This window comes from Triticum urartu, chromosome 3A, assembly GCF_056163025.1.
Source record: "Triticum urartu cultivar PI428250 chromosome 3A, HENAU_Tu73, whole genome shotgun sequence".
NCBI classification, from domain to species: Eukaryota; Viridiplantae; Streptophyta; class Magnoliopsida; order Poales; family Poaceae; genus Triticum; species Triticum urartu.
Window position 1 is genome coordinate 24,088,355 of NC_141875.1, and position 144,179 is coordinate 24,232,533.

The window sequence follows — 144,179 nt, forward strand, 5'->3', positions numbered from 1 at the left end:
CCCTATGCTTTTGTCATAGGCTCCATACGGTATGCCATGCTGAGTACCACAACTGATCTGTGCCTTGCCACATATTTGGCAAGAGGGTACAAAGGTGATCTAGGAGTAGATCACCACATAGCGGTCTAAATTATCCTGAGAGGAATAAGGATATGTTTCTCGGTTATGGAGTTGATAAAGAGTTCGACGTAAAGAGTTACGTCGATGCAAGCTTAACACCTATCCGGATAGCTCTAAGTAGAGATACCGGATACGTATAATGGAGCAACAATTTAGAATAGCCCCAAGTAGAATAGTTATTTGAAATGGCTCCAAATGTAGCGTAGTAGTTGCATCTACAAGATGACATAGAAATTTGCGAAGTACATACGGATCTGAATGCTGCAGACCCGTTGACTGAAACCTCTCTCACAAGCATAACATGATCAAACCCAGAACTCTTTGGGTGTTAGTCACATGGGGATGTGACCTTGAGTGTTAATCACATATCGATATGAACTGGATTATTGACTCTAGTGCAAGTGGGAGACTGTTGGAAATATGCCCTAGAGGCAATAATAAATTGGTTATTATTATATTTCCTTGTTCATGATAATCGTTTATTATCCATGCTAGAATTGTATTGATAGGAAACTCAGATACATGTGTGGATACATAGACAACACCATGTCCCTAGTAAGCCTCTAGTTGACTAGCTCGTTGATCAATAGATGGTTACGGTTTCCTGACCATGGACATTGGATGTCGTTGATAACGGGATCACATCATTAGCAGAATGATGTGATGGACAAGACCCAATCCTAAGCCTAGCACAAGATCATGTAGTTCGTATGCTAAAGCTTTTCTAATGTCAAGTATCATTTCCTTAGACCATGAGATTGTGCAACTCCCGGATACCGTAGGAGTGCTTTGTGAAGGAAATATGCCCTAGAGGCAATAATAAAGTTATTATTTATTTCCTTATATCATCATAAAAGTTTATTATTCATGCTAGAATTGTATTAACTGGAAACATAATACATGTGTGATTACATAGACAAACAGAGTGTCACTAGTATGCCTCTACTTGACTAGCTCGTTAACCAAAGATGGTTATGTTTCCTAACCATGGACAAAGAGTTCTCATTTGATTAACGGGATCACATCATTAGTTGAATGATCTGATTGACATGACCCATTCCATTAGCTTAGCACCTGATCGTTTAGTATGTTGCTATTGCTTTCTTCATGACTTATACATGTTCCTATGACTATGAGATTATGCAACTCCCGTTTGCCAGAGGAACACTTTGTGTGCTACCAAACGTCACAATGTAACTGGGTGATTATAAACGAGCTCTACAGGTGTCTCCAAAGGTACATGTTGGGTTGGCATATTTTGAGATTAGGATTTGTCACTCCGATTGTCGGAGAGGTATCTCTGGGCCCTCTCGGTAATGCACATCACTTAAGCCTTGCAAGCATTGCAACTAATGAGTTAGTTGCGGGATGATGTATTACAGAACGAGTAAAGAGACTTGTCGGTAACGAGATTGAACTAGGTATAGGATACCGACGATCGAATCTCGGGAAAGTAACATACCGATGACAAAGGGAACAACGTATGTTGTTATGCGGTCTGACCGATAAAAGATCTTCGTAGAATATGTAGGAACCAATATGTGCATCCAGGTCGCGCTATTGGTTATTGACCGGAGACGTGTCTCGGTCATGTCTACATTGTTCTCGAACCCGTAGGGTGCGCACGCTTAAGGTTTCGATGACAGTTATATTATGAGTTTATGCGTTTTGATGTACCGAAGGTTGTTCGGAGTCCCGGATGTGATCACGGACATGACGAGGAGTCTCGAAATGGTCGAGACATAAAGATTGATATATTGGAAGCCTATGTTTGGATATCGGAAGTGTTCCGGGTGAAATCGGGATTTTACCGGATTACCGGGAGGTTACCGGAACCCCCCCCCCCCCCCCCGGGAGGTATATGGGCCTTAGTGGGCCTTAGTGGAAGATAAGAGAGGTGGCCAGAGATGGGCCGCGCGCCCCTCCCCCCCTTGGTCCGAATAGGACAAGGAGAGGGGGCCGGGCCCCCTTCCTCCTCTCTCTCCTCTTCCCCCCCCCCCCCCCCTCCGCGAATCCTATTCCAACTAGGAAAGGGGGGAGTCCTACTCCCGGAGGGAGTAGGACTCCTCCTGGCGCGCCTCCTCTTGGCCGGCCGCCCCCCCCCCCTTTGAGCCTTTATATACGGAGGCAAGGGGCACCCCTAGAGACATAAGTTGATCCACGTGATCATATTCTTAGTCGTGTGCGGAGACCCCTTCCACCATAGTCCTCGATAATATTGTAGCGGTGCTTAGGCGAAGCCCTGCGACAGTAGTACATCAAGGTCATCACCACGCCGTCGTGCTGACGGAACTCTTCCCCGACACTTTGCTGGATCAGAGTCCGGGGATCGTCATCGAGCTGAACGTGTGCTAGAACTCGGAGGTGCCGTAGTTTCGGTGCTTGATCGGTCGGGCCGTGAAGACGTACGACTACATCAACCAAGTTAACGCTTCCGTTGTCGATCTACAAGGGTACGTAGATCACACTCTCCCCTCTCGTTGCTATGCATCACCATGATCTTGCGTGTGCGTAGGAAATTTTTTGAAATTACTACGTTCCCCAACAGTGGCATCCGAGCCTAGGTTTTATATGTCGATGTTATATGCACGAGTAGAACACAAGTGAGTTGTGGGCGATATAAGTCATACTGCTTACCAGCATGTCATACTTTGGTTCGGCGGTATTGTTGGACAAAGCGGCCCAGACCGACATTACGCGTATGCTTACGCGAGACCGGTTCTCCCGACGTGCTTTGCACATAGGTGGCTTGCGGGTGACAGTTTCTCCAACTTTAGTTGAACCGAGTGTGGCTACGCCCGGTCCTTGTGAAGGTTAAAACAGCACCAACTTGACAAACTATCATTGTGGTTTTGATGCGTAGGTAAGATTGGTTCTTGCTTAAGCCCGTAGCAGCCACGTAAAACATGCAACAACAAAGTAGAGGACGTCTAACTTGTTTTGCAGTGCATGTTGTGATGTGATATGGTCAAGACATGATGCTAAATTTTATTGTATGAGATGATCATGTTTTGTAACCGAGTTATCAGCAACTGGCAGGAGCCATATGGTTGTCGCTTTATTGTATGCATTGCAATCGCGCTGTAATGCTTTACTTTATCACTAAGCAGTAGCGATAGTCATGGAAGCATAAGATTGGCGAGACGACAACGATGCTACGATGGAGATCAAGGTGTCGCGCCGGTGACGATGGTGATCATGACGGTGCTTCGGAGATGGAGATCACAAGCACAAGATGATGATGGCCATATCATATCACTTATATTGATTGCATGTGATGTTTATCTTTTATGCATCTTATCTTGCTTTGATTGACGGTAGCATTATAAGATGATCTCTCACTAATTATCAAGAAGTGTTCTCCCTGAGTATGCACCGTTGCGAAAGTTCTTCGTGCTGAGACACCACGTGATGATCGGGTGTGATAGGCTCTACGTTCAAATACAACGGGTGCAAAACAGTTGCACACGCGGAATACTCAGGTTATACTTGACGAGCCAAGCATATACAGATATGGCCTCAGAACACGGAGACCGAAAGGTCGAGCGTGAATCATATAGTAGATATCATCAACATAGTGACGTTCACCAATGAAACTACTCCATCTCACGAGATGATCGGACATGGTTTAGTTGATTTGGATCACGTGATCACTTAGAGGATTAGAGGGATGTCTATCTAAGTGGGAGTTCTTAAGTAATATGATTAATTGAACTTAAATTTATCATGAACTTAGTCCTGGTAGTATTTTGCAAATTATGTTGTAGATCAATAGCTCGCGTTGTTGCTTCCCTGTCTTTATTTTGATATGTTCCTAGAGAAAATTGTGTTGAAAGATGTTAGTAGCAATGATGCGGATTGGATCCGTGATCTGAGGTTTATCCTCATTGCTGCACAGAAGAATTATGTCCTTGATGCACCGCTAGGTGACGGACCTATTGCAGGAGCAGATGCAGACGTTATGAACGTTTGGCTAGCTCAATATGATGACTACTTGATAGTTTAGTGCACCATGCTTAATGGCTTAGAATCGGGACTTCAAAGACGTTTTGAACGTCATGGAGCATATGAGATGTTCTAGGAGTTGAAGTTAATATTTCAAGCAAATACCCGAGTTGAGAGATATGAAGTCTCCAACAAGTTCTATAGCTAAAAGATGGAGGAGAATCGCTCAACTAGTGAGCATGTGCTCAGATTGTCTGAGTACTACAATCGCTTGAATCAAGTGGGAGTTAATCTTCCAGATAAGATAGTGATTGACAGAATTCTCTAGTCACCATCACCAAGTTAGTAGAACTTCGTGATGAACTATGATATTTAAGGGATAACGGAAACGATTCCCAAGCTGTTCGTAATGCGGAAATTGACAAAGGTAGAAATCGAGAAAAACATCAAGTGTTGATGGTAGACAAGACCACTAGTTTCAAGAAAAGGGCAGAGGGAAGAAGGGGAACTTCAAGAAGAACAGCAAGCAAGCTGTTGCTCAAGTGAAGAAGCCCAAGTCTGGTCCTAAGCCTGAGACTAAGTGTTTCTACTGCAAAGGGACTGGTCACTGGAAGCGGAACTACCCCAAGTGATTGGCAGATAAGAAGGATGGCAAAGTGAACATAAGTATATTTGATATACATGTTATTGATGTGTACTTTACTAGTGTTTATAGCAACCCCTTAGTATTTGATACTGGTTCAGTTGCTAAGAGTAGTAACTCGAAACAGGAGTTGCAGAATAAACAAAGACTAGTTAAGGGTGAAGTGACGATGTGTGTTGGAAGTAGTTCCAAGATTGATATGATCATCATCACACACTCCCCTATACTTTCAGGATTAGTGTTGAACCTAAATAAGTGTTATTTGGTTTTTTTGCGTTGAGCATGAATATGATTTGATCATGTTTATTGCAATACGGTTATTCATTAAAATCAGAGAATAATCGTTGTTCTGTTTACATGAATAAAACCTTCGATGGTCATACACCCAATGAAGCAAGTTCATTGGATCTCGATCATAGTGATACACATATTCATAATATTGGAACCAAAAGATGCAAAGTTAATAATGATAGCGCAACTTATTTGTGGCACTGCCGTTTAGGTCATATTGGAGTAAAGTGCATGAAGAAACTCCATGCTGATGGGCTTTTGGAATCACTTGATTATGAATCACTTGATGCTTGCGAACCATGCCTTATGGGCAAGATGACTAAAACGCCGTTCTCCGGAACAATGAAGCAAGCAACAGATTTGTTGGAAATCATACATACTGATGTATGTGGTCCGATGAATATTAAGGCTTGCACCAGGTATCATTATTTTCTGACCTTCACAGATGATTTGAGCAGATATGGGTATATCTACTTGATGAAACATAAGTCTGAAACATTTGAAAAGTTCAAAGAATTTCAGAGTGAAGTGGAAAATCATCGTGACAAGAAAATAAGGTTTCTACGATCTGATCGCGGAGACAAATATTTGAGTTACGAGTTTGGTCTTCAATTAAAACAATGTGAAATAGTTTCACAAATTCATGCCACCTGGAACACCACAGCATAATGGTGTGTCCGAACGTCATAACCGTACTTTATTGGGTATAGTACAATCTATGATGTTTCTTACCGATTTACCACTATCATTTTGGGGTCATGCATTAGAGACAGCTGCATTCACGTTAAATAGGGCACCATCAAAATCCGTTGAGACGATGCCTTATGAACTATGGTTTGGCAAGAAACCAAAGTTGTCGTTTCTGAAAGTTTGGGGCTGCGATGCTTATGTGAAAAAGCTTCAACCTGGTAAGCTCGAACCCAAATCAGAGAAATGTGTCTTCGTAGGATATCCAAAGGAGACTATTGGATACACCTTCTATCACAGATCCGAAGGCAAGACTTTTGTTGCTAAGTTCGGAAACTTTATGGAGAAGGAGTTTCTCTCGAAAGAAGTGAGTGGGAGGAAAGTAGAACTTGACGAGGTAACTGTACCTGCTCCCTTATTGGAAAGTAGTGCATCACAGAAAATTGTTTCTGTGACACCTACACCAATTAGTGAGGAAGCTAATGATAATGATCATGAAACTTCAGAACAAGATACTACTGAACCTCGTAGATCAACCAGAGTAAGATCCGCGCCAGAGTGGTACGGTAATCCAGTACTGGAAGTCATGCTACTAGATCATGATGAACCTACAAACTATGAAGAAGCGATGGTAAGCCCAGATTACGCAAAATGGCTTGAAGCCATGAAATCTGAGATGGGATCCATGTATGAGAACAAAGTGTGGACTTTGGTTGACTTGCCCAATGATCGGCAAGCAATTGAGAATAAATGGATCTTCAAGAACAAGACTGATGCCGACGGTAATATTACTGTCTACAAAGCTCGACTTGTCGCAAAAGGGTTTCGGCAAGTTCAAGGGATTGACTACGATGAGACCTTCTCACCCGTAGCGATGCTTAAGTCTGTCCGAATCATGTTAGCAATTGCCGCATTTTATGAAATCTGGCAAATGGATAAAGAAAACTGCATTCCTTAATGGATTTATTAAAGAAGAGTTGTATATGATGCAACCAGAAGGTTTTATCAATCCTAAAGGTGCTAACAAAATATGCAAGCTCCAGCGATCCATCTATGGACTGGTATAAGCATCTCGGAGTTGGAATATACGCTTTGATAAGTTGATCAAAGCATATAGTTTTATACAGACTTGCGGTAAAGCCTGTATTTGCTAGAAAGTGAGTGGGAGCACTACAACATTTCTGATAAGTATATGTGAATGACATATTGTTGATCGGAAATAATGTAGAATTACTCTGCAAAGCATAAAGGAGTGTTTGAAAGGAGTTTTTCAAAGAAAGACCTCGGTGAAGCTGCTTACATATTGAGTATCAAGATCTATAGAGATAGATCAAGACGCTTGATAAGTTTTTTCAATGAGTACATACCTTGACAAGATTTTGAAGTAGTTCAAAATGGAACAGTCAAAGAAAGAGTTCTTGCCTGTGTTACAAGGTGTGAAATTGAGTAAGACTCAAAACCTGATCACGGCAGAAGATAGAAAGAGAATGAAAGTCATTCCCTATGCCTTGGCCATAGGTTCTATAAAGTATGCCATGCTATGTACCAGATCTATTGTATACCCTAAACTGTGTTAAGCAAGGGAGTACGATAGTGATCTAAGAGTAGATCACTGGACAGCGGTCAAAATTATCCTTAGTGGAATAAGGAAATATTTCTCAATTATGGAGGTGACAAAAAGGTTCGTCGTAAAAAGTTACGTCGATGCAAGTTTTGACACAGATCTGGATGACTCAAAGTCTCGATCTAGATACATATTGAAAGTGGGAGCAATAAGCTAGAGTAGCTCCATGCAGAGCATTGTTGACATAGAAATTCGCAAAATACTTATGGATCTGAATGTGACAGACCCGTTGACTAAAATTATCTCACAAGCAAAACATAATCACACCTTGGTACTCTTTGGGTGTTAATCACATAGCGATGTGAACTGGATTACTGACTCTAGTAAACCCTTTGGGTGTTGATCACATATCGATGTGAACTATGGGTGTTAATCACATGGTGATGTGAACTATTGCTGTTAAATCACATGGCGACGTGAACTAGATTATTGACTCTAGTGCAAGTGGGAGACTGAAGGAAATATGCCCTAGAGGCAATAATAAAGTTATTATTTATTTCCTTATATCATGATAAAAGTTTATTATTCATGCTAGAATTGTATTAACTGGAAACATAATACATGTGTGATTACATAGACAAACAGAGTGTCACTAGTATGCCTCTACTTGACTAGCTCGTTAACCAAAGATGGTTATGTTTCCTAACCATGGACAAAGAGTTCTCATTTGATTAACGGGATCACATCATTAGTTGAATGATCTGATTGACATGACCCATTCCATTAGCTTAGCACCCGATCGTTTAGTATGTTGCTATTGCTTTCTTCATGACTTATACATGTTCCTATGACTATGAGATTATGCAACTCCCGTTTGCCAGAGGAACACTTTGTGTGCTACCAAACGTCACAACGTAACTGGGTGATTATAAAGGAGCTCTACAGGTGTCTCCAAAGGTACATGTTGGGTTGGCGTATTTCGAGATTAGGATTTGTCACTCCGATTGTCGGAGAGGTATCTCTGGGCCCTCTCGGTAATGCACATCACTTAAGCCTTGCAAGCATTGCAACTAATGAGTTAGTTGCGGGATGATGTATTACAGAACGAGTAAAGAGACTTGCCGGTAACGAGATTGAACTAGGTATAGGATACCGACGATCGAATCTCGGGCAAGTAACATACCGATCACAAAGGGAACAACGTAAGTTGTTATGCGGTCTGACCGATAAAAGATCTTCGTAGAATATGTAGGAACCAATATGGGCATCCAGGTCCCGCTATTGGTTATTGACCGAAGACGTGTCTCGGTCATGTCTACATTGTTCTCGAACCCGTAGGGTCCGCACGCTTAAGGTTTCGATGACAGTTATATTATGAGTTTATGCGTTTTGATGTACCGAAGGTTGTTCGGAGTCCCGGATGTGATCACGGACATGACGAGGAGTCTTGAAATGGTCGAGAGATAAAGATTGATATATTGGAAGCCTATGTTTGGATATCGGAAGTGTTCCGGGTGAAATCGGGATTTTACCGGATTACCGGGAGGTTACCGGAACCCCCCCCCCCCCCGGGAGGTATATGGGCCTTAGTGGGCCTTAGTGGAAGAGAGGAGAGGTGGCCAGAGATGGGCCGCGCGCTCCTCCCCCCCCTTGGTCCGAATAGGACAAGGAGAGGGGGCCGGCCCCCCTTCCTCCTCTCTCTCCTCTTTCCCCCCCCCCCCCCTCCGCGAATCCTATTCCAACTAGGAAAGGGGGGAGTCCTACTCCCGGAGGGAGTAGGACTCCTCCTGGCGCGCCTCCTCTTCGCCGGCCGCCCCCCTCCCCTTTGAGCCTTTATATACGGAGGCAAGGGGCACCCCTAGAGACATAAGTTGATCCACGTGATCATATTCTTAGCCGTGTGCGGTGCCCCCTTCCACCATAGTCCTCGATAATATTGTAGCGGTGCCTAGGCGAAGCCCTGCGACAGTAGTACATCAAGATCGTCACCACGCCGTCGTGCTGATGGAACTCTTCCCCGACACTTTGCTGGATCGGAGTCCGGGGATCGTCATCAGCTGAACGTGTGCTAGAACTCGGAGGTGCCGTAGTTTCGGTGCTTGATCGGTCGAGCCGTGAAGACGTACGACTACATCAACCAAATTAACGCTTCTGTTGTCGATCTACAATGGTACGTAGATCACACTCTCCCCTCTCGTTGCTATGCATCACCATGATCTTGCGTGTGCGTAGGAAATTTTTTGAAATTACTACGTTCCCCAACACTTTGGGTGTGCCAAACGTCACAACGTAACTGGGTGGCTATAAAGGTACACTACAGGTATCTCCGAAAGTGTCTGTTGGGTTGGCACGAATCGAGACTGGGATTTGTCACTCCGTGTAAACGGAGAGGTATCTCTGGGCCCACTCGGCAGGACATCATCATAATGTGCACAATGTGATCAAGGAGTTGATCACGGGATGATGTGTTACAGAACGAGTAAAGAGACTTGCCGGTAACGAGATTGAACAAGGTATCGGGATACCGACGATCGAATCTCGGGCAAGTATCGTACCTCTAGACAAAGGGAATTGTATACGGGATTGATTAAGTCCTTGACATCGTGGTTCATCCGATGAGATCATCGTGGAGCATGTGGGAGCCAACATGGGTATCCAGATCCCGCTGTTGGTTATTGACCGGAGAGGTGTCTCGGTCATGTCTGCATGTTTCCCGAACCCGTAGGGTCTACACACTTAAGGTTCGATGATGCTAGGGTTATAGGGAAAGTATGTACGCGGTTACCGAATGTTGTTCGGAGTCCCGGATGAGATCCCGGACGTCACGAGGAGTTCCGGAATGGTCCGGAGGTAAAGATTTATATATGGGAAGTCATGTTTTGGTCGCCGAAAAAGTTTCGGGTTTATCGGTAATGTACCGGGACCACCGGGAGGGTCCCGGTGGTCCACCAAGTGGGGCCACCAGCCCCGGAGGGCTGCATGGGCCAAGTGTGGGAGGGGACAAGCCCCAGGTGGGCTGGTGCGCCCCCCCCCCCACCAAGGCCCAAGGCGCAATGGAGAGTGGAAGGGGGCAAACCCTAGGCTCAGATGGGCCTAAGGCCCACCTAGTGGTGCGCCCCCCTCTCTCCCCCCTTGGCCGCCCCCCTAGATGGGATCTAGGGCTGGCCGCCACCCCTAGGGGTGGAAACCTAGATGGGGGCGCAGCCCCTCCCCTCCCCCTATATATACTTGAGGTTTTGGGCTGCCATAGACACGATTCAATCTCCTTCTTGGCGCAGCCCTACCCCTCTCCCTCCTCGTCTCTTGCGGTGCTTGGCGAAGCCCTGCTGGAGTACCACGCTCCTCCCCCACCACCACGCCGTCGTGCTGCTACTAGATGGAGTCTTCCCCAACCTGTCCTTCTCCCCTTGCTGGAATCAAGGTGTAGGAGACGTCACCGGGCTGTACGTGTGTTGAACACGGAGGTGCCGTCCGTTCGGCACTAGGATCATCGGTGATTTGGATCACGACGAGTACGACTCCATCAACCCCGTTCACTTGAACGCTTCCGCTTAGCGATCTACAAGGGTATGTAGATGCACTCTCCTTCCCGTCGTTGCTAGATTACTCCATAGATTGATCTTGGTGATGCGTAGAAAATTTTGAATTTCTGCTACGTTCCCCCAACAGGAGTTTCTTCATGTGCTTTACACCAATATGACCTAAACGGCAGTACCACATATAAATTGCACTATCATTATTAACTTTGCATCTTTTGGCTTCAATATTATGAATATGTGTATCACTACGATCGAGATTCAATAAACCAGTCACCTTGGGTGTATGACCTCAGAAGGTTTTATTCATGTAAACAGAATAACAATTATTCTTTGACTTAAATGAATAACTGTATTGCAGTAAACATGATCCAATCATATTATGCTCAACGCAAACACCAAATAACATTTATTTTAGGTTCAACACTAATCCCGAAGGTAAAGGGAGTGTGCGATGGTGATCTTATCAACCTTGGAATCACTTCCAACTCACATCATCACATCGCCCTTAACTAGTCTCTGTTTATTTTGCAACTCTCGTTTCGAGTTACTACTCTTAGCAACTGTACCAGTATCAAATACTGAGGGGTTGCTATAAACACTAGTAAAGTACACATCAATAACATGTATATCAAATATACTTTTGTTCACTTTGCCATCCTTCTTATCCGCCAAGTATCTAGGGCAGTTCCACTTCCAGTGACCATTTCCTTTGTAGTAGAAGCACTCAGTTCCAAGCTTGGGTCTAGCTTTGGGCTTCTTCATGGGAGCAGCAACTTGCTTGCTATTCTTCTTTGAAGTTCCTCTTTCTTTCCCTTTGCCCTTTTGTTGAAACTAGTGGTCTTGTTGACCATCAACACTTGATGCTATTTCTTGATTTCTACCTTCGCCGATTTTAGCATCGCGAAGAGCTTGGAAATTACTTTCGTCATCCCTTGCATATTATAGTTCATCACTAAGTTCTAGTAACTTTGGTGATAGTGACTGGAGAACTTTGTCAATTACTTTCTTATCTGGAAGATTAACTCCCACTTGATTCAAGAAATTGTAGTCCCCAGACAATATGAGCACATGCTCACTGGTTGAGCTATTCTCCTCCATCTTGCAGGCAAAGTAATGTTAGAGGTCTCCTACCTCTCGACACGGGCATGAGTATGAAATACCAATTTCCACTCTTAGAACATCTTATATGTTCTGTGGCGTTCAAAACGTTTTTGAAGTCCCGGTTCTAAGCAGTAAAGCATGTTGCACTAAACTATCAAGTAGTCATCATACCGAGCTTTGCCAAACGTTCATAACGTGTGCATCTGCTCCTGCAATAGGTCTGTCACCTAGCGGTGCATCAAGGACGTAATACTTCTGTGCAGAAATGAGGATAATCCTCAGATCACGGAGCTAGTCTGCATCATTGCTACTAACATCTTTCAACATAGTTTTCTCTAGGAACATATCATAAATAAAACGGGGAAGCTATACACGAGCAATTGATCTACAACATAGATATGCAAATACTATCAGGACTAAGTTCATGATAAATTTAAGTTCAAATAATCCTATTACTTAAGAACTCCCACTTAGATAGACATCTCTCTAATCATCTAAGTGATCACGTGATCCATATCAACTAAACCATGTCCGATCACCATGTGAGATTGAGTAGTTTTCAATGGTGAACATCACTATGTTGATCATATCTACTATATGATTCACGCTCGAACTTTCGGTCTCAGTGTTCCGAGGTGTCGGTGGGAAACGACACCTATGGGGTCACTGGGATCCCTTCTACGGTTGGCGGGTGCGGGGTTGTGCAAAGAGCGGGTCTGGCGGTCAGCACACAAATCGTTTACCCAGGTTCGGGCCGCGGAGACGCGTAAAACCCTAGTCCTGCTTTGATGTATATTTGGGTGTTCTTGTGTTCTTGAACTAGCTGCGGTGGCTCTCTAGTCCAAAAGATCTGAATCCCCTCCAGTACGCCTCGGGCCTCCTTTTATAGACAAAAAGGGGTCGCCACAGTGGCACACAGGAGGTGGAAAGGTGTACAGGGGCTGAGTCTATCTCCTGGCATCATCGGACGAACGCATTTAATGCGCTGCCGACGTACCCCTCTTGCTTTATTGGGGACGGCAAAGAAGCTCGTCCCAGCTGTCCTCGCCTCACCTGGCTCCGACGCGTGTCCAAGCTGACGAGGCGTTGTAGCGCCACGTTGGCTGGCTGCTGGGTGGCGCGGTGGTGGAGCCTTCACGAAGATCTGCATGCCACCACGCAGGTGCTTGCTGAGTTGGTGTAGAGGCCACGCGCTGCCACGCAGATGCCTGCCCAGCTGGTCGAGCTGGAAGCTGTATGGGAGCGGCGGTGGAGTCTTGGCAGACGCGGGCCTGGCTGCGGCCCCACATGCGTCCTCGGCAAGGGTCTTGCCGAGGGCCCGGCAAGGGTCTTGCTGCGGCACTGCAGTCGTCCCCGGCAAGGATCTTGTCGGGGTCTCGTGGATTTCCTTGGCAAGGATCTCGCCAAGGATCGTCGTCTTCTGGTTCCCATCTGATCTTGTGTATCTATGATCTCTACAAAGATCTGCATACCACCACGGAGGTGCCTCCCGAGCCTTGGTTCCAATATGGTTGATGGTGTTGGAACCCCTTGGGCTCAAGGGTGGCGCGCTCTGCTGGCGTCAAGCAAGTTGCCTTGGCAAGGATCTTGCCGAGGTTGCGGAAGCCACCCCGGCAAGGGTCTTGCTGGGGGAGTCCACCTCGCCCTCTTGCTCTCTTTGCGCCTCTGGTCTTGGCGTTGCTTTGGTCGTTTTGTGCTCCGGCTTCCCTCCTCTGCCCTGCTTAGTGTGGCCATGGGCGCGGCCCTGACTGCCCATGCACAAGTAAAGGGGTGCAAAAGGAGAGCCCCTACTTTTGTACACCGACACGAGGCCATATCTGCATATATGCTAGGCTCGTCAAGTTTAACCCGAGTATTTTGCATGTGCAAAACTGGCTTGCACCCATTGTATGTGAACGTAGAGCTTATCACATCCGATCATCACATGGTGTCTCAGCACGAAGAACTGTCGCAACGGTGCATACTTAGGGAGAACACGTGTACCTTGAAGTTTAGTGAGAGATCATCTTATAATGCTATCGCCGAACTAAGCAAAATAAGATGCATAAAGGATAAACATCACATGCAATCAAATATAAGTGATATGATATGGCCATCATCATCCTGTGCATTTGATCTCCATCTCCAAAGCACCGTCATGATCACCATCGTCACCGGCTTGACACATTGATCTCCATCGAAGCATCGTTGTCGTCTCGCCAACTATTGCTTCTACGACTATCGCTGCCGCTTAGTGATAAAGTAAAGCAGTTACATGGCGATTGCATTTCATACAATAAAGCGACAACCATATGGCTCCTGCCAGTTGCCGATAACTCTATTACAAAACATGATCATCTCATACAATAAAATTTAGCATCTTGTCTTGACCATATCACATCACAACATGCCCTGCAAAAACAAGTTAGACGTCCTCTACTTTGTTGTTGCAAGTTTTACGTGGCTGCTACGGGCTGAGCAAGAACCATTCGTACCTACGCATCAAAAACCACAATGCGGTATAGTGATTGCTTTTTGATCTTCAGAAAGAACCATGTTCATTGAATCTGATTCAACTAAAGTTGGAGAAACTGACACCCACCAGCCATCTGTGTGCGAAGCACGTCGGTAGAACCAGTCTCGTGTAAGCGTACGCGTAATGTCGGTCTGAGTCGCTTCATCCAACAATACCGTTGAATCAAGAATCAACTAGTGACGGCAAGCAATATGTATATACCCACGCCCACAACTCCTTTGTGTTCTACTCGTACATATAACATCTACGCATTGACCTGGATCGGATGCCACTGTTGGGGATCGGATCCAGCAAGACGGGCGGAGTAGTAGATGAGTTCCAGCAGCAGGATGGCGTGGTGACGGTGTTGGTGAACAACAATCTCCGCAGGGCTTCGCCTAAGCACTACAAAACTTATGACGGAGGATAAACTAGAGGGGACGGGGTTGCCGGCACACGGCTTGGTGTTTCTTGATGTGTCTTGGGTGCTAGCCCTACCCCTCTATTTATATGTTGAGCCTTGGGGTCGAAACTTGGAGTAAAAGCCTACACAAAGTCGGTTTCACCCGAAAGGCAAGAGTCCTTCTCGGACTCCAGGACCAGACGCCAGGGATCCCGGCGTCTGGACCCATACGCCAGGGACCCTGGCATCTGGCCCCTGGACTCCGCAAAACTTCCTTTTGCTCTTTCCAAAAACCTTGTGGGCTTTCCCCTTTGGTCCAAATAAAGTGTTCTCATACCCAAACATTTCGGGAAGCATCCGGAACCCCTTCCGGTGAATTCCGGAACCCTTCCGGAGACCAAACACTATTATTGCATATATCAATCTTTATCTCCAGACCATTCCGGAGTTCCTCGTCATGTTCGTGATCTCATCCGGGACTCCGAACAACATTCGGTCACCAACATACATAATTCATATAGTACTATATCATCAACGAACGTTAAGCGTGCTGACCCTACGGGTTCGAGAACTATGTAGACATGACCGAGACACCCCTCTGGCCAATAACCAATAGCGGAACCTAGATGCCCATATTGGCTCCTACATATTCTACGAAGATCTTTATCGGTCGAACCGCATAACAACATATGTTGTTCCCTTTGTCATCGGTATGTTATTTGCCCAAGATTCGATCGTCGGTATCTCAATATCTAGTTCAATCTCGTTACCGGCAAGTCTCTTTACTTGTTTCGTAATGCTACATCCCGCAACTAACTCATTAGTCACATTGCTTTCAAGGCTCATAGTGATGTGCATTACCGAGAGGGCCCAGAGATACCTCTCCGACAATCGGAGTGACAAATCCTAATCTTGATTCATGCCAACTCAACAAACACCATCGGAGACACCTGTAGAGCACCTTTATAATTAGTTAATCACCCAGTTACGTTGTGACGTTTGGTAGCACACAAAGTGTTCCTCCGGTATTCGGGAGTTGCATGATCTCATAGTCATAGGAACATGTATAGTTATGGAGAAAGCAACAGCAACAAACTAAACGACCATCGTGCTAAACTAGCGGATGTGTCAAGTCAATCACATCATTCTCTAATGATGTGATCCCATTAATCAAATGACAATTCATGTCTATGGTTAGGAAACATAACCATCATTGATTCAACGAGCTAGTCAAGTAGAGGCAAACTAGTGACACTCTGTTTGTCTATGTATTCACACATGTACTAAGTTTCCGGTTAATACAATTCTAGCATGAATAATAAACATTTATCATGATATAAGGAAACATAAATAACAACTTTATTATTGCCTCTAGGGCATATTTCCTTCACCATGTACGTTCATATTGCAAATATGCTGGCACGGCAACACAATATGGGCATTGGATAGACGAAAAATGCTCATGTTGCAAATATGCGGGCACTAGCTAACACATTATGAACATTGGATAGAAGAAAATTGATGAACGAATCAGACAACATATTGAAGCTAGGGGTTGTGGTTAGGCAAAGGATGATTTTTTTTTTGGAAATGGAGGAGGACCCCCGGCCTTAGGCAAAGGATGATGTGCAGTGCTCCTCTAGATCGAGTCAACTTAAGGAAAAAAGCTAAGTTCCGGTACATCACAATGGACGCACCAATAATTTGAACCAGTTTCCAATTACTGGACCATATAATGTTTTCAATGCCAAGATTTTTTGATATTTCGAAAATGTTGACACGGGCACCTTAAAATAAAACTCTAACAGACATTGAAAGTGCGATAGATAACATGTCTATATTTTGCAGGTACACATGGCCAGGCCAGGCATATCTTTAGAGGTACTTACCGGTGAAGGAAAATGCCATCACCATTGATCCGGCTGCATCTCTACCTTGGCATTTCTAGGCTTCTTGCAATGCCAACCTGGCCTTTAAAGTAAGGGTGCCCTCAAAGACAGCCCCACAAAGCTTAACAAAAACATAAACTGTGCAGGGCACACCCCGATTCCCAGTTTGGAAGAGATGATAGGATTCATTTGGAACCATGTTTCCCAAATGTTCAGATAATAAAACAACAAATGTTGGATGTACATTTATACGGAAACAACGAGGGGGTGAAGTTTTATCATGTTTTCTGAACCCAAGAGAAGATTTGAATACAATTTGAGTTCATTGTTCAGCTTTCTTGAACGGTTTCCTTGTCCATCAAGGCTGTGATCAACCACGGCAAGATTTTGCCTAGTGCAAGTTTGAAACCCATGGAGCAAGAGTATTCCTTGCTACTATCGGTGGGGCACTGCACGCACACACCCAAGACGAGTATTCCTTGCTACTATCAGCGTTGAATATGTAGAAAACGATGGGAAGCGTTCTACCCTCTCATGAGAGGGCCGCGTGGTATTTATTGATAGAGATGGGGCATATCTCATGATCGCATACATGTCTTGGAGTACAAGGGATTAGGAGATAGAGATGAAGTAGTTTAAGTAGATACTAATCTATCTCTAGTCTAACCAGAACTCCAGCTAACCATATATGTGTGCCTAGGGCAGGGCCACATGAGATATATTTCAACACACCCCCTTAATCACAACTTGACCAAGTTGAGATTACGCCTGAATTTCTCAAAGCTTTGTGTGGGCAATGCCTTGGTGAAGCCATCTGCAATCTGATCTCCAGAATGAATAAAACGGACATCCAACTGTTTGTTAGCAACTCGTTCTCTTACAAAGTGGAAGTCTATCTCAATATGCTTTGTTCTGGCATGAAAAACTGGATTGGCAGAGAGATAAGTAGCACCAAGATTATCACACCATAAACAAGGAGCTTGCACCTGTATTACCCCAAGTTCCTTCAGCATTGACTAAAGCCAGATAATTTCTGCAGTAGCATTTGCCAGAGCCTTATATTCAGCCTCTGTACTAGACCTAGAGACAATTGCTTGTTTCTTAGCACACCATGATATCAGGTTGGGACCAAAGAATATGGCAAAGCCACCTGTGGACCTCCTGTCATCTATACTTCCAGCCCAGTCACCGTCAGTGAATGCACTGACAAGAGTGGACTGAGACCTGCTGAATGTTAGTCCAACATTAACTGTATATTTTACATATCTCAGGATACATTTAGCAGCAGTCCAATGCAAGGTGGTAGGTGCATGTAGAAACTAACAGACTTTGTTCACAGCAAAGCATAAATCTGGTCTAGTAAGGGTGAGGTATTGGAGTGCACCAATCATGCTTCTGTACTGAGTGCTATCTTCCAAACTTAGAGGCTCACCTTCATACAGGGATAACTTTTCTGAGCTAGATAATGGAGTTGGTGAAGGCTTGCAGTTCTGCATCTCAACTCTTTTCAAAAGATCAGTTGCATACTTTTCTTGAGATAAGACTATACCATCTTTGTTTTTCATGACTTCAATGCCCAAGAAGAAATTCAGGTCTCCTAGGTCCTTCAAAGCAAATTCTGAGCCAAGGTCCTTTAGGAGTGTTGTCACTGCTTCATCAGATGAGCTAGTAACAATGATATCATCAACATATATGAGCATGTACATTGTTATATTGGATTTATTGAAAATAAACAATGAAGTGTCAGACTTGCAAGGAACAAAACCAATCCTTTGCAATTTCATGCTCAGACGAGAATACCAGGCTCTTGGGGCCTGCTTCAGGCCATACATAGCCTTATCTGCACACATGGAAAGGTGCATCCTTGTTTTCAAACCCAGGTGGTTGTTTCATGTAAACCTCCTCTTCCAGAATGCCGTGCAAAAACGCATTCTGTACGTCCAATTGCCTTAGGCTCCATCTCCTAGATACTCCAACAGACAAAACCAATCTAATAGTAGCAGCTTTAACAACTGGGCTAAAAGTATTCTCATAGTCAATACCATACCTCTGTTTAAAACCCTTTGCTACTAACCTAGCCTTATAGCGATCAATAGATCCATCTGCCTTCTTTTTATTTTATAAACCCATTTGCAATCTATCAAATTTTTACCTTGACCACGTGGAACGAGATGCCAAGTCTTGTTTTTCTTCAAAGCCATGTATTCCTCCTCCATGGCCTTGTGCCACTTAGCATCCCCCAATGCCTCTTCAACAGACTGTGGTTCTCCTGTAGAACAAGCTAATCTAAACTTCAAAATTCTTTTGTAATTCATAGGCTGCAATTTTCCTGTTTGTAACCGTGTGCCCACACGTGTGGAACGAGGTGGCACAGCTGATAGTGTAGGCGTCCCGTCCACAGAAGATCCCGCCACAGGATCTCCATGCAGCGACTGGGTAGACGCGCCTGCGCAGTTTGACGAGGCAGGCGAAGGCGAAGACGCGGCAGTATCTGTCGCGGGCCCCACGTCCCTTGCGGGAGACAGCCGGTGCGTGGCCGCCTGCGGGCCAGCACCAGGCGGCTGGTTGGGTGCCTGCTGGACCATCCCACGGCCCGAGCCGCAGGTGGCTGGCGTGGCTTGGGCCACACCCACCCTGCAGGGCGTGTCGGATCCCGAGGGCGAGCCCACCTCGGTCTGCCGCCGTTGCAGCGTATCTGCATGGGATCTGCCGCCTGTGGATCCCGAGGCTGCCGACGCAGGAGAATCGACCTCGTGTTCTGCGCGGCTGGCATCTTCTGCCACATGAAATAAGGGTCTGTTTTGGACAATTTCAACACCATTTTCTTCCGAATAAATTCCTGTGTCATCTGCACCATCATCATGAGACTAAAAAAGGTTATGAGGGTTAGTCACATGATTATCAGAATTGTTTTCATCACCCCCTTGATCTAAGCCAGAAAGATGACTAGGGAGAAGAAGGATTTCCTTTCGCAATAGAGCGCCGGCATTAGGGTGTAGATGTTTGAAGGGAAAAACGGTCTCATCGAACACAACATCACGAGAAATATATACCCGGCCTATGGACACATCAAGACACTTGACACCCTTGTGTTGGGGACTGTAACCAATGAACACGCATTGCTTGGAGCGAAAGGAAAGTTTGCGGGCATTGTATGGTCGAAGATTAGGCCAACATGCGCAGCCAAACACTCGTAAGGAGGCATAGTTAGGTTTGACGTGCAATAGTTTTTCCGTAGGAGTTTGGTAGTTGATGACACGGCTAGGTAGAAGATTAATGAGATAGGTGGCTGTGAGGAATGCTTCATCCCAAAACTTGAGTGGCATAGACGCATTTGCGAGAAGTGAGAGGCCAACCTCAACGATGTGCCGGTGTTTGCGTTCGGCGGAGCCATTTTGTTGGTGTGCGTGCGGGCAAGAGACGTGATGGGAAATTCCCAATTTTTGGAAGAATGAGTTGAGTTTCTCATACTCACCACCCCAGTCCGATTGGACTGAAATAATCTTTCGGTCAAACTTACGTTCAACGAGTGCTTGAAAATTTTGAAAAACTTGAAACACATCGGATTTATTTTTGATAAGACAGATCCAAGTAAACTTATTATAATCATCAATAAAGCTTACATAGTATTTGTGTCTACCAACAGAGATGGGTGCTTGCCCCCATACATCAGAGAAAATGATCTCTAATGGTTGAGATAAAACACTTGTTGACACGGGGTAAGGCAATTGATGACTTTTTGCTCTCTGACAAGAATCACACATTGTTTCTAAGCTATACTCACCAACAAAAGGGAGTTTATTTTTCCTAAGCACTCGTTGAACAATAGTAAAGGACGGATGACCTAATCGATCGTGCCACCTTGCCGAAGATAGCTTTGTGACACCAAGAACTTGTTTATTTGACGACCTAAAGCGAGGAATCAACGGATAGAGACCACCAATGCATCTACCTTTGTAGAGCACCCTCCTCGTTGCCTGATCCTTTATCAAAAAGAAAAAGGGGTGAAACTCAAGGAATACATGATTGTCTAAGGCAATACGATGTACGGAAAGAAGATTTTTGTTTGCATGAGGAGAGTAAAGGATCTTGCGTAGATGAATAGAACGACTAGGGGTTTTGAATTCTGAATAACCAATGTGATCTATCCTCATACCCGAACCATTCGCACCATGGATTTGTTCCTGTCCACGGAACTTCTCCCGCACCGTGAGCTTCTCCAGGTCGCCGGTGAGATGATCGGTTGCCCCACTATCGACGTACCAATTTGTATCGATGCCGTATTGAGCAGCAGCTGCAACCTTTTCTTCTAGTGCATCATCATCAAAACGGTACCAACAGTCCTTGGCACTGTGCCCGAACTTACCACAAATCTGGCATTGGATTGGGTCGTTGTTCCTGGCGTTGTTGCCAGGTGCAGGGCCGCCTGGACCTCCGGGACCTCCTGGGCCTCCTTGGCCGGGACGGGAACCCTTGTTGTTGGAGTAGAAAGGGCGCCCGTTGCCTTGCCGTTTCTTGTAGCCGCCACCGCCGTTGTTCCGCTTCTTGTACCCGCCGCCGTTTTGCTTCTGTGGCGGAGGAGGAGGGCCACCACGACGAGCAGCAAGGTTGGCAGAAGACTTGAAGCCACCGGTGCCTCCAACCCCACCTGTGAAGAGCTCGACGCGCTGGTCGAAGTTGCAGACCGCCGAGTAGAGGAAGTCGACGGTGACCGGCTCGGTGCGGGCGTCCAGAGCCGAGACTACAAAGTTGTAGTCAAGGTCTAGCCCCGCAATGATGAAGGAGAGGAGTTCGTCCTCTTCCAGTGGCCTCCCAGCAGCGGCGAGTTCGTCCGCCAGTGATCGCATCCGGCCAAAGTAGACCGAAGCATATTGCGTTCCCTTCTGAGCATTGGCTAAAGCTATGCGGATGTTATTGATGCGGGAACGAGATTGTGAGGCAAACATATTACCCAGGGAAGTCCACATCGCGTGCGCCGTCTTGATGGAGACGACAGAGACGAGCACATCTCTCGTCAGGTTGCTGAGGATGTGCCCGAGAACCTGCTGGTCCTGCCGAACCCATGCTTCATATGCCAGGTTGGGGATGTCCTGCTCCTTGCCATCCTTGTCGTTGGCAGTGATCAGCTTCTCCGGTGCAGGGATGGAGCCGTCGAGGTAGCCATATAGGCCAGCGCCAAGGAAGTGGGGAAGGATCTGAGCCCTCCAGAGGAGATAGTTCTCCCTGGTTAACTTCTCCGGAACCTGAGGACCGAGGCTGGAGAGGGTAGAGATGGAGGAGGAGGACGCCATGGATTTGTTTTGGTGTAGATCGGTTTGTCTCAGAACGAAGGGGAAGAGGTCGCTCTGAATACCATGTAGAAAACGATGGGAAGCATTCTACCCTCTCGTGAGAGGGCCGCGTGGTATTTATTGATAGAGATGGGGCATATCCCATGATCGCATACATGTCTTGGAGTACAAGGGATTAGGAGATAGAGATGAAGTAGTTTAAGTAGATACTAATTTATCTCTAGTCTAACCAGAACTCCAACTAACCATATATGTGCGCCTAGGACAGGGCCACATGAGATATATTTCAACATAATAGTGCCAAACAGTAATGTCACTGTTCAGGGCTGAATTTATCTTTTTTAAAGCTCACATCTCGTAATGTGTTTCAACTTAAAATTTTGCGTGGCAATAAAACATCACCCTCTTAACATCCCGTATTTTTTCAGATTTTTTCGATACTTTTAAATATGGTTTCCATGGTACTTTAAAATATGGCAATAAAACATCACCCTCTTAACTTAAAAAGACTTATATTTGTGAACGGATGGAGTATAGCAGAAAGAACTGCATGCAGGGTGGAGCACTACACTCATGACTACATACATGACAATCTCATGATCTAGGCATGTGGCTCGTATATATGTAGTCCATAAAAAAGTGGCTTCCTTCCACAATTAACAAATAGTACTAAGGCAACAAGTACATGGAAGCTTATGTAGTGTTGCACTTGGTGGATTTACTTAGCTACCTGCAATTTCTATAAGATGTTGGAGTGAAACAAAAAAGGCCATGTGTGTTCCTATGTGAGCAGTGCGATCGAGTACTCTGTAGCCAGGAATTGGTCAGGAAAATGATGAAGTGTAATTCCTATTGGACCAGCTGATAGAGAGCCCTCTGGATCGGAATCCTAGTGCACACGGCGCTAGGATCGTAAATCCTACATAGTGTCATACATGCAGGCGACGAATGTCCGGCCCCCTAGCGTGCTATAAAAGTGCAGCACCGGTATATCAATCTGGCAGCTCGTTGACAAACTCCTCCAGCTTCCCCACGTCCAGCTTCACCTTTGGCAAGGATGAAAGCCATCGCTACCACCACAAGCAACATTCCGCCAAGAACGGCAGGAATATGTAGCTGGGAAGGCTATTTATTGGCTTCTGTTCTCCCTTAGAACATGGAAAAAGCATGGAAATGATTTTTGGTTTTAATTTTTGAAACATGGAAAAAGCAGTAACTTAATCCTTTCGGGCTCTTTATTTGTACCTATTCAGTGCGAAATAATGGATGCATCTGTGGGTGAGACGTGACCTAGATTAGCTAACAGTAAATATCTTGAACCACAAATCGTGTTATCGGAATGGTTGAGGATTAGCTAGCTATTCGCGTCTAGCACAAAAAGCTTCCTTTCATTCTTCGTAACGGAGTTCCACTCTAATCAAAAGGTTATCTTGAAGCAACAATGTGCATATGCAAGTGATGCACTACAAGAAAATGTAGTATTAGCGACCACACCTATTGTTACCAAGCATTTTGGTGCCTATAGATATACTAATTGCAACCAGTTTAGTACAAACTCGGTTACTATAGTCAGCTGTCACGAATGGATACTATTCAATCATGTGAGTACTTATAGCAACCAGGGAGGAAATTGAAAAAAAGCCAATCGGCTCCGCTCCAGGGCATCCATCCATCCCCACGCTCGAAGAAAACAGAGGCGAGGCAGAGCTCTTTCCTGGCGGCGGCCGACGGCAAGGCGACTCGCCCCAAATCCCCAAATCAAATCGTCCCTGGCGGCGGCCGACGGCCACGGCGGGTCCTTGCGGAGGGGGCGGCAGAAGGCGGAGGGCCCGTTCCTTCCGGCGGAGGGGGCGGCGGAAGGCGGAGGGCGCGTTCCTTGCGGCAGCGGCGGCCGTGTCCCTTCCGGCGGTGGTGGCAGCGCGGCTGCGTGGGGGAGGGGACGCAGGAGCGGCCGTGATAGCAGACAGGCGCCCGCCGCGTGGTCAACGTACCTAGGCTGCTGCAACAGGCGCCTAGGGTTCCTTCTTCCCCAACCAGCTCTGAAGGAGACGCCCAAGCTCGCGAGATCTCGCTCTCACAGGCTTCAACCCGTAAGAATGATCTCCCCTTTGTCCTTGCCTCCTTCCCAGTGTCTCTCCATTAATTTGCTTGGAGTACTTGATGGCTAAATCATGCACTTCAAGTGTTTGTGGAAATGTGGAAGTAAAATATACATGTAGCATTTACTTTGTAATTTGAAAACTGGCTTGGCCTATGATGTAGAGTTCGGTTTTGTGATTTGAATATAATGTTTATAGCATTAGGACTTATAGTATAATGTTTTCCAAGGATATACTGTTCTATGAAGGCTGTCTTTGTATAATGTTGTAGTAGAATGTTTGAAGACTGTCCTTGTATACAATTCTAGTACAACATTATACAGTTCCTTGGACTGTTGCTGCTGTGATATTATATTCTAGTACAACATTATACAGTTCCTTGTATATTGTAGGTAATGTGGTTATGTTGTTATATTTTACATTTCTAGTACTATTTTGGTTCACTTGTAGAGTGCTTGTGCAGGAAAAGATAGAGTATGGATAAGAGTTGGATGAGGTTGCCTGATAGGTTTTCAAGCGATTACGTTTCAGGGGTGAATGCATTCATTGATTTTGCTTGTCAACATAACAACGGCAATGATAAGATGCGTTGCCCTTGTGAAACTTGTATGAATATAAGTCAACAGAGTGTTAGTCAAGTTCGAACCCATTTGTTATTGTATGGTATACAAACTTCGTACACAAAATGGGTATTCCATGGAGAACAAGTTAGCAATGATGAAGACCAAGTTGATGAGTCACTTGAAGATGAGGAAGATGTTGATGATTTTGATGGATTTGATATGGTCCAAGATCTGCTAGGAGATATCCATAGAGCCACGGTTGGGGTTGACGAGCAAGATAACCATAATCCTGCTGGAGGTAGCATTCCGGAGCCCAATGAGTCATCAACCAGATTTGACGGCTTGCTCAGAAGTGCACAACATGAGCTGTACCCGGGCTGCAAAGGTCACTCGGTGCTATCCTTTGTTTTAAAGTTGGTACACCTCAAAGATCTTAACCATTGGAGCAACAAATCTTTTGACATGTTACTCAAGCTTCAGAAGGAGGCTTTGCTAGCCGGTAACTCGCTTCCAGCCACGTACTACGAAGCAAAGAAGATGCTGAGAGATCTAGGGCTAGGTTATGAAAGTATTGATGCTTGCAAAAATGATTGTGTTCTATTCTGGAAGGAGCATGAGGACAAGGACGAGTGCCCAGTTTGCAAGGAATCGAGGTGGAAGACACAAAAGGGCAAGGGGAAGCGAGTACCTCAGAAAGTGTTGCGCTACTTTCCCTTAATCCCTAGATTACAACGGCTGTTCATGAACAAGGAAATAGCTTCAGATTTGCGTTATCATAGGGATAAGAGAGTTGTCGAACCAAATGTGTTGAGGGGTCCTCCGGATGGTGATGCTTGGAAACATATGGATAAGAAATATCCCTGGTTGGATGAAGACCCTCGCCATTTGCGGCTCGGGGTTGGCACCGATGGTTTCAATCCATTTGGAATTATGAGTAGCTCATATAGTGTGTGGCCTGTCATTGTAGTTGTGTATAACTTGCCTCCATGGAGAAGCATGAAAGAGCCCTTCCTGCTCATGACATTATTGATCCCTGGGAAGAAGTCACCAGGAAGGGACATTGATGTGTATTTGAGGCCACTGGTAGAAGAACTAAAGCAATTATTTAATCCAGGAGTTGTTACTTTCGACGCTGTTGAAGGAGGTACTTTCAATATGCGTGCAGTATTGCTATGGACTATTCACGACCTTCCAGCACTAGCTTCAGTATTTGGGTATTCTACAATGGGCTACAAGGCATGCCCTGTTTGCCTAGATGGAACCTATTCGCAACCACTTCGAAGCAAAATTGGTTTCTTAGGTCATAGGAGGTACTTGCCTATTCGCCATAGGTGGCGCAAAAGTAAGGCCTTCAATGGTAAGAATGAGAAAGCATTGCCACCAAAACAACTATCTGGGAAAGGCATTTTTGAATTGCTGCAGAAGTTAGATCATCTCCAGGGCTTCAAATACGGAAAACATCCTGGAAATAAGAAAAGGAAGGCATCTTCAAAGGACATGCCAGGGAAAAATTTCACAAAGATGAGCATCTTGTTTGAGCTACCATATTGGAAGGATCTGAAATTGCCACACAATCTTGATGTCATGCACATTGAAAAGAACATTTGTGAGAGCTTATTTGGGACTTTATTAAACATAGATGGCAAGTCCAAGGACACACTTAAGGCCCACAAGGACTTAAAAGACATGAATATCAGAGCAGATCTACACTTGAATGATACGGGAAGTAGCATAGAAAAGCATCATGCATGGTACACATTAACCAGAGATGAGAAACTTGAGTTTCTGCAATTCCTAGAATCTATTTGCTTCCCAGATGGATTTGCTGCAAATATATCAAAAGGTATAAGTAAAGATGGGAAAATAACTGGGCTGAAGACACACGACTACCATATTCTTCTTCAGAGAATACTCCCAATTGGAATGCGAGGATTTCTGCACAAAGATATCTGTGATGCACTTCTGCAGCTTGGTAGTTTTTTCCGCCAATTATGCTCCAAGACATTGAAGCTGGATATCTTGGATAAGTTGGAACAACAAATAGTAATTGTATTGTGCAAACTAGAAATGATTCTCCCACCTACATTCTTTGATATTAGCGTGCACTTAGCAGTGCATCTACCACAGCAAGCAAGGCTTGGAGGTCCTGTACAATACAGATGGATGTTCTTCATTGAAAGGTAGCGTGTTCTTCATCACATTAGTCCTTCCACCCTTCTACAGTTCTATTAGTGTGTAGAAATGTGTTGTAATAAGAAAATTTGGGCTGCAGGTTCCTTGGTACTTTGAAAGGCATGGTGAGCAATAGGGCACACCCAGAGGGTTCAATTGCTGAAGCTTATGTTATGAAGGAGTGCTCAACATTCTGCTCCATGTATCTACATGGAATTGAGACAAGGTTCAATAGACAAGAGCGGAATTTTGATGGGGAGAGACAACCACTTGATCGTTTCTCAGTATTCTCAACTAGTTTCCGTGCTTTTGGCCATAGGGATGACCTTATGTTAACACAAGATCAGTATGATTCTCTGTCTTGGTATGTGCTAAATAATTGTGAGGAACTACAAGAATACCTATAGTAAGTATACATGTTATAAACTTTAAGTTATAATTATACATCCTCAACTAGTTAGAAACTCATCCCTCGACATTTCTTTCTAGTGAGCATGAGGATGCCCTACTGGCTGAAGGTGCGGATAATATTGAAAATAGGCAACGTGAACAGTTTGGTTCATGGTTGCGCCAAAGAGTAAGTCCATGCTATTACTTGAGTTAACTTGCAATGGCTTCGCCAATCATGCTACACCAATCCAGGCAATGGCTTCCATGAGTTAACTTGCATTACTTGTGGAATTTAGGTGATCAATCTGCGCAACCAAGGAGCATCCCTAGTGTCTGACTGTTTGTATGCATTGGCAATTGGACCGCATAAGAGAGTACACAAATTCTCAGGATGCATTGTTGGTGGTGTTAGATTCTTGACAAAGGAGCGTGAAGATGGTCGTAAAAGTCAGAATAGTGGTGTGTGCACAGAGGGCCAACATAAGGGGCAAAATATCACATATTATGGTATTCTTAAAAATATATATGTCCTGGATTACCCCAATGATCGACATGTTGCTTTATTTGAGTGTGAATGGTATGATTTAGAGAGTAACAAGCCTGTGAGGATCGATGACGACTTTGTTAGTGTTAATATAGGAAGCAAGTGGTACCAAGATGACTCCTTTGTACTGGCTAGTCAAGTGAGCCAAGTCTTCTATGTACGTGATACAAAATTGAAGGGAGATTGGCTAGTTGTGCAGAAGGCTCCGCATCGCCATCTTTTCGATCCAGAGGTTTGGAATCAAGTCAATGAAGATGATGCTAGCGAAGATATTGCATTTCAAGAGGAGGAAGCTACCAATGTTTCCATCGATGAAACTTTTGAAGGCAATGTCTCATGTCGACATGATGTTGCACCAGAAATTGTTACTGATCCAAAAGATTTGGCATCTTTGAAGGAGAGCCATGTCTCTCAGGATAATTTTGAAGAGGAACCAGAGTAGTAGAATAATATGTGTTGTATTGGGTTACATGTCTCCTATTTCAGGTTATGTTAGACTACATGTGTCCCGTTTCAGGTTATATTAGAATAATGGTGTCATGTTTCAGTGTATATCAGACTATATGTATCCTGTTTCAGGTTATTTCGGATTACTATTGATACTTATGATTTATTTCTGTTGCCACAACATATCTAATTACTATGTAACTCGTGGTTTGTTTCTGTTGACGTAGCAAATCTGATTTCCCTATCTTTCTAATATAAACAATCTGGGTATTGTTCCATTCTTTTAATTCTATGGCAGATGGGACCTGGACGAACAGTTCGCCCACCAAGGAATGCCCCACAATCTCAAGGTCAACATTCTGGGAGTACCTCAGCATCAAAATCCAGGAAGGTGCGTGGGATAAATAAGGGAAAGGGCTTGGAGCGTTTGATCAAAAGGGCAGGTCATCCACTAAACTTGACCATCTCCGAAGAGAGAAGACCTATTGGAGAAAATAATGAACTACTTTCCAGAGAGATTGGACTTCTTACACGGTACCATGCACCTATCCAACGTGCCGGGTGGCATAGTCTTACTGAGGATGATAAGGAGCCGTTGTATGAACTTCTAAAGGTATGTAAGATTATCAAACTTTCGAACTTAGAATATGTGTAGTTTTAACTTTGAGTTCTTTCTTCGTAGCTTAAGTTCAATCTTGATTTCACCCAAGATCATATCAAAGGCTGTGTGGATCTGCTATTCTCTTCAAGCTACAAAAGTTTCCGTCACAAGTGTTATGAACATTATGTAAAATCTGGTGATGATGCTAGAAGCAATCCATATCCTCCCCTTATTGATAATAGAGTTGGAGACTGGATTTGGCTCTGTGATCATTTTGAAACAGAAGAATTTAAGGTATGGTAGTCTTTGAATGGATGTCAACAGTTTTGCATCTATCTTTATCACTCAACCATTCGTTATTTGTTTACAAAATACTACCATATGCAGAAACGGTCCACAATTGGGAAGGCTAACCGCTCAAACCTACCTTATGTTCACAAGAAGGGAACAAAGTCATTTGTAGCGGTTCAACATGAATTAGTAAGTCACTATTACTTATCTTTATCTTGTGTCACAATTGTGGTGAAAGCAGAATATCGAAACTTGTAGCTATCTTATATTCATGTCTTTTGACTTTGAATCTTGTATTATCAGAATTGTGGCGATATCAGACTATACAAGGAGTGTTACTCTAGTGATAAGAAGGGATGGGCATCAGAAGATGCCAGGAATAAACATGTAAGTACCATGTAACAAATTAATTCCTGTTGAGAGAGATTAAGCAATGAGAATACTTAGATACAAATGAGAACTAGAGAGCAAGAAATGGGAGAAATGACCACTAAAACAGAGAAAAATAATAGCTAGAGCTTTAACCGTGCTTGAAACTGTTTCACCATGTGCATGACATAGGTACAAACTTTGAAGTGCCCTGTTTTCTCATGACCTGTAGTAGATGATGCACTATTATTAGGGAGATGTGCATGAAATCTCCCTGACTCAGCAAAGTAAAATACTTAGTATTTCTGTTTAACTTATGCTGGTCACATTTTCTAAAACTCAAACCATAAAGAAATTCAAAAAGGTCATTCAACTCAAACCATAAAGAAGTTCCAGGTGTAAATATTTCTGTCAGCTGAGCTATGCCTTTCTTTGCATAATTTTCTGCAAACAGCATACTGAAAAAATTAATGGAACTGTTTCCTAATTCTACGAACATGAAAACAATTAAATGAGCAATAGTAGGGTAGAAATACTTGCCTGTTTAATCCTTGAGTAGATATATATTGTTAGATACTCCAAACATATGTATGTCAGTTTAGAGTTTCATTCATATACGTGTTTGAGTTTTAGGCCATTTGGTCCTAGAAGTACCAGTGCGTATGAGTCGTGGAGTCTTTGTAATCAGCTATATAAAGGAGAAAAGCTACAGGGAAGCCGTGGCGGAGGGGGAAAAAGATCAATCTGGCGTGTGTGCATGTCGCAAATTTCGAGCTAGTTTTAGCTGTAGGCCATCGTGTGTTTTGCTTCTAAACAAATTAGCTTCCGGACGTATTTCGGTCGCTTCGTCCTCGTTGTTCCCGGGCGTGCTGCATCGTCAAGATCGAAGCTGCGCCAACAGATATAACATCTTCCCGTAAAAAATAAATAGATATAACATCTTTCACATCCCCTGGACTGCAATATTTTGTGTCAGAAAGAAAGAGATCAGGATGCCAGATAGGTGACAGCATATTACAACAATAGAATCTACTGGTATTATGATAATACTGGGATGGATTGTAAATCACCAGAGAGAAAAAGAGGCACTTATCGTGCAACCCAAGAGGTAACTCATCTAAAAACATGTTGCCCATCCAAAACCGGTGCCTGATTCTCCTCCACAGGCTGTTGGGCTTGATGGCCGGACCGGGAATATATGATTTCAATTGCCTGGCAGAGAAGGAACATGATCAAGGTGCTCTGATTTAGGTATTATAGGTTCAAAGTTGTTAGTGTTGCATTATACTAATAGTGAATTTGGGTACTTTTAAATACATCATTATGTTGCTGCAATTAAGAATGTAAATGCCTTTCATTTCTTGTATTATTAATGCAGGAAGAAATGTTGCAGAAGCAAAAGGAACCCATAGAGGAGGGTGAAGTACCTTTAACAGAGCAACAGATTTGCGAGCATGTGCTTGGTAAGGCATATGGTTACATCAGAGGTCGGGGTCATGGACCAAAACCAAATAGAAGGGCTTACTCAAGCGCATCAAGCTCAACTCAGCATGTAGTGGAAGAATTGGCCTCTACAAAGGAGATTGTTGCTACACAACAAACTCAAATTGAGGCTCAACAATCTCAACTTGAAGCTCAACAGAAGAAGATCGATTGGCTACAAAGTGTCGTGTCTAACTTGGTTGGCATTTCACCTCCTATGGACGGCACTACTGCAACAGGGCTAGGTTTCACAACTGAGCGGCCAATGCCATCTGACGGAATAGGTATGCAACACATCAATCTCAACTATTTTTGTCATTTTTATTCACTGAAAATATATGTAGCATATTGCTTTTGTTAAAGCATTCCAATTTCTGACACAGGTTCGCTGATGTCTAACACTGTACAAAGGATGTCAAGTTTTCCAAGATCATTTGCAAGGTAATGTTATTTTTCCCATGCTCTGGTACTTTAGATGATGCCTCCTACACCTGCAGCTTGCTTAGATATAACAGTGTACTTGGTATCAAGATCTTCTAATCACGATAGTTCTTGCTAATAATTCTGTAACGGAAAATGAAGATACTCATCATGAATATATGGACTTACAAATTCCAATGTATAGCTAGTAATACATGTATACATTTTCAACAGTCATTTGAGGCCAGGATATAGACCTACTCCAACTTCTTCTTCTGATGGAAATGGTATGGTCAGTTTGCCTCTGCTTCAAACAATCAAAATACTATGTGATTTGGCAAATTTCTTCATGATCTTAATCTTGATGGTCCAAATTTGTGAATCACAGGCTCTCTGGTGTCGGATGGAGGGTCTAGGTATTCATGATCAGTGCTACCTTCATTTTATGTTGGTTAGTTGCCTTTGTCTACCATCCTTTTCATTTTTCTACTGACATACAGAAAGCAATTATAGATTTGGTGGAAAACCAGTAGCTAACGGCAAGTTGATGATTTTTGAGGATCCTTTATAGATTTCTTGTGTTCTCGGTCGTGGCTGATTGTAGATTTTTGTGGTGAAACTTTGGCTGCTGACATGATGGTATTGTGGTTTAGAGACACCACGCCATTATGTCTAGCGTTAAAATGGATACTTTCTTTTTGCGGGTAGAAACAAACAGATTCTACCCAAGTGATCAGTGTATGTGTTAACCTTTAGATTGACTGGATTAAGACTTGAGTCCAGTAGGAAAGTGAAACAAATACGAGTAGATAACAGAAAATATCTAACGAATGATCTTCAGTGGTGCCATCTCTGACGATTTGGCTGATATTTTTAGGGTTGTGCCACTAGATGAAACTTTGGCTGCAGAAATGGTGGCGTTGTAACCTGAAGAAAATAGCTACATATTTCTATGCCTGTTATCATCCACAAATGAGCTTTCATAACTGAGACTGATAGTAGAATTAAAAGTAGGTAGGTGACGCACTTTCCTGTGTATGTGTGTAGTTTTTCTTCCTGTCGATGTTGTTGAGCTTCTGAGCTATGGCAAAGCTGATCAAGTGACTGGCAATTTGGTTTCTCCAGCTTAGTTTGTTGGCATGCTTGCAGTCTTTCTGATGTTTCTCATGTCTGATGTTGTTAATGAGATAACATGTGCTCTGGCCACCATTATATAGGAGATGACCTTGGAGGAGCAGCGGAAAGCAATACTCGAGCTAAAGACCGATAAGAGAAAACTATTGCCTCTGCATTTCTTGCACATCTAGTAGACTATGTTGGATCTAAAGAAAATTCAGTGTACAAATGCTAAATGTAATGTTTGGATCATATTGGGGTTTACTGATTGGATCATATGTTCAGATCAGTACTAAAGATGGTACTGTACTTTGCAAATGCTAGAGTGGTATTTCCTACTTGCGAAACAAAATTCAGATTAGCATGTAATGTTTGGATCTTAAGTGTACAAATGTTGATTATGAACTTCTTATTGTCAAATGTCTAAAATTCTGAGATTTCTTGCATACTGTTAATGTCAGCGTGTGACAATATATTGTACCTATGATATAGTTGCTTTCTCATGCCTATAGTTACCAAGGTTTACAATCTTTTGATTACAAAAGATGTCTAGTCTCCAACATGTAGCTGGTCTCTACATTCTTTTAGTCACCAAGCCTTGGCTGGTCACTTGATATCTCTAGCCACTAACCATGTACATGGTGGCTGTACATTTTTAGCAACCAAATCGTCCATGGTCTCTAGATATCATTAGTCACCAAGTCTCCCTTGGTCGCTAGATGCCATTAGTCACCAGATTTGGTTGGTAGCTATTGGTATGACATTTAGTGACCAGGGTTCTCAATGTTGGTCGCCACTGCGAAGCGACCAAGTAGTGTTGGTACCAGTAGACCACCAGCGACCAATTTTGTACTTTTAGCAACCGATCACCTTGGTGGCTAAAACTCATATCTCTAGTAGTGATGATTCAGGTTTTATCAACTAAAACAGAACCTCGGTAAATAAAACATTAGGGACATTATGGTACTAGCAATTATCGTGAAGATATATACTGATCTAAAATGCATTTTTTTTTCAACCATGCAGGAGAATTGCATGTGATCAGCATAGAATTGTTATGCTATCCGTGTCAAGATGAAAGAAACAATTATTGTGTCATGCACTACACTAGCAGGTCCTGATGTCATAGTGCACTACACTACGCCATATGACCACTGGATAGAAGAAGAATGCACGGCGAATTCCAAGCTAGGGGGTGGTCAGGCAAATAACAATGTGCAGTGCCCTTTCTTTAGTTTTCATTCAAAGATCAATTGGTCGGAAAACCTCTGTATTGGACCATATATAGTTCCCAGTATCAAGAAGATGGGACGCATTGATGTTAAATTGTTAATGGATATATCACGATGGGATGCATCAGAAACCTGAACCGGTTGTTATATATGTTAGAAGGGAGAGAGGGATTTGATGGAATAATTGATTGTATTGCTTGAGCCTCGTGGGCATATATATAGGAGTACAATGACCGTCTTGGAGTACAAGACAAGGCAGGACCAAATCCTAGCCTATCCTATACTTCCTAATAATCATATACTCAACATCCGCCCACAATCACAACGGTAGCGACGCATAAGGTGAGACTAAAGAAGAATCCAAAGGTAAGCCGACAGACACCCCCCACAGTCGTAACGATCGACGCATCTCGGAAGTCGTGGCTGGAGTGGCAACCGACGAGGTTGCTCAAGCAAGGTGGTAGCCCCTTCAGGCCGTAGCGCAGCGGCCCGCAGTCCACTCTGCCGTCACTGCGTGTCGACCTCCCATGGTATGCGCCGCACCGTCTTCCTCGGCGCGGGAATGCCACCGTCCGCGCCGGTCTTCGTCATGCTGTCGAGTTCCTCGCCTACTTCGAGCACCGCCGCTGCGCTCCTAACCAAGCCTCCGCTGCCGCCACAGCTATTCTTCGGCCGCCGCCGCCGTCGTCCGTCCACCCCCTTCATCTTCGTCCAGCACCAGCCCGTCGTCAGCATCGCCGTCATCTACCCCGACCACTTCGTCTACTCCGACCACCGTTGGTGACATCGGCCCCGCCCCGATGGACGCTGCAATCGTCATCGAGTTCTTCTCTACTGGCCCCTCCGACTTCTCCGACATGGCGTGCAGGTCCCCGTCTATGCATGCCTGGTGCTGGCAACACCGATGCGTGCCTTCATCCACGATATGTCCCCGGGCTTCGTCTTTATCCGTCTACACATGCACGGTGCTTGCAACACCGATGCGATGACGGTCGGCAGGGCGGTCGTACAGGCACGGTGTAGATTGACGGGCCGGCGCGCGCGGGACGGCTGTGATGGGCCACCGCATGGCATGAAGCCGCCGAGTCGGGGTGATGCAGGAGTCCCGGTCAGAGCAGGGCGGCGACAGCCGGCGTAGATCGACGGGCAAGCCGACGCGCGAACGGCGGATGAATACACCTCTCAACTTAGTTTTCAACTTTCTTGAACAGAGGTTTCTGTCCTGCCAAGGTATCCGTACTTGTTGCGGTATGCTCCAATCTCCTACAAGGTTGTGACCAACCATGGCAAAAAAAGGGTGCTCATTTCTCCTCTAAGTGGAGTAGGAATCATCGGTGGGCATGTCAACTGCATTTCTCCTCAAATAAATGTAAAACATAGCTTATGGAACCTATTAAATTTCCAGCAAGTCACACATGTTGATGTTGTCATGCATTCTTCATGTGAAGAGTAAGTGTATTCCTTCCTCAAGTAAAAAATAGTAGCAAGTCAGTAGGCTTTATGCCTTTTTTGGTTCATAGGATAGGAATTTTATAGGAATAGGAAAGTCATGGGAAGTGAGATGACATGCATGTCAATTCTTCTTATAAAGAAAGAGATGCCATTTGGTGCATAGAATAGGATTTTTTTTTCCATTGAGTCTAGGCTAATATTTTTTTCCCTCCAAAACGTGAAAGATTGATTCATATCCTACATAGGAATAGGAATCCATTCCTACAAACCAAAGGGCTTCAAAGGAATTTTTTCTTTGCAAATCCTATCCTAAAGAATTCCTACAAAAATCCTACAAACCAAAGGAGGCCTTAGCTTTAATTGGAAGCATGTGATCATGGACTTAGTAGTGGACTATGAGATGTTGGAGTGAAACAAACAAGACATGCGTGTCCTATATGAGTTGTGTGAAAGAGTTGATCCATATACTGCCCTGGATGTCCTCGCCCTAGCGGTCATCAAGCAGCACAGCTGCCACTGCCGCCACAAGCAACAAGCATTCGCCGGTAAAAGTGGTTCATCTGTGTAGAATTTGTACCACTTTCCTAGATAGAATGATGTGTCCTTGTGTTCTCCCTTAAAAAAGAACTGACTTTGTGTTGCTTTTTTCTCTAAGTATGGAACAATATTGTAATTCTGAATAATTCTTTTGTGTTTATTGAATAAGAGTGGAAGCCTTAATTCCTTTCATATTTATTCCTAAAAAATATGCTTTCTTCCTTTTGTTTTGAATTGCTCATTTATTTATTTATTATTTGGTTATCCTTAAAGATGGGGAATGGGATTTAATATTCATAAACATGGCAAGCACAAACTATTTTGGTTTTTAGAATAACAAAACCACCAATTCTCGAGGCATTGTAAAATAAAAGGGATTCATGCTGACATACCAGAAATTGGCGTGTCTATCAGAACGCCTTCCATGAAATTTTAGACGTGTTCATTCTTTTTTTTTTAGAACGACGACGTGTTCATTCATGCCAATGTGAAATGTGGCAAAATACATTGGTTAAATTTATATGTAATTTTACGTCAAACGTCGTTAGCGGAACACTACCGGTCGACGCCAGTGCTAGATATCCATTGTATAAACTGTGAAACAACTAATGTGATGTGCACTACACGAGCATCTATCTATGTGTATTTTTAGGAATGTGTACACTACGTGGGCTGTGGAGCTTCCACTATCCACCTACCTGTGCCATGTACGTTCGTATTGCAAATATGCTAACAGTAGCTTAGCTAACACGGTATGAACATTGGGTAGAAGAAATAATGCTCAACGAATTGGAGAACGGTTTCAAGCGTTAAGGGAAGGAGGCATAGTTCCGGGACTGTATTTTTCAGGTACACATGGCCAGGCAAATCTTTGAAGGTACTTAGAAAACAATATGAACATTTACAGTAACAAATTTATATATTGTGAAAATATATGCAATAATGAATCCAACTGTACTAACTTGGTGGTGTATATGTTAATATAATTTTCTACAATCTTGTTGGAAGTATATAAAGTTTGACTTTTAGACAAACCTAATGTGCGGATTGAATAAAAACGGAAGTACTACCGCTGAAGGATCATTTAGCCAGCTGCATCATTACACTTGGAATTTCTAGGCCTAATCTTGCAATGGTCGCCTGGCCTTTAAAATAAGGGTACCTTAACAACAAACCCACAGAGCTTAACAAAAACATAAACTGTGCAGGACACACCTCAATTCCCAGTTTGGAAGAGATGGTTTCATTTGAACCCACGTTTCCCAAATGTTCATGTTCAGATAATAAAACAACAAATGTTGGATGTACATTTATACGGAAACAGCGGGAGGTGAAGTTTTATCATGTTTTCTCAAGCCAAGAAAAGATTTGAATACAATCCTCAGCTCGGTGTTCAGCTTTCTTGAGCGGTCTCGGTCTTCCCGAGGTGCTCATACTGGCTGCAGTCTGCTCCTATGTCCTTCAAGGCTGTGATCAACCTTGGCAAGATTTTGCCCAATGCAAGTTTGAAGCCCATGGAGCAAGAGTACTCCTTGTTAGTATCAGTGGGGCAGGCATCGTCATTCAGCGTGCCGACCACAGCTCCTTGCAAGTAGGCCTCACAAGCTTTGAGAATGTAGTGGCCGCGCTTGCAGAAGTGACTTTTCACAAAATCCTCGAAATTCTGCAGCAACAGTACATGTAACAATCGGAACATCAAAGGATTAAATCAAGTTTTGGCAAAGGTTCTCGATGGTATTGCAATTAAGATAGAAAAACGTCATGAGATGTGATTATATGCCTACATGTGAGAACTAGGCTGTAATGGAGTTAAATTTTAAATCAAAAGGTTGCCATGAAGCAAGACTCTGCTGATGCAGGTGATGGTTCGGGTTTTATATCAACTAAAAACAGAACCTCAGTAATTAAAACCTTAGGAACATTATGGTACTCACAATAATCATGAAAAATACTAGTCTTGCTATTAAGAAAAGATAAATGTATATTGGCTCATGACAGAGAAGTAGAAAGGTTTAACATGGTGCTAAGAAAATGTAGTCTTGTTACTAAGAAAAGATTACCCCGGCTGAATTATTAACTACTTAATGACAGTATGACACCAATGCAATGGTTATCAAGAGGGGGAGGGGGAGTGTATTACCATAGGAGGCCGCCTCAAGATATACAACATGGATTTCACGCTTAGCAGATATGTGTTTTCGTTGTATGGCAGTGCATTCTTCTCCCCTTCAACAGTACCGACTTGCTTCTCATATCCAGCTTCATTGAAATAGGGCTTTTCATTGAGAACTAGTCCCTGAAGTGAGACTAGTACTTGGAGAATACTAGATGAGGATGGATCCCATACTTCATTCCCTCTGCCAGTCCAAGTATTTAAGAGGCTTAAACAAACCTTCCCATCCACATAAAGGTTTGGATTTACACGCAAGCCGCCAGAATGATAGTATGCCGACTGCAGATTTGGTAACAGATGTTAGAGATTGGAAAGTTGAAGGCAGTATCACCAAGCTCCATGGGCTCACTTAAAACGTAAACTGAAAGCAGCTGCGGTAACAAAAATAGTTTAATTGTGGTAATTACCGGAGGAGCTTGTGGAAACTCAGGTGGAAGGTAGAAGTCAAAGAAGAACAGACCATCTTGGTATGGTGTGCCACTTGCTCCAATAATCACAGCTCTCATGAGATCCATACGATCCTCAAATACCCTGACATAAATATAATCTACAATTGCAGTAAAAAGAATTATCAGAAAACCATAAAATACTTGTCTAAACTCTTTTTATGGTTCAACCGTGGTACCAGATGAAGACAAAACAGACCTGGTAGATTCTTCTCAAGTATGCCCCATTCTTGCTGAACTTTTTTGACCCACTTTCTTCCACCGGTACCCTGGAACATTGTTTGGCTATTTGTAAGCAAGAGAAGAAATACTAACAAAATATTACAGCAGAAACAAACTTACCAAAAAAAAGAATGCCCTTAAAAACAAATGTTTGTTCAAGATGCGACACAAAAGCGTAACACATGTATGGATGTGACACAAAAGAACTTACATGTGCTATGTTTTCAAGGTAGTGATGGTCCGGAGGGCACTGCAGAACATCAAAGTGTTTCAAGCAATCAGAATCTGCAGGCTCGTCAGCCATAACTACATCTACGGACTTCTCAGCATTAGAGTCATTTGTTGTCACAGTGGTGCTCTCCGATGCTGCCATGCGGTTCTCATCCTCGTTTTTATCAATGTCATCACCAGATTCTGAAACCTCGTTAGACTGCTGAGATTCAACTTCATCCATAGCATCTGAGTTTGACCCATCTAAATGCTTTTTACCTCGGGCGAAGATCTCACTCGCCAGTCGCGTAACAAAGCCAAAAGCAACAGAGAGTGGACCACTTCCAACAGAAGTTTCATCTTGGGAATTGAATGACCCATTTTCCATTTCAATGCTATTCTGGACTGCATTTTGCAGATCATCCTGAAACAGAAAGCAGCAATCAATAAAGGGAACAAAAAGAAGGTAAAAGGTGCTACGGAGAGGAATGACTGGACCCAAAAAAATGGCATCCTAGCAGCAGATAATACATTTGCAGGATCATCAGGCAAGTCCATTTCATTGTCATCAACTGTCTCCCAGCTACCAGCATCGGAAGGAGCTCCATCATCTATTGAGCCACCGTCATCTTCTCGGCCAACAACATATATCTCATGAGGCCCAACCTGAAATAACAATACGAGACCATTAGCAAAATATGCAGGTCATGAATGGAGCAGGTTAGCTTTCTGCAAGTCTCAGGTAAAACGGTAAGAGGAACATGATTACAAAAGGTTAAGCTGGACAATCCTCAGTGGAAGGGCGTGGCAAAAGTTAAAAATCAAACTAGTCAGCAGCTGATATGTGATAACAATAAACTCCTAATGGTGGTTCTTTCACATAAATAATGGCACTTCCTGCGTCAAGAGCACAGATGTAATACCTTTGACACCGACCCATCACCCCAAGTGACTTCAATCTCACCATCTTGGAAGCCCACTATATTTCCAACCCATGAGAGGTGGGTAACTTCTGAACTAGACTCCTTCTGTGAAAGTTGTTCCTCTGCAGCAACATCAGGGGGCACTGCATTTGAAGCAGCCGATGCTTCTTCAGAATCTACATTCTTGTCCAGCTCCATCGTGTTTCCACCATTGGATGATTCCATAGGATGTGAAACAGATGGCAAGCGAACAACAACATCTCCATAGCAATAATCATAATCCGGGTGGCCGTCAAGTTCATATGCACTAACAACTTCAGTGCACTCAATTTCCCTAGGCTCCTCTGAGTGCAACGAAGACTTAAACCATGATACAGACACGGTCCGGTCCTTTGCATTAACACTTCTAACAAGACCCACACGCCTTGTTTCAGAAGGCTGGTCAACATCATCAGAGACCTTTTCCACAGCATACTGCTCTGGGAAGAATTCATGATCATTTGGAGTCTGGATCGGGATCAGAGACGTGGAACTTACTCCACATTCTTTTCTCCCATCTTGCCACAGTACATCAACCTTTGTATATGTATCTGCAATAAGCAGGGCACTTTCAAAGCTCTCATCTCTTCTTTTTGCTCTTTTATCCTTTCTGACAAAAACTTTTCTGATCTTCTTTCTGTAAGTAGCATGGTCATGCACTCCCTCCTTTGGAAGGGTTGATACACTAGTGCCAGATTCTGAATCTTTGGCTACGCATGAATTATCTCCATCTGACATATTTGATCGATCTGCAAGAGAATCACCATGTTTCTCCAGGGGATTTACATCTGTTTTAGTATTTTGAGCCTGTTCAGCCTGAACATCAACGGCAGATTCAGGAACATCAGCCTGCTCAGAATTGAGCTCTTTCATTTTTGAACACTCCATTAAAGTGTCATTGGCACATGATGATGTGTGTGGTTGAGGATGACACCATTCAGCCAATTGCCAGCTTGCATATGAAAAGCAAGACAGAAGAGTCAGATCCTTTGGGTTCTGCTCCTCAGGGGGGACAGAATCTTGATTTGTACCACAGTGTGCAGACGCAATCCAATAGACTATGACAGCAGCAGTTTCCACCTTTGTGACAGTAGCTTCAAGACGACTTGCTTTCCACATCCCATGAAGCCATCTGGATGTTTTGTACACAGATGAAGACACTGCCTTCACACGCTGTCCTGGATAAAAGGGGCAGGCTGTATCTGGGTGCATTGGCCCTGAGGCAAGCCTTAGGCGCATAGGATCTGCCCTTGAAACCTTGCAGACAGAACCATCATCAAACAACACACTAACATTATCAAACACTTCATCAACCCGACCAAGCCATAGCCCGGAGACAACATAATCACCCACATTAAATTCCCTGATGCGTCTCAAATCCTTTGCAGATACACCCTTAATCATCTCTCCATGAGCACCTTGCAAATCAACCACAAGACTGACATCCGCAACAAGCCCCATCTGACCAGTTGGATCTGAGGAAGAAGCAACCATATCCCCATGGAGGAAAGTTCTGTCAACAACCACCACACTGTCAATATCTTCCGTCATCTCTGTTCCATCGATCCATAACACCCTAACCTTGTTATCAGGCAGAGAGCTCTGACTGTCAACATCATCTCCATGACTTGCATTATTGGCATTATCACCGTCAGGACCAACATTTTCAGTTTTATGAGCGCTTTTACGCTCATTCTCCTCAGCATCAGATTCATCGTCAGTGATGCTACCTTCAGAATCATATTCGCCAGCTACTTCCATCACCAAACCACGGGCATCTTTGTTTGATTTCAAGCTGACGACATCTTCTCTGTAAACAAATACGTCTGCTACTTCTTCAGGCTCGCCAGCATCATCAGATGTCTCATTTTCCTGGTTCTTCTCAGCAATACATTCAGGGACATTTAGTAGGTTCTCCATGCTTGAAGGAAGCTATACAGGCAGATTCCCAGGAACTGTGAAGCCTTGCGTTTAACTGAAACACAGAGAACAAGTTCCAAGTTAACAACAGGAGGACAAAAGAAGTTGGTCGAAAACAACATTAGCAATTCAGACAACGTGTTTAGCTCAATTAACATTAAACCAACAAAACAAATGCAGACTAGCACTTTTCTCTTATAACTCTTAAGACTACAACGTCAAAAAAGATGCAAATAAAGGCACAACTAACTCATACTGAAAGAAGAACAAGATTTCACTAATCACAGGGGATAAGGATCCTCTGTTAGGGTAAGAAAATCCATGTGATGTGCAAATTTCTGGATCTAGCTATAGAAGGATTCAACTGAAACAGCAACGGAAAGAATTTGAATTTGTGACTAACATGTTGAGTAATAAATAATATGGTACGTTATAATGGCATTGAATAAGCAAACCAGGAAAACAACACATTTGTCGGTGCATCCGAATGGCATATTTGTCGCTATGCGCAGTTTGTACACAATCTTTTTTTATTCGCCAACGCAATACATCACAAACTGCTATAAAGCAATGCGTGCGCTTGGTGCGAGCTCCTCGAGTTAGTAATGCCAGTAGCATATACAAAATATATATACCTTCAAGTATGGTTCAAAGGGAGCCCACTTAAACAGCAACTGGGTTCACCTGAAACAGCAACAGGGAGAATTTGAAATTAAGTGTGGACTAACATGTTGAGTAATAAATAATATGGTACATTAACATGGTATTGAATAAGGAAAACAGGAAAACGACACATTCGTCAGCGCATCCTAATGGCATATTTGTCGCTATGCGCACCTTACGCAATCTTTTTGATTTGCAAGCGCATTACATTACAAACTGCTCTAAAGCAAAATGTACACTTGGTGCAAGCTCCTCGAGGAAGTAATGCCAGTAGCATACACGAACTATATATACCCTAAAGTTTGGTATAACGGAAACCCACTTAAACAGCAACTGGATTCAACTGAAACAGCAACGGGGAGAACTTGAAATTAAGTATTGACTAACATGCCGAGTAATAAATAATATGGTATTGAATAAGGAAAACAGGAAAACAACACGTTCGTCATCGCATCCTAATGGCGCATTTGTCGCTACGCGCATCTTACGCAATCTTCTGATTCGCCGACGCATTACATTACGAAGTGCTACTAATTGAAGTGTACACTTGGCGCAAGCTCCTCAAGGAAGTAATGATAGTAGCATATACGAAATATATACCTTTAGGTTTCGTACAAAGGAAACCCACTTAAGCAGCAACTGGATTCACCTGAAACGGCAGATTTGAAATTAAGTATTGACTGACATGCTTAGTAACAAATAATATGGCATATTAATATGGTACTGAATAAGGGAAACAGGAAAACGACACGTTCGTCGGCGCATCCGAATGTCATATTTGTCGCTACGCGCATCTTACGCAATCTTCTGATTCGCGCTGACGCATTACACTACAAATTGCTATAACTTGAAGCGTACACTTGGCGCAAACTCCTCATCAAGTAAGTAAATAACACTAGCACATTCGAAATCTACGCCGCCAAGTTCGGTACAGAGGAAGGATAGCCCACTTAATAAACTTCGACGAGGAATACTTCAGGGGTTGTGAGCACGCCACTCATACACCCCAGTCGTGCTGTTGGTGCTCTGCTACTATATATACTTATATATACTAACCTAATGTGATCTCTGTTTTTTCTCAATCCAATCCTAGTAGGAGTATATATTTTTTAAATTCCCTGGACAGCGGAGCAGAAATCGCATGGCCTGTCCCCTCTACTTCTCATTGGAGTCTCGATTACCACGTCAACACGGAGAAAAACATCCCATAATAACCAGAGAAGGAGGCCGACTACGAGTCGAGTTCAACGGAATACGCCGGAACCGATGGCTGGCGTGGCGGGGGGACGCAACCGCCCTCCCTCTTCTGCGAACCAATCTAGAGACCACGGGGACCGGCCCGCCCGCCGATCGATCCATCCATCGGCGTCGACGGCCCAAATCCAGCAGCGCGCGACGCACGTCGCGAGCGAATCGGGGGCACGGGCGGCGGGGACGCGGGACGCCGGGCACGCGGGAGACGGCCCCGGAACCGGCGCCGCGGGATCAGGGGCGGAGAATCGAGGGCGTCGTGCGTGGAGGGGGCGGAGGTTTGGACGGGACGGGACGGGGCGGCGCTGACCTGGGGCGGAGCGGAGCGGACCGCCGGCCGCGGGATCGCGCGGCGGCGGCGGCGGCGGCGGCGATGCGGCGTCGCGCGCGAGCGTGCCCTAGGGTGGGGGCGGGGTGTGGGCGATGGGTTGCGGGCGGAGTGGAGGATGTGGGGGGCGAGAGAGGGGTGAAGAGGCGAGGAGCGAGCGAGAGAGAGACGCGGTTGGGGGCGGTGGGGAGGGGCAAAATGAGGGAGGCACGGTTGGGTTTCGGGCTGCGGTCGCGGTTGCGCACGCCACGATGAGGAGAACGGTTGGGCTCGCTCATAACACATACGCAAGCACTTGTATACACACACGCATACACTCTTCTCTATAAGCGCATACACGCACATCTTACCCCGCTGTTTGAGCGGTTGCCGCTGTGCGCTTTCCTCACAAAAGTCTACGGCGACGCCTGCTTCTTTCTTTCTTTTCCTTGGATATATATTTCACATATTTTTCTCTCACACAATCTCTAGAAAGCTTCTTAGGTATTCCATACATTTCTCACGCAATGCATTTAGGGTTTTTTTTAAAGGGACGCGGTATGAAGGACTCCTCATCCGGTTGGTCGTTCCCACAAGACGAAGTTTGTGGGAACCGGAGATTTATAAAGCTGCAGGATTCATTTCTCTTTCTGCAAAGGGAGTTGAAGGTTGAAATTTATACTCAAAGGTGGGGAGGGTGAAAAGCGGACAGTGGAGATGAAAACACGTAAACAAAAGTGTGGGATTTAGTTGGACATTTTAGATTTTTTTTCTTTAGATATGATGTGAGAGTCTTGATAGTAAGTTGAGTTTCATTTGCTTTCGGTGTGCTATCACATGTGGATATTTCTACTCGCGCCTTGCTTGCCTATGAATCATGGTTATCATGAAAAGCGGTGTGGCCATGTCTTGGATGAAACATGTTTAAAGGGACATAGTTTTAGTATTCTTGTTGAAGTATTTCGTAACATTTGTATTGGCCAATCTTTTAGATTTCATGGGAACTTATGAACGTTGTTTTGATGTGGTGTGTGCCATGGCATGTCGTTGTTGAGCGGCGCCGCTTACGGCACCCACGTTGACATTAGCATATTCTTTTCCCCTTGGCTATTACTGATGTTTTCCCTCACGGTGTGGGGAAAACTCCCTCTTAAAAAAGATTGCAAGGAAAACTGAAGTCACTTAGTTCCTATATTTCATGTGTTTTTCTGAAAGTTTTGTCGATGCAAATTCAAGGCTGGACTTAAAGGTTTTGTTTTTCGCATAACATTGTCTATGCATGTTATTCCATCCCCTCCATCGTGGCGTTGTTTTGATGGATCATGGGTTTGTCACCCCGTTAAATATGGAGAGATGAACTTTGCCAAAGTCCGAGGTTAAAACTACTTTGGTTGAGGATTCAAGTTGGAAGTGGGGACTTTACTTTTTTCCAACAGGTGTTGATAGTGGAAACTGGGTCCGGCTCCCTGCTGGGAACCCTGCATGGATTTTCCTGCAGAGCCAACAAATGTTGACGCGCGTCCTGGTAGGTCCCACCTCTGAAAATATATATATTTTTCGCATCTGCTGCTAGGACGCCGTCCATTGGTTGACCTCGCTTGCACGTCCATTGGCTGACCTCGCTTGTGCGTCCATAGGCTTGTTGCCGTCCGTGTTGTTCTCCTCGAGCAGCACACTCCATTTTTCTGTTCCAACAATGGCAGCTAGAGCTGGTGCACCTTGTCGTGCTAAAACTTGTGTGCGGGCCTTGTGGCGGAGGAGGCGAGAGAGAGCTGAAGAGACGAGGAGCGAGAGAGAGAGGAGACGGGGCGGAGGGGGGAAATGAGAGCGACATGGTTGAGGTTGCAGTTCTGCAGGCCATGATGATGAGACAGGTTGGAGTTGTGTTTCGCGTGCGGCTCGGCCTCACCCCTCTCTCTCTCTCTCTCTCTCTCTCTCTCTCTCTCTCCCTCTCGGTGGGACATGGCACGTGTCGTGCCAGGTCGCTGTTGAGCGATGCCGCTCACAACACCCACGGTGACTTTTGCTCCTTCTTCCTTTCCCTCGGCCAGTTGTACACACATTTTTCTCTCGCACAATATCTAAAAAGAACTTCTATATCAATGCATTTAGGGTTTCTCTTAAAGGAACGCGGTTTGAACGCCGGCGCTTGCATACACACGCGTTTGTGATTTATGTCCGTTTGAGTTTGAGTTTAGATGCAGGCTTTTCATTTCGTGCACGGATATTTATGTAAGTGTGTTCCTTCTATTGTTTGACGGATCTTGGGTTCCACGGGTGGTTAGTCGTTTGAAGAGACGAAGTTTGTGAAAGTTTTTTTTTTGCATATGTTGTTGAATATTGAAAATTGTACTCAAAGGTAGGGAGTGGGTCCAAAAGTGGCCAATGGAGATGAAAACTGTAAACAAAAGTGTGGGATTTTGTTGGATATTTTGGATTTTTCTTTATGTTCGATGTGAGAGTCTTGAGAGTAGGTTGAGTTTCATTTGCTTCCGGTGTGCTCTCACATGTGGATATTTCCACTCGCGCCTTGCTTGCCTACGAGTCATAGTTATCATGAAAAACGACGTGGCCATGTCTTGGAAGGGACATAGTTTTATTCTCTTTAAAGTATTTTGTAACATTTGTATTATGCCAAACTTCTAAATTTCATTGGAACTTATGAACGTTGTTTTGGATGCAGTGTGTGCCATGTCATGTCGTTGTTGAGCGGCGTTGCTTACAGCACCCATGTGACATCAACATCTTTTCCTCCTTGGGTACTACCTTTTCCCCCCTCACAATGTGTAGGGAAAACTCCATCTTAAAAAAACTGCCAAGGAAAACTGAAGTCACCGAGTTCCTACATAGATGTGTTTTTTGAAAGTCTTGTCGATGCAAATTCAGGGCTAGACTTGAAGTTTTTGTTTTCCGCATAACATTGTCTATGCATGTTATTCCACCTCCTTCGTCGTGACTTTGTTTTGACAAATCACAGGTTCGTCGTCCCGTTAAATATGGAGAGATGAACTTTGCCAAAGTTCGGGGTTAAACCTACTTTGGTTGAGGATTCAAGTTGGAAGTGAGGACTTTCCTTTTTCCCACAGGTGTTGATAGTGGAAACCGGGTTCGGCTCCCTGCTCGGAACCCTGCACGGATTTCCCCGCAAGGCCAAGAAGTGTGACACGCGCCCTGATAGGTCGCATCTACTGCTAGGCCGCCATCCATTGGTTGACCTCCCTTGCGTGTCCGTCGGCTTGTTGCCGTCCGTGCCCTTTTCCTCGAGCAGCACACTCAGTGTTTCCATTCCGACAATGGCACCTAGAGCTGGTGCGCCTTACCATACTAAACATTGTGCACGGGCATGAGTAGAGGGTGGTGAGATCGCCGAGGAGCACCGGCGACTGGCCAACGATCGAAGCCCCTCCTCCCCTCCGAGCGGGGCAAGCGTGCGACGAAACCCTCAACATCACACAATGACACAAAAGAGCCCCCTTTATCTGTAGAAGATGTCACAAGTTTGGTTGGAGCGTGTTCTTTGCTTGACGGAAGCAAAAAGGAACAACACCTGGGGCATATATATTCTCACCCCGTAGAAGGATCGTGAAAGCTGGCGGTCATCTCATGCGTCCTCCAGCTGAACTTTGTGCCTTGCTTGGCGCCAATGCCATGTGTGTTCTCACACGACACGAGCAGATGGTTAAACGACAGCAGGATGCAGCTGGTTCACCACAAGTACACAGAGATTACCACCTTTTTTTTCTTCCCGGAGAGAATCTCTAGATGATGCAGCGTTGTTAAAGCAAAGAATAAATGAATCAAAAATCAAAAAAATTATCAGAGCCAGGTTTCGATCCTGGGACCTGTGGGTTATGGGCCCACCACGCTTCCGCTGCGCCACTCTGATTTGTCTGTGCTGTTGAAGCAATCCTGTCCTACTTAACGTCTGACGACCAACAGCAAAAACATGTATTGACGCCCCAGGAAGAAAATCCTGACAGTAAAAATACTTTATTCCTCAAGTAATGGCCATATCGTGCTTACAAGGAGGTGAGAAATAAAATCAGGGATTTCAGCATCCCCTGAACCATGCTTCAGAGATGCATTAGCAAAAAAGAAAACCTCGCTTTGTTGCAAGCCAAGACAAATTAAGCAGCAAACCAAAGTGACACACTCCTGACAGATGATTGATACCGATATGCAAGCGTACACGCGGACGGCGACGGCACGGCAAGCAGGGGCACAAGGCACATGTGTATGATCTCATGAAAACGCAAAGCACAAAAGTTGTCTCAGTTATTAACAACCAAACCACTCCGCTCCAGGGAGCACACAGGAAAAAAAAATGACACAACACACCATCACCCCCTGTATTCTCGGCACCTCACAAGACCAGACGATGCGTGGGAAGGAAACAATGGCAGTAGGGTTCTTCCTGGAGCACACGAACGAATCACATCACAGACAAAAGAAAAAAAAACACAGGCTAGAAAGCGCCGCCACCGCGGCCTGCGGAAAACAGCGACCGACCATAGCGATGTTTATTTCGATAGGCGGCCATGCTAACTGATGAATGGGGATGAGCCTGAGCGCCTACTGCTGCGCCAGTTTCCAGACACGGACGCACGCGTCCTCGCCGGCGGTCACCAGAGTGTCGTTGTCGGAGAAGGAGATCCCGTGGACTCCGCCGAGGTGGGCTCCCTTGATGGTGATGCGGCTGGCCGCTGGCTTGTCTACGTCATATATGATCGCGCAGGTGTCCAGCGACCCCGTGGCCACGAAACGGCTGTCGGGTGACCAGGCCAGGCAGTTTATCCGAGCTGTGTGGAACAGCATGTTCTTCAGCTTCACCTGTCGAAGGAAACAGTATTAGATGGCTGGCAAGTTCAGCTGGTAACAGTATTTTAGGTAAAGCAGTACTGGACATTCCTTGACTGAAATCCTATCCTTGCATCAAGTCTAGCATATATATTTCCAGTAACCTGATGGTTAACAAACCGTGTAAATGGTAGTAGTAGTAAGGTACTTCAGATTGCATTTACCATTTCAGAGTAGTCAAGAACACAGGGTTATGGTGATGAATTAAGAGATAATATCACATTATTAATACCAAATTCACGAGCTTTATTTACCCCAAGAAATATCAACAGAGGCTTCTGTAAAAAGGCAAAACAAAGCAAGTCTCGAGTAATTTCTAGTTGAAAGCAGGTTCAATCACCCAAAAGACACTACAAGCTAGGTGCAAAATGGTATCCTCAGCACAGAGACGAAACGGTTAACACATGGTCAACTGACAGAAAGGGTATTTTCAGAACCAGGACAACAAATTGGGGTATATATGGAGCGAGAAATACTGTAAGGACGTATCCAGAAATGGACAACTTTTTTAAATGCCACATAGAGTGATGTCTAACAAGTTCTGACCTAATAACAGGAAGTCTAGCATCCACTATTTGGCAATTAGAAAATGTTAAAAGTTGACAGTACCTCTCTAGTTGCCCGATCCCATGCAACAGCTTCCCTGTTGGAATCAGCAGAACAAAACATGGAAACATCCGGCGAATAATGTATGGTAGTAATAGGACCCCGGTGTTTTTCAAGTACCGCTTCTTCTGTAACAGTATCACCACTGATGGAATAGATCCGCAGTTTCCCGTCTTGAGCACCAATGATAGCTTCAGTGCCATCAGGAGAAACAGCAGACGAAGTGATAGTGTAACTAACTTTTGTTGTGGAAGTGACGTTTGACTTGTTTAGCAATACGATCGCAGAATCTGTGGTAACCAGTGCAAATTCAGGTTGCTGAAGTGCAATGTTTAAAGCATTTGGCTGGCCCCCTACATCAGCTGACTCGGCGTCTCCACACTGATCTCCATTAACAGGAATTCTGAAGACCTGTTTTCAAGGAGGAAAACATAAGTTCATCATCATAACCGAGCCTAACCATTGTCCAAACAGAAAAGGCACTGAAAAGCTTAAACCCAGTAGACGATTTCATCAACTGATAAAATAATACTCCCTCTGTACACAAATGTAAGATATTCTGCAAAAACGTCTTACATTTATGTACAGAGGCAGTACTATACAAGCCATATACCAACAGAACAAGTCTGTGCATTATAAGTTTTTGGGCATCTCAGGATTCGGGAATAAAAACTATGCATGAAGGTAAAAACACAATCTTCATAGGCATTACTGAACTTGCATTTTCAATCTACCAATTCCCAAGTGACATGAAATTACAATCCCAGGGCAGGTTCAAATCCCCCCCCCCCCCCCCCAGACAGATCTATTACCAACAATGAGATACATATGTATTAGAAGCATATCACAACATTGCTGACCGAATATAGGCTTCAAATGCAAGACATGGTTCTTTTGGTAAGCCTATCATGTCCTTAGGCTAAGCATACAAACAATGATTATCACTCTGTTCTTAAACCTATGCATACCATTAAGAGAAAATATTCCCCAAAATACAAATTACATTTATCCTGACATATATTCTGATAACACTAAGCATATGGACCACCTTGGGTTTTCTTAGTTCTTACCTTGTTATCATACCCTGAAGTGATCAGCTCCTCTTCTGTGGCAACAAAGCATTTGATCTGGGTGTTGTTCTTACGAATCAACCTGCCACCATATCCGACACCCTGTATCCATTTTAGGATAACCCCATCATAGCTTGTAGATAGCATAGTTCTTGGGTTACTTTGAGGAAAAAGTGCCAGAGCACTAACAGTCTTCAAATGTCCTGCAAACGATACTGGCTCTTTGTCTGGATTGGTTGCGGAGAAGACATTAAATGTCCCACCAAGAGAGATTGTGACAAGATTATCATTCTGCCAGAGGCAGCCCACAAGCATGTCATCGACACCACCAATACCAGTACAAACCAAAGTTCTGTTCAATGTTCCACTTGCATCCTCATTGATATCCCATACTTTCGCAGTTTTATCAGCAGAAACTGTTAGAACCTAAAGGTACGAGCAACAAACAGAGTGACATTAGGATTAGACCTGAAGGTACGAGCAACAAAGATACCGCCATTAAGAATAGGTACACATATCAAACATAATTACTTAGAGCGAGACAAACTGATTGATGGATAGCAAAGATATATTGCTACCGCTGAAGCACTATGCTAGTTAAAAATTGGATTGGAGTTTCAGCTGTAGACAATGATGCATGCACATCCTAGGTACATGATATATAATTCCAGGATTTGAAGATATTCTACCAACAAACAACAATATAGATAGCACATGTTTTATGATTAATGGCATTATGTTATGTAAACTGAATCTGTGGTTGGCTCTGCAATCATGCCTAACAAAGGAACTCATCATTTCAACAATAGACCAAACCCAAAATTGATGGACCATAAACTGGAGACATTAAGTACGGATGATACAGTAAGTGATATCAGGGAGCAACTCATATCAAACTTACTTGTTTACTGTCAGGACTCCAGCTAACAGCATATATGCTCCCAGTGTGACTGCCTTCACTGGATAGCTCTCCAATCTTATCTCCAGTTTTGCCATCATATATTAAACCCTTCTTATCTGAACTCACAGTGATAAACTTGGTTCCATCAGGTGAATACCGGATACAGTTAACAAAGTTGGTGTGATCCCTGAAATTCAAAGAAACAGGAAGATGTGAAATATATGTGTAGGGGTGCATGACAGTAAATAAATTACAAGATGAAGCATCGGTCCATAAAAATTGACAAGCAAAAGAAGTATTTGTGAAATATGCAGCCAACATGATTCCTACATAGCCTGCGATGAGTGGAAATCATTACACCATGCACGTGAGGACTAGGGAGCAATATGGAGATTCTAAGTACTAAAAATCTCATTTATGTATATACAGAGACAAACAGAAGGTTAATACGTGAACACATAATGTGTATCAAGTATAAATATCTGATTTATGTGCAATAAACCAGAAAGCTAAAGCAAACAAACGTTGCGAGCCGAAAAACTATGAAAACACACTTTCCAGTCAGTGTTAAAGTAATGAAATATGAATGTCAGCAATCACAGCTGACCTTATGGAATGTTTGAATTTGAATGGTGGTCCTTCATAGTAGTTTGCCAGAAAATCTTCACCACATGTCACAATGCGGAATGGTCGGGTTGGCTTGAAATCGCAACTCAAAACTCTCTTTGAGTGCCCATCAAAGTCACCGACAGTGCTGCCAGAGTCCCACCTACGCATTTCAGAGAACTTAGCATAAGATTGCATACCAGGAGTGAAATAACACATAAGAGTTTCATGATAGGATGAACTTGAATGACCACCGCCTTCCATGATAACATATGGCTGGTATGCCCACATGATGCTAACAAAATGAGTATGATCACCATTCGTTACTGAAGTCAAACACAAAGAAAATGGCATGTCTGTTATTCTAATCAACATCTTCCGCCCAAAAAGAAGAGGGAAGAGGATATCCCCATTTCCTCCATCACAAGTCACCCCAATTACAGGAAGGGGGGAAATCCTCGCAGAATGCATTCCAGAATTGACTTCTTAGGGGCAGATCATGACAACAAATTATGTTACCTGCCTTATGATCATTGTAATTACAGGGGATCTATAACCCCAATGTCAATGGCACGTTATCCTTCTAATCTGCGACTCCACCATGTGATGTCTATCATAAATCACTCTCATATACTAGCATTAGCTAGATGTGCACATCCTAATTGACAGATCGATGATAAAAAAAATTGCGCATGCCTAATCCCCAAATCCTTCCAGACCGAGATCGATGCGGAAGGGAAGAGAGCGGGCAGGTGCGCGCGCGCGATCCGCTTACATGAAGGCGCGGACGAGGGACTTGCCCTTGCCGTCCCCGGAGACGACGATGCGCATGCCGTCGGGGGACCATCGCAGGTCGTCGACGCGGCCGGTGATGGGGCGGAACTCGGCCTTGAGGGCGCGGTCGCCGTTGCGGCCCCAGACGCGGACGCAGCCGGAGGCGTCGGCGGAGGCGACCCACTCGCCGTTGGGGGAGAAGCGGGCGACGGTGGTCGGGTAGGCGTGCTCCGTGTAGGCCCAGGCGTCGAGCGGCGCGTCGAGGCGGCGGAAGATGACGCTGCGGCCGGAGCAGTAGGCGATAGTCTCCGTCTTGGCGTCCCCCGCCAGCAGGATCCCGCGCCCGCGCTCCGTCGCCGGCGAGCACGCGTACGTCTCCTGCAGCTGCGCCATTTTTGGGCTTGGTTGATTGATCTGGGAGGGAGGGAGGAGAGGGGGGCCCGGCCGCGAGTGGGACGGGAGTGGACGGTGGTTATGCGGTTACGGAACGCGATGGGGCTCGTCTGGGTACGAATGCTTGGGTTCCGTAAGGATTTCTGCTATGCGGTTGACGTGTGGGGTCTGCCGTAGACGGGTCCACGGGTCAGTCAGAGCAAGGAATAGGTCGAGCCGGGGGAAGGATGATAAATTGGAGGTAACCGTATATCAACCAAGAGCATGTGTAATAAACACTAAACAAATAATCACGGTGAACTGAGTGTGCGTTGGAAGGGCATCGACCCTCAAATTACCCGGGTACATGCTAGGAAGCTGGAGGTTGTGGATTTATGTTTAATTTGTGGCACTGAAAAAGAGGACACGTTTTATGCTTTGTGTCGATGTCCCAATGCTAGAAATCTTTGGCTTGCAATGGCTGATATTTGGCCTATTCCCGATCTTAAAGACATGATGAACACGGGCCCGGAATGGCTTCTCCATGCCCTGTGCAAATTGCCTGATGAGCAGCGCCTGCACCTGGTTATGCTCTTATGGAGAATTTGGTATGTTCGGAATGAGGTAGTACATGATAAACCAGCACCGCCAGTTCAGGTTTCTGTATGCTTTCTTAGAAGCTATGTTCAGTCCATTTTGACAATCGCCAAAGAGCCAGAGAAAGACCCCTTGAAGGGAAAATCTGCTATGCTGGATTGTTCTTTTTCTGTTGCACCTGCGGCTACGTCTGAACTGGTAATTCCACCAGCTATGTTGCTGAGACCTGAAGAAGGACGATTGAAACTCAATACAGATGGCTCCTTTGTTTCAGCGGACGGTACTGCTGGCAGCGGCATGATCTTGCGTGATCACAACGGTAATATAGTCCTCAGTGCTTGTCATCATCTGTACCATTGCCTCAATGCTTTAGAGTCTGAACTTGCAGCCATCAGAGAGGGTCTGTCACTTGCTTTACAATGGAGCGAGCTACCTATAGATATTGAGTCCGATTGCTTGGAGGCTATCAATCTGTTGAAGAAGGGAGAAATGGATAGATCTGCGAACAGTTTCATGGTTCATGAAATCAAAATACTCATGGATCAACGAAATTCTTGTATTACTCACATTTATCGTAGTCAAAACAATGTAAGCCATTTGTTGGCATCTTTTGGTAGAACTACGGGTCGTACCATGGTGTGGCTTGGATCTGGACCTGATGAGGTCGTTAAACTGTGTAATTCCGCTAGTAGCTCGGCTACGTGAGTAATACAAGTAATTTCCTGCAAAAAAATTACCCGGGTACATCGGGACAGGCACGGACGTGTTTTATCATTCAATACGGTCATGTATCGATCTGCTCTATGATTTCAATATATTTTCTCTCGTAAATCGAAGACAAAGTGAGGGTTATGGGTGCCCGAACCGCTGCCAAGTCTCCGTTTGACTAATTTGTCCCATCTAAAACCTTTCTTCCTCGTCAGGGTGCTTTCCCGCCTGACGCCAGCTGCCCCACATTTATGTCGCTGGTAGAGCGGCCGCCCACATTGACGCCGGCCCAGAGCGGACGCGACCTCTCATTGCCGGTATTGAAGCGAAACGTCAATCGAGAGAGCGCCGACCGCTGCACGACTAGCTAAACACGCCTTCTCGCCGCATTCAAGCGGTTTCCTATCTGCATTGAACCCGCGCGTGTGCCAAGGAAAACCTACTTCGGCCACACGTCCGTTCGCAAGCCGACCGGCATTAAACACAGTGTTGATTGGCTCCTCTCGTCTGCCCACTATTTAAACGAGGCCAGACGCCGGGTAAGAACTGCACCACACCTCAGCTCCACATCTCCTCCTTGCACCAGACTCTCAACACTTTCAATGGCATCTGACGAGCAGAAAGAGGAGTTCTCCGCCATAAAAACTAGTTGGGTGGCCCATCGAGCCAGCCGGATACGAGCAAGGCAACTCGCTACTCCACCTCCCCTGCCACCCCAAGCCGTCAGTATCATGGGTGTGGTTGCAGGCGGGGAATCGCAGGAGCAAGTCATCACTCCAAGCTGGTGCTTGGGGTAGCAACTCGCTGCTCCAAGCCAGCTGATGTTATGTTAGCCAATCTAAGCCTGTGCGACTCATATAGTTGTTGTCGGGCCATATTACCCATCATGTCATGCATTGATTTGTCCAGGAAACAGCCCATGGAGCCATATTTTTTAGACATGGCGACATGTGGTCACTTAAGTTGCTCGTTGTTGTGTATTGTCAAAAAGCAAGTTGCTCATTGTTGTATATTGTCAAGAAACAAGTTTCTCATTGTTGTATCAACTGTATTGATTCTGGTTTGCATAAAGTTATTACTTGATTTGTGCATATTGCTAACAGCCGACAAAAGATGGTGATGGTTGCCCATGGCAAACTTGTGCATATATCGGTCGTTGAAGGAGTTGTTTCAAGCTCGTCTGTAGTTTCGTAACTTGGATATAATATTCCGCCTCCACAAAATGCACATAAAAAGCATCATCGTTTCTCTATAAGTTGTTTTTGAATATATTTTTTGCGGATGAATAATGATTTTGACGGTGAAAGTTTTTGTCTGGCTTTCTTTCGTTGGACCTAGCGACAATTGAGGTGATGTTTCAGTGATCTTCAGCTTCTATATATTGTGGATGATTTTGAATAATGATTTCGATGGTGGAAGTTTTTGCTTGGCTTTTTTTCGTTGGACCTAGCGACAACCGAGGTGATGTTTCAGTGATCTTCAGCTTCTACGTAGCTCGATGCATGAGCACGGGATTAGTTCACAGCTTATCCTCGCTACTAACGCGCACACCGCACACAACCTAGGTTTTCTGCTACCTCCTGCAGCACAGCCATCGGGTTGCCTCGTCTCATGTGGCTTTAGGGCCATGCCTAGAGGCTAGAGGCGCGGTGGATCCCGGTCCTTGCTGGCGAAATGGCTCCTTTTTAGGTGTTTTTTGAGTTTTCGTAGGGTTTGTGTCCTGCTCAGGAAGACGAGACGGCGACAACTCTCTGAAGATGCAATAAGGTTCTCCCCGTCTAGCCCCGCCCTGATATGCTTCTAGCATCGTCGTAGGGCATGTGGAGGTTTGTCTCTGGCGGATCTCGCGAGATTTGGTCGATTTTTGTCTTCGGTGGATCTGATCCTTGTTTATCTATTTCATGTGTCTACAAGTAGGATCCTTTCGATCTACGCTTCTCTTCATTGGCAGCGGTTGCTGTTCCGGTGTGTGGGTCCCTGGGGGGCCTTAGCCTGACGACTTCCAGACTATCTAGTACAACAAGGTTTTGCTCGGCTCCGATGATGGAAGGGCGATGAGGACGGCATGCCTTCGGCTCGCTCCGGTGCTTGTAATCATAGCTAGGTAGGCTACCGACTTAGATGCAATTTTTACTTCCGATGTTTGTTGTACTTCCTTGATAGTTAATGAATAGATCGAAAGTTTTTTCAAAAAAGACTTATATTCAGCTTTGTTAGTTATACTAATTACAATCAAGATACTAGTTTATGACTCATTAGCTGTGTTTGTTTTCTTCCGTCTGTCACATATTTTTTTCAAGCTCAGTGCTTATGTGTGACGCTGGTTAGGATTAACTTAGGTTTATGACCCCACATGTCAGTGACCTAAGTCATCTGACGTTATGTCAGCCAATCTGAGGCTGTGCTAGTGCTACTCATATAGTATTTGTCGGGCCATATTATCCATCATATCATGCATTGATTTGTCCAGGAAACAGCACATGAAGCCATATTTTTCAGGCATGGCGACATGTGGTCACTTAAGTTGCTCGTTGTTGTATATTGTCAAGAAACAAGTTGCTCATTGTTGTATATTGTCAAGAAACAAGTTGCTCATTGTTGTATCAACTGTATCGATTCTGGTTTGCATAAAGTTATTGCTTGATTTGTGCATATTGCTAATAGCCGACAAACGATGGTGATGGTTGCCCATGGCAAACTTGTGCATATATGGGTCGTTGAAGGAGTTGTTTCAAGCTCGTTGTGTAGTTTCATAACTTGAATATAATATTTCGCCTCCACAAAATGCACATAAAAGCATAATCGTTTCTCAATAACTTGTTTTTGAATATATATATTTTTGCAGATGATTTTGAATAATGAGTTCGACGGTGAAAGTTTTTCTTCGGTTTTCTTTCTTTGGACCTAGCGACAACTGAGGTGATGTTCCACTGATCTTCAGCCTCTACGTAGCTCCTTGCATGAGCACGGGATTAATGAAAATTTGGCCTAGAACCAACAATGAATTTTCTTTTGGAGAGCCTCCCACACGCCACGTAATGTAAATGCACTTTTATTCATTTGAGACACATATAAGCACGCACAAGATAGTTTGTAAGCTGATCTTCACGCTAGCCGTCCCGGGTTGAGAAGAATTGCTGCAGCTTGGATGACATCTCCGGGAAGACGCGGGTCGGACGGTAGTCCTTGTTGAGGCAGACGACGGTCGCCGTCGCTTCCAAAATAAGCTGCCATTAGAGGAGATCAACACACACGCACGCGTGGGATTGATCAGTAGAAGGGACTGATCACTATAAGGGAAACGGCGCGTTCAATATCCATCGTTTCTGCACATACCTCATGATCCGGTAGTGTCTCGATGAAATGTTCAACAAGTATCCTCGCACCCTTTATCTGGACAACCCTCACCTTGACGACAAATTTGGCGCCTCGCTGGATATTAATCAATGCACGTGGTTATTAAAATTTGAGATTTTGGGGCTTGGAAATAAGAACCTCGAGATTTCCAACCTTAGGGGCTGCTTGGAATGATTGTAAAATTAGCATGGTCACCGGTATTTAGTTCAAAATTGAGCTAGATACCGGTGGCCACACTGATTTTACAACCACTGCGAGCAGAGCCTTAGAGGTTTCGGATGTGACACTCGCAGAAAGAAGAGATTTCAGACGTGCCATGCACATACCAGTAGAGGCTTGAAGTACTTGAGGTTCAGTTCCAAGAGTGCCATCGCGTTGCCTGTGCGTGCTACGGAGGCCATGCTGAAGCCAATGCTCGCAGCCAGCTCCTCTCGAGCTGCAGGCGATTTTAAGCAGGAATCAACACTGTGTACAAGAGTAAAACCCAAGCTCTACCATGCTTAAATGTCATTTGGGTGCCAACCATTGTGGATATAAGCGACATAAATGGCGTTGTTAACGACTCCATACTGGTCAAGATCGTTGTCACGGACGGTCATCTCCACTTGGAAGAACTTGTCCGCCCTAATTGAACTGCATGCAACGCCAAAAACACAAATATATGAAGCCATTGGACTATGCAGAGGATAGGTGTGAACTCGTTTTGCTTGCATCGCCTTGAGTACTTTGTTAAAAGACACGAAGCTATTGGACCAAATGTTCTTTGAGAGGTGCAAATGGTACCCCCATGCATGGCCTTTTTAATTAGTTCAATTATTTCACTCTTGAAATTCTAGTTCATTTGGTTGAACTAATAAAGAGGGCGAGAGGGTATCCTGAAGATCACAGATTTGCATCCTAAGTCAACAAATTATTGGAAAACTTATTTCATCCGGAAGAACCTTGGTTTTATTTCTTGGCTGATGTTGTCGCTGCAGACGTCCCGGGAGCCAGACGCAGGGACGGCAAGGGCCTTCACACGGCGGGTTCGACGTGATTGGCCGGAGATCATGGCGAGGTGGCCGGAGCGGAACCAGTTGGCTCTAGCTCCAGCACGGACCAAGGAAGGTGTTGGGTGTTTGGTGTTGGGAGCCACATTATTAGGAGACTGCTGCATGGTGAATATGGAATTGTATTGTTTGATCTCATGGGGCGTGTGCAAGCTCATCTATATAGTGCGCGCGCGTGCGTGCACGCTGTGTGGCGTTTCATTCTTGACGCGTGGTACAGATGCCCGCCTAATGAAGTAGTAATAGTATCGACAATTCATTTCTGAGCACAGGCTCATCTGCACCCTCGCTCACAATTTTTTTTTAAATAAATACTACAAAAAATCAATTTTTTATGGTAGATAATTTTTGTGTGAGGTTCACTTTAATTTTCAAATCATTTCGACACCTGAGCAGCTCTCAGTAAAAAAGACAAATTCGGGGTCTGTAAAACAGTTTACTGTTCATATACTGTTCTGACCCGATTTGTCTTTTTTGCTGAGAGCTACTCAGATGTTCAAATGATTTGAAAATTGGAGCGAACCTCACGCATCAAATTATCTACTACACAAAAGTTTTTTGGAATTTGTTGAATTTTTCTAATATTTGTTTTGAATTTTTTCTTGACCAGGTGTAGATGAGTCTAGACATCGAAACGCCGCACTCTAGTATCGATAATTCATTTCTGAGCCTTTGGGTGGAGAATGAAGTACGTGATCGTACGTTCTTTGTCATCTATCCCCCCATTTCTAAATATAAACCTTTTTAAAGAGATTTTAATATAAACTACATACTAATCTACATAAATCCATTTTTTGAGTGTCGATTTATACATCTACTCTATATGTACCATACTGAAATCTTTTAAAAAAGCTTAGATTTAGAAACGAAGGGGGTACTACAGACTACAGTAGTAGTACTTCAGAAATTAATGCCAGTTTAGACTTAATATAACGCGTACTCTTACTGATGGATGCTGCCACGGATGGCTCTAGAATGGCCAATTAATGATGGTGTCACGTGAAACTCTTTTAATGCACGTGGAGATTTCGCAGCAGTTCGTGTTTTCTCTCGCCATGGCCCGGGTCCTGTGGTTTCCCTACATCCTTACTTCTAACGAAGCAGTTGATAGTCTCCGCCGGTTAATTTTCGTCCCACCTATCATGGTTTTTTTTCGTTCCATCTTCGCTGGCTTTTTTTCGTAGATTGTTTTTTTGTCCCCTCCCCCACGGACAAAAAACCAGACGAACCGGGAGCGAGGCCCCCTCGCATCCCCATCCGCCCGTGCCCCCCTCCCCTCCACCGCCGCCGCCATCGCCCCTCTCAATCCAAATCCTCCTTCGATCCAACTCCTTCGAGACTGCCATCACGGAACTCGTTCCGATCATCCGCCACCCAATCCTCCCACCTATGGCGTACATAGACGATCGCCACCGCCGACGGCTTCTCCTTCTCCATCGACCACGCTTGCAGGCCGCAGCAACTCCCCCAAGCCCCTCCCCAACCATAAATCCTAAAGCGGCTTGAAATCGAGGGTTTCCCTGTGGAACCGATCTCCATCATCGATGCGTGGGGTGGCGGTGCGGCGGTGGCCGGAGGACGCCCGTGGCTAACGGGCTAAGGTCGCGGCGCCGCAATGGAGTTGGCAAAGCGGATGTCTACCAAAATCTCACGCTGCAATATCCTGTGGAGGTCATCCAGCTCTGGCTTGTAGCAAAAATTGGTCGGTTCTACTAGCTTGTTTGACTTGTGTCGCTAGAGCTTAGAGCGAGGGAGAGGGACATATGTCGTTGCCCTGCAGTGGCCGTGGTTTGATGTTGCAGGGCCGGGAGGTGAGGGCCCAGGGTGCACAACAACAGACGTCCCACAACAACACCATCTCTCCCTTCTCTGTTCCTCTTTGTACTGTTTTGTCCCCTCTGGTGCAGAAATTTCACGACAATCAGGAGCAGCATTTATATAATTTCACTGGTGATCTAAGATGTTTCTATAGCTGCTGCACTTATATAATTTTTTTATTGGTTGCAGATATGATGATGTTCAGGTGATGTCGAACATGTTGAGACTAGATTCTGCATGCTTCATACCCATGCTGGAAGCACAATTTCATACCCATGACTACAAAATTGATGTCTGAGATATTTTTTCAAGACAACATTGCCAATTATTGCCCTTAGTTGTTGAAGTTCCGGACCTTTGTTTTACTTGAAGTGCTTCAAAATATGTGTTTGTCATCAAGTTCTATAAATCAAATTACCTAACCATTTTTAGTGAGCCCTCTATCATGTCTTTTTTTCTTGCAATATGTGTTGCATGAATAGCAAACCTTAATTTTGGCCAAGACAAATGAAACAGTTGTTTTCATTGTTGTGATATGTGACTCAAGTTTTCTATTTTGTGTTGCTTGTTGACTACTGTTGTTGGAAAATAGTGTCTACATACATTAATACGTACCTCACTGTACTTCTACATATCCGGGCTTGCTTTTTATTAGGGATGTTTGTTGGAATACAGGTATCTGATGTAACCAATGTGTCAATACATCATGTTGCATTGATGGATCTTTCAAGATTTTATGAAGCACGGCATGTTATTGTCCAACATTTACATATGGGGCAAATGTATAGACAGCATGACCTATGAGGTATGAAGCAGAACACCGACTCACTAGGTTGCGGGTTTGTATGTAACTGATAAAATGTGATCTTGCTCTCGTACAGGAGCTCCTAGCATTGGAAGAACAGATTGGATATGTCAATACCGGTTTGGTAGAAAGCTACGTCCGAGAAAAATTGAGGTTAAATATGTACGTTCCCATGGCAGCTTGCATTTCTGATCTGTCCCTTGTGGAGAATGATGCTTGCATAATATGCCATATATTTCCCTTTCAAATTTATCTCTTTTATTATCCAGCACTGAATTTAAATCTCTACTCCTAATGAAGCAGTTGGTAGTCTCCTCCGGTCAATTTTCGTCCCACCTACCATGTTTTTTTTGTCCCACCTTCGCTGGTTTTTTTCGTAGATTGTTTTTTTGTCCCCTCCCCCACGGACAAAAAACCAGACGAACCGGGAGCGAGGCCCCCTCCCCTCCACTGCCGCCGCCATCGCCCCTCTCAATCCAAATCCTCCTTCGATCCAACTCCTTCGAGACTGCCATCACGGAACTCGTTCCGATCATCCGCCGCCCAATCCTCCCACCTATGGCGTACGTAGACGATCGCCACCGCCGACGGCTTCTCCTTCTCCATCGACCACGCTTGCAGGCCGCAGCAACTCCCCCAAGCCCCTCCCCAACCATAAAGTCTAAAGCGGCTTGAAATCGAGGGTTTCCCTGTGGAACCGATCTCCATCATCGATGCGTGGGGTGGCGGTGCGGCGGTGGCCGGAGGACGCCCGTGGCTAACGGGCTAAGGTCGCGGCGCCGCAATGGAGTTGGCAAAGCGGATGTCTACCAAAATCTCACGCTGCAATATCCTGTGGAGGTCATCCAGCTCTGGCTTGTAGCAAAAATTGGTCGGTTCTACTAGCTTGTTTGACTTGTGTCGCTAGAGCTTAGAGCGAGGGAGAGGGACATATGTCGTTGCCCTGCAGTGGTCGTGGTTTGATGTTGCAGGGCCGGGAGGTGAGGGCCCAGGGTGCACAACAACGGACGTCCCACAACAACACCATCTCTCCCTTCTCTGTTCCTCTTTGTACTGTTTTGTCCCCTCTGGTGCAGAAATTTCACGACAATCAGGAGCAGCATTTATATAATTTCACTGGTGATCTAAGATGTTTCTATAGCTGCTGCACTTATATAATTTTTTTATTGGTTGCAGATATGATGATGTTCAGGTGATGTCGAACATGTTGAGACTAGATTCTGCATGCTTCATACCCATGCTGGAAGCACAATTTCATACCCATGACTACAAAATTGATGTCTGAGATATTTTTTCAAGACAACATTGCCAATTATTGCCCTTAGTTGTTGAAGTTCCGGACCTTTGTTTTACTTGAAGTGCTTCAAAATATGTGTTTGTCATCAAGTTCTATAAATCAAATTACCTAACCATTTTTAGTGAGCCCTCTATCATGTCTTTTTTTCTTGCAATATGTGTTGCATGAATAGCAAACCTTAATTTTGGCCAAGACAAATGAAACAGTTGTTTTCATTGTTGTGATATGTGACTCAAGTTTTCTATTTTGTGTTGCTTGTTGACTACTGTTGTTGGAAAATAGTGTCTACATACATTAATACGTACCTCACTGTACTTCTACATATCCGGGCTTGCTTTTTATTAGGGATGTTTGTTGGAATACATGTATCTGATGTAACCAACATGTGTCAATACATCATGTTGCATTGATGGATCTTTCAAGATTTTATGAAGCACGACATGTTATTGTCCAACATTTACATATGGGGCAAATGTATAGACAGCATGACCTATGAGGTACTAGTAATCGTACACGTGCAAATGCACGTTTATCTAAAATAAAATTGATCCTCATTCAGTTTTCACACTGGTATAAGTGTGAACATATAATTTTAGTGATCTAAAACGTCTTATATTTGTTTATAGAGGGAGTATCTTTTATTCAAAATTGTTGCTACTATAGAGATCTTATTTGAGATGAAACCATCCAAATATATTCACACGAATTTTTTAAGGGAATATATTCACATCGTTCACAGCAAACATCAATAGGAAAAACTCTGTATTAATATTTCAAACGACTTAAATAACTTCCACTATACATTGGAAAATTGAAAACATGTCTATGCTTATATGGTTGACTTACAATACCATGCATGATTTGATTCCATTGTTTGATACTCCATCCAACTCTAACTCTTCTCTATAACTGAAAATCAACCAAGCAAAACAGAAAAGAGAAACAAACTATAAGAACATGAGTAAACCTTATCTCGCTTCAACGCAAATCATGGATGATTGTGGGTGCCCAGCCGCTGATTATGTAAAATTACCTAGAAGGTTCAGCTCTGATGGTTCTGCAAGCAAGTATCTTGTCTAGATATAATAGTTCTAGGGACAAACCTAAAAACTTTATTAGATGCCCCTGATGCACTGTAAGGCCTTGCAGTGTTAGCTCAAACAGCCCAACTGTATGGACATGTAAATCAGGTATCGAGATGAAAACATGGATGAAGATTCTATATATTTTTGTAGGTGAAAAATAAATTTCAGTTAGAAGTTGCCGCAAGTATATATGTATTGACATATTGACATACAGTATGATATATCAATAGTAAAAGTTCATATTATAACATTGTACAAATGGTAAGATATTTGCTCAAGATAACACATCGATTCACAAAACCAAGTCCCAAAAAGGTAGACCATCCTTCTCCATATTTGCACGGCAACACAATAGTCAGACATATGGAAAACTTAGCTGCATGTCAAAATCATACGATTAGAATCCATTAATCTTTAGAAATATATACTTGTTTTATCTAATTCAATCATCAAAAGCATATAGGTCCAGGAATAGGAGTTAATCTGAAGCATGTGTCTTGTTCTTAACTTCTCTTTGGCTGCTCTCTTCTCCTTCTGGTTGATCTGTTGAGATCCTTTTCCAGAAGCATATTCAGTAGAAGGAAAAATAATACTTTGAAGGAGAACCGTATTTTGATATTACAAAAAAGCACAAATTCAGTACAGGCAAGATTTAGTAGCTCCCGATGTTTCGAGTCATTTATGCAACTCAGAAATACCACAAAATATAACCAGGACTGAATAATTGCACAAGGAAAAGAGTAGCAAGTGTCCAGTAAATACAATTTGGCACACGATCTAGCTTACGAACTAATGAATAGATTGAAAGGAAGTATTGCTACATGCATATATAATGAACATACAGTGAAGTACTGTCACAAAGCACAGGTCAGTGAATTTGAACATTGTTCTTTATGTAACTGTAAAAACTAAGAATAAAGACTGGAACCATTTGTAATGAGTAAGAAGCCAATCCTTGAATTTTGGAAAATGTACAGTAAAATAATTAATCAAAGTTCAACGCAAAATAGAAAGATGTCCATTAAGAGACATACTCCTTTTCCAAGTTCCTTATGATCACATTTAGCACACCATCGATGTTAATAAGCTCATACGCAGCCTTGATCAAGCACCTGGAACATACATTGGACACTTTAGTAAAATGATGCTTCATGAACAGCTACATGCATATGTACCAGTCTGAAAGTAATACCTCCATATTGAAAAAGTTTGAGACCTCTTGAGTTACAAATTTACAAGCACAAGGATGAAGAAAATATAAAGGGAAAGAAGAGAAGAATGCACCAAGCTACGCCTGCGTGTCTACTGTAGCAATTAGCAGTGTAATCATGCATCAGCAAGTCTTAGAAATGATGACTATAGTACAAAAATAGGTTCATGTCTTAGAAATGTAGTCGGCATACAGGGAGGCTGAACATTCCAGTCCTAAGTAATCAACACCATGTGTTCATCAAAAGGCTAACAGCTCGCACAGATCAGCTCTAACATAGTCTATAGGCAAAGCATATTGAATGTTTAAGTCACACTAACAGAATAAATATGCGTAAAGGTAAATGGTAACTTGCAGATTTTCCTTTGCATTTATCAGAAGCGGATAATACTTTAGGTTGACACAGAAGAAATATCTACATCATAGAAATGGAAGAAAATGAATTGCAAAGAACCCCAAGCATCATGGACTCGCCATCCTTTCCCATATTTCAGCCATAAAAAATTGAAATGAACATTTTGAGAAACATTTCCTCTCCATTTCATTACCGAGAAAACATTTTCAGAAAGATTCCTCTCTACCAATGATTTTTTTTCTATACATAAACAACAAAAACTATCAAAGAAAATTACCAAATGTACATGGGCAACAAATCATTCCATTTGTTAGTTCCTTCAAAAGTTACATCATCGATTAGTAATCAATGATGTTTGTTTCCAAGTTTTAGTTTGACAGTTTGCATACACATATTCCACTTGATTTACGACAATAATATACAGTTTAAAATGTGGACAATTGAAGAAATGATGTACCTAACTGAGGAATCCAAGAGAAAGAACTTTAGCTCTAGTCTCATCAGCTTCGCATATTCCTTTACAATCATGTGATTAACTGCTTCCTTTCCGAGTTCAGTCCATACCGCAGAAACGAAATTGTTAGTTATTTGATGATAATTGACATAATAAATAGCACACTGTACTATTACAAATGCCAATATAAAATCCAATGAATATGTAGGATGCAGGTTAGCAACTACCATGAATATGTAGGAGTATCACAACATAAAAGGTGCTACAGTGGCTCATGGAGGAAATCTGAAGAAGATAATCATTTTGGTTTAGGAAAGAGGCGAAATATGAAGATAATCATTTTTGGTTCAAAAAAAGAGGCAAAATTTAGAGGAGAATATTATCCAATGCAAGTAGGATGAACAATTGCATAAGCTTATCACTATTGACATTAGCTTAGTATAAGATTTAACATAGGTAGTCAATGTGGTCATTTTGGTTCAGAAGATAGCCTCAAGCTTCTAATCCAGAGCTTTGCGTACATTTACAAATAAAATATGAATAGTAATGCTAAGTGGCTAGTCATGTAAAAATATGGAAGATGGTAGAAGATACAACACATGATTGGAGATAATTTTGTTGTTTATTAGGGCAAAATTTCTAAGCAAGCACAAACTGTACACATGGTGTCACTAGTGCAGAACCGGGCAATAGCACCGGTTCGTAAGGCCCTTTAGTGCCGGTTCGGTAACCGCCACTAAAATGTGGGCACTAAAGGCCCCCCTTTAGTACCGGTTCAGCACGAACCGGCGCTAAAGGGCAACCACGTGGCACGAGCCAGCTTCGGGGGCAGGGAGACCTTTAGTACCGGTTGGTGTCACCAACCGGTATTAAAATGTTGGGGGGGTTTTGGGTTTATGATTTCTTTTTCATTAATTTTGTGCTTTCCATTTAATTATTTTTCGTTTGCTGGTATTTTACGATACTACATATTGTACACGTTATGCATATATAAAAATAGAATTTCTAGTAGAACCGATCATAATATATATATATATATATATATATATATATATATATATATATAGGGTCGCGCTATTTATCATCCTGGGTGACGAATTCTTATTTCTCACCCCAGTCAGGTTATGTGCCCACGCTTAATCTGTAGGACAGAACAGGCTTGTGAGGTAATATTGTAGTGTGGAAAGAGGAATCCGGCACTAAAACCACCATAAAATAAAAAAAGTGCAAGGTAATCTTACTGTTTGCATGTGTCCCGTAGGTGAGGAACCTATCTGGCGCATCTTGCTGTAATTTTATGGCCACTTTGGTAATCTTACAGTACCAATGCTTTCCTGATTTTTTTACATAAGGCTACTCAGGTGATCTTACAGTAGCGAGGCGTTCCTGATTTTTTTAGATATAAGTCTGTGTTCCTTATTTCATGTATATTTCACTAGTTCTATTCCTCTTTCTATTGTATACTGAGCACAACGTGTCTCTAGCAAAAATGAAATAGTGCAAGTGATTTAAGTAACATAGGCCGCTATCACAATTCTGTAGGAGGCATTTTGGTAACGGTAAGAAACACGGGCAACTAATTCATTATGTGCACAAGGAATTTTTGGTAACAGTGGAATAATAAAGTGTTCTAATACATAGATTCCATGTACTGGTTTCGAGAAATAATTCACGTAATAAAAACCATCCTAGAAATTACAAATAAAATCCGTTTGGACACAATTGAATGCCACATAGCACTAAGTAACCAGCAACATGAAAATTTCAGAACTCACTGTTTCAAAACTGAATACTAGTGAACTTGAAAAATGACTACTGTCGAACTTGATCTTCAAGCAGATTAATTTGCAAGTGACCAGAGATTTCACATCAACCTGTTATCCATGGGCTGTAACCAACATAGTATCCTATTAATAGTACTGTACCCTTTAGGTTCACTTTTCTTCTCACAAAAACCTCAATTTTGCTTCAGGGTGTTAGTAAAAGAAGTCCTGGAATTTTCGATTCAACATTACTCGTACCCACCATAAATACGAAGACCTATCCCTCACACATTAACCGTCGTCTGCTTGAACACATACCTGAAAAACAGAGTTTTTTCAGTTTTCAGATGTATACCAACAAATAGGTAGAGGCCACCAACACACAAGCACATATAACACTTAAATGATCAATAGGCTTTGGTACCCTAAACTGGAAACAATGTCGAAATCAAAGATATTATAGAGATATTTTGGATGTACCAAATTCGTCGGAATTACATGAACCCATAACACGCTGGCTGCACGGTATGAATCCAAAATATATAGATAAATAAGATAAAAGGCCAAACTCTGTAACTATTGTTTTAATGCACTGTAAACCGTGTCTTTTATCAAAATGTGCCAGGTAAAATATTGGGAGTGATCATATTGAACTAGTTTGTGTCTTGTAACTATTTAAGACATTGTTTGTCACCAAACAGTCATCAAAATGAAACAAATAATTGGTCAGACACACATAATTGTAAGGCAAAATGCCAAAACGGGCATATAAGATAGGAAAATAGGTTAAATGTGAATAAAGAATATATTTTCCAGTACATAAGAATCAAATGCAAAAATGATTGTGTGGATATTCTTTACAGTGTCCATGGCTAGGGAATAAATTAAATTTATGGAGCCCAGCTAGCATCGCATGATTACTCGCCAAAAAAAGCACATTCCCCCATTTGGTTTATGCTACAGACAACAAACAAGCAAAAACCTGAATGAAAAATCAAAATTTCATGTTATAGAAGATTACTCCTGCACCGTGGGTGGGTTAAACAAAAAAAAATCAGCAAAGTTTGATAGGCTGGATGAGGGACAGGGTGCACCTCGTGGTGATTAAAATAAATCTAACTAAACTTTCATGAATATTAACAAACTGGTCAGTGTCTACCAATGTAATGTTTGCAACGAGCCATGTATGAAAATCTAGCGTATCATATGGAGTCAGCAAGTTCGCCAACTACTATAAGAATTCTGAGAGAAGGTAATATATAAGGGGCCAACAAAAAATAGGAGCATGTCCAACTAATACATATTCCAAACTTGCTTGCGATGTACTAGATTGTATCTCTTGTTTACATCGACACAAAATAGGAGCATGACATGCTATATCCTTCTGTTCACTGTGTATCAACAGATCAAAAGTATAAATAAATAGGTGCTTAACCATTCATCATTTGCCTTAAGCTCACTCTAAAAATCCGAGAAGGAAACCTGAGAAGTATACTGCAGGTGTATGCAGTACTTTCACAGAAGGTTAGTGCTTCCATGAATTGGAAAAGGAAAACCAGATCCTACATTTTTCATTTCACTAATTGCTACCATGTCTCACTAGTGTTCAGGTCTGCACGTAGAGAGTTCTGAAGCCCCACTAGTAGTGTTCAGGACGAGTCAACGTTTAAAAAAGAGACTTTTGTGTCCTTCATCAAGATCATTGAATCAAAAGATGCTGCAGATGAATAACGCAGGAGTATCTTCTTAGATCCAGACAAAGATGATAGCCCTGGTTCTTGACTTTCTTGTCTGTTTTCGATGAACTGTTCCACTAAACTAATTGTGAATATGCTCTGTTCCAAAAGATTGAACAGAAGGAAACCAGAAAAGCTAAAGAAAATGTGAAAAAAATAAGCTGCACCCTTGAATTGATCCTACAGTCGAGCGAAGGTCAAGTCCATCACCTCCTTTAGTATGCAAGCTCACCTCTTTTCTTTCATCTCCTTTCCTGGTCTTCTGCCTTCTTCTTTGCCCTGTTCCCAAAAAATCAAGAACCCTAACCCTAAATATTCAGAAATTCATGGAGGAGGAAAGGGAAAGGAATACAAGGTGGGAGATCTTACTGGCAACCAGACCGCCGGAGGTGAAGAGGTACGCGGAGAAGGTCGCCGCCGCCGCCGAGCTCTCACCGTATCGATGCACTGCCCTATTTGTCTCCTAGTCGCTACCGCATAAAGAGAGAAAGTGGGAGTAAAGAGTAATCCACGCATGAGACATGGGAGTAGCCCTCGCCTCCAGGTCGTTCCTCCGGCACCGTTGTCGTCGCCGTAGCTGCCGCAGCCTCCGCAAACGTCAATGATGAGGGATCGGGGAGAGGAACGGTGATGAGCCCACCCGCCGCTCGCAGCTGATTAGAAAAGTTTTTTTTTTTGCAGGGCATAGAGAAAATAATGGTACGGGGGTGGGATACCTCCTACCAGCCAACCGCTCCCATCAACGTAAATTTACCGTAGTGGAACAAAAATTTATATTGGTCCAGATTTGCTTAACCAGACCAACGCTCGGTTTGGACTGGGGTGAAGAATTTCTTATTCTTCACCCTGGGTTATTAATAGAGTATCTATATATATATCATCGAATGTCTCACAACCACCATTAATTAATGCACACACATATACACACATGTGTATATATATATATATATATATATATATATATATATATATATATATATATATATACATTTTCTCCTAATTGGTGCCTTCGGAGCCAGTGGCATTAGCCTAGCTAATTGGTGCCTTCGGAGCACGATAACAATTGGAAGTGGTTCATGGGGGCGGTAGCGGGTAATAGTATTCTCCTTTGGGATCTATGACCTGGTCGAGCAAAAATCCCGCTATTTCCTCTTGAATTGCTTCTATGCGGTCCTGTGCTAGGAGCTTGTCCCGCACCTCTTTGAACTGTTAAGAAGGAGATCAATATGCATGTGTATTAGTTGTGTGACTAGATATCGATAATGGTGTAAAAATTGTGAATAGTGTTCTGACAATCGACATCGTACCCACTCCTGTCTTTAAGATTTGCTCCTTTCGGACGCCATCATGCGAATGTTCTCGCAAACGTAGTATGCACATAGATCATTCCCCGGCGCCTGCTTCAGGGCCTTTACGAGAATGGAATTTGATCAGATAATAATTAATCAAGCATGATAATTAAAGAGATGGCAGCTAGCTAGTACTACTTAATTACTTACCTTGGGTCGATACCATTTCATATTTTGTTTCCATGGGCCTGGAGTGGCCCTGATGAACTTTGCCCAAGCCCTGCCCGCCGACAAAGAAAATGAATAAATGGGTTATTAAATAGTTGTTATCAGGAAATGACGAACTAATTAAATAGGCCGAGATATAGTTAATAATGATTGAAATTACCTGTTGACTATCCCCTTCACGATGGTGTAGTCACTTTCTTTCTTAAGTAGTGAGTCTAGTACTTCAACTGTTCCTTCATCAACTTTAATGATTAATAAGATCCAGTGAAATCTGCATGCACACACATTTGCATGTCTTAATTAAGCGGGCATATGTAAGCAAAAACATGTAGCTATAGCTAGTAGGGAAAAATAGAATTTGTAGTACAAGACAGTGTGACTCATTGGAAGTTGTAAGGAAGTAGTATATCTTCATTGTATTTGAGTTCCTTAAAGAACTGTAGCATGCTTTCCTCTACACTTTTTTCGTGATATGGATCTATTTTCCATGTGTATTCATTAATGGTATTTGGGTCAACGAACCCAATGCCACAGCGTCCACCTTTTTTCATTTCATAAATCTTCATCTTGCATAATACCACAGAAAAGAATATAGTGAGGATAATTACAGGTAATGATTGATCAAAATGATCACTACAGCTAGCTTGAGACTTAAATTACAGAAAGAAATCACTTATAGACAATAGCAACTGACGATAGATTTGTCGAGTGCGTCTTTATTGTATAGCTGAAATAGTTCTGAATACTCAACGGTCACAGCTTTCTCATGGTAGTAATGCTCCTTGTTGACATTCACCATGAGGGACTCTTAATTGGAAATCTTGGTAATGTCCATATACCATTGATGCAATTCATACATTCTCGTTGGGAGCTTATTGACCTCCTCTGGCTCGACCAAAGGTTGGCCCCGGGCATATTTCTATTTTATTTCCTCCTCTCTAGTCGAAGACATGGGCTCGATATCGAGGAGTTGTCCAACAGTGATCCCGATCGATTCAGCCTGCGCAATATGCTCATCGGTTATTACCACATCGCCCACCCCGAGAACGTTAACGGTTTGCCCACAATAATATTGGGCGCGCCTACTCTCATGTCTTGTTGGCACAACAAGCGGGGGGATTGATTGCGCCGCCTGTTCTCCCAGCTGGGGAACGGTTTTACCGCTCCTTTTGCCAGCTGATTTGCTCGAGCTCGAGCTTGCCTCTTTCTGTAGACGTGCTCGATTTAACTTCTTGATGTGGCGCTCATAGTCTGTGTCAACAGGCTTGGGAGCTGGTGGTCTAGCCATACGAATGAAGTGGTCAATCTTTTCCACAGGCACTTTCTCCCTTGGCGGCGGTGGCGGTTTCGGTGCAAAATGGGCTTCCACCTCGGCCTTTGATATGGCTGCGTTTTCCTCCTCGGACTTGTCGTAAGGCCTCTGCGGAAGAGGCGCGAGGCTTGGACCATATTGAAATCGCTTGCCTCCGCCTGTACCTCCAGTACTACCTCGACTTGTACCGCTACGCACCATAGCTGAGGTGGCTCTCTTCCGTGATTGCTGAGGTGGCGAAGACGGCTGACGTGGCTGAGTTGGAGGAGGAGAAGTGGCCTGAAGCTGTGCCAGACTTAGAGGAGGAGTGGCCTGAAGCTGTGCCGGACTTGGAGGAGGAGTGGCCTGATGCTTTGCCGGACTTGGAGGAGGAGGAGTGGCCCGAAGCTGTGCCGGACTTGGAGGAGGAGTGGCCTGACGCGTTGGTGGACTTGGAGGAGCGGGAGTCTGCTGACTCGGTGGCGGACTGCGACAAGGAGTCGGATGACGCGGTGTCGGTGGCCTTCGAAAGATGATGTAATCCTTTCTCCATTGATACGATGGTTGGCCTCTCCTAGTGTGTACTCATCGTCACCTCCAGGAATGTCAAGCTCTAGCCCCGAATATTGGTCCACCACCTCATCAACCAAGACACGAGCATAGCCCGCTGGAATCGGGTTGCAATGGAAGGTTGCCTCGGGGGGATTTATAAAAGCAAGGGCGTCCGCCACCTTCATGGATATGTTCTTCATTTTGAAGTGTAGGTCGCAGTTAGTAGTATTCTCCATGATGTCATCCATTGGGTAGCTATCCAGCAATGCGTCGCCCGGGGCGGAACCCACGCTGCTTCTCGGCATGGATGGGACGGTGCTATCCATTGGTGGATCATCCTCTAGCTGCTAAGGCTAAGTGAGTCGATCTGCTCCTGCTGCTGCTGGAATTTGATTGCCAAGTCCGCGTGCGCTGATTCTAGGCCTTGAAGGCGTTCATAGTCTAGCTTCCTCTGCTCCTCCTCCATCTTCCTCTTCTTCTCCTCCTCCGCAATCTTCTTTCTCGCACGGGTTCTGTAGTCGGCGTTCCAGTCCGAAAACCCCTCATACCACGGAATAGCGCCCATGCCTCGTGTTCTTCCCGGGTGTTCAGGATTTCCCAGGGCACGCGTAAGCTCGTCGTTCTCTCTGTTGGGCTCGAACAACCCCGATCGAGCCTCTTCTGTTGCAACAAGTAGCTTATCTTCGGCTCCGTCCAGACATGCCTTCTTCGAAACTTTGCCTGTCTTCGGGTCCAACTCCCCTCCATGTGCATAGAACCAAGTCCTGCACCTGGGGGGCCAGCTCAATGTTTCTGGAGTGACACATGCATCCAACATCTCTTTCTCAGACTTATCCCACTTAGGCATTCCCACCGCATAGCCACCTGGCCCCAGCCTAGGGAACTTATCTTTTTTTGCGGCATTGGCCTTGTTTATTCTGGACCGTTCCTTAGATAATTCCGAATCCTTGAATTTCACGAAATCGTCCCAATGAGCACTTTGCTTCTCTAGTGTTCCCTCGAATACTGGAGTCTTCCTTCCTCCCTTGACGTACTTGGCCCATTCACTCATCTTGTGGTTCTTGAATGCAACCGCCATCTTCCTAAGAGCAGCGTCCTTGACTTTCTCCACATCTGCATCTGTGAAATGATCTGGTAGGGTGAAATGTGACATGAGCGTTTCCCAAAGCAAATGTTTTTGTCTGTCGTCGACAAAAGTAACTCCTAGACGTGGCTTTGCTGGCTCTCTCCATTCTTGAAGGGAGATCGGGAGTTGGTCCTTCACAAGAACTCCGCACCGACGAATAAACTTGTCCGCAATCTTCTTAGGCGCTAATGGTTCGCCATTAGGTCTGATTGCCTTGATATTGTACTTTACGCCCTCCTTCAACTTTTTGTTCGGGCCTCGTTTCGTCCTGTTGCCTGAAGATTTGCTCGATCCGGATGGCTGAAAGAAGAAAGATCGATTCGTTAATATATCTTCAAGTCATTTAAAACATGTGATGATCACCAGATGCATGCTTATATAAATATATATACCTCGCCGGTCTTTGTTGTTTCAAGATCAACATTTTCTTCATCATGTTCATAGTTCATGACTTCATCAATTCGGTCGTCGCGATCGAATATCATATCACCCTCCCCGGTGTTGTTTAGATATTCGGAGCCGTCATAATCTTCTTCATTCTGATCATCATCTGGCCCGCGAGGATTGCGTATGATATTGAACAGGGCCTCTTCTCCCTCTCTGCCGATATTGTACGCCATAAGTTTTGTTTAACTAATCCAAGAGAAATATATTCAAATTACAATGCATGGATGCAATCAATTAATAAGGAAAAACTGAATCAATCATAGTACATAATAAGCATCATCGAATATAATCTCGAATACGTCGTCTCGAATAATATATATAATCTCGAATACATCGTCTCGAATAATAGATATAATCTCGAATACATCGTCTCGAATAATATATAATCTTGAATACATCGTCGGATCATGCGGCGCGGGCGGTGGACACCCAAAGAGAAGGAACCCTCACAGGATCATAGCTGAAGCGAGATCCCTGAAGAACACTAGTAGAAAACGGGCCATTAGCACCGGTTTGTAAGGGCCTTTAGTGCCGGTTATGGAACCGGCACTAACGTTTCGGCACTAAAGCCCCCCCCCCCTTTAGTACCGGTTCAGCACGACCGGTGCTAAAGGGGAACCATGTGGCACGAGCCAGCTCCGGGGGCCGGGAGCCCTTTAGTACCGGTTGGTAACACCAACCGGTACTAAATGGTTGTGGGTTTTTGTTTTATTTTGTATTTTTCAATTAAATTTGTGTTATCAATTTAATTTAGGATTGTTTTACGTTATAATGAGTTGTAGTCGTCATCATCATCATCATCATCATCATCATCGCATATTAATAAATAAACTCTAGCTAGCTAAAAATCATCGTAGTCGTCTAATTACCACTATTTAATCATCATAGTCATTACCGCGCTAGCTATCTAATCATCATCAACGCTGGCTAGCTTAAAGAGGAAACATTCACTTTGTAATTACAAAAGCAAAGATATCATCAAGTTCAACATAATCGTCACCAAGATCGAAGTTCAGGACATGGACATGAGACAAGTACTAATTAAGAGCATGAACTAGTAGCTACTGATCCTGCTGCTCCTTCTCAGGTAGAATAGCATAGAACATGTATAGCTCTCCTGATTCATCATACTGGAGCATGCAGATGAATCTGTCTCCTAATCTTGGGTTGCGCTTCACCTTACTGCCCCCTAGTACTTCTCTGCGATCGTTAACAATTTTGCTCCAATCTTTCACTATTAAGCATTCTTCGCTTTCAGAAATCCTGAATGCACTCATGTGCAATGTAGGAAATCTTGGTCGTAAGCTAACTATTGACATGCGACCTTTTGTCTCGATCCACTGAGGCACAACTGTCATCGGAAGTCCCTGTTGAACAACATCGTATAGTAATTAATATACTAAGCAATGAAAGTTTAGCTTCAAAAATAATGTATGCAAAAGATGCACTAATTAAGGACAAATATTTAAAATCTTACCATCTTTTGATTATAGATGTGACTGTAGTTCAATACGATCACCATTGGTCGCACGTTTTGAGTACTAACATTTCTAAGTTTAGGAAAAAAAATTTGTCTTGACAGTATTAAGATCCTCAAGCCATGAAACATAATGACTTATCTCCTCGCAGTTTAGTTGAGCCCCAGGGCAGTAGTAGGTCCTGTCTACCAAGCGCCGGACATGTTTGCTTGAACCGAAATAAGCTGACAATACAAATTAGTTGTCAACTATTTTTGAATAAACTGTATGAAGAAAGACATAAACATATGCATGCATGGTTGAGAAAAACTCACCAAATGGTAGAACTGGAGGCGTTTGCACATCGACCCAGATGTCTATATTACCTTCAATATCATCTTCCGGACGAATATCAAAGGTGATAACCATATCAGGCTCAAATGCATAAGCCTTGCATAGTGCTTGCCAAGTTTTGCATTCAAAATGGGTGTATGTGTCTCCATTATATAGTTTGACGTTGAAAGTATACCCATGCTCCGTCTTCAAGTAAACTCTCTTTACCTCCATATCATCTATAGCACTAAAACCTATCTTATCCAAGACAAAAATTCTTGCATGGCAGGGGATGCGCTATAGTAGAATAGTGAAAATTTAAAATTATAAGTTGAAGCAAATGAAGTATAAGTTTTGCATTCAAATAATAATTGACAAAGTGACTTACTGTATCAACTTCGAATGTCTCATCCAGCTTGATGCTGAAGCGCCTACCATCAACAAGGAAATTTTGGTCGCACAGGCCGCGCTGGTCTTCACAGTGTTCGCACAAAATAAAATCTTTTTCGTCGTCAGATGACATTTCCTATGTTCATATAGGTGAAACATTAAACACCTATATCTAGCCAAATATATATTCATCTAACATTTGACATTAATATATCTAACTATATATTCAATTGACATTACTATATATTTAACTTTTCTATCTAATTCATCTAACATTCGACATTAATCTAACATTTATATAAACTCAAAATATATAAAAAATTAAATAAACAGAAAAACTCATTAATAAATAATATTTTAATTAGATCATCAAATCTCATATACCTAAATTTTCTTACTAAAATAAACTAGTTATATTAATTATTCAACTAGTTCTAATCTCATATACCTAAATTTTCTTACTAAAAATAAACTAGTTATATTAATTATTCCACTAGTTCTAATCTCATATACCTAAATTTTCTTACTAAAAATAAACTAGTTATATTAATTATTGAACTAGTTCTAATCTCTAGTTCGACAATTTTTCTATCTAGCTAGCTAATTATCTAACATTCGACATTAATCTAACATTCGATCATCTAATTAACTTTTTTCTAAAAAACAGAAAATAAGTAAAAAAAATGTGTGTGTGTGTATGTGTGTGTGTATGCATGTGTGTGCATATATACGTATATGTGTGTACGTATGTGTGTATGTGTGTGTATGCGTGTGTGTGTGGTATATGTGTGTGTGTGTGTGCGGCCCCGTACGCCGCCGCCCCGTATGTACGAGCGGGGGCGCCGGCGTACGGGGCGGGGGCGCCGGTGTGTGTGTGTAGGTGTGTGTATGTATGTGTGTGTATATGTGTGCGGGAGCGAGAGAGAGACGTACGGCCGCGGCGATGGCGACGGACGGCGGCGGCGTTCGGGGCGGCAGCGCGAGACGACGACGACGACGGGCGGCGGCGGGGACAGCGACGATGACGACGGACGACCGGCGGCGACGACGGGATCGAGCGGCGCGCGCGACGGAGGTTGGAGACGAAGTGGGGATGAAACTGAAATTTTCGTAAGAGCTATATATATAGGATGGGCCTTTAGTACCGGTTGGTGGGTCCAACCGGTACTAAAGGCCTATTTTCGCCAGGCCAAGCGGCGGGAAACGAAGGCTTTTAGTACCGGTTGGAGCCACCAACCGGTACTAAAGGCCTTGCGCTGCCACCCCAAAGTTTAGTCCCACCTCGCCCGGCGAAGGGCAGCCGCACTGGTTTATAAACCCAACCGCGGCTACCTCTTCGAACTCCTCTATATAGCAGGCTTCTGGGCCTAATTAATTAGGGCACGCTGCCCTGTGGGTCTGCTGGCCCTCTTGGGCCTGCATTTGCACACCCTAGGTCTGGTAGACCCACAGGGCAGTGTGCCAACAAATTTGCTATATAGTTTTTTTCTTTTCTGCATTACTTATTTTCTTTTATTTATTTTTGAGTAGTTTTTATATAGTTTTTTCTTTTCTGCATTATTTATTTTCTTCTATTTATTTTTGAGTAATTTTTTGTATGTTTTTTTTATTTTCTGCATTATTTATTTTTGTATAGTCCGAAACCCTGATACTCGGAAAGAGTTTGTCCAATTTGTACACGAAGTGCGTCCAGTTTTTGCCGTGACCCTCTCTACTCTTTCGCGCATGCTATGCGGGTGATATGATGATACCATGTCAAGTTTCAACATTTTCAAGATTCATTTTGTAGTGATTTTCAATTTCACGGTCATTTAGCTCTCTAAACAATTAGGTAAATGACCGAAAAACAACAAATGATGTCAGAACATGTTAGAAATTGATGACGCCGCTTTAAATGCTACATACTGAACACAAAAGAAGTCCGGAGTTTAAATAAGTTATTAAAAATAAAAAAGAGATGCAATGCTGGTTAATTTGCTTCAAGCCATTCGGAATAGTGTAGACTGCACTGCACATAGCTCAGTGCAATCTATGCTATTCCGCAAGGCTTGAAGCTAATCAACATGTAGGTGAGCATTGCAACTCTTCGTCATTGTCTATGCACTCACGGCTATATAGTTTTTTCTTTTCTGCATTACTTATTTTCTTTTATTTATTTTTGAGTAGTTTTTATATAGTTTTTTCTTTTCTGCATTATTTATTTTCTTCTATTATTTTTGAGTAATTTTTTTGTATCGTTTTTTTTATTTTCTGCATTATTTATTTTTGTATAGTCCGAAACCCTGATACTCGGAAAGAGTTTGTCCAATTTGTACACGAAGTGCGTCTAGTTTTTGCCGTGACCCTCTCTACTCTTTCGCGCATGCTATGTGGGTGATATGATGATACCATGCCAAGTTTCAACATTTTCAGGATTCATTTTGTAGTGATTTTCAATTTCACGGTCATTTAGCTCTCTAAACAATTAGGTAAATGACCGAAAAACAACAAATGATGTCAGAACATGTTGGAAATTGATGACGCCGCTTTAAATGCTGCATACTGAACACAAAAGAAGTCCGGAGTTTAAATAAGTTATTAAAAATAAAAAAGAGGTGCAATGCTGGTTAATTTGCTTCAAGCCATTCGGAATAGTGTAGACTGCACTGCACATAGCTCAGTGCAATCTATGCTATTCCGCAAGGCTTGAAGCTAATCAACATGTAGGTGCGCATTGCAACTCTTCGTCATTGTCTGTGCACTCACGGCTTATAAACCGCTCATACTGCCTCTCTCTTGGCGAAGATCACAAGATAGTTTGGTTAAATTGCATTACTTGTAAGTCCAGTTAACATGAATGCTTATGATGCAAGAGCAACAGCAAAAGTGAAAATTTGGCACAAATAGGTATTTGTGTAACTAAAATAGGTAGGAGGAGAGATAGCTCTTATGTCACAAAAAAGAAGTTGTATCAAACCTTTTATGTCGGATCTAGAACAAACCAATCGGTATCGCCATCATACAGCCCAACCGTGGCTCGTGATGCATATATATGCATATCAAATGCACGGTTGGACGTATGATGGCGAATCCGAATGATTTGTATTCAGTCGATGAACTGGTAGATGTATGCAGTCGATGAACTGGTAGATGTATGTAGTCGATGAACTGAAAGACTTATGCAGGGAAGGCGAGAGGTGGGCTAGCTATATATAGGGTCGTCTGGCTCACAAAGTGATTGTGGTAGTTTCGATCCAACGACTCACATGAGCTAGGAAGAAACACACCCTTGATCCAACGACTCGCAAGAGCTAGAAAGAAACACACGATCCGTGTGATTCTTCCTGATTGGTGGGATGCACATTAGTACCCACTCCGGACTCCGAAACCCTGATACTCGGAAAGAGTTTGTCCAGCTTGTACATGAAGTGCGTCCAGTTTTTGCCGTGACCCTCTCTACTCTTTCACGCATACTATGCGGGTGATATGATGATACCATGCCAAGTTTCAACATTTTCAGGATTCATTTTATAGTGATTTTCAATTTCACGGTCATTTAGCTCTCTAAACAATTAGGTAAATGACCAAAAAACAACAAATGATGTCAGAACATGTTGGAAATTGATGACGTCGCTTTAAATGCTGCATACTGAACACAAAAGAAGTCCGGAGTTTAAATAAGTTATTAAAAATAAAAAAGAGGTGCAATGCTGGTTAATTTGCTTCAAGCCATTCGGAATAGTGTAGACTGCACTGCACATAGCTCAGTGCAATCTATGCTATTCCGCAAGGCTTGAAGCTAATCAACATGTAGGTGAGCATTGCAACTCTTCGTATTGTCTATGCACGTACTCACGGCTTATAAACCGCTCATACTGCCTCTCTCTTGGCGAGGTGGGACTAAAAACAGCTTGCCATAACCTCATTAGTACCGGTTCGTGGTAAGAACCAGCACTAAATGGTGATGGTGGGGCCATAGCCCGACTGCAGGCTGATGCAGCCTCTTTAGTACCGGTTCGTGGCATGAACCGGTACTAAAGGTTCGCCACGAACCGGTACTATTGATCGCCGCCATGAACCGGCACTAATGTACACATCAGTGCCGGCTCTAATTCAAACCGGCACTAATGTGCTTTACGTTTGACCCTTTTTCTACTAGTGGAAACTGCCAGGTATTGGAGAACCTGCCGCCCTCTAACGCAACCATGTAGCGATGGACGTGCTCGTCCTCCTCCCTGACACGGCGACGTACCACCTCCGGCGGGGCTGGCTCCCTCCGCACCGAAACTGGCCCACGCGAACGCCACCAAACGAGATCAGGGTCGACGACCGGGGCCGGGTTCCTCATCAAGCGGCGCGCCCCTCCAGGCAGCACCTCCCAGTGCCAGCCCGGCGGAGCCCAGTCCCGGACATGGGTCAGCCGGACGTCGTTGCGGATGGGTCGACAGCGAGGATGCGGGCCGGGCATCGTCGAGAACAAATACTAGCTATATACCCGCAAAAAATAACATTTTTTTAATGATTGGATTTTGATAACTAAAATTTCTAACATTTCTATATAACTAACATTCCTATAATATTTCTAACAATGCTATATAACTAACATTTCTATAACATTTCTAATATTTCTATAACTAAAAAACAGAAAAAATTATAACATTTCTATATATATAACTAACATTTGTATAACATTTCTAATATTTCTATAACTAAAAAAAGAAAAATTTCTAACAATTCTAACTTTTTTATAACTATTTCTATAACTAAAAAAAAGAAAAATTTCTAACAATTCTAGCATTTCTATAACATTTCTAACAATGCTATATAACTAACTATTTCTATAACTAAAAAAAGAAAAATTTCTAACATTTTTATAACTATTTCTATAACTAAAAAACTAAAAAAATGTATGTGTGTGTGTGTGTGTGCTCACCGGCGAGGCGAGAGGCGACGGGGGGCGGCGACGGGGACGACGACGGGCGCGGCGACGACGGGGATGGCGACGACGGGGACAGGGACGGGGCGGCGATGACGGGGACGGGCCGGGGCGACGACGATGGGGATGGGGCGGCGATGACGGGGAGGGGGACGACGCGGGACGGGCCGGGACGGCACAACGGTGACGGGGACGACGGGGCGGCGACGACGGGGACGGGGCGGCGACGGGGGATATGGAGATAGGGGCGGCGGGCGACGGGGCAGAGGAGAAGAAGCAGATGAGAAACAGAAATTTTTGAAGTGTTTAGTTATATAGGATGGACCTTTAGTACCGGTTGTGTTGGAAATATGCCCTAGAGGCAATAATAAAAGCATTATTATTATATTTCTTTGTTCATGATAATTGTCTTTATTCATGCTATAACGGTATTATCCGGAAATCGTAATACACGTGTGAATAATAGACACCAACATGTCCCTAGTAAGCCTCTAGTTGACTAGCTCATTGATCAACAGATAGTCATGGTTTCCTGGCTATGGACATTGGATGTCATTGATAACGGGATCACATCATTAGGAGAATGATGTGATGGACAAGACCCAATCCTAAGCATAGCACAAAGATCGTGTAGTTCGTTTGCTAGAGCTTTTCCAATGTCAAGTATCTTTTCCTTTGACCATGAGATCGTGTAACTCCCGGATACCGTAGGAGTGCTTTGGGTGTACCAAACGTCACAACATAACTGGGTGACTATAAAGGTGCACTACAGGTATCTCCGAAAGTGTCTGTTGGGTTGACACGGATCGAGACTGGGATTTGTCACTCCATATGACGGAGAGGTATCACTAGGCCCACTCGGTAATGCATCATCATAATGAGCTCAAAGTGACCAAGTGTCTGGTCACGGGATCATGCATTACGGTACGAGTAAAGTGACTTGCCGGTAACGAGATTGAACAAGGTATTGGGATACCGACGATCGAATCTCGGGCAAGTAACATACCGATTGACAAAGGGAATTGCATACGGGGTTGCTTAAATCCTCGACATCATGGTTCATCCGATGAGATCATCGTGGAGTATGTGGGTGCCAACATGGGTATCCAGATCCCGCTGTTGGTTATTGACCGGAGAGTCGTCTCGGTCATGTCTACATATCTCCCGAACCCGTAGGGTCTACACACTTAAGGTTCGGTGACGCTAGGGTTGTAGGGATATGTATATGCAGTAACCCGAATGTTGTTCGGAGTCCCGGATGAGATCCCGGACATCACGAGGAGTTCCGGAATGGTCCGGAGGTAAAGATTTATATATGGGAAGTCCTGTTTCGGGCATCGGGACAAGTTTCGGGGTTATCGGTATTGTACCGGGACCACCGGAAGGGTCCCGGGGGTCCACCGGGTGGGGCCACCTGTCCCGGGGGGCCACATGGGCTGTAGGGGGTGTGCCTTGGCCTACATGGGCCAAGGGCACCAGCCCCAAAGAGGCCCATGCGCCTAGGGTTACAAGGGGAAAGAGTCCTAGGAGGGGAAGGCACCTCCTAGGTGCCTTGGGGGGGAGGGAAACCCCCCTTGGCCGCCGCCCCACCCTAGGAGATTGGATCTCCTAGGGCCGGCGCCCCCCCCTTGGCCCTCCTATATATAGTGAGGGAAGGAGGGCTTTTCTCCCACGCCTTTGGTTGCCTCCTTCTCCCTCTCCAACACCTCCTCCTCCTCCATAGCGCTTGGCGAAGCCCTGACGGAGTACTGCAGCTCCATCATCACCACGCCGTCATGCTGCTGCTGGTGCCATCTCCCTCAACCTCTCCTCTCCCCTTGCTGGATCAAGAAGGAGGAGACGTGGCTGTTCTGTACGTGTGTTGAACGCGGAGGCATCGTCTGTTCGGTGCTAAGATCTTCGGTGATTCGAATCACGTCGAGTACGACTACCTCATCCCCGTTCTTTGAACGCTTCCGCTCGCGATCTACAAGGTACGTAGATGCATCTAATCACTCGTTGCTAGATGAACTCATAGATAGATCTTGGTGAAACCGTAGGAAATTTTTTGTTTTCTGCAACGTTCCCCAACAGTGGCATCATGAGCTAGGTCTATGCGTAGTTATCTTGCACGAGTAGAACACAATTTGTTGTGGGCGTAGATGTTGTCAACTTTCTTGCCGCTACTAGTCTTATCTTGCTTCAACGGTATTGTGGGATGAAGCGGCCGGGACCAACCTTACACGTACGCTTACGTGAGACCGGTTCCACCGACTAACATGCACAAGTTGCATAAGGTGGCTGGCGGGTGTCTGTCTCTCCTACTTTAGTTGGAGCAGATTCGATGAACAGGGTCCTTATGAAGGGTAAATAGAAGTTGACAAATCACGTTGTGGCTTTCACGTAGGTAAGAAAACGTTCTTGTTAGAACCCTACTTCAGCCACGTAAAACCTGCAACAACAATTAGAGGACGTCTAACTTGTTTTTGCAGCAAGTGCTTTGTGATATGATATGGCCAAAGTTGTGATGAATGATGAATGATCTATATGTGATGTATGATATGTTCATGCTATTGTAAAAGGAATCACAACTTACATGTCGATGAGTATGACGGTGACAGGATGATCATGGAGCCCCAAGATGGAGATCAAAGGAGCTATGTGATATTGGCCATATCATGTCACTATTATTATTTGATTGCATGTGATGTTTATCATGTTTTGCATCTTGTTTGCTTAGAACGACGGTAGTAAATAAGATGATCCCTCATAATAATTTCAAGAAAGTGTTCCCCCTAACTGTGCACCGTTGCTAAAGTTCGTCGTTTCGAAGCACCACGTGATGATCGGGTGTGATAGATCCTTACGTTCACATACAACGGGTGTAAGACAGATTTACACACGCAATACACTTAGGTTGACTTGACGAGCCTAGCATGTGCATAGACATGGCCTCGGAACACAGAAGACCGAAAGGTCGAGCATGAGTCGTATAGAAGATACAATCAACATGAAGATGTTCACCGACGTTGACTAGTCCGTCTCACGTGATGATCGGACACGGCCTAGCCAACTCGGATCATGTTATACTTAGATGACTAGAAGAGGGATGTCTATCTAAGTGGGAGTTCATTATAATTTGATTAGATGAACTTAATTATCATGAACTTAGTCTAAAATATTTACAATATGTCTTGTAGTTCAAATGGCCAACGTAGTCCTCAACTTCAACGCGTTCCTAGAGAAAACCAAGCTGAAAGACGATGGCAGCAACTACACGGACTGGGTCCGGAACCTGAGGATCATCCTCATAGCTGCCAAGAAAGATTATGTCCTACAAGCACCGCTAGGTGATCCACCCGTCCCACAGAACCAAGACGTTATGAACGCTTGGCAGACACGTGCCGATGACTACTCCCTCGTTCAGTGCGGCATGCTTTATAGCCTAGAGCCGGGGCTCCAAAAGCGTTTTGAGAGACATGGAGCATATGAGATGTTTGAAGAGCTGAAAATGGTTTTCCAAGCTCATGCCCGGGTCGAGAGATATGAAGTCTCCGACAAATTCTTCAGCTGTAAGATGGAGGAAAATAGTTCTGTTAGTGAGCACATACTCACTATGTCTGGGTTACATAACCGCTTGACTCAGCTGGGAGTTAATCTCCCGGATGATGCGGTCATTGACAGAATCCTCCAGTCGCTTCCACCAAGCTACAAGAGCTTTGTGATGAACTTCAATATGCAGGGGATGGAAAAGACCATTCCTGAAGTATTTGCAATGCTGAAATCAGCAGAGGTAGAAGTCAAGAAGGAACATCAAGTGTTGATGGTCAATAAAACCACTAAGTTCAAGAAGGGCAAGGATAAAAAGAACTTTGAGAAGGATGGCAAGGAAGTTGCCGCGCCCGGCAAGCAAGCTGCTGGGAAGAAGAAGTCAAAGTATGGACCCAAGCCTGAGACGGAGTGCTTTTATTGCAAAGGGAAGGGTCACTGGAAGCGGAACTGCCCCAAATACTTAGCGGACAAGAAGGCCGGCAAAACAAAAGGTATATGTGATATACATGTAATTGATGTGTACCTTACCAGTACTCGTAGTAACTCCTGGGTATTTGATACCGGTGCCGTTGCTCATATTTGTAACTCACAGCAGGAGCTGCAGAATAAACAAAGACTGGCGAAGGACGAGGTGACGATGCGCGTCGGGAATGGTTCCAAGGTCGATGTGATCGCCGTCGGCACGCTACCTCTACATTTACCTACGGGATTAGTTATAAACCTCAATAATTGTTATTTAGTGCCAAGTTTGAGCATGAACATTGTATCAGGATCTCGTTTAATGCGAGATGGCTACTCATTTAAATCCGAGAATAATGGTTGTTCTATTTATATGAGAGATATGTTTTATGGTCATGCTCCGATGGTCAATGGTTTATTCTTAATGAATCTCGAGCGTAATGTTACACATATTCATAGTGTGAATACCAAAAGATGTAAAGTTGATAACGATAGTCCCACATACTTGTGGCACTGCCGCCTTGGTCACATAGGTGTCAAACGCATGAAGAAGCTCCATGCAGATGGACTTTTAGAGTCTCTTGATTATGAATCATTTGACACGTGCGAACCATGCCTCATGGGTAAAATGACCAAGACTCCGTTCTCAGGAACAATGGAGCGAGCAACCAACTTGTTGGAAATCATACATACTGATGTGCACGGTCCAATGAGTGTTGAGGCTCGCGGTGGCTATCGTTATGTTCTCACCCTCACTGATGACTTAAGTAGATATGGGTATGTCTACTTAATGAAACACAAGTCTGAAACCTTTGAAAAGTTCAAGGAATTTCAGAGTGAAGTTGAGAATCAACGTGACAGGAAAATCAAGTTTCTACGATCAGATTGTGGAGGAGAATACTTGAGTCACGAATTTGGCACACACTTAAGAAAATGTGGAATAGTTTCACAACTCACGCCGCCTGGAACACCTCAGCGTAATGGTGTGTCCGAACGTCGTAATCGCACTCTATTAGATATGGTGCGATCTATGATGTCTCTTGCCGATTTACCACTGTCTTTTTGGGGCTATGCTTTAGAGACTGCCGCATTCACTTTAAATAGGGCACCGTCGAAATCCGTTGAGACGACACCGTTTTAATTATGGTTTGGGAAGAAACCTAAGCTGTCGTTTCTAAAAGTTTGGGGATGCGATGCTTATGTCAGGAAACTTCAACCTGAAAAGCTCGAACCCAAATCGGAAAAATGCGTCTTCATAGGATACCCTAAAGAAACCATTGGGTATATCTTCTACCTCAGATCCGAAGGCAAGATCTTTGTTGCCAAGAATGGATCCTTTCTAGAGAAAGAGTTTCTCTCGAAAGAAGTAAGTGGGAGGAAAGTAGAACTTGATGAAGTATTACCTCTTGAACCGGAAAATGGCGCAACTCAAGAAAATGTTCCTGAGGCGCCTGCACCGACTAGAGAGGAAGTTATTGATGATGATCAAGATACTTCTGATCAAGCTCCTACTGAAATTCGAAGGTCCACAAGGACACGTTCCGCACCAGAGTGGTACGGCAACCCTGTCTTGGAAATCATGTTGTTAGACAACGGTGAACCTTCGAACTATGAAGAAGCGATGGCAGGCCCGGATTCCGACAAATGGCTAGAAGCCATGAAATCCGAGATAGGATCCATGTATGAAAACGAAGTATGGACTTTGACTGACTTGCCCGTTGAACGGCGAGCCATAGAAAAAAAATGGATCTTCAAGAAGAAGACAGACGCGGATGGTAATGTGACCATCTATAAAGCTCGGCTTGTCGCTAAGGGTTATCGACAAGTTCAAGGAATTGACTACGATGAGACTTTCTCACCGGTAGCGAAGCTAAAGTCCGTCCGAATCATGTTAGCAATTGCCGCATTCTACGATTATGAGATATGGCAAATGGACGTCAAAACGGCATTCCTTAATGGTTTCCTTAAGGAAGAGTTGTATATGATGCAGCCGGAAGGTTTTGTCGATCCTAAGAATGCTGACAAGGTGTGCAAGCTCCAACGCTCGATTTATGGGCTGGTGCAAGCATCTCGGAGTTGGAACATTCGCTTTGATGAGATGATCAAAGCGTTTGGGTTTACGCAGACTTATGGAGAAGCCTGCGTTTACAAGAAAGTGAGTGGGAGCTCTGTAGCATTTCTCATACTATATGTAGATGACATACTTTTGATGGGAAGTGATATAGAACTCTTGGACAGCATCAAGGCCTACTTGAATAAAAGTTTTTCAATGAAGGACCTTGGAGAAGCTGCTTATATATTAGGCATCAAGATCTATAGAGATAGATCAAGACGCCTCATAGGTCTTTCACAAAGCACATACCTTGATAAGATTTTGAAGAAGTTCAAAATGGATCAGTCCAAGAAAGGGTTCTTGCCTGTTTTGCAAGGTGTGAGATTGAGCTCGGCTCAATGCCCGACCGCGGCAAAAGATAAAGAAGAGATGAGTGTCATCCCCTATGCTTCAGCCATAGGATCTATTATGTATGCCATGCTGTGCACCAGACCTGATGTAAACCTTGCCGTAAGTTTGGTAGGAAGGTACCAAAGTAATCCCGGCAAGGAACACTGGACAGCGGTCAAGAATATCCTGAAGTACCTGAAAAGGACAAAGGACATGTTTCTCGTTTATGGAGGTGACGAAGAGCTCGTCGTAAAGGGTTACATCGACGCTAGCTTCGACACAGATCTGGATGACTCTAAGTCACAAACCGGATACGTGTATATGTTGAATGGTGGAGCAGTGAGGTGGTGCAACTGCAAGCAGAGCGTCGTGGCGGGATCTACATGTGAAGCGGAGTACATGGCAGCCTCGAAGGCAGCACATGAAGCAATATGGGTGAAGGAGTTCATCACCGACCTAGGAGTCATACCCAATGCGTCGGGGCCAATCAAACTCTTTTGTGACAACACTGGAGCTATTGCACTTGCCAAGGAGCCCAGGTTTCACAAGAAGACAAGGCACATCAAGCGTCGCTTCAACTCCATTCGTGAAAATGTTCAAAATGGAGACATAGAGATTTGTAAAGTACATACAGACCTGAATGTAGCAGATCCGTTGACTAAACCTCTCCCTAGGGCAAAACATGATCAACACCAGAATTCCATGGGTGTTCGATTCATCACAATGTAACTAGATTATTGACTCTAGTGCAAGTGGGAGACTGTTGGAAATATGCCCTAGAGGCAATAATAAAAGCATTATTATTATATTTCTTTGTTCATGATAATTGTCTTTATTCATGCTATAACTGTATTATCCGGAAATCGTAATACACGTGTGAATAATAGACACCAACATGTCCCTAGTAAGCCTCTAGTTGACTAGCTCGTTGATCAACAGATAGTCATGGTTTCCTGGCTATGGACATTGGATGTCATTGATAACGGGATCACATCATTAGGAGAATGATGTGATGGAAAAGACCCAATCCTAAGCATAGCATAAAGATCGTGTAGTTCGTTTGCTAGAGCTTTTCCAATGTCAAGTATCTTTTCCTTTGACCATGAGATCGTGTAACTCCCGGATACCGTAGGAGTGCTTTGGGTGTACCAAACGTCACAACGTAACTGGGTGACTATAACGGTGCACTACAGGTATCTCCGAAAGTGTCTGTTGGGTTGACACGGATCGAGACTGGGATTTGTCACTCCATATGACGGAGAGGTATCACTGGGCCCACTCGGTAATGCATCATCATAATGAGCTCAAAGTGACCAAGTGTCTGGTCACGGGATCATGCATTACGGTACGAGTAAAGTGACTTGCCGGTAACGAGATTGAACAAGGTATTGGGATACCGACGATCGAATCTCAGGCAAGTAACATACCGATTGACAAAGGGAATTGCATACGGGGTTGCTTAAATCCTCGACATCGTGGTTCATCCGATGAGATCATCGTGGAGTATGTGGGAGCCAACATGGGTATCCAGAGCCCGCTGTTGGTTATTGACCGGAGAGTCGTCTCGGTCATGTCTACATATCTCCCGAACCCGTAGGGTCTACACACTTAAGGTTCGGTGACGCTAGGGTTGTAAGGATATGTATATGCAGTAACCCGAATGTTGTTCGGAGTCCCGGATGAGATCCCGGACGTCACGAGGAGTTCCGGAATGGTCCGGAGGTAAAGATTTATATATGGGAAGTCCTGTTTCGGGCATCGGGACAAGTTTCGGGGTTATCGGTATTGTACCGGGACCACCGGAAGGGTCCCGGGGGTCCACCGGGTGGGGCCACCTGTCCCGGGGGGCCACATGGGCTGTAGGGGGTGTGCCTTGGCCTACATGGGCCAAGGGCACCAGCCCCAAAGAGGCCCATGCGCCTAGGGTTACAAGGGGAAAGAGTCCTAGGAGGGGAAGGCACCTCCTAGGTGCCTTGGGGGGGAGGGAAACCCCCCTTGGCCGCCGCCCCACCCTAGGAGATTGGATCTCCTAGGGCCGGCGCCCCCCCTTGGCCCTCCTATATATAGTGAGGGAAGGAGGGCTTTTCTCCCACGCCTTTGGTTGCCTCCTTCTCCCTCTCCAACACCTCCTCCTCCTCCATAGCGCTTGGCGAAGCCCTGACGGAGTACTGCAGCTCCATCATCACCACGCCGTCGTGCTGCTGCTGGTGCCATCTCCCTCAACCTCTCCTCTCCCCTTGCTGGATCAAGAAGGAGGAGACGTGGCTGTTCTATACGTGTGTTGAACGCGGAGGCATCGTCCGTTCGGTGCTAAGAGCTTCGGTGATTCGAATCACGTCGAGTACGACTACCTCATCCCCGTTCTTTGAACGCTTCCGCTCGCGATCTACAAGGTACGTAGATGCATCTAATCACTCGTTGCTAGATGAACTCATAGATAGATCTTGGTGAAACCGTAGGAAAATTTTTGTTTTCTGCAACGTTCCCCAACAGGTTGGAGCCACCAACCGGTAGTAAAGGCCTGTTTTGGCCAGGCCAAGCGGCGGGAACCGCACCCCCTTTAGTACCGGGTGGTGGTTCCAACCGGTACTAAAGCCCCCCCTTTAGTACCGGTTGGTGCCACCACCCGGTACTAAAGGGGGTGCGCTGGCAAGGTGCGGTGCGGCAAGTTTAGTCCCACCTCGCTAGCCGAGGGGCGTCCGCACTGGTTTATAACCCCCCGTGCGGTAGCTCTCTCGAGCTCCTCTCCAAAGCAGGCCTACTGGGCCTACATGTTCTGTGCTGCCCTGTGGGCCTACTGGGCCTTTGCGGGCCTGCATCCTGGCCCAACAACAGGTTGGGTTTCTAGCCGTATGCAGGCTGCTTTGGCCTAGTAGGCGGGCTTTTTATTTTTATTTTTTTGCTTTATTTAATTTTGAGTTGTTTTTTTGTGTATTTAGAGTTTCTTTGTGAATATTTTTGCTTTAGGTACAAAAAATTACAAACTTTCTGTTAGTGTCCGTAGTTTTCAAATTTGAATAGTTTAAATTTTGAATTATTTGAAATTAGTGTGAATCACTAGTTTGTGAATAACTTAACTTTAAAAATCAATAAAGGCATGAAAGAATTTGTTTGCACATAAAATTTCTTCGCGTTTCAAATGCCAAAACACATAACTATCCTAACTATTACAGAGATTCCCTCCTGGGTGTGAAACACAGAAGAAAGTGATGATAGTGAAGCCGATCACATCCCAGATCTTTGGGTGTGAAACTTTTTCTTCGCGTGTGTCCCTTTGCGCCGTAACCATGGAAAATCTTCATCATTTAACGGGATGCTCGGGTCAATATTCACTGTGAATGGAGCAATTTCATCAAACTTTTCATAATCTTCTGACATGTCTGTCTTGTCATCCACTCCCACGATGTTTCTCTTCCCAGAAAGAACTATGTGCCGCTTTGGCTCATTGTATGATGCATTCGCTTCCTTATCTTTTCTTTTTCTTGGCTTGGTAGACATGTCCTTCACATAGAAAACATGTGCCACATCATTGGCTAGGACGAATGGTTCGTCTGCATACGCAAGATTGTTGAGATCCACTGTTGTCATTCCGTACTGCGGGTCTTCCGTTACCCCGCCTCGTGTCATATTGACCCATTTGCACCGAAACAAAGGGACCTTCAAACCACGTCGATAATCAAGTTCCCATATGTCCTGTATATAACCATAATATGTTTCCTTTCCCGTCTTGGTTTTTGCATCAAAGCGGACACCACTGTTTTGGTTGGTGCTCTTTTTATCTTGGGCGATCGTGTAAAATGTATTACCATTTATCTCGTACCCTTTGAAAGTCATTATATTCGAAGATGGTAACTGGGACAACAAGTACAAGTCATCTTCAATAGAGGTGTCATGCATGGTACGTGTCTGCAACCAGCTGGTGAAACTCCTGGTTTGTTCACGTGTAATCCAGTCATCAGACCACTCCGGGTGTTTGGAGCGTAGCAAATTCTTGTGTTCATCCATATACGGAGCCACCAAGGCGGAATTCTGTAGAACTGTGTAGTGTGCTTCAGTGAGAGAATGTCCGTCCATACATATTATTTATTCCCCTCCTAGCGTGCATTTTCCATCCAGTCTGCCCTTATGCTGCGATTCAGGAACACCAATCGGCTTAAGGTCAGGAATAAAGTCAATACAAAACTCAATGACCTCCTCATTTTCATGGCCCTTGGAGATGCTTCCTTCTGGCCTAGCACGGTTATGAACATATTTCTTTAAGACTCCCATGAACCTCTCAAAGGGGAACATATTGTGTAGAAATACAGGACCCAAAACATTAATCTCTTCGCATAGGTGAACTAGGACGTGCGTCATGATGTTGAAGAAGGATGGTGGGAACACCAACTCGAAACTGACAAGACATTGCACCAAATCATTCTCTAACCTTGGTATGATTTCTGGATCGATTACCTTTTGAGAGATTGCATTGAGAAATGCACATAGCTTCACAATGGCTAATCGAACGTTTTCCGGTAGAAGCCCCCTCAATGCAACTGGAAGCAGTTGCGTCATAATCACGTGGCAGTCATGAGACTTTAGGTTCTAGAACTTTTTCTCTGCCATGTTTATTATTCCCTTTATATTCGACGAGAAGCCAGACGGTACCTTAATACTAAGCAGGCATTCAAAGAAGATTTCCTTCTCTTCTTTGGTAAGAGCGTAGCTTGCATGACCCTGATGTATGCCGTCTTTTCCGTGCATACGTTGCTGGTCCTCCCGTGCCTCAGGTGTATCTTTTGTCTTCCCATACACGCCCAAGAAGCCAAGCAGGGTCACACAAAGATTCTTCGTCACGTGCATCACGTCGATTGCGGAGCGGACCTCTAGATCTTTCCAATAGGGAAGGTCCCAAAATATAGATTTCTTCTTCCACATGGGTGCGCGTCCGTCAGCGTCATTCGGAACAGGTTGTCCACCAGGACCCTTTCCAAAGACCACCTTCAAATCCTTGACCATATCATGTACATCAGCACCAGTATGGTGGCGAGGCTTCGTCCGGTGATCCGCCTCACCTTTGAAATGCTTGCCTTTCTTTCTTACGAGATGCCTGCTCGGAAGAAATCGACGATGTCCCAGGTACACATTCTTCTTACAATTAGCCAAATATATACCGTCGGTATCGTCCAAACAGTGCGTGCATGCACGGTATCCCTTGTTTGTCTGTCCTGAAAGGTTACTGAGAGCAGGCCAATCATTGATGGTCACGAACAGCAACGCCTTTAGGTCAAATTCTTCCCCCATGTGCTCATCCCACGCACTTACACCTGTTCCATTCCATAGTTGTAAGAGTTCTTCAACTAATGGCCTTAGGTACACATCAATGTCGTTGCCGGGTTGCTTAGGGCCTTGGATGAGCACTGGCATCATAATGAACTTCCGCTTCATGCACAACCAAGGAGGAAGGTTATACAAACATAGAGTCACAGGCCAAGTGCTATGGTTGCTGCTCTGCTCCCCCAAAGGATTAATGCCATCTACGCTTAGACCAAACCATACGTTCCTTGCGTCATCTGCAAACCCCTTCCCGTACTTTCTTTCGATTTTCTCCACTGCGACCCGTCAGCGGGTACTCTCAACTTTCCGTCTTTCTTACGATCTTCTCTGTGCCATCGCATCGCCTTGGCATGCTCTTTGTTTTGGAACAAACGTTTCAACCGTGGTATTATAGGAGCATACCACATCACCTTGGCAGGAATCTTCTTCCTGGGGCGCTCGCCCTCGACATCACCAGGGTCATCGTGGCTGATCTTATAGCGCAATGCACCACATACTGGGCAAGCGTTCAAATCCTCGTACTCACCGTGGTAGAGGATGCAATCATTAGGGCATGCATGTATATTCTGCACCTCTAACCCTAGAGGGCAGACAACCTTCTTTGCTTCGTACGTACTCTCGGACAATTCGTTGTCCTTTGGAAGCATATCCTTTATCATTACCAGCAACTTTCCAAATCCCTTGTCAGATACACCATTCTCTGCCTTACATTGTAGCAATTCCAGTGTGGTGCCCAGCTTTTTCTTGTCACCTACGCAATTCGGGTACAATAATTTTTTGTGATCCTCTAACATGCACTGCAACTTCTTCTTCTTCAAATCACTTGCGCAGTTTCTCTTTGCATCGGCAATGGCCCGACCTAGATCATCAACGGGCTCATCCGATGCCTCTTCTTCATCTTCTTCCCGCATTGCCGACTCAGCTTCTTCCCGCATTACCGGCTCAGCTTCTTCCCTCATTGTTGTATCATCGTATTCAGGGAACCCATGGACAGGATAGCTGTCGTCGTCCTCTTCTTCTTCATTGTCTTCCATCATAACCCCTCTTTCTCCATGCTTGGTCCAAACATTATAGTGGGGCATGAAACCGGACTCAAACAGGTGGACGTGAATGGTTCTTGACGTAGAGTAATTGCGACCATTCTTACAGCCAGCACATGGACAGTGCATAAAACCATCCGCTCGCTTGTTTGCCCCAGCCGCAAGCAGAAAAGTACGCACGCCATTAATGAACTCGGGAGAGCATCGGTCATCGTACATCCATTGCCGGCTCATCTTCAATACACAGCACCGAAAACATCAAATTAATACAATACATAAAGTTCATACATAAAGATCATACAACACTTAAATGCAACAAACAAATAACTCTGTAGCTAAAGAATTTAAATGCAACAACAAATGCGATCAAGATCGCAACTAAGGTAACAACTGATCCAACGGCATAATGATACCAAGCCTCACTATGAATGGCATATTTTCTAATCTTTCTAATCTTCAAGCGCATTTTCTCCATCTTAATCTTGTGATCATCGATGACATCGGCAACATGCAACTCCAATTCCATCTTCTCCCCCTCAATTCTTTTCAATTTTTCCTTCAAATCCTCGTTTTCTCTTTCAACTAAATTTAACCTCTCGACAATAGGGTCGGTTGGAATTTCCGGTTCAACTACCTCCTACATACAAATATCTATGTCAACTTGATGGACATAATTTGTCATAAACATGAAATGCAATGAATAGTTTTAAAAGAGAATATACCACATCCGAATCATAACCCGGACGAGGGCCGACGGGGACGGATATCAAAACCATGACACTATGTATAACAAACAACGTATGGGTAAGATAATTATACGAGTAACTATATATCCAAATCACACAAACATCAATTTTTTATATAAAACTTCATGAACAAGAGGCTCACCACAAGGTGGTGCCGGCGACGGGACGTTGCGAGCGATCGACGGTGGTTAAGACGGAGATTTAGAAGGTACTAAGTAAACCACACCTACATATGCAAAACTAAGTGTTATTTTTGACCTCAAATTGCATATAAATCAAATACTAGCACATATATATAATTCCTCCCAAATTACTAAAATCAAGAATCAATCACTATATAAAGCATTGCATGAGCTAATATAGCAATGAGAGATGAAAGGAAAAAGTTGATAACCTTTGTGATCATTTGAATGGATGGGGGCCTTCAAATCTTCGGCAAAATGTGTGATGAGCTTGAGAGGAAGAGGGAAAAGAACAAAGAGGAGAGGGGAAAGGGAAAGAACAGAGCGAGCTCGGGTGGACGAAGGGTCTATATAGGACGACCTTTAGTACCGGTTCGTGATACGACCCGGTACTAAAGGTGCTGGAGGGGCCCCGGACTGACAACATCCTGCCACCACTTACTTTAGTACCGGTTCATGACACGAACCGGTGCTAAAGGTTCGCCACGAACTGGTACTAATGAGAGCGGCTCGGCTAGCCGTTGGAACCGGCACTAATGTACACATTAGTGCCGGCTCAAATTCAAACCGGCACTAATGTGCTTCATGTTTGACTCTTTTTCTACTAGTGTGTGTCAGAACGGTAGGAGCAAAAACTCACCAGTGGTCAGAGTCACCCAGCCACCCAGGCGCGTCTACTCTTCACTTGAGCGTTCTCGAGTGTCGCTGCTATAACAACCTCGGCAACGTCGATGTCCTTCTCCACGCTTCACCTGCATCCTTCCCATGCTTAAGTGCAACTGACGAAGACCATCTCTTCTCTTTCCTAACATCGGATGCCTGGACAAGGAGCAAGTACATGTAGGATTTTGAGGAGAAAGGCATGCTGAGAAAACAAGGTTATATAGATTACAAATTTAATATCTGGCATATTAAATCTTATATTTCTGAAGCAAGGAATCATACAAAAAAAGTATATACAATCTTTGGCAAAAATAAGATCAGTGAAGCAATGCATGAATATGGCTGTTGGAGCATACGCATCATACACTACTCCCTGCAGCCGGTCGTCCAGTCCATATCCTAGTATATGCTTAAAGTAGCCACTCTTGCCAAAATAAGGACAAAGAAAGGTGATTGGGGAGTGTTTTGCTAGATTTTAAAAATTATGCATCGCAATGGAAAGTGAAACTGTAATGAGATGAAAATGGACTTAGATGAGAGGACGAAAGTAAGATGCAAATGAAGAGTGAAATAAAACAGAACCTTCTCTGTTGCCGCAATTGGTTCCTCTGTTCAGTAGTGCTTTTAGGGTCGTAACAACCCAGAAAAAACTCCCATATATACTTCCCCTTTGATATTTGGGTGGACACCCTGTTCGCATAACCAAAAATATAGACAACGTCCTGGTTCAATTAATCTGAGCAGTCAGAACATGTGCATAGATGCAGTATATATGCCCCAAGGGATACTAACAAAAGCCAAGAAAATGGATAGTTGTTAAGAAGAAGAAAAAATGCAAGGTTGAAAGGGTAGAAAACAATGTGAAGGGATGCACCTCCAGGGAGTAAAGAAGTGTCACTGATGAGAATACGTGGAGTAGGCTATGCAGCAGTGTATTTACCACCAATAGAGCAAGCATGATTCAGAGTCTTCCCACTGAATCTTGTATCAGTTGGAGAAACAAACTGATGGAGCCAGAATGTCAAAATATGCTTTGTGCAAATTCCTACAAGTTTTATTTTTTATGAATGATTATCTATCGGCTGTATATGTAACAATGCCTACTGCCCAGACCCTTTAAAAAAGAGAAAACTGTCAACTGTCCTGAATGTTATTTGTAGCAGTTTGACTGCAGGTGTTGTCACACATGATACATGACATTTACCCTACCCAGGGTGTGAGATCGATACAATATATCACTGAGCTAATTACGCTGCTGGTGATGAAAGATAGATATATATAGCTCACCCCACGCTGTACTCTCATGATCATTCCAGCTGCGTCTAGGCAACCCTCCTCGTTGAACAGCAGCTTCCATCTCCTTGGAGGACACAGCGTGCGGCGAGGCTGCCAAGGACAAGAAGGAAAAATCAATATAAACCAATCGATGACCAATACACACATGTCATGAATCTCTCTCTCTCTAATCTTCTTTGGGGACTCTGAAATTTCATATGCATATATATAGGGATTTATGCTTCTGTTGTAATCGTGTCGCGTAGATGTTCAGACGGGAGGTAAGAGCGGTGGAGGGCAGGGGCGGCCAGTAGGGAGGAGACCTGCGGCGAAGGGCGGCTCCGGCGGCCCGTGGCGAAGGGCGGCTCCGGGGCGGCATGCGGCTCGGCGACCTGCGGCCCGCGGCGAAGGGCGGCTCTGGCGACAGCTCGGCGACCTGCGGCCCACGCCCGACTGCGGGAGGAGGAACGGCGCGGGGGCGTGCGGGAGGAACGGCACAGGGCCATGAGGTCGTGCGGGCGGGGTGAGAGGTCGTGCAAACGTTTTTTTAGCGGTGGATGGACTGTGTGTGGCTTAATTGCGTGGCTTGTTGGGTTAAACACGAAAAGATTATGGACCATCAGATTTTGTAGATGGACGGATATAATTGTTTGAATCTGCCCCTCTCTTCCTTTTATAGTGGTAGTAGATAGTAGATGAAGCAGAACATCGACTTACTAGGTTGCGGGTTTGTATGTAACTGATAAAATGTGATCTTGCTCTCCTACAGGAGCTCCTAGCATTGGAAGAACAGATTGGATATGTCAATACCAGAAAAAATGAGGTTAAATATGTATGTTTCCATGGCAGCTTGCATTTCTGATCTGTCCCTTGTGGAGAATGATGCTTGCATAATATGTCAGATATTTCCATTTCAAATTTTCTGCAAATCAACAACTATTTTACAACCCATTTTTTATCTGATAATATATCCATCCATTTCCAGCGGCGCGTCGTGACGAGGCGAGCGAGGAGGAGGAGCGCGCGTGTAGGTCTCCTCTTCTCATGCTCATACAAGTGGTAGAAGAGCTCACCTTATAAAGAGGCGCAACTCTCTCTCAACTTCTGGGGTGGGACTAAACTTTAGCCTCACTCACTCCACTCACATGTGTGCATGAATGAGTCAAAATAATTTCAGAATTTTAGTTGGGCTTTGGGCCAAAGGCCTACTAGCAAAATTCCAACATAGAACCCTTGTGTTAATTCCGATAAGGCAAGTTTCTCCTAGACACGATCTGATTTGATTGCATGCCTTTACTAGGTAAATCGAGCATCGCCTCCCACCAGATTTTGCAGCGCCCCCTCCATACATTACCGTGCTATGAGTGAGGACACCCTCGATGCTCACGCGGCTGGTCCTCTTCTAGGACGCCGTCCCCGCCCCTCTGCAAGCTCGTAAGGCCTCGAGCGAATGCGTCGATCTAGATGCCACCGCCCAAATCCTCCCTCCATGGCCTCCTCCCTTCACTGCTTGGAACCGTAACCTGCACGCCGCGGAGGCCACTGCCGACTGCCGACCCACTCCAGCACCTCACGGCTCCGACCTTCACTGCAACAAGGCAGTTAGTCACCGGCTCCCATGTACTCCGGATCCATGGATGCATGCATGTGAAGAAGACGTTCACAGCGGCATGGCTGTCAAGTCTCCCAAATTCGACACCGGTAGCTAGCGCAGGAGAACTGAGTGCTACCTGAACAATGAGGAGAATCATGGCTCCACATCCCTCTTACTTGTCAGTACCGGCATGCTTGATTGTGCTCGCCAACTCGAGCCTCGAAACTCGACCAGGGAGCGGAAAGACGTTTACGATCCAAACGATGAAGAGCACCTTGACTGACTGCTTCATGGTCATTTGTCACGTCACCGTTGACCCTGGGTTGCAGGTTAGCAATGTCATTGTGGCAGGAGCATCGCCACCATTGACCATTCGATTTGTGCAGGACTGCGGGCAACTTGCCGAAGGCATCAAACCACTTCCATCTGTAGGTTATGTTTGGGCGGCTGTGATGTTTGCGTATGCAACATATCATATTGCTCAATTACTTTGGTTGTGCCATCCGTTCCGATTGCTACATGCCTAGAACACCTAGCTCAGGGCTCGTAGTTGCTGTAACATACCATCCATTTATGCGGCTCAATCAGTTTCTCAGTGTTCTCTGTTTTAGCGAACGCACATTTGGATTGAGTGGCGTAAATAGGGGAACTGTTTGATTTTGGTGCAAACATGATTCTGATGCTTATTTTTTGTTCCCCTTTCGATATAGGTCTGCACTAAGCTTTCGAGAAATTAGGAAGTCATGGCACACTCAAACCTGAACAAGCCTTGCGGAGCCTCGTCACAAGTATGTGCATGAATGTGGGGATGGAGGATCTTTCTCCGAAGAAGACATATAATATTCCTTGCTGTCCTCACTTGGCATAGCCAAGATCAAACTGAACAAGAGAAAAGAAGAGAGGCAAAGAGAGGTGAGTTGTCCACTCCTAGATTGCTACATGACAATCCTCGTGTCTTCGATTTGATCAAAATTCTACTATTCACAATAAATCTGAATGTTCTCGGATATTATTCTTATGGAGTCTTTGGGAGTTGGTAGTATTCAACAGAAATAGTTCAATTCCCATGAGAATTTTTTTAACATATTTTTATATTTGATACGGAGTCTAACAACTGTTGGTGATTGAGAAGGGACCTGTGGCATGACTAAACATGTGAATTGCAAGTACAGATGTCCCTAAAATAACAAGGTGAAATATTGTTTTTTCTTGCTATGAAGAGATGGCATCATAATTCACTTCCATGTCAATTTGTATCAATATCATTAATCCAGTCACAGTTCATGATTTTCTATTGTTTGAATATGTGAGTAATTCACTTTTCGTCCATTTGCTAACTAGGAATCTGTGTATAGCTGACGGTGGATCTGTATATGAAAGTGTGATCGGGCATAAACATGAAATAACTAGGAATCAAATATTGACTGTACTTTATGTGTGCGTTTGGATGAACTGATTTTTAGACACAACAATAAGTTGTAAAACTAAGATGAATGTTTTAAAGTTATATCCAATTGCATAGTAAAAACTATAATACTATTTTGCTTCGGTGCATCAGTTTAGATGAGTCTATCATTGGCGTGACATTATGCGGGATGTCCAAACATCTCCATTTCTTGTACAGAATGAAAACCATGGCACTTTTTTGGGATTGGAGGGAGTAGCTTTTAGTTATGTGCATCCGTACTTCTCCAGTTCTTGTAGAGAATGAAAACTATGTGTGGTGTGTTATCAGAAGTTGCGTATAACCATTTAAGGAAATGTCAAAAAACTCAAAATCCTATTAACTAGCAGCAGCTTCATACGTACTGAACTAATTTGCAGTAAAACTCTAGCAAACAGCAAACATGGTCTCCTCTTCCAGTAAGCCAGTGGTAACCATCTTTGTCCCTGATTTGCTGGACTGCTTAGTGCTTACAGAAGTAAGCTTGTTATATGTCTCTTTGATCTCTTGCAGAGATATACAATATGTTGTGGGAAGACCTAATTCTCTCATTTCTCGTGAACTGTGGTCAGCTACTGATAATTTCAGTCCTAATAATCTTCTTGGTCAAGGAGGATATGTGTCAGTATATGGTTCGTTCATCCCGTCCGTACAGTTTTGAATTTTCTTAAAAAAATGTTTGTTAAGTAACTTGTGATTAAATTCGTAGAAAAGAGGGGGAGGGGGATTTATTCATAGTTTTAAATAGCCCTGCTATAGCCTTTTCAGCAGGGTGCTGCTAAATGGTACTCATGTACAATAGTCCGCTAATATTAGCCTGCTAGAGCTCGCTATCGCTCCACTATAACTGTTTTGAAAGACCGCCGCTATTTGGCAGAGCCCGCTATTTAAAACACTATTATTACAACATACATGGAGGAAATGATGTTTGACAGTGCGGTGGCTGAAACTTCTGTTGTCGAAAAATGGTGCCTTTTTGTAGGGAAAGTTAACCGATGGTAGCTAGGTTCATGGCAGTGAAGCAGCTGTCTGAAGCATCATATCAGAGAAAAATGGAATTTGCAACGGAAATAGATATCTGGAGTGCAACACCGTAATCTTGTGAAGTTGTATGGTTGATGCTGGTTATGAGTACCCGGAGAATGGGAGCCTGGACCTTGCCCTATTTGGTATAGATTCTTTTCATTGATGCAGCTACAAATCTGCAGAATAAGGCTTTGTATATACAACTAAGGACTTAAACCTACATTTGCATGCAAAGGAAAGTCAACACTGGATTGGCCGACACGTTTTGCAATATGCTTAGGCATTGCAAGAGGTCTGGCCTATCTTCATGAAGAATCTAGCATTTGTGTTGCGCACAGGGACATCAAGGCCAGCAATATGTTACTTGATGCCAATCTCAATCCTAAGATCTTAGGGTTTTCGGGGTTGCCAAACTTTATGATGACCTGAAGACATGTGAACACGAGGGTTGCTGGCACATTGTTAGTGCATTTCCACCTTGCTAACCTCTGTCCATGTAGTATTTTTGTATGTAGTTGATGGCATGTTGATCCTATTGATCCTACTGGCTGATGTTGATGACTTCTCGGCCATGAATTACTCATCCGCACTCTACAAGGTCGCGTCGGCTCCACGTTGGAGCGGTGGAGGTGGCTCGGCGGCATGCGTTCAGCCCGCATCGAAGTTTGTGGTGGGTCGAAGCCCCAAGGACTCGGTTATAACTTCTGTTTTCTTTGGAGTGCTTGTACCACCGGCGTTCTTTAATATATGATCTGGGGTCTTTTCCACAAAGAAAGGGCTATCTATCATTTGTAAGGTATTACACACTACAGAGTGATATGTTTTTGTACCACTTTATTTTATGCATCTGATGTGATAGTACACATCGTCGAATTTTAAAAAGAATCAAAATCAATTACAAGTGAAGTGTATTTCAATTATTTGTTGTCTGGCTATTTTTTCTATACATGTGAAATTTGACACGCCTTATGCTTATATATGTAACGAGTAAATTCTCTGAAAATGCCCGTGGCAACGCACGGGCAGTCTACTAGTGTCCGATAGTTAGTTTGTTGGGTGCCCCGGCTTTCAGCCGTTGTCGCGTGTAGTGTGCTTGATGTTCCCTCTAGATTTTTTTATTATTGTTATGTACGCGTTTTCATGGTTTAGATGATGGTTTTTGAATATTTTTTGGTTTTTTTGTTTTCGTCCGATTTTCCCTAGATTTTAGAGAAAATATAAAAAAATGCGCGAAAAGAACATGTTTTTTTCTTTCACGAGAGGCACTGATTTGCTTCTCGTGGAGACACTGATTTGCTTCTGCAAGGGGCACAACTACGCCTCTTGGAAAAATGAAAACAACGATTTTTTTTTCTGGTTCCATGAGATGCACAAATTTGCTTTCGCGAGTTGTGCCTCTCGAAAAGGGAAAAACATTTTTTCCCCGAGCCACACAATCCAGATCCAAAGGATGGCAGGTATTGACGAAACTTGCACTAAAACAAAGAACTACCATGTTTTTTTTCTTCTGGAAACTGCCACCACCCCTAACACTAAAAAGGCCATCTCGCGCATTCGCAAATGCCATGTTCGATGGCAAACATTTCCTGGGGATTAGTGCCCTATTACATATGCTTTTTCCGTCTAGATAGTTTTATTCCTTACTACAATCATTTTTGGTATCTAGTTGATGCAAGCATGCATCCCCATGTTGATGGCTATCTTAGTTAATCTCTATTTTCAGTTTCTATGCTTCAAATTAAGACGAGTTATCCTAAGATAACACATTTTCATGCTTTGTGCTGACCGGGTTTCCAAATTATACTTCATATGCTCCTTTAGTTACATAGAATGCTTCCTTACTGGCTGCTACTCCCATCTTTATTACAAATTATTTTCGTCACTGTTATCGCCACTATACACTATGCCAAGCCAATATTATACTAACTATGATTCTTTTGTATACGTAGTTTTCTTCCATAGTCTATGTTTCAAATTTTTGTGTGTGTTTCTAATGTTCTATTTTTTTTTCAATCTCATTTTAATCAAAACACTGCCCCAAGTATGTTGTGATAGATCAACTCGTCGCTTCGTGTAAGCCATGCTTCCTACTTTTGTTTCACATATGTTCCCTATAGCAGTGATTTTACGCTTTCACTGCCTATCATGTATGTTTTGATCAATCAAATCACTCCTTTGTGTAAGCCATGCTTCCTACTTTTATGTTTCACAAATTGTTCATGTACTAGTGAATTTTTTATGCTTCCACTGCTTATCATGTATGTTTTGATCTATCGAATTACTCCTTCGTGTAAGTCATGCTTCCTACTTTTACGTTTCACATATATTTCTGTAGCAATGAAATTTTCTCAATCTCAATTTTCCATGCTTCCACTACATGTATGTGCTGATAGATCAAATCGTTGCTTCTTGTAGGCCATGCTTATCTCATTTTCCTGTGACTCTATTTTCCTATCATTTATGTTGTGACAGATCAAACATCTCTTATTTCCTCATGCATGTGTGCTTCTTTTGTTCAGATGTTTTGCGCTACATGACTCTAACCATGCATCATTGGTTTCTCAAATGTCTCGCACTAACCTCTCCCCACAATGTTGGCAGTGCCAATTTGAAGGCAACAAAGGAGGTGGTGGAGACATGGTCGGAGATAGTGACCAAGGCCATCCACGAGGATATCATTGCTTACGTAATCCACCGACTTGGTGATGCATTGCCGCCCATTCTCGAGTTTGTGAGATCTATCTTTCGTAGCCGTGCAACGATCATGATATCACCATGTCATGATCAACCGATGGCGGCGGTAACCCACTACTTGCCACCATCATGGTGGGAGTAACTTTCATTCGGCAATCTTCCGTGTAGGCCTTCCCTGGCACACCATTGCGGCCCAAGACAATATGCTCACTTCACAGCCGTCTTAGAAGTTGACCCTTGTATCATATTTTTGTTGTAATATAATTATTATTTTGTTGTTTTATTTGTATTAGGTTGTATTGCATCGAAGCATATTCCATTCGTTGCAAACAAACTTTTGTTTGTTTGGAAACAATGACTAATTTATGTTTTAGTGGAAGAAAATTCAATTCTTGTCCATAGAAGCAAGTTTAAGTTGCAAAAGAAGCAAATTTTCTTGTCAATATAAACAAATCCTTGCTTTGCTAGAAACAAAGGGAACATTTATAACTTCAACAAAATTCTATTAGATCGAACACACATTTCTATTGAATCGAACAATTTTGGTTGTAGTTGAAGCAGATTATCAAGTAGTAGGAAGCAAATATGTGTTGTGGGATCTCATAAAAGGAAGCAAACATAATCATACAGGAAATATACGAGGTTGCATGTGTGGGTCGCATGTTCAATATAAAACTACAACACATGAATCTACTCAGAGGAATAAACTCAGGGATATACTCGAAGGAGGAACAAACAGTAGGAGAGAGGTGGTTAGCGAGGATACTCGGGCGAGCTTAGTAGAAGCAAGTTCCATGAAACACCTAATTAAAGAAGCAATCCAACTACAGCCCACGCGTAGAGCTATTAGCAGATCCAACGACCAACATGTTTCCAATCCCACAACCATCGAATAATCTGATGGAAAGCAAGGATCAGTAGTGGATTAGTAGTCTGATCCCTAGCGGCTCCCTGAAATTATGGTGAGGTAAGGGTTTCATCTCCTTCCCGTTTCAATTAGTAGGAGTGGACTTGCATTCAATTCGCCTTTGACTTTTTTGTTTGGATCCTCAATATATGATACTAGATAACACCCCGCTGTTGCTACGGAATTTTTTAGCAAAAATAACCTACGTCGGTATTTCCCCAAAGAGGAAGGGATGATACAACACAACGGCGGTAGGTATTTCCCTCAGATATGAAACCAAGGTTATCGAACCAGTAGGAGAACCAAGCAACACAACGTAAATATCACCTGCACACAAGTAACAACTTCTCGCAACCCGACGTGGTAAAGGGGTTGTCAATCCCTTCCGGGGTACGGCACCTCAAGATAGGCAAATGGACGCGAGGTAAATTTGTAATAGATTGATAGATCGAACGCCAAATAAATAAATAAAAATAAATTGCAGCAAGGTATTTTTGGGATTTTGGTTTAGTAGATCTGAAAATAAAAGCAAAGGAAAATATATCGCAAAGGCAAATAATATGAGAAAGAGACCTGGGGGCCGTAGGTTTCACTAGTGGCTTCTCTCGAGAAAAATATCAAACGGTGGGTGAACAAATTACTGTTGGGCAATTGATAGAACTTCAAATACTCATGATGATATCCAGGCAATGATCATTACATAGGCATCACGTCCAAGATTAGTAGACCGACTCATGCCTGCATCTACTACTATTACTCCATACATCGACCGCTATCCAGCATGCATCTAGTGTATTAAGTTCATGGAGAAACGGAATAATGCAACAAGAACAATGACATGATGTAGACAAGATCTATCTATGTAGAGATAGACCCCATCGTTTTATCCTTAGTAGCAACGATACATACGTGTCGGTTCCCTTTCTTTCACTGGGATCAAGCACCGTAAGATCGAACCCACTACAAAGCACCTCTTCCCATTGCAAGATAAATAGATCAAGTTGGCCAGACAAAACCCAAATATCGGAAAAGAAATACGAGGCTATAAGAAATCATGTATTAAAGAGATCAAAGAAACTAAAATACTTTCATGGATATAAAAAGATAGATCTGATCATAAACTCAAAGTTCATCGGATCCCAACAAACACACCGGAAAAGAGTTACATCATATGGATCTTGAAGAGACCATTGTATTGAGAATCAAGAGAGAGAGAAGAAGTCATCTAGCTACTAACTATGGACCCGAAGGTCTACAAATAACTACTCACGCATCATCGGAGAGGCACCAATGGAGGTGGTGAACCCCATCCGAGATGGTGTCTAGATTGGATCTGGTGGTTCTGGACTCTGCGACGGCTGGATAAATATTTCGTCGACTCCCATAGGATTTTGGGAATATTGGGGTATTTATAGAGCAATGACGTTGATAAAATGCTCATGAACACAAAAAATGTTGACAAATTGGAAAAATGATTGTGGATTTGGAAAATTTCACAAATTCAAAAAAATCTTGAGTTTAACAAAATTGTTCATGGATTTTTAAAATGTTCACGAGTTTGAAAAAATATTGGATCTAAAAATGTTCTTTAATAAATTACAAATTCAAAAGTGTTTGGGAATTTGAAACAAATCACTAATTTGAAAAATGTTCACGAATTCAAAAACATTTATAGATTCAAAAAATGTTCGCGCATAGAAAAAATGCTCATAAATTTTAAAAATGTTCATGGATTTGAAGATATTTGTAAATTCTAAAAATATAAAGGTTCAAAAAATATTCATGAACTCACTTTTTTGTGATTTTGAAAAAACATGAATTTAAAAGGTTTGCAAATTTTAAATAAGAAATGCTTGTGAATTTATGAATATGTTCGTAAAAAGAAAAGATGTTCATGAATTTTAAAAGATAAAATAAAAGAAAGAATGAAACAAGATGAAAACTAAAACAAAGGAGAACACAGAAATAAAAGCACAGAATTTGGCGGAAGAAAAACCGAATGGAAGCTTCTTAAAACCACTGTCAAACCTTTCCAACAACGTTCCGGTAGCTAACAAAGCATAGTCTTTCAAAAATGAGAAAGTGTTGATGAAGCAAGTGAGCACTTCCTAATAGGCTGGCCACTTTCCTATGCCAGTGGACGATTGAAGGTGTGATACATATCGTTTGTGCATTTAGCCCAGTCTAATCAGGCCATACCCAAGAAGATTTGGCTGTTGGCCCAGTATAACCAGGCCCATCCCGAGAGGGGCAAGTATGTTGCCCGATTCAACCGGGTTTGGCCTGATTTATTCCGAAAAATTATATGATCCATGGGGCATTTTTCGGAGTTGAGACTCCTCAAATAAAAAAATGTTCAACATGAAAGGATTTTTGTCTCCTCGAAATGAAGAACTTTGCTTTTGGAATTATTTTCAACCGAGGTCGTTTGCAACCTCCAAAGACATGATAAGACAGATGCATCTCAGAAACATACTTTATTAAAGCATAACAAAAATCTACTTCATGATGGCTTCAAACGAGAAAGCTGTACAATATGAAAGTCCTTCGTCTGATCTAGACAAACAAATTTTATTTCTCTATCATCTCAATCCAAGGTTGTATGCAACCTATACAACCAAGACAGGTTGACTTCCTTTTGACATGCATGGAATTCTGGACACACTTGTCCGAGTTGTGTTAGATTTAGATATTTAGACAAAATTTTGATTCATTTTCTTGTACGAGAAATCTAGTCGTCTCACATACATATGAGAGGTGATGGACTTTTGAGCAATACACAATCGTCAAACAAATCTACCACTTTTATCTTTATGTCTTTATCTCTCTCACGTTTTCTCTTTCTCTTGTTTTTCGTTGTTCTTCGTGTTGTAGGACAACAAACCTCGAGGCCTTGGGGGTGATCAAGTCGATCTACAGTATCCCATAGCTGCCACACACTTTGACGGGTCCCTCCCAGGCATGTTGAGTTTCAGGCTCTCAAAAGATCTCACTGTCGGATCAGTCGTCGGCCTAGGTGCACCGCCGCCACCCAAGCCGCAATGCTGTGTGTGTGTGTGTGGGGGGGGGGGGTGGGCGCCGCCGACACCACGCGATCAAGGCCCGGTGGCCTACGCCGGTTGCGGTGGGAGGGGATTAGGAGGAGGGGGAGGCGCTGGGAGGAGGAGGGAAGGGGATCCCCCAGCCGCCTCGCTCGGGGAGGCAATGCGGAGGTGAAGGCGGCAAATACGATAAACAAGCAAAAAAAGATCATTTGTCCAAGTTGGCCTTCTTTGCAGAGGATGAGTTCAATAATGTCAGGAAAATGCTATCAAAAGCTAAAATGGATCACTGTTCTATGTTGATTTCTCAGGATAAGGTTCTGGAGGAGATAGCCTCCCATGCATGACTAGCTGAAGGGCATGTTCTTAAAGATATACTATCCACCAATTGAGTCAAACATGGTTTTCACTTACAACCAGATTGCCCCTGAGTTGAGATTGGCATAAGTTTGATGAATACTTAGTTACAACGTATGCTCTTATTAAACGTGGATGTCTTCATTTAATTAATGAGATTTCTATTTCTATGCCCTTAGTTGCTTAGCACTCCTCGGTTTCCCCCCACCCAACTAACGCCCCTCACTTTTCCCCTCCATCACTCGGCCCACACTCAAGTCCGCCCATCGTTCTTGAACATTTATACTGGACTTTTTTAAATTTGCATTAGTGATCTTCTCATCATACACTAGTAGAAAAAGGGTCATTTGTCCCGATTCTAGGGGGCCTTTAGTCCCGGTTCTGGAACCAGGACTAAAGAGTCGTTATTAAAGCCTCCCCATTTAGTCTCGGTTCTTACACGAACTGGGACTAAAGGCCGTCCACGTGGCCACTGTCTGGAACTTCACCACCAACCGGGACTAAAGGTATTTTTACGAAAAATATTTTGAATTTTTTTCGATTTTCAAATTTTTGAATTATTTTCCAATTTAATCACCCCTCATCACTGCTCAATTTAACCTCTAATCTCTAATCACCCCTCATCATTCCAAATCATTTAACTTCCCGGCCGGTCACCCATCCTCTCACTACTCCAGCCTGAGCATGCTTAACTTTCGGGTTTTATTACCCCTCGTTTCCAAGTCTGCACTTGTTGTTTTCCTCACAATAGTAAGATGTCAATCCTATTAACCCTCAGGAGTTTAGCTTGAGCATGAAGTCACACGTTTCACTGTTTGACTTTGAAATTATTATTCTAAAAAACAACAATTATTTAGTAACACTAATATTTCTTAAATAAGTAGTTTGACCGTAGTTTGACCACAGTTTGACCAGATTTGACCAAAATTCAAAAAATTGAAATAATTATTTAGTAACACTAATATTCTTGACTAATTATGTAGTAACACTAATATTTCTTGAATAAGTAGTTTGACTATAATTTGACCATAGTTTGACCAGATTTGACCAAAATTCAAAAAAATTGTAATAATTATTTAGTAACACTAATATTTGTGAATAATTATTTAGTAACACTAATACTTCTTGAATAAGTAGTTTGACCAAAGTTTGACCTGATTTAACCAAAATTAAAAAACAAACTGAAATTTGAGCATAACTTTTTTTCCTTTTAGAATTTGAGGATTCTAAAAATTTGCAAACAGGTCATAGGCTGTCAAAATTGGATGCGGATTTTTTTGCTGAACATTTTGATATATTATACGTTTTTTTTCGACATCGTATGCAAAAGTTATAGCCGTTTTACTTTTTCATGACACTTTTTTGCAAAACATGTCCAAATTTAAGTTTTTTAATTTTCCTAACTAGTAGATGTAGTAATATAACTCTCGAAGGATTTTATTTTTTGAAGTTTTTACCATTTTATTTTGCTTTTTACAAAACTGAAAAGTCGATCCACTTGGGGGGTAGAGTTTGAAAATGGGGCCTTCAGTCCCGGTTTGAGACACGAACCGGGACTAAAGGACATTGCACCCTTTAGTCCCGGTTTGTGTCTCAAACCGGGACTAAAGGTGTAATCTTTAGTCCCGGTTTGAGATATGAACCGTGACTAAAGGGCTCATTTGAACCGGGACTATTGCCTTTAGCCGCACGACCCGGGACCAATGCTCACATTAGTCCCGGTTCGTGACCAAACCGGGACTAATGGGCTTATCTGGCCCCGAACGAAAGCCCTGTTTTCTACTAGTGATATGTTATGTTATATTAAAATTTTGCTTTGAGTGTACTAGTAATTACAATGTAATACTCCCATAATTAAAAAACATGCCTTTTGTACATATTTGATGTTTATTATTATCAAAATATTCTATTGTGAGTTAGCATGGAATTGTATTTTGTCACAAAAAGTTTTATTTGGTTAGTTTAGTTGGAGTTGTGCTATAAATATTGCATTGAAACACATTTCTCACTAAACAAACCAAAAACACAATTTGTGTGGAAAATAAATTATACATATTAATATTGCTTAGTAAATTTATAGCTATCTTTATTATAAGTCTTTGAAATATCCACAAAACTTGGTAGGGTGTTTATAGAGTGTGTAAAAATCCAACCAAAAACTGATAGAAGTTTGTAGAGTACGATCTACCAAGATTGGATAAAATTAAGTAAAGAATTCGTATGGGTATTCAATAAGTAGTTTTCTTTATATAATCTACTGGTAGACGGTGCTTATTTGTTGGTAAACTCGCTTCTTATTTGTGTGCTTGAGGGAGCATAGCCAGACTATATGATTTTGTAGGGATAGCCAGACTATATGATTTTGTAAAGATAGCTTTCTTTGGCCATGTTATTTTGAGAAGACATAATTGCTTTGTTAGTATGCTTGAAGTATTATTATTTTTATGTCAATATTAAACTTTTGTCTTGAATCTTATGGATCTGAGTATTCTTGCCACAATAAAGAATTGCATAGAGAAATATGTTAGGTAGCATTCCACATCAAAAATTCCGTTTTTATCATTTACCTACTCGAGGACGAGCAGGAATTAAGCTTGGGGATGCTGATACGTCTCCAATGTATCTATAATTTTTTATTGTTCCATGCTATTATATTACCAACCTTGGATGTTTTATATGCATTTATATGCTATTTTATATGATTTTTGGGACTAACCTATTAACCCAGAGCCCAGTGCCAGTTTCTGTTTTTCCCTTGTTTCAGTGTTTCGCAGAAAAGGAATATCAAACGGAGTCCAAACGGAATGAAACCTTCGGAAAATTTATTTTTGGAAAGAAAGCAATACAGGAGACTTGGAGTGCACGTCAGGGGATCAACGAGGAGAGCACGAGGCAGGGGGGCGCGCCCACCCCCCTGGGCGCGCCCTCCACCGTCGTGGGCCCCTCGTGGCTCCCCTAATGTATTTCTTCCGCCTATATATATCCATATACCCTAAAACTATCGGGGAGCAGAATAGATCAGGAGTTCCGCCGCCAGAAGCCTCCGTAGCCACCGAAAACCAATCTAGACCCGTTCCGGCACCCTGCCGGAGGGGGAATCCCTCTCCGGTGGCTATCTTCATCATCCCGACGCTCTCCATGATGAGGAGGGAGTAGTTCTCCCTCGGGGCTGAGGGTATGTACCAGTAGCTATGTGTTTGATCTCCCTCTCTCGTGTTCTTGAGATGGCACAATCTTGATGTATCGCGAGCTTTGCTATTCTAGTTGGATCTTATGATGTTTCTCCCCCTCTACTCTCTTGTAATGGATTGAGTTTTCCCTTTGAAGTTATCTTATCAGATTGAGTCTTTAAGGATTTGAGAAACTTGATGTATGTCTTGCGTGGGATACCCGTGGTGACAATGGGGTATTCTATTGATCCACTTGATGTATGTTTTGGTGATCAACTTGCGGGTTCCACCCATGAACCTATGCATAGGGGTTGGCACATGTTTTCGTCTTGACTCTACGGTAGAAAATTTGGGGCACTCTTTGAGGATCTATGTGTTGGTTGAATAGATGAATCTGAGATTGTGTGATGCATATCGTATAATCATACCCACGGATACTTGAGATGACATTGGAGTATCTAGGTGAAATTAGGGTTTTGGTTGATTTGTGTCTTAAGGTGTTATTCTAGTACGAACTCTAGGGCTGTTTGTGACACTTATAGGAATAGCCCAACGGATTATTTGGAAAGAATAACTTTGAGGTGGTTTCGTACCCTACCATAATCTCTTCGTTTGTTCCCCGCTATTAGTGACTTTGGAGTGACTCTTTGTTGCATTTTGAGGGATAGTTATATGATCCAATTATGTTATTATTGTTGAGGGAACTTGCACTAGTGAAAGTATGAACCCTAGGCCTTGTTTCAACGCATTGCAATACCGTTTGTGCTCACTTTTATCATTAGTTACCTTGCCGTTTTTATATTTTCATGTTACAAAAACCTTTATCTACCATCCATATACCACTTGTATCACCATCTCTTCGCCGAACTAGTGCACGTATACAATTTACCATTGTATTGGGTGTGTTGGGGACACAAGAGACTCTTTGTTATTTGGTTGTAGGGTTGCTTGAGAGAGACCATCTTCATCCTACGCCTCCTACGGATTGATAAACCTTAGGTCATCCACTTGAGGGAAATTTGCTACTGTCCTACAAACCTTTGCACTTGGAGGCCCAACAACGTCTACAAGAAGAAGGTTGTGTAGTAGACATCAAGCTCTTTTCTGGCGCCGTTGCCGGGGAGGTTAGCGCTTGAAGGTATATCTTTAGATCTTGCAGTCGAATCTTTTTGTTTCTTGTTTTAGCACTAGTTTAGTTTATAAAATAAAACTACAAAAAAATATGGAATTAAGGTTGCTTCATATGCTTCATCTTTTCAACGTCTTTCGTGAAAATAAGGATTCCGATGATTGTGCCAAAGTGTTAGAAGAAGAATATATTAAAATGTTTGGCACTATATCTTTGGATGATGAGCATGATTGCAATGTTGTTAGTATGAATTCTTTGAATATCCATGATGCTAATGATATGCAAAGCCACAAGCTTGGGGATGCTATGTTTGATGAAGACGATATTTTTTGTCCCCCAAGCTTTGATGAGAAAATTTATTATGATGAAAGCATGCCTACTATTTATGATGATTATATTGATGAAAGTGGATTTGGAGAGGTCATGACTTTATCTAGTGATGAATCCACTATTTCCGAAGAGGTTCCAATTGATTATGAGAACAAAGTTGTTATCTATGATGATTATTGTGATGACTTGTATGCTATTAAGAATAATGATAACCATGAAACTTGTCATCATGATTTTAGTTTTCAATTGGATTATGCCTCACATGGTAGTTATTTTGTTGAGTTTGCTCCCACCACTATTTCGATTGAGAAGAATCTTGCTTATGTGGAGAGTAGTAAATTTTCTATGCTTGTAGATCATGAAAAGAATGCTTTAGGTGCTGGTTATATTGTTGAATTTATTCATGATGCTACTGAAAATTATTATGAGGGAGGAACTTATGCTTGTAGGAATTGCAATAATATCAAGTTTCCTCTCTATGTGCTTAAAGTTTTGAAGTTATGCTTGTTTTGCCTTCCTATGCTAGTTGATTATTGTTCCCACAAGTTGTTTGCTCACAAAATCCCTATGCATAGGAAGTGGGTTAGACTTAAATGTGCTAGTAATATTCTTCTTGATGCTCTCTTTATGTTTCAATTCTTATCCTTTATGTGAGCATCATTGAAATAATCATGCCTAGCTAGGGGCGTTAAACGACAGCGCTTGTTGGGAGGCAACCCAACTTTATTTCTATTCCTTGCTTTTTGTTCCTGTTTAGTAATAAATAATTTATCTAGCCTCTGTTATTATTGAGTTTTTATGTTTTTTTAGTGTTTGTGCCAAGTAGAACCGTTGGGAAGACTTGGGGAAAGTCTTTGCGATCTTGCTGTAAAAAACAGAAACTTTAGCGCTCACGAGAATTGCTGCCATTTTTTTTATTGGAGAGTGTTATTTAGTTCATTCTTTTTGAAGATGATTAATATATAAATTCCTCAGGTCCAGCAATTTATTTTAGAATTTTTGGGGTTCCAGAAGTATATGTTTGATCCACATTACTACAGACTGTTCTGTTTCGACAGATTCTGTTTTCTATGTGTTGTTTACTTATTTTGATGTATCTATGGCTAGTAAAAGAGTTTATAAACCATAGAGAAGTTGGAATACAGTAGGTTTAACACCAATATGAATCTAGAATGAGTTCATTACAGTACCTTATGATGGTGATTTGCTTTCTTATACTAACGGAGCTTACGAGTTTTCTGTTGGTAACTGAGGGAGTCCTGGATTAGGGGGTCTCTGGACAGCCGGACTATATCCTTTGGCCGGACTGTTAGACTATGAAGATACAAGATTGAAGACTTCGTCTCGTGTCCAGATGGGACTCTACTTGGCGTGGAAGGCAAGCTAGGCAATACGGATATGGATATCTCCTCCTTTGTAACCGATCTTGTGTAACCCTAACCCTCCCCGGTGTTTATATAAACCGAAGGGTTTTAGTCCGTAGGACAACAACCACAACATACAATCATACCATAGGCTAGCTTCTAGGGTTTAGCCTCTCTGATCTCGTGGTAGATCTACTCTTGTACTACCCATATCATCAATATTAATCAAGCAGGACGTAGGGTTTACCTCCATCAAGAGGGCCCGAACCTGGGTAAAACATTGTGTCCCCTGCCTCCTGTTTCCATCCGGCCTAGACACACAGTTCGGGACCCCCTACCCGAGATCCACCGGTTTTGACACCGACATTGGTGCTTTCATTGAGAGTTCCTCTGTGTCGTCGCCGTTAGGCTTGATGGCTCCTACTATCATCGATAGCGATGTGGTCCAGGGTGAGACTTTTCTCCCCGGACAGATCTTCATATTCCGCGACTTTGCACTGCGGGCTAATTCGCTTGGCCATCTGGAGCAGATTGAAAGCTACGCCCCTGGCCATCAGGTCAGATTTGGAAGCTTAAACTACACGGCCGATATCCGTGGAGATTTGAACTTCAACAGATTCAAGCCTCTGCCTTGTGTGCCACGCGGGCACGATGAGCATGACTTAGCTCTCCCATCGGACAATGTTAAGGAGATCGCACCGGCAGCCGCTCCGACCCTCAATTCGGAGCCAGTCGCACCTTCCGCGGACGGGTGGATGGACCCCGCCACGGAGGCCTTACCCTCAGTGGCGATCGAGCCGAACATTGACCTTGCCTTGCACGAGAGCCGTGTTGTTAAAATGCCGGATCCTTCTCCGGCCACGGACTCTGAACCGCCTACGCCCGTTCCTATCGAATCCGATTGGGCGCCGATCATGGAGTTTACCTCCGCGGATATTTTTCAGCACTCGCCCTTTGGCAACATACTAAACTCATTAAGGTCTCTCTCCTTGTCAGAAGAATCCTGGCCGAACTATATCCGGCAGGATTGGGATGCGGACGACGAAGAAATTCGACGCCCACCCACCACCCACTTAATAGCCACTGTCGATGACTCAACCGACATGCTCGACTTCGACTCCAAAGACATCGACGGTATGGACGATGACGCGGGAGGCGAAAAGGAACCACCGCCCACAGGGCGCTGTACGTCATCATATGATGTATACATGGTGGACACACCAAAAGAAGACGGCGATGAGGAACAGAAGGACGCAACGAAGGCTTGTTCCCTCGAGAAGTAGTCAAAGCGGTGGCGTAAGCGCCACCCCAAATCCCCCCTTGACAGAAATAACGATCATACAGACCCAGCATTGGAGCAGGGCGAACCACTGCCGGACCACGACAATACGGAGAATCAAACTGAACAAACCAATTCTGTCAAAGATAATAGTCCGGACGACATAACGCCAAACAGGCACCCGGAGCAACAGAATGCCCGTCAAAGGCTTGTTGCCACCACGAGGAGTCTGAAAAAGGAGAAGCAAAGGCTCAAGGCTGCGCAGGACACACTCCAAATCAGATGGAATAAAGTACTCAACACAGCAGCGAAGTACGGCGGCAATCGCCCCACCAAGAGCTACACAAAGTGGAAGTTGCTACCTAAATTCGATGAGGAGGCCTTAGGCCCCCCACAACCAAAAATTAAAACAGCCATCTGGCCTGATAGACGACCTCACGGCCAACATAAAGCGGCAAGCAACGCCGCACATAAGCCAATACGCGGTCTACGCAAGGGCTCGCATCAAAGGGACGGCGAAACCAGATCCATCTATGGACCACGCAAGCGTGCTCCAGCATACGATGCAACACAACAAACATCCGAACAACGCGCCACACCCAGATATAGGGGTGCCGCACACCCCCTATGTTTCAACGATGAGGTGCTGGACCATGAATTTCCAGAGGGATTCAAACCCGTAAACATAGAGGCATACGACAGAACAACAGACCCTGGGTCTGGATTGAGGACTATATCCTCCATATCCATATGGCTCGGGGAGATGATCTCCACGCCATTAAGTATTTACCCCTCAAACTCAAAGTGCCAGCTCGGCACTGGCTTAAGAGCCTCCCCGAAAGCTCCATCGGAAGCTGGGAAGAGCTCGAAGACGCCTTTCGGGCAAATTTTCAAGGGACTTATGTCCGACCTCCGGACGCGGATGATTTGAGTCATATAACTCAACAGCCCGAAGAGTCAGCCCAAAAGCTTTGGAACAGGTTTCTTACTAAAAAGAACCAAATTGTCGACTGTCCGGACGCCGAAGCCTTGGCAGCTTTTAAGCATAGCGTCCGTGACGAATGGCTTGCCAGACACCTCGGCCAAGAAAAGCCGAGAACAATGGCAGCATTAACAAGCCTCATGACCCGCTTTTGCGCGGGCGAGGATAGCTGGCTAGCCAGATGCAGCACCAGCGACCCCAGTACATCCGAAGTTAGAGATGGAAACGGGAAATCACGGCGCAACAACAATAACAAACGCCGGAATAAAGAAGACATCACGAAGAGCACGGCAGTAAATGCCGGATTCAAAAGCTCTCGGCCAGGTCAGCAAAAGCCGCCCATCTAAAGGCGCCAGAGACGAACTGTCCAGCCTAAACAAAATTCTGGACCAAATATGTCAGATCCATAGCACCCCTAGTAAACCTGCTAATCATACCCATAGAGAATGTTGGGTCTTCAAGCAGTCCGGCAAGCTCAACGCCGTACACAAGGGGGAGGATACACCAAGCGAAGACGAGGATGAGCCTCTCAAGCAAGACACTTGGGAACAAAAGAAATTTCCACCAGAAGTTAAAACAGTAAACATGTTACACGTGATCAACAAAGCGTCACTCCCAGAAAAATATGCCCAAGGGCCTATCACCGCGGAGTCCGACCACTGGCCGTCTCAACCGATCACTTTCGACCATCGTGATTACTCAGCAAGTATCCGGCGTGTAGGATGGGATGCCCTGGTACTAGACCCAATAATTGACGGATACCACTTCACACGAGTCCTGATGGACGATGGCAGCAGTCTAAACCTGATATACCGGGATACAATCCGTGAAATGGGGATAGACCCAACAAAAATTTGCCATAGCAATACTACCTTTAAAGGAGTAACGCCAGGCCCAGGGGCTCATTGCACGGGCTCCCTGCTACTAAAGGTCATATTCTGCTTCCCCGATAACTTCCGTAGCGAACATTTAACCTTCCACATTGCTCCGTTCCAAAGTGGCTATCAAGCACTACTTGGACACGAAGCTTTCGCTCGCTTTAATGCAATACCGCACTACACTTTCCTCATGCTCAAGATGCCCGGCCCACGTGGCATCATTATAGTGAACGGAAGTATTAAGCGATCTTTGCGCGCCGAATAGAATGCGACTGCCTTAGCAGCCGCACAATAAAAACGGCCTCACCAACTAAAGCATTTGATAGGTCGTCAAGACCATGGACGTGGTTAGACGAGTCCGACGCTGCTATATGTAATTTGTACCGGATTAATGGCCACACCCCTATTACAAATACAAGGGGCTCAACGCGCGCACACAAGTGGCAATTTATACCCATTTCTAGTTATACATGGTTTCTCTAAAAACTATCTCTCTGCACGACAACTTTTCACCCAAATTCCTCTCTTTTACAGATGACCATCGTGCTACACCCGTCCAGGATACGACACAGCGGAGACACGGGCGCAGACGTGCAGCAGGGACCCGTTCCAAGGATTCTTTTTAGATTAAGACCCTGCATAAACCTTTTTTACCGTCTCTTGTTGATACACATCCACCGAATTCTCAGCACAATCGCGAAGGATGCTGACGTCTTGGCATGTGGCCACGTCAGAATAATGCACGTACCTGGACACAAGGGGCTTCTTACAAAGGGCACTATTTAGGCCCGGTTTATACCATAAAGACCGAATACCTTAGGGAGTGTTCGGCGTCGCGAGTTTGGCCTTATATGCATCAGCTCCGAATCATTGTCTTTGGTCAAATGTTGGGTTTGCCCGGCTCCTGTGTTTTGGTGCCTTACGTTCCGCTTTATCGGCTAAGGCAGCACCAGGAGAACTACTGTGATTGTGCCCTGGTTCATCCGGACGAGCACCTCAGTAGAGAAAGCCGAAAACTGACTGTCATGATATAGCGTGAGACTAGTCAACCACTCGATGACCTATCGGAATGTTAGAATTCCTCCGCCTTAACGAAGGACCGTTTTCCGGCCAGGCATATACGCACCCCGAGATCGGGAGAGTGCGGAGCCACCAGGGGCTATCTAGTAGCCCCACTGTCAAACTCCTATGGCTAAGTGAAAGTGTTAAAGCATTATAGTCCGGTTGCCTCGTTCGCTGCGCTATCACCTCATTAATAGGACCAAGACGTTGGGTTAAGTGTGAACACACGTTTTTTGCGAGCACCTCCGCATTATATGTGTGGGGGCTGAAGCCGATGACTGCAATCTTTCAGGTTATACACATGTATACATAAACGGCCACACATGAGGCATCATATTACTTTCGGGCAAAAGTATAAACACAGCCTTATAAAATTTCATAAAAACATTGTGTTAACAATGGGAATACATGTCACTCAAACATAATATTCTTCGAGCATTGGGCCTCTATCAAACGAGCACCCTCGAGAACCTCCTCGAAATAGTGTTCGGCAGCCACTCGGCCTATGGCCGAACCCTGTGCCGGAACAACGGTAGCGTCCATCTCCGCCCAGTATGCTTTAACAGGGCAAGGGCCATCCGCGAGCCTTCTATGCACACCGACCTCTTCATCGCATTAATGCGCGGCACCGCACCAAGGAATTGCTGCACTAAGCTGAAATAGCTGTTCGGCTTTGGCTTTTCCGGCCATAGCTTATCCACAACAGACCTCATGGCAAGTCCGGACAACCTATTCAGTTCGGCGCATTCGGCTAGCTGGTCAGTCAATGAAAGCGGATGCTCTGGAACGTTGAATTGCGACCAGAACAGCTTGTCCACTCCACGATCTGTTTGACCTTGGAAGAACTTGACCGCATCGGCAGCGCTCGCCGCCAAGTCCATATACGCATCTGCCGAACTCCACAGCCGATCCAGAGGGGCATACCGTGGATTTCTGAACTTCCTCCGTAACATGAAGGGCTTCCCAGCCGCAATATCCCTGGCTTCCCGCAGCTCCTCCTTCTTCACTCTCATAGCAAAGCGGGTGTCTTTGTCCGCCGTCGTGGCCTTCTCAAGGTCCGTTGCCTTCGCTCGGTTCTCTTTTTCAAGGAGCCGGCAACGGTCCGCAGCGCCTTTTAACTCTACGGCCATCTTGGCCATCTTCTCTTTGCTCTCGCAATGTGCGGCCTTCTCGGCTTTCAACTCTTCGGCCGCCTTCAAAGTAGCCGCATTACTAATCCTCGCTTGTTCTTTGGCTCGGGCAAGTTCTGCCCGCAGGGTTTCCACGGTGGCAGCTCCATCTACAGTCACAACATATTAAAGATACTGGCATCATGCTGCTCTTACTATGTGGCATTCACTAGAAAATAACACTTACCCCGTGCCTCGTCAAGCCTCTTGTTAACAAGCTCGATGTCGGCGTCCGCCGCATCCAGTCGCCGTTTTAATTCGGCAAACTCACTAGTCCGGCTAGCCACCGGAGCTTCCACCGCCTGCACATAAAGGCAATCTGGTTATTTCCTGGGACTATGATCCTCTGTTTGCCGCCGTTCTCGTAGACAACCAGAGTCTCAGGGGCTACTATCTACACAGGGCACACCTAACATGTGCGGTACTATCACATATTATCTCACGTACCTCAAAGCCTGTCAGTAGAGTCATAAAGGCTTCGTGTAATCCGCTTTCGGCGGACGAAATCCTTTCCATCACCGTACCCATCAGTGTACGGTGTTCTTCTGAGATGGCCGCTCGGCCCAACAGCTCCCTCAGAACGTCCGATCGCATACCAGATGGTGCCGGACTCTTTTGTTCGCTCTCCTCGAGAGCTGGACGCTGGGGACTTCGGGGGTCTATGGGATTATCTTCTGGCCTCACCGGATCTGGAGAGGCCCTCCGTGACGACACTTCGGGGTCGCCCGCTTCTTGAGCAGAGGAGTCCAGGGGAGGCATTTCGCTCTCCATCATCTCCGGAAGAAGATCCCCCGAAGACGAGCTCAGCTGAGAAGGGCTAAGACCTGAACTACAAGATATATGCGGCGGTTATTTTCTCAGAAGAAAGATAGTATACCTTCACTATTAAAGTATTTTTTGGATCACTTACGACTCGTTGGAGGGCTGATCCCTCCGCGGACTTTGTGCGGCAAAAGCGCCCCCCGAGGCAGGACCCTGTGTGGGAGACTTCTTCTCCCGTTTGGAGGCCTCGGCTTCCGGATCCTCGGAAGAAATCCTTTTCCTCCCCCGGTTATCCTCCTTCATGGAGGCGCTCATTCCCTCAGTTGGAACTGGCAGCGATGGGGGCCCGCGTCCGCCCATATTATCCCCCCTGTATCTTCCTTCGAGGGCTCCGGGCAAGGTGCGAGCTCGAGCATCTTTTCCAATACCAGATTTTCCAAACCCTCAGGGAGGGGGGCCAAACACCGAATCATCTTCGCCTTTGTTAGCCAGTCCTGGTCAAAGAGCGAACTCTCAGAAATAAATTCATGATGAATAAAAGACAATGTGTTCGGCTAGAGGATTTCTTACTTGTTCGACGGCGCGGTTACTTCTCAGGCCCACGTCCTCGGTAGTATCCGTACACTCTATTTGAGGTCCGAAGAATAACTTGTACATCTCCTCGTGCGTCAGGCCGAGGAAACTTTGATTGGCACGCGGTCCTTCTGGGTTGAACTCCCACAAGCGAAGGGGCCGGCGTTTGCAAGGCTGGACTTACGAACCAGCATAACTTGTATTACCACGACCAAATTAAAATCTCCCTCGAAGAGATCTCGAATGCGGCTTTGCAGTATAGGCACGTCCTTGGCTGGACCCCAGCTCAGACCTCTGCTAATCCATGACATCAGTTGTGGTGGGGGGCCCGAGCGGAAAGCGGGGGCAGCCGCCCACTTGGCACTTCTGGGAGCCGTGACGTAAAACCACTCCCGTTGCCATAATTCGGACACCTCTGGAAAGGAACCTTTCGGCCATGGAGCTCCTGCCATCTTGCCAATTGATGCACCTCCGCACGCTGCATGTTGCCCCTCGATCATCTTCGGCTTCACTTCAAAGGTCTTGAGCCACAGACCGAAGTGAGGAGTAATACGGAGGAAGGCCTCACACATGACAATAAATGTCGAAATGTGGAGAAAGGAGTCTGGAGCTAGATCGTGGAAGTCTAGCCCGTAATAGAACATCAAACCCCTGACGAAGGGATCCAGAGTGAGGCCTAGGCCTCGGATGAAGTGGGAGACGAACACAACGTTCTCGTTGGGTTCGGGAGTAGGGACGACCTGCCCTCGAGCAGGCAGCCGATGCGAAACCTCGGCGGTCAGGTATCTGGCCTCCCTCAACTTCTTGATGTCCTCTTCCGTAACGGAGGAGGGCATCCATCGGCCTTGAAGGCTGGATCCGGACATGATTGAAGATCCGGAGCACCTAACCTGGGCTTTGGGTGTTAGAACTCGAGGCAGGGGAAGGGTTCGATTGAGCACGAGAGGGAAAAAGCGAAAACCTTGTCCCTTTATAAAGAGGGTGAATATCAAGCGTCCTCTCTGTAGCCGTTTAGGACTTGCCTATAATCTAGGAGTCCTAGACACGGTTGGGTTACCCACGACCGCATTAATGAGAATCCTGTAATTGGAGGAACACGATCTCTGCTTTGACAAGATGTGTCAAGAAACCGCCTCGCGTTATGTGTAGAGCTGGTTGAAGAAAAACGGTTCGAATAATCACCGGGCCATGACATAACGTCATGCTGCCAAAACAAGCCAGCAAATTAGATCTGCGAAAATATTATTCTCTCTACGGTGGAATGTGGGACTTATTTTGCAGGGCCGGACACTATCCTCGTATTCAAATTCTTCCGTGATGTATTCGGAGAAGGAACCCGCCTTGCAATGCCGAAGACAATACTGCGCGCCGGACTCATCGTCATTGAAGCCTGGTTCATGGGCTACTGAGGGAGTCCTGGATTAGGGGGTCTCCGGACAGCCGGACTATATCCTTTGGCCGGACTGTTAGACTATGAAGATACAAGATTGAAGACTTCGTCTCGTGTCCGGATGGGACTCTATTTGGCGTGGAAGGCAAGCTAGGCAATACGGATATGGATATCTCCTCCTTTGTAAACGACCTTGTGTAACCCTAACCCTCCCTGGTGTTTATATAAATCGAAGGGTTTTAGTCCGCAGGACAACAACCACAACATACAATCATACCATAGGCTAGCTTCTAGGGTTTAGCCTCTCTGATCTCGTGGTAGATCTACTCTTGTACTACCCATATCATCAATATTAATCAAGCAGGACGTAGGGTTTTACCTCCATCAAGAGGGCCCGAACCTGGGTAAAAGATTGTGTCCCCTGCCTCCTGTTACCATCCGGCCTAGACGCACAGTTCGGGACCCCCTACCCGAGATCCGCCGGTTTTGACACCGACAGTAACTTTACTTGGAGCTATATTTTTATTCGCCACATGATATGTGTTTTGCTTGGAGCGTCAATTTATTTTGTTAGGATTTGCTTGCTGTTTGAATAAAATACCAAGATCTGAAATTATTAAATGTTAGAGAGTCTTCATATAGTTGCATAATTGTTCGACTACTCATTGATCTTCACTTATATCTTTCGGAGTAGTTTGTCATTTGCTCTAGTGCTTCACTTATATCTTTTTAGAGCACGGTGGTGGTTTTATTTTGTAGAAATTAATGAACTCTCATGCTTCACTTATATCATTTTGAGAGTCCTTAGAACAGCATGGTAGTTTGCTTTGGTTATGAAACTAGTCCTAATATGATTGGCATCCAAGAGGGATATAATAAAAACTTTCATATATAAAGTGCATTGAATACTATGAGAAGTTTGATACTTGATAATTGTTTTGAGATATGGAGATGGTGATATTAGAGTCGTGTTAGTTGAGTAGTTGTGAATTTGAGAAATGCTTGTGTTAAAGTTTGTGATTCCCGTAGCATGCACGTATGGTGAACTGTTATGTTAAGAAGTCGGAGCATGATGTATTTATTGATTGTCCTCCTTATGAGTGGCGGTCGGGGACGAGCGTTTTCCTACCAATCTATCCCCCTAGGAGCATGCGCATAGTACTTTGTTTCGATAACTAATAGAGTTTTGCAATAAGTATGTGAGTTCTTTATGACTAATGTTGAGTCCATGGATTATACGCACTCTCACACTTCCACCATTGCTAGCCTCTCTAATACCGCGCACCTTTCGCCGGTACCATGAACCCATCATATATCTTCCTCAAAACAGCCACCATACCTACCTATTATGGCATTTCCATAGCCATTCTAAGATATATTTCCATGCAACTTTCCGCCGTTCCGTTTGCTATGACACGCTCCATCATTGTCATATTGCTTTGCATGATCATGTAGTTGACATTGTATTTGTGGCAAAGCCACCGTTCATAATTCTTTCATACATGTCACTCATGCATCATTGCTATCTCGGTACACCGCCGGAGGCATTCATATAGAGTCATGCTTTGTTCTAGTATCGAGTTGTAATCATTGAGTTATAAATAAATAGAAGTGTGATGATCATCATTAATAGAGCATTGTCCCAAAAAAATAAAAAAAATAAAGGCCAAATAAAAAAAGAAAGGCCAAATAAAATCAAAATAAAAATAAAAGGGACAATGCTACTATCCTTTTTTTCACACTTGTGCTTCAAAGTAGCACCATGGTCTTCATGATAGAGAGTCTCCTATGTTGTCACTTTCATATACTAGTGGGAATCTTTCATTATAGAACTTGGCTTGTATACTCCAACAATGGGCTTCCTCAAATGCCCTAGGTCTTCATGAGCAAGCAAGTTGGATGGACACCCACTTAGTTCCTTTTGTTGAGCTTTCATATACTTATAGCTGTAGTGCATCCGTTGCATGGCAATCCCTACTCAGTCACATTGATATCTATTAATGGGCATCTCCATAGCCCGTTGATATGCCTAGTTGATGTGAGAATATCTTCTCCTTTTTGTCTTCTCCACAACCACCATTCTATTCCACCTATAGTGCTATATCCATGGCTCACGCTCATATATTGCGTGAAGATTGAAAAAGTTTGAGAACATCAAAAGTATGAAACAATTGCTTGGCTTGTCATCGGGGTTGTGCATGATTTAAATATTTTGTGTGGTGAAGATGGAGCATAGAGAGACTATATGATTTTGTAGGGATAGCTTTCTTTGGCCATGCTATTTTGAGAAGACATAATTGCTTTGTTAGTATGCTTGAAGTATTATTATTTTTATGTCAATATTAAAATTTTGTCTTGAATCTTATGGATCTGAATATTCTTGCCACAATAAAGAATTGCATAGAGAAATATGTTAGGTAGCATTCCACATCAAAAATTCTGTTTTTATCATTTACCTACTCGAGGACGAGCAGGAATTAAGCTTGGGGATGCTGATACGTCTCCAACGTATCTATAATTTTTTATTCTTCCATGCTATTATATTATCAACCTTGGATGTTTTATATGCATTTATATGCTATTTTATATGATTTTTGGGACTAACCTATTAACTCAGAGCCCAGTGCCAGTTTTTGTTTTTCCCTTGTGAAAGGATCGATATGGTTGACTAGGGGGGGTGAATAGGCAACTAACAATTTTTAATTTTTCTTTACCAAATTAAACTTCGCATCAAAGTAGGTTGTCTAGATGTGCAACTAGGTGAGCAACCTATATGATGGAATAACAACAGACAAACAAGCAAGCAAGAGAAGTAACACTAAAGAGCTTGCACAAGCAAAGGTAAGAAATAACCAAGAGTGGATCCGGTGAAGACGAGGATGTGTTACCAAAGTTCCTTCCTTTTGAGGGGAAGTACGTCTCCGTTAGAGCGGTGTGGAGGCACAATGCTCCCCAAGAAGCCACTAGGGCCACCGTATTCTCCTCACGCCCTCACACAATGCGAGATGCCGTGATTCCACTATTGGTGCCCTTGAAGGCGGCAACCGGACATTTACAAACATGGTTGGGGCAATCTCCACAACTTAATCGGAGGCTCCCAACAATACCACGAAGCTTCACCACAATGGACTATGGCTCCGTGGTGATCTCAACCATCTAGGGTGCTCAAACACCCAAGAGTAACAAGATCCGCTAGGGATAGGTGGGGGAATCGAAAATCTCTTGGTGGAAGTGTAGATCGGGGCCGTCTCAACCACTCCCGAGCAAATCAACAAGTTTGATTGGCTAGAGAGATAGATCAGGCGAAAATGGAGCTTGGAGCATTAATGGAGCTTGAGTGGGAAGTGGTAGGTCAACGTGGAAGAAGGGGACCCCCTTTATAGTGGGGGCAACAATCCAACCGTTGTCCCACCAACCAGCCCCACAGAGGGAGGTAGTACCGCTAGGCGGGGGCGGTACTACCGCTGAGCCAGCTGTACTGCCGCTCCAGCTAGCGGTATTGCCGCGTAGAGGAGAGCAGCAGGGACCTGGACCCAGAGCGGTACTACCGCGGTGGTAAGGGCGGTACTACCGCTGCAAAACGGTACTACCGCCTCTACTGCCGCAACTAGTGCCGCAAAACCCGACACGAGAAAAAGAGCCCTCGAGTCGAGGCGGTAGGAGCCAGACAGGCCAGCGGTAGTACAGCTGCGGAGTCACCGGCGGTACTACCGCTGCGGAGCGGTACTGCCGCTTGTGACCCCTCAGCGGTACTACCGCTGGGTAGCATGGTACTACCGCTGGGACCCAGACAAGAGAGAGAAGATCTCTCCGTCGAAGCTGAGGTCGAGGCGGTAGGGCCAGGCAGGCCAGCGGTAGTACTGCTGCGGAGTCACCGGCGGTACTACCGCTGTGGAGCGGTACTGCCGCTTGTGACCCCTCAGCGGTACTACCGCTAGGTTGCACGGTACTACCGCTGGGACCCAGACAAGACACAAGAGAGAAGAGATCTCTCCATCGAAGCGGAAGAGCTCTGAGGGTGAGAAGCGGATGTGTACGTGTTGATTCCACCCAAGCAATACCCCAGCGGACCCCCTCTTGATAGTACGGTGCCCTCTATGCAACTAGTCCACCGAAAGAGAAACGAAAGAGCTACACCGTCTTGAATGACACTCCGAGGGGAAGAAATCGTCTCGTGCCACGGATGAATCTCTGAAATACTCAAAGCACACGATTAGTCCGCAAACATGTTGTCATCAATCACCAAAACCACATCGAGAGATATATGCCTCAACAATCTCCCCCTTTTTGGTGGATTGATGACAACTAGGGATTTGCGCAGGGAAAAGATATAAAAGTAAGAATACTTAGAACTACAAAATATAGACGGGCTCCCCCTGAATGTGTGCACCTAGTTAGTGGAGCCTTTGGAATGCAAGACACACACATCCGGATCAACACTCCCCCTATATTTTATAGTCCAACAATTCTAAGCACAAGATAAATGAGAGTAGGGTATAAAGCAGGACAAGCATGCAACTCATAAGATACTACAGTACTGAATAGACATAAGTAATAAGGTAGCAATAGGGAGCATATGTCTCACACCATATGTCTAGAACTTAGGTCTCATAGGCACCAAACCAAACCAAACAAAGACAACGAGAGAACACACGAGAAAACACAAGACACAAAGACACACTCGCAGCACGGCAACAACACAAATCCTAAACTCTCTCCCCCTTTGGCATCGAGACACCAAAAGGGCAAAGAGCGACACTATGACTCCAGGTGATGGCAAGCTGAGGATCTCGAACATCACATCTCAGCGTGATCGTCTGCATCTCCGTCGTTGGTCGAAAATTTCTCGATGTCTGAATCGGTCCAAGGGCAATGATGGTAAATCCATTCCTCCTCTTCAGTGACCTGTCCCTCAGAACCGCTGGCAACGGTCGCACCCAGGTGACGCATGAGCTCCTTGTGGCGCACCCTGGCCTGCTTCTCCGCCACATGAGTCATGTACTGACCATGAGACTCCATGCAGAAAAGCTTCTTCATCTTGTGTTTAAGCTTCTTTGCCTAAGAAGGTTCTTCACTAGAGGGCCCAAAGTCCTTCTCGTGATCATCAGTGGCAGCCCCACCCTTAGTCTCCATGGCAGCAACAGCAGTAGACGGATCCCCGGGTTTAGGCGCTGGGGTGCCCCAATTGTCCTTCTTCCTCAGATGCTTGATCTCATGAGAAACCAAGTCTTTGGTTTCCAGCATCACTCTGGGATAGACATGTGCCCAGGCTTTCTCAATGAGCCTCATGATGAATGGACCATATATCGGGCACTTGCGCTCAGAAACGACAAAGAGAAGTTCAGACCACATAACATGAGAAATGTCCAGGCTCTCTCCAGTGTTTGCTTCCTTCTCATGCTGGCAGAAAAGAAGCATATCCACGAGATAGGAGTGGACCATATCTAGATTCCTGATGTGAGGGAAGAGAGTCTCACGGAAGACACGATGAAGAATGTCCAGATACGTAGACAACTCATAGGTTTCCTTCTTAGTCACTGGGTGAACCTTCACAGTGCAGTAGGGCAAAAGGGCTTGCTTGTGAGTGGATGTAGTATTGCGGTGAGGGCGGAAGCCTACTGGAGTACTCTCAAGCCCGCGATTTTCCACATCAAGTAAGTCCATGAAGGCCTTCCACTTGACGGAAAGCAACTTGCCATTGGTCATCCAAGTCAGGGTCCTGTCGGCATCAGTTCCAAGATGAACGGTAGCAAAGAATTGAGCCACCAAATCTGCATCGAAATCCTTGTTGAACTGCATGATCCTGAGAATGTTCAACTGATTACACATCTGAAGGGCTTCGCCAAAGTACTCAGGGTCCTTCCATGGCATCAATGTCGATGGAGAGAACATCAACATAGAGATTCTTCTTGGCCTTGATCCCATCAAAATAGATGGCAAACTGAAAGCGGTTCCAGAACGGGTGGTTGACCAAAGTGGGATCTTGGTCCGCCTCATAGGGGTTGCGGCGACGCTTTTCCCAAAACTCCTTGGCAGTCATCTCAGTCACAGTCTTTCCCTTTGGCTCTTGGCGGGTCTCTTCGACTGCTGAGGTGGTGGAGGTGCACTTGCGGATATGCCTGCTGGTGGCGGTTGAGTGCTAGAGGAACCACCTGCTGGCTCAGAGGTGCGGTAGCGCTTTGACATTGCACGCCCGGGGTTGACACGGCGAGCTTGATGCTCAGGATGTTCATCACCTCGAACCAAACACAAGAACACGCAAAACAACCAGAAAGAACGAGCATAAGCCATCAAACACAACAAAAGGATCAAGGTATGGCAGGAACATGATGGAACTTGGCAGGCAGCGGTAGTACCGTGACATGCTCGCGGCAGTACCGCGCAAGCGGTAGTACCGCTCCAAAGAGAGCGGTAGTACCGCTCGAGGCGGGGAAACAACAGTTCCCTACTACCGTGGTCAGATCCAGCACTACCGGCCTGCCAAATTCAAAAATATTCCTACCAAACTCTAATCTAGATAGTCTAGTTGCCTTCTCCAACCTACTCAAGCCTAGATTTAGCCAAAAATCTAGAGATGCAACCACCATTGCCCCTAAGAAGCAAGATCTGAAAATGAGACAAAAAGAGAGAAGGAACGGGGGCAATACCAGCATCCATGGCAAGAGAATGAGGTGGGGATCGACTCCACCGAAGGAAATGGAGAGGGATGCCCCGAAGACGAAGATCCACCGGAGCCCTCCCGTGGTGATGCGAGGATGGAGAAAGGAAGAGGAATGAGGGGGCGAAGCGAATGGGTATGGGGGAGAAGAAACCTCCCCCTGCCCCGATATAACCCCCTAGTCCCGTCCCGCAGCGGTAGTACTGCGCTGGGGGGTGGTAGTACCGCTTATGAGCGGTAGTACCGCGCACCACCAGCAGTAGTACCGCCTAGCACGCCACGACAACTAAACCACATGGCTTAGCTTGAAAAAAAGAACAAAAGGCAAGAAGAAGAGAGAACACACCAGGAAGAGGCCAAGACACACCTCTTCAAGAGAGGGCGGTGGCCGAGGCCACCTATGTTTGAGTCAAGAGGTATGGTGTCGCGAAGATTTTAACCTTGGGCCCATGACCAAAACTCGTCTTTGAAGCACAAGTACCATCAACAATGGCTAATGTGAAAGACTTGATCAATTTATGCATAATGGGGGGAGGGAGAGTTCATTGAGAGAACAACACTCCCCCTATGTCCATGCCTACATCTAAACTAGACAACAAATTGAGTGTGGTGGGATGTGCAAGGGTTCAAGTCACATTGCTCGAATCAATGATATTTAGCTCATGCCTTAACTCGCGAAATCTTGCTGCATCCAAGGGCTTCGTGAAAATATCTGCAAGGTTATCATGAGTGTTGACATAGTTGAGCTCGATCTCTCCTCGCCTAATGTGATCCCAGATGAAGTGATACCGAATCTCAATATGCTTCGTCTTGAAGTGTTGCACCGGGTTGAGAGAGATCTTGATGGCACTTTCATTGTCACACCAAAGAGGCACTTTGTCACAAATGACACTGTAATCCTTTAAAGTTTGCCTCATCCATAGGAGTTGTGCACAACAGCTACCGGCCGCTACATAGTCTGCTTCGGTGGACGAGAGAGACACACAACTTTGCTTTTTGGAAGACCAACTTACCAAAGAGCAACCAAGGAATTGGCACCCTCCGGAAGTGGACTTCCTATCCACTTTGTCTCCCGCCCAATCGGAATCCGAATACCCTACAAGCTTGAAGTTTGATCCTCTTGGGTACCATAAGCCAAAGTTTGGGGTATGAGCCAAATATCGAAAGATTCGTTTGACCGCCACATAGTGACTTTCCTTAGGTGCGGCTTGAAACCGTGCACAAATTCCCACACTCAACATGATATCCGGTCTAGATGCACAAAGGTAAAGCAAGGATCCAATCATGGAGCGATATACCTTTTGATCCACCGCTTTACCATTGGGATCAATGTCAAGTTGGCACTTGGTAGGCATTGGAGTGGTAGCCAGCTTGACATCACTTAGCTTGAATCTCTTGAGCATGTATTGAGTGTATTTGGCTTGGTTGATGAAGGTTCCTTCTCTTCTTTGCTTCACTTCAAACCCTAGAAAGAACTTCAACTCTCCCATGGAAGACATCTCGAACTTTGAGGTCATGAGAGCGGCAAATTCCTCATTGAAAGCTTTGTTAGGGGAACCAAAGATAATATCATCAACATATAATTGGCACACAAACAACTCCCCTTTGACCTTCTTAGTAAAAAGAGTGGGGTCGATTAGCCCAACTTCAAAACCACGGTCTTGTAACAACTCGGTAAGGTGGTCATACCACGCACGTGGGGCTTGTTTAAGGCCATAGAGTGCCTTATCGAGTTGATACACATGATCGGGAAAGTAGGGATCCTCGAACCTGGGGGGTTGCTTGACATAAACCAATTCATTAATAGGACCATTAAGAAAAGCACTCTTCACATCCATTTGTTGTAACTTAAAGTTATGATGAGAAGCATATGCAATCAACATGTGAATGGATTCAAGACGAGCAATGGGAGCAAAGGTTTCACCGTAGTCGATACCCTCGACTTGGGAGTAGCCTTGTGCTACCAAACGAGCCTTGTTGCGAATGATAATCCCATGGGCATCTTGCTTGTTCTTAAATATCCACTTGGTTCCAATGACATTGTGGTTCCCCGTCGGTCTTAGCACCAGTCTCCACACTTTGTTGCGCTCGAAGTTGTTGAGTTCTTCATGCATGGCATTGAGCCAATCCGGATCTTCAAGCGCCTCATAGACCTTGTGGGGCTCGACACAAGAGACAAACGCGTGATGCTCACAATAGTTTGCTAATTGTCTACGAATGCTTACCCCCTTTCTTAAGCTTCCAAGCACATTCGTTATGAGATGATCCTTGGTGGAGAGCTTTGAAGCAACCTTGGCGGCACGACGCTCCAATTCCTCCTCGTGGGTGAGACGAGAAGTGGTCACTTGATCATCTTGAGCGTCGTCTTGAGCTTGTTCTTGTTCTTGAACTTGCTCGGAGGAGAGAACTTGACCTTGGGCATCACTTGGTGTGTCAACACCGTCTTGAGCATGATCTTGCCCTTGGTCTTGTTCTTGAGGATGAGGTCCTTCATGTTGTTCTTCGGAAGCGTGTGGGCCTTGGGTTGGTGATGGCTCCACTAGAGTGGAGCATTGTCCTTCTCCTTCGTCCACAAGGGGTTCCTCAATGGGTAGGATAAAGCCAACACCCATTCTTCTTATGGCTTGAGGAGGAATTTCATCACCTACATCACAAGTGCCACTTTGCTCCACTTGGGAGCCGTTATTTTCATCAAACTCCACGTTACACGTCTCCTCAATAAGTCCCGTAGATTTATTGAGGACACGGTAAGCATGAGAGTTTGTAGCATAACCAACAAATATGCCCTCATAAGCTCTAGCTTCAAATTTAGACAACCGAACACCTTTCTTGAGAATGAAACACTTACACCCGAACACCCGAAAGTACTTGAGGTTGGGCTTGTTACCGGTGAGTACCTCATATGGAGTCTTGTTCAAGCCCTTGCGGAGGTAGAGCCGATTGGATGCATGACACGCGGTGTTGATGGCTTCGGCCCAAAAGTTGTATGGAGACTTGAACTCCGCCATCATGGTCCTTGCCGCATCCATCAATGTCCGATTCTTCCTCTCCGCAACACCGTTTTGTTGAGTGGTGTAAGGTGCGGAATATTGATGCTTGATCCCCTCATCACTAAGAAACTCATCCAAGGTGTAGTTCTTGAACTCAGTGCCGTTGTCACTTCTTATTGTCAAGATCTTTGCATTGTGTTGACATTGTGCTTCATTTGCAAAGTCAATGACGGTTTGTTGGGTCTCGCTCTTCCTCTTGAAGAAATACACCCAAGTGTATCTTGAGTAGTCATCCACAATCACCAAGCAATACTTACTACCCCCAAGACTATCGAAGGATGGAGGCCCAAAGAGATCCAAGTGAAGGAGCTCCAAAGGCCTCTTTGAGTAAATGATAGTCGTGGGAGGGTGAGCCTTCTCATGTAGCTTTCCTTCGATACAAGCACTGCAAGCACGATCTTTAGCAAAACTAACATTCATTAGTCCACGGACATGGTCCCCCTTGAGAAGACTTTGCAAAGATCTCATATTGACATGGGCTAAACGGCGATGCCAAAGCCATCCCACATCAACTTTAGCCATTAGGCATGTCGTGGTCTTAGTGGGTCGCTCCGAAAAGTTAATCACATATAGACCGTTCTCGACATGCCCAACAAATGCTACTTTAAGAGTCTTGCTCCACAAGAGGGCCATAGTATCGATATCAAAGAAGGTGGCAAAGCCCATGATTGCAAGTTGATGAATGGATAGTAAATTGTATGCAAGGGACTCAACAAGCATGGCCTTCTCGATCGTGAGATCATGAGAAATGACTACCTTGCCAAGTCCCAATACCTTAGAAGATGAGGCGTCACCCCACTCGACATTGGTGGGCATAGATGGAATCGTGTGCATGTCCACCACCAAGTCTTTGCTTCCGGTCATATGATTTGTGGCTCCGCTATCGAGCAACCATGATCCCCCACCGGAAGCAAACACCTACAAGAGATCAATGCTTGGTTTTAGGTACCCATTTTGTAATGGGTCCTTTGATGTTAGTAAAAAGGGTCTTTGGAACCCAAATAGACCATTCAATGTACTCATGAGGGAAACCAACAAATTTGGCATATACATGCCCATCACTAGCCCGACATAACACATAAGAAGGATTAAAGTCGTCGGCTTTGATGGGAGGAGTGGCATTGCCCTTTTTGACACAGCCACCCTTCGCATTGTTCTTCTTCTCCTTGGAAGCACTCTCTCCCTCCTTCACAAAGGTTTGCATGAGAGAAGGAGGTCGTTTGGTCTTGTCATTCTTCTTCTTGTTCTTGGACTCGGGCACGTACCCAATCCCTTCCTTGGCCACAACTCCCTTTTGGTTGGTCAAGAGGTCTTTGAGGTTCTTCTTGCCTTGTATGCAAGACGCAAGACCTTTCTCAAGTTGCACCTTTAGCTTAGCATTCTCCTCAACAAGATGCACATGCTCACAACACGGGTTAGTAGAATTTGCGTTATCAATTAACATCATATGAAGAAAAGTGGCTTTTTCCTTGGTTAGCTTTACTTGAAGTTGATCATGAGACTCTTTGAGGCTAGCATGAGCACCCTTCAAGACCTTGTGAGCCTTTTCAAGTAGATCAAACTCCTCTCTGAGTCTAGCAAGATCAACCTCAAGTTCGGCCTTCTCGGATTTTAGCACAGAGACACAATGAGAGCATGATCACAATATTTCTTTAACTTAGCATGATCAACGTTGTGTGACTCCTCAAGAGCCAAACGAAGACCACACTCTTCCTCAAGAGCATTGGAAAGATCCGAGATCTCATCAGCATAGTCATGACTATGCCCTTCCATCTTAGAGATGGTATCTTCATGAGCCTCGATCATGTCATTGGCTTCACCAAGTTGTTCCAAGAGAGCAACAAAGTGCTTCTTGGATTTACCCTTAAGTTTGCCCATAAAGGCGTCAAACTCATTCACCTCCACATTAGCTCCCTCATGTTCATCAATGCAATCCGTTGCTACGTCTTGAGCTTGCGTTAGTTTTCCCCGAAGAGGAAGGGATGATGCAGCAGAGTAGCGTAAGTATTTCCCTCAGTTTTTGAGAACCAAGGTATCAATCCAGTAGGAGGCCACGCTCAAGTCCCTCGTACCTGCACAAAACGATAGCTACTCGAAACCAACGCGATTAGGGGTTGTCAATCCCTTCATGGTCACTTACGAGAGTGAGATCTGATAGATATAATATTTTTGGTATTTTTGGTATAAAGATGCAAAGTAAAAAAGTAAAAGCAAAGCAAGATTAAAGTAATGGAGATTGATATGATGAGAATAGACCCGGGAGCCATAGGTTTCACTAGTGGCTTCTCTCAAGAGCATAAGTATTCTATGGTGGGTGAACAAATTACTGTTGAGCAATTGACAGAATTGAGCATAGTTATGAGAATATCTAGGCATGATCATCTATATAGGCATTACGTCCGTGACAAGTAGATCGAAACGATTCTGCATCTACTACTATTACTCCACTCATCGACTGCTATCCAGCATGCATCTAGAGTATTAAGTTAAAAACAGAGTAACGCCTTAAGCAAGATGACATGATGTAGAGAGATAAATTCATGCAATATGAAATAAACCCCATCTTGTTATCCTCGATGGCAACGATACAATATGTGCCTTGCTGCCCCTTCTGTCATTGGGTAAGGACACCGCAAGGTCGAACCCAAAGCTAAGCACTTCTCCCATGGCAAGAACTACCAATATAGTTGGCCAAACCAAACGCATAATTCGAAGAGACTTGCAAAGATAACCAATCATACATAAAGGAATACAGAGAAGATTCAAATATTATTCATAGATAGACTTGATCATAAACCCACAATTCATCGGTCTCAACAAACACACCGCAAAACAAGATTACATCAAATAGATCTCCATAAGAGAGGGGGAGAACTTTGTATTGAGATTCAAAGAGAGAGAAGAAGACATCTAGCTACTAACTATGGACCCGAATGTCTGAGGTAAACTACTCACACTTCATCGGAGGGGCTAGGATGATGTAGAAGCCCTCCGTGATGACGGCCCTCTTCCGGCGGAGCTCCGGAACAGGCCCCAAGATGGGATCTCGTGGATACAGAAAGTTGTGGCGGTGGAATTAGGTTTTTGGCTCCTGTTCTGATTGTTTGGGGGTACGTAGGTATATATAGGAGGAGGAGTACGTTGGTGGAGCACCGAGGGGCCCACGAGGCAGGGGGCGCGCCCCCCACCCTCGTGACCACCTCTTTGACCCCCTGGAGTAGGGTCCAAGTCTCCTGGATCACGTTCGGTGAGAAAATCACGTTCCCGAAGATTTTATTCCGTTTGGACTCCGTTTGATATTCTGTTTCTCCGAAACACTGAAATAGGCAAAAAAAACAACAATTCTGGGATGGGCCTCCGATTAATAGGTTAAGTGGAAAATAAAGCCCAATATAGTCCAAAACAGTAGATAATATAGCATGGAGCAATCAAAAATTATAGATACGTTGGAGACGTATCAGGCATCCCCAAGCTTAATTCCTGCTCGTCCTCGAGTAGGTAAATGATAAAAAGAGAATTTTTGATGCGGAGTGTGCTACTTGGCATAATTTCAATGCAAATCTTCTTAATTGTGGTATGAATATTCAGATTAGAAAGATTCAAGACAAAAGTTTATATTGACATAAAAATAATAATACTTCAAGCATATTAACAAAGTAATTATGTTTTCTCAAAATAACATGGCCAAAGAAAGTTATCCCTACAAAATCATATAGTCTGGCTATGCTCCATCTGCACCACACAAAGTATTTAAATCATGCACAACCCCGATAACAAGCCAAGCAATTGTTTCATACTCTAACTTTTTCAAAAAAAATCAATCTTCACGCAATACATGAGCGTGAGCCATGGATATAGCACTATAGGTGGAATAGAAGGGTGGTTGTGGAGAAGACAAAAAGGAGAAGATAGTCTCACATCAACTAGGCATATCAACGGGCTATGGAGATACCCATCAATAGATATCAATGTGCGTGAGTAGGGATTGCCATGCAACGGATGCACTAGAGCTATAAATGTATGAAAGCTCAACAAAAGAAACTAGTGGGTGTGCATCCAACTTGCTTGCTCACGAAGAACTAGGGAAATTTGAGGAAGCCCATCATTGGAATATACAAGCCAAGTTCTATAATGTAAAATACCCACTAGTATATGAAAGTGACAGCATATGAGACTCTCTATATGAAGAACATGGTGCTACTTTGAAGTACAATATATGAGACTCGCTATATCATGGTTCTACTTTGAAGCACAAGTGTGGAAAAAGGATAGTGGCATTGCCCCTTTTTATTTATTTTATTTTTTTGGCCTTCTTTTTTTTCTTTGGCCTTTCTCTTTTTTTATTGGGACAATGCTCTATTGAATGATGATCATCACACTTTTATTTATTTACAACTCAATGATTACAACTCGATTCTAAAACAAAGTATGACTCTATATGGATGCCTCCGGCGGTGTACCGGGATATGCAATGAATCAAGAGTGACAAGTATGAAGAAATTATGAATGGTGGCTTTGCCACAAATACTATGTCAACTACATGATCATGCTAAGCAATATGACAATGATGAATGTGTCATGATGAACTAGATGGTGGAAAGTTGCATGGCAATATATCTCGGAATGGCTATGGAAATGCCATAATAGGTAGGTATGGTGGCTGTTTTGAGGAAGGTATATGGTGGGTGTATGATACCGGCGAAAGGCGCGTGGTATTAGAGAGGCTAGCAATGGTGGAAGGAAGAAAAGTGCATATAATCCATGGACTCAACATTAGTCATAAAGAACTCATATACTTATTGCAAAAATCTACAAGTTATCAAAGCAAAGTATTACGCGCATGCTCCTAGGGGGATAGATTGGTAGGAAAAGACCATCACTCATCCCCGACCGCCACTCATAAGGAAGACAATCACAAAATTAATCATGCTCCGACTTAATCACATAACGGTTCACCATATGTGCATGCTACGGGAATCACAAACTTTAACACAAGTATTCTTTAAATTCACAACTACTCAACTAGCATGACTTTAATATTATCACCTCCATATCTCAAAACAATTATCATGCTTTAATATTTTCTTAGTATTCAACATACTCAAAAGAAAGTTTCACAAATCTTGAATACCAAGCATATTATTATTAATAAAATTACCATGCTATTAAGAGACTCTCAAAATAATTTAAGTGAAGCATGAGAGATCAATAGTTTCTTTAAAACAAATCCACCATCGTGCTCTAAAAGATCTAAGTGAAGCACATAGAGCAAAATTATAACGCTCAAAAGATATAAGTGAAGCACATAGAGCAAAATTACTTAGCTCAAAAGATATAAGCGAAGCACATAGAGCAAAATTACATAGCTCAAAAGATATAAGTGAAGCACATAGAGTATTCTATCAAATTTTAATTCATGTATGGCTCTCTCGAAAGGTGTGTACAGAAAGGATGGTTGTGGCATACTAAGACACAAAGACACAAATAATACAAGATGCTCCAAGCAAAACACATATCATGTTGGTGAATAAAAATATAGCTCCAAGTAAATTACCGATGGAAGTGGACGAAAGAGGGGATGCCTTCCGGGGCATCCCCAAGCTTTGACTTTTTGGTGTCCTTGGATTATCTTGGGGGTGCCATGGGCATCCCCAAGCTTAGGCTCTTGCCACTCCTTGTTCCATGATCCATCAAAAGAATTCACCCAAAACTTGAAAACTTCACAACACAAAACTCAAGATAGAAAACTCGTGAGCTCCGTTAGTGAAAGAAAACAAAAGACCACTTCAACGTACTGTAATGAACACATTATTTATTTATATTGGTGTTAAACCTACTGTATTCCAACTTCTCTATGGATTATAAACTATTTTACTAACCATAGATTCATCAAAATAAGCAAACAACACACGAAAAACAGAATCTGTCAAAAACAGAACAGCCTGTAGTAATCTGTAGCTAGCGCACGATCTGGAACCCCAAAAATTCTAAAATAAATTGCTGGACGTGAGGAATTTATCTATTAATCATCGTCAAAAAAAATTAACTAAATAGCACTCTTCAAATAAAAATGACAGCAGTTCTCGTAAGCGCTAAAGTTTCTGTTTTTACAGCAAGTTGAACAAGACTTTCCCCAAGTCTTCCCAACGGTTCTACTTGGCACAAACACTAATTAAACACAAAAAACACAACAAAAACAGAGGCTAAATAATTTATTTATTACTAAGAAGGAGAAAAAGCAAGGAATAAAAATAAAATTGGGTTGCCTCCCAACAAGCGCTATCGTTTAACGCCCCTAGCTAGGCATAAAAGCGAGGATAGATCTAGGTATTGCCATCTTTGGTAGGCAACCCATAAGTGGCTCTCATGATAGTTTCATATGGTAATTTTATTTTCTTTCTAGGAAAGTGTTCCATGCCCTTTTTTAATGGAAATTTAAATCTAATATTTCCTTTCTTCATATCAATAATCGCACCAACCGTTCTAAGGAAAGGTCTACCAAGAATAATAGGGCAAGAAGGATTGCAATCTATATCAAGAACAATGAAATTTACGGGCACATAATTCCTATTTGAAACAATAAGAACATCATTAATCCTTCCCATAGGTTTCTTAATAGTGGAATCCGCAAGATGCAAGTTTAGAGAGCAATCATCAAAATTACGGAAATCTAGCAGATCACACAAAGTCTTGGGAATAGTAGAGACACTAGCACCCAAATCACACAAAGCATAAAACTCATGATCTTTAATTTTAATTTTAATAGTTGGTTCCCACTCATCATAGAGTTTTCTAGGGATAGAAACTTTCAACTCAAGTTTTTCTTCATAAGATTGCATCAAGGCATCAACAATATGTTCGGTGAAGGCTTTATTTTGACTATAAGCATGTGGAGAATTTACCACGGATTGCAACAAGGAAATACAATCAATTAAAGAACAACTTTCATAATTAAATTCCTTGAAATCCAATATAGTGGGTTTAGCAACATCTAGATTTTTATTTCTTTCAATCCCACTTTCATCAATTTCATCATTAAGATCTAAATACTCTGAACTTTTAGAATGCCTTCTAGGTAAAGGAAGATCATATTCAGTTTCATCAAGATTCATATTGCAAAACAAAGATTTAATAGGGGACACATCAATAACTTTTAGATCTTCATCTTGCTTTTCATAGGAATTGGAGGAACACGCTTTAATAAAGGCATCTTTGGAAGCACGCATCCTAGCGGTTCTTTCCTTGCACTCATCAATGGAAAGTCTCATGGCTTTGAGAGACTCATTGATATCATGCTTAGGAGGAATAGATCTAAGCTTTAAAGAATCAATCTCAAGAGAAATTATATCAACGTTTCTAGCCAAATCATCAACTTTAAGCAATTTCTCCTCAAGCAAAGCATTAAAATTATTTTGTGAATTCATAAATTCTTTAACACTATTCTCAAATTCAGAGGGCATCTTATTATAATTTCCATCAGAGTTGTTGTAGGAATTCCCATAATTATTAGAAGGATTACTAGGATATGGCCTAGGATTAAAATTCCCTCTATAAGCGTTGTTACCAAAATTATTCCTACCAACAAAATTCACATCCATAGATTCATTGTTATTCTCAATCAAAGTAGACAAAGGCATATCATTAGGATCAGAAGAAACACTCTTAGTAGCAAATAATTTCATAAGTTCATCCATCTTTCCACTCAACACATTGATTTCTTCTATCGCATGCACTTTTTTATTAGAGGATCTTTCAGTATGCCATTGAGAATAATTAACCAAAATATTATGTAGGAGTTTTGTAGCATCTCCTAAAGTGATTTCCATAAAAGTGCCTCCCGCGGCCGAATCTAAAAGATTTCTAGAAGAAAAATTCAATCCGGCATAAAAATTTTGTATGATCATCCACAAATTCAAACCATGAGTAGGGAAATTACGTATCATTAATTTCATTCTCTCCAAGCTTGTGCAACATGTTCATGATCAAGTTGTTTAAAGTTCATAATATCGTTTCTAAGAGAGATGATCTTAGCGGGAGGAAAATACTTAGAGATAAAAGCATCTTTGCACTTGTTCCATGAATCAATACTATTCTTAGGCAAAGACGAAAACCAAGCTTTAGCACGATCTCTAAGCGAAAAAGGAAATAGTTTCAATTTAACGACATCTTTTTTCTTCTGCATATCACATAAATCAACGAAGTTATTCAGATGAGTAGCGGCATCTTCACTAGGAAGGTCGGCGAATTGATCTTTCATAACAAGATTCAACAAAGCAGTATTAATTTCTCAAGATTCAGCATCGGTAAGAGGAGAAATCAGAGTGCTAAGGAAATCATTATTATTGGTATTGGTGAAGTCACACAATTTGGTAGTATCTTGAGCCATCGCGACAAACAAGCAATCTAGCACACGAGAAAACAATAGCAAATGGGGAAAAGAGGCAAATAGAGAGGGAGGATAGAGGGAGAGAGAGAGGGCGAATAAAACGGCAAGGGTGAATTGGGGGGAGAGGAAAACGAGAGGCAAATGGCAAATAATGTAATGCGAGAGATAGGGATTGCGATGGGTACTTGGTATGTTGACTTTTTGCGTAGGCTCCCCGGCAATGGCGCCAGAAATCCTTCTTGCTACGTCTTGAGCTTGCGTTGGTTTTCCCTGAAGAGGAAGGGATGATGCAGCAAAGTAGCGTAAGTATTTCCCTCAGATTTTGAGAACCAAGGTATCAATCCAGTAGGAGGCCACGCTCAAGTCCCTCGTACCTGCACAAAATGATAGCTACTCACAACCAACGCGATTAGGGGTTGTCAATCCCTTCAGGGTCACTTACGAGAGTGAGATCTGATAGATATAATATTTTTGGTATTTTTGGTATAAAGATGCAAAGTAAAAAGTAAAAGCAAAGCAAGATTAAAGTAATGGAGATTGATATGATGAGAATAGACCCGGGGGCCATAGGTTTCACTAGTGGCTTCTCTCAAGAGCATAAGTATTCTACGGTGGGTGAACAAATTACTGTTGAGCAATTGACAGAATTGAGAATAGTTATGAGAATATCTAGGCATGATCATGTATATAGGCATCACGTCCGTGACAAGTAGATCGAAACGATTCTGCATCTACTACTATTACTCCACTCATCGACCGCTATCCAGCATGCATCTAGAGCATTAAGTTAAAAACAGAGTAACGCCTTAAGCAAGATGACATGATGTAGAGAGATAAATTCATGCAATATGAAATAAACCCCATCTTGTTATCCTCGATGGCAGCGATACAATACGTGCCTTGCTGCCCCTTCTGTCACTAGGTAAGGACACCGCAAGATCGAACCCAAAGCTAAGCACTTCTCCCATGGCAAGAACTACCAATCTAGTTGGCCAAACCAAACAAATAATTCGAAGAGACTTGCAAAGATAACCAATCATACATAAAAGAATTCAGAGAAGATTCAAATATTATTCATAGATAGACTTGATCATAAACCCACAATTCATCGGTCTCAACAAACACACCGCAAAAAGAAGATTACATCGAATAGATCTCCACAAGAGAGGGGGAGAACTTTGTATTGAGATTCAAAGAGAGAGAAGAAGACATCTAGCTACTAACTATGGACCCGAAGGTTTGAGGTAAACTACTCACACTTCATCGGAGGGGCTAGGATGATCTAGAAGCCCACCGTGATGACGGCCCTCTTCCTGCGGAGCTCCGGAACAGGCCCCAAGATGGGATCTCGTGGATACAGAAAGTTGCGGCGGTGGAATTAGGTTTTTGGCTCCTGTTCTGATCGTTTGGGGGTACGTAGGTATATATAGGAGGAAGGAGTACGTCGGTAGAGCACCGAGGGGCCCATGAGGCAGGGGCGCGCCCTAGGGGGGGGCGCCCCCCACCATCGTGACCTCCTCTTTGACCCCCTGGAGTAGGGTCCAAGTCTACTGGATCACGTTCGGTGAGAAAATCACATTCCCAAAGATTTTATTCCGTTTGGACTCAGTTTGATATTCTGTTTCTTCGAAACACTGAAATAGGAAAAAAAACAATTCTGGGTTGGGCCTCCGGTTAATAGGTTAGTCCCAAAAATAATATAAAAGTGGAAAATAAAGCCCAATATAGTCCAAAACAGTAGATAATATAGCATGGAGCAATCAAAAATTATAGATACATTGGAGACGTATCATCCGTCGAAGAAGGATGATTAACGATGGTAGTTTTGATGTTGGAGGTTACCTTGTTGGTGGCTTTAGCCATGAGGCACTTGGCGGTGATGCTCTCATTGGGTGAGTCGAAGAGAGACACCCGTGGAGTCGTCGCAATGGCAACAGAGGCCTTGGCAACCGACTCACCATCTTCATCATCGTCATCATCCTCATTGTACTCTTCTTGTACCACCAATGCCTTGGGGGGAGTCTTCTTGGTGAAGTTGCTCTTGTTGGGGAACGACTTGGCCTTGTCCTTTCGGATGAGCTTGCCACCATTGTCTTCCCTCTTCTCATATGGGAACTTCACAACAAAAAGACTCACATTGCCACAATTGTAGCAAGTCCTTACACGTTGCTTGCTCTTCGTGCCACTTGAGTTGTTTTTGTTAAAGTTTGGCCTTGAGTTTTTCTTGCTCCAAAATTGCCTTGAAGCAAGTGCCATGTGTTCATGATATGCATACTTTGTATCTTCGGGATTTCTCTCCTCTTCTTCCTCTTCTTCTTCTTCAACGCAGAGCTTGGCCTTCAATGCAAGGTTGGGCTTCTTTGCCCTTTGAGAACGAAGCACTGCATTGTCGGCGGTCTTGTCCAAGATGTTCATGGCCACAAACTCATCCAACACTTCACTTGAGGTCAAAGTGTGGAAGTCCGACCTTTGACAAATGATGGAGGACATGGCCTTGTGGTAGGGCATCATTGCCTTGAGGAATTTGTGCTTGATCCAATTGTCATCCATGTCCTTGCTCCCGTGATCTCGGAGTGAGACCGCGAGTTTGGTTACTCTCCGATAAAGCTCACGAGGTTCTTCATCTTCTTTCATTGCAAACTCATCGGCCTCATCTTGCACCACTTCATAGTTGGAGCGTTGAATGCTTGCGCTTCCCTGGTAGAGTGAGACAACACAAATCCATGCGTCTTTGGCCAAGGCGAAGGGCCGAAGATGAGGTAGATCTTCGGGTGGAATTGCATCTTGAATGATGAAGAGGGCATTCTCATTGAATTTATTATCCGCGACTTCTCGAGGAGTGAAGTTGCTTGGATCATGCGGATAGAAACCTTCTTCAATGATTCTCCAAAGATTAGTGTTCACATGATTTAAATGACGTTTAAAGCGGTAAACCTAAGAATCAAAGTCCTCATTTTTCACAATCTTAGGGGGAGGACCGGCATGATTCAAATGAATGGAAGGAACCGGTCCACCATAAACAAGTGGTGGTTCCACATGAGCAAAGATGCCGGTGCCATTCTTACCACTAGAAGGAGCCTTTTCGCTACTAGCTTCCCCCTTATCGGAGGTAGCATCCGTCACCTTGTCGGTGGGATTACCCACTTTCAATGGTGCGGTGGATAGTTTAAGCCCTTCAAGGAATTTAGTAAACATGCTTTCAACCTCGGTCGTCATGGAGGTTTTCAATGTCTCCAAGGCCACATTGAACTCCTCACGAGAGACCGAGGTTCCCCCATTGCCCGTAGACGAGATCGGATTCACATTGGAGTGTTCCTCCACACCGTCTACGGTATCAACCATACTCTTCGGAGAGACGAGGCTCTGATACCAATTGAAAGGATTGATATGGTTGACTAGAGGGGGGGTGAATAGGCAACTAACAATTTTTAACTTTTCTTTACCAAATTAAACTTTGCATCAAAGTAGGTTGTCTAGATGTGCAACTAGGTGAGCAACCTATATGATGCAATAACAACAGACAAACAAGCAAGCAAGAGAAGTAACACTAAAGAGCTTGCACAAGCAAAGGTAAGAAATAACCAAGAGTGGATCCGGTGAAGACGAGGATGTGTTACCGAAGTTCCTTCCTTTTGAGGGGAAGTACGTCTCCGTTAGAGCGATGTGGAGGCACAATTCTCCCCAAGAAGCCACTAGGGCCACCGTATTCTCCTCAAGCCCTCACACAATGCGAGATGCCGTGATTCCACTATTGGTGCCCTTGAAGGCGGCGTCCGGACCTTTACAAACAAGGTTGGGGCAATCTCCACAACTTAATCGGAGGCTCCCAACAATACCACGAAGCTTCACCACAATGGACTATGGCTCCGTGGTGACCTCAACCGTCTAGGGTGCTCAAACACCCAAGAGTAACAAGATCCGCTAGGGATAGGTGGGGGAATCGAAAATCTCTTGGTGGAAGTGTAGATCGGGGCTGTCTCAACCACTCCCGAGCA

The 144,179-nt window shown here is 43.8% G+C and overlaps 6 protein-coding genes and 1 long non-coding RNA gene across 9 annotated transcripts; 2 read left to right on the forward strand and 5 right to left on the reverse strand.

Annotated features, from left to right (window-relative positions):
- Positions 1-17,692: 17,692 nt before the first annotated feature.
- On the reverse strand, positions 17,693-21,967 carry LOC147978038 (uncharacterized). The gene is made up of 3 exons (XM_087514626.1): positions 20,833-21,967; positions 18,109-18,516; positions 17,693-17,925 (listed from the first exon to the last, which is right to left on the reverse strand). Exons 1-3 carry the CDS (start codon positions 21,965-21,967, stop codon positions 17,693-17,695), a joined length of 1,776 nt encoding a protein of 591 aa, XP_087370752.1.
- Positions 21,968-24,542: 2,575 nt separating this feature from the next.
- On the forward strand, positions 24,543-28,177 carry LOC147978039 (uncharacterized). Its single transcript, XM_087516502.1, has 4 exons — positions 24,543-26,809; positions 26,902-27,207; positions 27,291-27,378; positions 27,488-28,177. Exons 1-4 carry the CDS (start codon positions 24,543-24,545, stop codon positions 28,175-28,177), a joined length of 3,351 nt encoding a protein of 1,116 aa, XP_087372628.1.
- A 303-nt stretch (positions 28,178-28,480) lies between these two features.
- On the forward strand, positions 28,481-31,771 carry LOC125547719 (uncharacterized). Its single transcript, XM_087546088.1, has 8 exons — positions 28,481-28,795; positions 28,865-29,077; positions 29,171-29,263; positions 29,378-29,461; positions 30,822-31,209; positions 31,309-31,366; positions 31,580-31,632; positions 31,734-31,771. Exons 1-8 carry the CDS (start codon positions 28,481-28,483, stop codon positions 31,769-31,771), a joined length of 1,242 nt encoding a protein of 413 aa, XP_087402214.1.
- A 5,074-nt stretch (positions 31,772-36,845) lies between these two features.
- Positions 36,846-44,026, reverse strand: UBC23 (ubiquitin-conjugating enzyme 23). 3 transcript variants are annotated; one of them, XM_048705502.2, is made up of 11 exons: positions 43,840-44,025; positions 42,879-42,927; positions 42,251-42,299; positions 39,657-41,670; positions 39,265-39,399; positions 39,013-39,157; positions 38,735-38,937; positions 38,501-38,570; positions 38,263-38,402; positions 37,823-38,134; positions 36,846-37,345 (listed from the first exon to the last, which is right to left on the reverse strand). In XM_048705502.2, exons 4-11 carry the CDS (start codon positions 41,613-41,615, stop codon positions 37,076-37,078), a joined length of 3,234 nt encoding a protein of 1,077 aa, XP_048561459.1. In that variant the 5' UTR covers positions 41,616-41,670; positions 42,251-42,299; positions 42,879-42,927; positions 43,840-44,025; the 3' UTR covers positions 36,846-37,075. The 3 variants fall into 3 exon arrangements, with proteins under 3 accessions (XP_048561459.1, XP_048561457.1, XP_048561458.1); XM_048705500.2 differs by having other exon boundaries at positions 38,735-39,157; XM_048705501.2 differs by lacking the exon at positions 42,879-42,927 and having other exon boundaries at positions 38,735-39,157; positions 43,840-44,026.
- Positions 44,027-48,073: 4,047 nt separating this feature from the next.
- Positions 48,074-53,118, reverse strand: LOC125542456 (actin-interacting protein 1-2). Its single transcript, XM_048705503.2, has 6 exons — positions 52,652-53,118; positions 51,878-52,039; positions 51,271-51,457; positions 50,370-50,795; positions 49,303-49,710; positions 48,074-48,666 (listed from the first exon to the last, which is right to left on the reverse strand). The coding sequence occupies exons 1-6, from the start codon at positions 53,041-53,043 to the stop codon at positions 48,409-48,411; spliced, it is 1,833 nt and encodes a 610-aa protein (XP_048561460.1). The 5' UTR covers positions 53,044-53,118; the 3' UTR covers positions 48,074-48,408.
- Positions 53,119-57,363: 4,245 nt separating this feature from the next.
- On the reverse strand, positions 57,364-58,891 carry LOC125547720 (acyl-acyl carrier protein thioesterase TE3, chloroplastic-like). Its single transcript, XM_048711521.2, has 5 exons — positions 58,626-58,891; positions 58,208-58,317; positions 58,011-58,120; positions 57,664-57,759; positions 57,364-57,554 (listed from the first exon to the last, which is right to left on the reverse strand). Exons 1-5 carry the CDS (start codon positions 58,889-58,891, stop codon positions 57,438-57,440), a joined length of 699 nt encoding a protein of 232 aa, XP_048567478.2. The 3' UTR covers positions 57,364-57,437.
- Positions 58,892-64,783: 5,892 nt separating this feature from the next.
- LOC125547721 (uncharacterized) lies at positions 64,784-66,043 on the reverse strand. Its single transcript, XR_007300735.2, has 3 exons — positions 65,985-66,043; positions 65,761-65,846; positions 64,784-64,850 (listed from the first exon to the last, which is right to left on the reverse strand). It is a non-coding gene; the product is annotated as an uncharacterized LOC125547721 (long non-coding RNA).
- Between the last annotated feature and the right edge of the window lie 78,136 nt (positions 66,044-144,179).

What these genes read in the sequence shown, in the direction of transcription:
- LOC147978038 (XM_087514626.1), bottom strand. Translation starts at nt 21,967, where the DNA reads ATGGCGTCCTCCTCCTCCATCTCTACCCTCTCCAGCCTCGGTCCTCAG. An exon ending in CCATGGTGCGAATGGTTCGG is followed by an intron (nt 18,517 to 20,832) that starts GTATGAGGATAG and finishes CCATGTGTGCAG; the next exon opens with ATAAGGCTATGTATGGCCTG. An exon ending in AAAGTTATCCCTGTATGAAG is followed by an intron (nt 17,926 to 18,108) that starts GTGAGCCTCTAA and finishes TAAAATATACAG; the next exon opens with TTAATGTTGGACTAACATTC.
- LOC147978039 (XM_087516502.1), top strand. Translation starts at nt 24,543, where the DNA reads ATGGATAAGAGTTGGATGAGGTTGCCTGATAGGTTTTCAAGCGATTAC. An exon ending in GAACTACAAGAATACCTATA is followed by an intron (nt 27,208 to 27,290) that starts GTAAGTATACAT and finishes ATTTCTTTCTAG; the next exon opens with TGAGCATGAGGATGCCCTAC. An exon ending in GTTCATGGTTGCGCCAAAGA is followed by an intron (nt 27,379 to 27,487) that starts GTAAGTCCATGC and finishes TGTGGAATTTAG; the next exon opens with GTGATCAATCTGCGCAACCA.
- LOC125547719 (XM_087546088.1), top strand. Translation starts at nt 28,481, where the DNA reads ATGGGACCTGGACGAACAGTTCGCCCACCAAGGAATGCCCCACAATCT. An exon ending in TTGAAACAGAAGAATTTAAG is followed by an intron (nt 29,078 to 29,170) that starts GTATGGTAGTCT and finishes TACCATATGCAG; the next exon opens with AAACGGTCCACAATTGGGAA. An exon ending in TTCTTCTTCTGATGGAAATG is followed by an intron (nt 31,633 to 31,733) that starts GTATGGTCAGTT and finishes TGTGAATCACAG; the next exon opens with GCTCTCTGGTGTCGGATGGA.
- UBC23 (XM_048705501.2), bottom strand. Translation starts at nt 41,615, where the DNA reads ATGGAGAACCTACTAAATGTCCCTGAATGTATTGCTGAGAAGAACCAG. An exon ending in TGCCTGATGATCCTGCAAAT is followed by an intron (nt 39,158 to 39,264) that starts GTATTATCTGCT and finishes TTTCTGTTTCAG; the next exon opens with GATGATCTGCAAAATGCAGT. An exon ending in ACCTTGAAAACATAGCACAT is followed by an intron (nt 38,571 to 38,734) that starts GTAAGTTCTTTT and finishes ACAATGTTCCAG; the next exon opens with GGTACCGGTGGAAGAAAGTG.
- LOC125542456 (XM_048705503.2), bottom strand. Translation starts at nt 53,043, where the DNA reads ATGGCGCAGCTGCAGGAGACGTACGCGTGCTCGCCGGCGACGGAGCGC. An exon ending in GGAGTCCTGACAGTAAACAA is followed by an intron (nt 50,796 to 51,270) that starts GTAAGTTTGATA and finishes TCGTACCTTTAG; the next exon opens with GTTCTAACAGTTTCTGCTGA. An exon ending in CTTCAGGGTATGATAACAAG is followed by an intron (nt 49,711 to 50,369) that starts GTAAGAACTAAG and finishes CCTTGAAAACAG; the next exon opens with GTCTTCAGAATTCCTGTTAA.
- LOC125547720 (XM_048711521.2), bottom strand. Translation starts at nt 58,891, where the DNA reads ATGAGCTTGCACACGCCCCATGAGATCAAACAATACAATTCCATATTC. An exon ending in AGCCAAGAAATAAAACCAAG is followed by an intron (nt 58,318 to 58,625) that starts GTTCTTCCGGAT and finishes CGTTGCATGCAG; the next exon opens with TTCAATTAGGGCGGACAAGT. An exon ending in AGTACTTCAAGCCTCTACTG is followed by an intron (nt 57,760 to 58,010) that starts GTATGTGCATGG and finishes ATTAATATCCAG; the next exon opens with CGAGGCGCCAAATTTGTCGT.